The 144,179-nt window shown below is 43.4% G+C and overlaps 1 protein-coding gene across 2 annotated transcripts; it reads right to left on the reverse strand.

The window, feature by feature from the left end:
* Nucleotides 1–9,125: 9,125 nt before the first annotated feature.
* MXI1 (MAX interactor 1, dimerization protein) lies at nucleotides 9,126–77,254 on the reverse strand. Of its 2 annotated transcripts, none has more exons than XM_089656505.1 (6): nucleotides 76,992–77,254; nucleotides 54,490–54,610; nucleotides 34,491–34,520; nucleotides 19,783–19,897; nucleotides 18,651–18,822; nucleotides 9,126–16,309 (listed from the first exon to the last, which is right to left on the reverse strand). In XM_089656505.1, exons 1-6 carry the CDS (start codon nucleotides 77,188–77,190, stop codon nucleotides 16,146–16,148), a joined length of 801 nt encoding a protein of 266 aa, XP_089512631.1. In that variant the 5' UTR covers nucleotides 77,191–77,254; the 3' UTR covers nucleotides 9,126–16,145. The 2 variants fall into 2 exon arrangements, with proteins under 2 accessions (XP_089512631.1, XP_089512632.1); XM_089656506.1 differs by lacking the exon at nucleotides 76,992–77,254 and adding an exon at nucleotides 59,285–59,789.
* Nucleotides 77,255–144,179: the final 66,925 nt, after the last annotated feature.

The raw sequence follows: 144,179 nt of genomic DNA on the forward strand, positions 1-144,179 counted from the left end.
ATGTACAAAAAGTCACGTTATATATCACTGCAGAGTGATCATAGCAATAATTCTAGGTCCATTATTCATGATTAACTCTAAACTGTAATCTGTAAGAGCTTTTAAAATGTTGACTATAGAAAAGTTTGGTGACCAAAGTTCGTTGCTGTTTCATGTACATGCGCATTTCTAAGACTTGTCACGATGGGCATCTAGTTAATCGGCACAAGGTCATTTTTTTATATTTACGCAGGATAAAATGTTGTGCTAATATTGTATTGTGTGCAAATAATTGAAAATATGTCCGCTTTATTCTTCAGGGTCTCTGCTTTCAGAAAAAAGGTGAAACTCGAAAAATTAGAATATCGTGCAAAAGTTAATTTATTTCAGTGCAGCAACTTAAAAGGTGAAACGATTATATGAGATAAACTCATTACATGCAAAGCAAGATAGTTCAAGCTGTGATTTGTCATCATTGTGATGATTATGGCTTACAGCTCATGAAAACCCCAAATCCACAATCTCAGAAAATGAGAATATTGTGAAAAGGTGCAATATTCTCAACTCAAAGTGTCCCACTCTAATCAGCTAATTAAGCCATAACACCTGCAAAGGGTTCCTGAGCCTTTAAATGGTCTCTGTCTGGTTCAGTAGGAATCACAATCATGGAAAAGACTGCTGACCTGACAGTTGTGGAAAAAAACCATCATTGACACCCTCCATAAGGAGGGAAAGCCTCAAAAGGTTGTAGCAAAAGAAGTTGGATGTTCCCAAAGTGCTGTATCAAAGCACATTAATAGAAAGTTATGTGGAAAGGAAAAGTGTGGAAGAAAAAGGTGCACAAGCAGCAGGGATGACCGCAGCCTGGAGAGGATTGTCAGGAAAAGGCCATTCAAAAGTGTTGGGGACTTTGACAAGGAGTGGACTGAGGCTGGAGTCAGTGCATCAAGAGCCACCACACACTGATGGATCCTGGACATGGGCTTCAAATGTTGTATTCCTCTTGTCAAGCCGCTCTTGAACAACAAACAATGTCAGAAGCGTCTTACCTGGGCTAAAGAAAAACAGACCTGCTCTGTTGCTCAGTGGTCCAAAGTCCTCTTTTCTGATGAGAGCAACTTTTGCATCTCATTTGGAAACCAAGGACCCCGAGTATGGAGGAAGAATGGAGAGGCACTCACTGCAAGATGCTTGAAGTCCAGTGTGAAGTTTCCACAGTCTGTTGATTTGGGGAGCCATGTCATCTGCTGGTGTTGGTCCACTGTGCTTCATTAAGTCCAGGGTCAATGCAGCTGTCTACCAGGAGATTTTGGAGCACTTCATGCTTCCTTCCTCAGATGAGCTTTATGGGGATGATGACTTCATTTTCCAGCAGGACTTGGCACCTGCCCACACTGCCAAAAGCACCAAAACCTGGTTCAATGACTGTGGGATTACTGTGCTTGATTGGCCAGCAAACTCACCTGATCTGAACCCCATAGAGAATCTATGGGGCATTGCCAAGAGAAAGATGAGACATGAGACTGAACAATGCAGAAGAGCTGAAGGCCGCTATTGAAGCATCCTGGTCTTCCATAACACCTCAGCAGTGCCACAGGCTGATTGCTTCCATGCCACGCTGCATTGAGGCAGTAATTGATGCAAAAGGGGCCCAAACCAAGTACTGAGTACATATGCATGCTTCTACTTTTCAGAGGTCTGATATTGTTCTATGTACAATCCTTGTTTTATTGATTGCATGTAATATTCTCATTTTCTGGGATTGTGGATTTGGGGTTGTCATGAGCTGTAAGCCATAATCATCACAATTATGACATCACGGCTTGAACTATCTTGCTTTGCATGTAATGAGTCTGTCTCATATATTAGTTTCACCTTTTAAGTTGCATTACTGAAATAAATTAACTTTTGCACGATATTCTAATTTTTGGAGTTTCACCTAGATACTGCTTGGGGTTTTTAACTAATTAGGTCTAAAATGATTGAATTCAGAGAAATTATCTTGGGCACATAAGAGTGCATTTTTTTTTGCTACAAAGTTCCAATGTTGCAGTCTGTTCAATCCATGAGAGAGGAAATGCTTCCTCCTGGCTGCAGCAGACTGATGACATCATCTCAACCTAGGCCAGGTTACTAGCTTCAACTCAAGGTTGGCTTTTTATTAGTTAAAAAGTGAAGCTTTAATACTGTTGCTGTATATTGTGATGCCAAGAATTTGTTCACACAGACTTGTATTGGAAGGTCCACTTTAAAACGCGCTGATAAAATTACTGATATCAAACTGATCATGTTCAGAAGTGAATTAAAACATAAATATATTATTATTATTATTATACTTTCCCTTTCACAATCCCTCTCTGTAAGGACTGCACTATCCTTCTGGTACCACCCATAGTCTATAAGCAACAGTTTTCTATTCCTGGGACCAGGCAGGCCAGCAAGTGGTTAAAATGTTAAAACTGGGGATTTGTGATAATCTCCAGAGAATTTGTTCGATAGAAGGAAATATCAGCTTCAGCGAAGAAGGCGATTGCATAATGTTTCAAGTTGTGTCCTCAGCTAATCCCTCCAAGGAGAAAAACATTTGCAAATGTCTAAAATAAACAATCAAATCCATTTTTTCTAAACTTTGCAAAAAATAATTCTAAATTTGGCAATTGTCAAAAAAATATTTTTTTAACAGCTGATGTCACATGGGTGCGAATAAATCATCACCATCAAGACTGCTAGGAGGCCGTCTGCCTATACCTATGGAATTGCTCCCTTGTTAGAGTCAACATGATGTCGCTCCCATTCCTAGCAATGTAGGTTTGGTAGCATTTGGGGCCAACGGGATGGAAATTTCATAGAGGGAAGTGAAAGACACTCTGCTGCTGGTGACAAATTGCCCATGTGACATCAGCCATACCACAGATGCTTCTTCTACTCCCAGTTTGATCATGTTCTGTTTTCATTTCCAATAACTCTTGATTCAGAAAACAAAAAACATCCAATGGTCTGAGTAGCTGGTACCTTCATTTTAACAAGTTGTCAAGCAATGAAAACTGAAACTCCCATCTGTTCTATGCTTGAAAAATTGTATATACCTCTACTGCAGAACTCCAGTTGTGGACTTTGGAGTCCACAGGGAGCATGCATCTTTGGGTAACAACACTGCTCTTACGTAGAAAGCCACTCAGTGAGTATTGGCCACACCCTCAAATAGACAGTATGAAGTCCATAGGAACAATGTCCGGTAAATGACAAATAGATGAAATGGTGACTTTGTTACTCCCAGTGAGGCACTCATCAAAACCGTGTGGGAAATATAAGAAATGCGCACTCACCAGATGCGCATTAGGTAAGCGCAATATTAATAGCCAGAGGTCCCCTCTTATCCTGTGGAAGGTGCAGTTCACACTGGACAGGCTGTCCCTGAGGCCCAGAGGAGAGTGACTCATATAAGCTGACCCCCATCGCAGCTTCCACCAGTAGAGAAGATCTCTCGTGGTGCCAGTATTGTGGGACAGCCTGTCCAGTGTGAACTGCACCTTCCGCAGGATAAGAGGGGACCTCTGGCTATTAATATTGCGCTTACCTAATGCGCATCTGGTGAGTGTGCATTTCTTATATTTCCCACACGGTTTTGACGAGTGCCTCATTGGGAGTAACAAAGTCACCATTTCATCTATTTGTCATTTACCGGACATTGTTCCTATGGACTTCATACTGTCTATTTGAGGGTGTGGCCAGTCTATGATATAGCACATTTAATTTGTTTAGTAGCGCTGCACTTTTTCATATTGTATATATTCAAGAGATTATATGTTTTCCTTGTAGTGTATCAGCAGCTTATGTTCTCATCATCTTAGCGCTCGCTGAATCACCTTTACACGCAGTGAGTATTGTCACTCTAAGACCAGAAGCTGAGGAACTGAGAGGGTCCAATGGGTGCTACAAAACCCAATAACTGAAGAAGAGATGCATAATGCCATTTTCATATTGAGGTTTAGTCAAAATTTAACACATTGATCTCCAAACTGCACCCCTTTGCTTGCCTAGGTCCAGCTTTTGGGGCATTATTTCTCCCACTGACAGCAATAGTGGGGCATAATTCCTCCCACTGAAATAAAAGAAGGAACACTATTCCTTCCACTGACAACAACACTGGGGCATAATTCCTCCCACTGACACCACCAATGAACATTATTCCTCCCCCTTATACCAATGATGGGACACAATTCCTACTACTACTGAATAAAGTTGTGGTGCCATTTTTTTACTCCCACTGACCACCAAACCTTGAGGCACTGTTTACTCCCACTGATGCTGGGGCATTTTCTATTCCCATTGGCTACAGTCCGGCCTCCCATAAGTCTTTAACCCCTTGGCGCCGGCGCCTCCCAGCCCTTTAAGGGTTCCAGAAGCCGGGATGGGGTTTTAGAGTCATGTGACCGCCATGATTCGCTGTCACGGCGGTCACATGATCGGGAAAGATCCCGATCGAAAGAGATCGGGACCTTTCCGTGAGCACCGAACGTGTATGCTGGGAGCGCGCAGGGCAAGCGCTCTTAGCGCATGTTTTTTTTTAATAGAACGCAAATGTGCGGCCGCTCGGCGTCTAGGCCCAGACGCCAGTGAGGCTGCACATTTGCATTTGGCCGGCGCCAAGAGGTTAAGGACAGTAAACTGGCCCTTTGTTTGGAAAGCTTTGAGACCCCTGGCTTAACAGATCAGTATATTTGTGTATATTTCTCAGTACCATTCCTCTGTGTACTGCACCTATACACAACTGAGCAACAATGGTGTCACTCCCTACCAGCTCGATTCCTTGCCCTATCATACTGTCTCTACTTCAACACACCTCCTCCACCCCATGTCTTCCTGTCAGTCAATGGGATTTCCCGTAGCAATTAGTGGCCAGGAGGAAGTGGTGGAGAGCAGGTAGATCAAAGCATTACTAAGCAAGTTGTGGTTAATGGTTGCATAATAGGGTGCACTGTTTTTTGGGTGAGATTGTGTGTTGCTGAGGTTATCCAAGCATGTGAGTAGACAACTTAAAGAACTGATGCATGGACTAGGTTCCCTTCACCATGGCAAGGTGAACCCACATTTTATAGAGAGAAATACCCTGCAGGACCAGCTATGAGTACCGCTTCTCATAGGAATGAAAGGGACCACAGCATGCAAATGCAGATTAAAGAGGACCCAGCGAGGACACTTACTGAAGAAAGGGTGTGTGACTCTGCGCAGTAAGGGAGAATGTCACCAGCACACCAAGGATCACCAATATGGGTCTTAAGTTTTAATGAACGATCACAGTTACAGCAAGGCAACGTTTTGGAGTCTCGCAGGACCCCTTCATCAGGCATGTGACCAGAGACTGCAGACATTCTACAGGAAATGTTCAGAGACTCCAGGCATGCTACAGAGGGTACTCAGAGACTCCAGGCATGCTACAAGCGATGGACAGAGACTCAGGACATGCTGCAAGAGATGGTCAGAGACCCAAAGCATGCTATGTGAGATGGTCTTAGACTGCACATGTTACAGGAGATTGTCAGAAACTCCAGGCATGCTACAAGTGATGGTCAGAATGGTCATAGACTATAGATATGCCACAGAGGGTGCTCCGAAACTCCAGGCATGCTACAAGTGATGGTCAGAATGGTCATAGACTATAGATATGCCACAGAGGGTGCTCCGAAACTCCAGGCATGCTACAAGTGATGGTCAGAATGGTCATAGACTAGATATGCCACAGAGGGTGCTCCGAAACTCCAGGCATGCTACAAGTGATGGTCAGAATGGTCATAGACTACAGATATGCCACAGAGGGTGCTCCGAAACTCCAGGCATGCTACAAGAGATGGTCAGAGACTCAGGACATGCTACAGGAGATTGTCAGAGACTGCAGACGTGCTACAGGAGATGATCAGAGATAGCAAACATATTTCAATCCTACATGAGACTGCTAGAGATGGCTTCTAGCACAGAACTTTACAATACAAAGCCTTGGATGCTTTTGATTGGCCCAGCACAGTTACAGCTGCCTGTTGGCCTCAGATTAGGATCCAAGCATATCTGAGGTCATTCCTACTCACCAGTAACAAAACATTGGGAAGCACCAGAGCCGAGTATGGAAGACAGCTGCAGTGCTGCTTAGGATCCAGAGGAGGGAGATTCCTTTCCAGGCTGTATCATCCATTCCACCTAAAGGGGACCTCTGGCAGAAATACACCTTATATATATGGAAGACAACTGCGGGGCTGCTTAGTATCCAGAGGAAGGAGATTCCATATCCGGGTTGCATCATCCGTTCCACCCTTAAGGGGACCTCTGGCTGTATCACTTACATGCGTATTTAAAATACGCATCTGGTGAGTGCGTATTTTTACCACACCCTTGGCACATCACTGAAAAATCTATCAGCACATTGTATAATATTGATGATCACCTGAATATGGATTGTCACAATTTCATGGACACTAATTTATATCTTTATCTATGCTTATTTTTGGCACTGTAGCACTTTGCAATAATTTAATAATTCAATTTATGTGTTTTACTTGGTATCTTAGACAGATCTTACAGCGCTGCACTTTTACATACTTAATACAATTCATCCACCTTTGTTCTTTCTATAGTCCCTTTTAATAACAGGGAATAAAAGGAGAAAAGAGATAGACAGGCCAGAAAATAAAGATGCTGTGAAAGAAATAAACCAAGTTATTTATCTTCTGGAAATCATTCACATCGGTCACATGCCTGATGAAGGGGTCCTGTGAGACTCCGAAACATTGCCTTGTAACTATGTGATCATTCATTAAAACTTTTGGACCCATATTGGTGATCCTCGGTGTGCTGGTGACATTTTTTCCTTGCGGATTCTGTTCGGTTCCAGCCAATGGTCACTGCAGCACCCACTTGTACACACCGCCATTTTTAATGCAGGAACATGTGCGTTTGGGTTGCACACTTGACTCTGCTCAGTGCCACACAGTGAAGATCCCTGGGGGTAAATATTTCTCAAGGTGAGCTGCACAAAGGGGGATGAGGCCATGTCTTAAAGGTCAGCTTGTACCAAATGTAAAGTTGTTCTTTAAATCAAGATGATCTCTTACATGTTTACATTAAAGTGTATTTATGGTCAAAATATAAAATCCTATATCTAATTCTGGATTGTATTTCAATTATTTCTAGCCTACTCCTATCAATCTGAAGGATTTTGAAGTATGTAGATTTACTGTGTGAAGACCCTCACTCATTGACGTCCTTTAATTCTGTGACACGTAGTCACTATGCCCTGTGAGTAGCAGTGCTGTGTCACACATTTCACAGATGGGGCAAAGATGCACTGCTTGCAGGCAGCAAAGTACCTTGGGATATGTAGTCCTTAGAAAATGAAGAAGCAGAAGAGAGGCTGCAAAGCATGCAGGGAATAGTTGTGGAAAGAAATGGCCAGCAGACAAGCAGAACTCACAACACAAAAGGACATTTTTCAAGTGAGATTATATTTGATGGCCAAAAATACAGTGGGGGTAGAAAAGAATAACCCCCTCACCCTTTAAAATAATCACATTTTGTTGCTTTGCAGCCTGAAATGAAGACAGACACAGTTTTTGTTTTATCCAGCTGTATTCAAAAACAGAATCACTGAGTCGGAAAAAGGATCACCCCCTTGTGTCAGTATTTTGTTGAACCACCTTTTGCTTTAATTGCAGCCTTTAGTCTGTTGGGATATGTCTCTACTAACTATTAACAGGATATTCCCACCTCCCACCATGCTTTACTGTAGGAATGGTGTTATTTGGATGGTGAGCTGTATTGGATTTCCGTCGTTCAGTGTTGAGGCCAAGTAATTACATTTTAGTCTCATCTGACCATAACACCTTTTTCCAGGTGACCTCAGAATTTTCAAGGTGCGTTTTGGCAAAACTCAGTCGTGACTGCATGTGGCCTTTCTCGAAGAGTTGGTCTTTTCTTGCATCCCTCCCATACAAGTCACATTTGTGGAGAATTTGTGATATTGTTGTCACATGCACACAATGACCACTCTTTGTCATAAATTCCTGCAACTGCTTCAGAGTTGCTGTAGGCCTCTTGGTAGCCTCTTTGACCAGTTTCCTCCTGGCTCTTTCATCCCGTTTGGAGCAACATCCTGATCCAGGGAGGATCTGTATTGTACCAAACACTTTCCACTTCTGAATAATAAACTTCGCTGTGCTTGTAAGCATTGATAAAGCCATTGACTTTTTTTTTGATCCATTTCTTGACTTGTACCTGTCCAGAACTTTATCCCGGAGATCTTTTGACAGTGCCTTGCCACCTTTGTACAACCAGGGACTGAAATGCTCCATGAAAGCTCTTTTCATACTGAGCTAATCAGAATGACCACAGCTAATAACAGCTGAGCATCAAATGTCTTTGTGTGCCATTGACAAGGTGATTAGCTACACCTGATTTAGTTTACGTCATTCATTTTTAGGACTCAGTGACTGAATTTTGAATGTTTTTTTTTCTACCATGTTGGTGTTATATCTTTCACTTGGATGTTAAAATTTGCACTGAGGCCACATGCAGTCACGACTGAGTTTTGCCAAAACGCACCTTGAAAATTCTGAGGTCACATGGAAAAAGGTGTTATGGTCAGATGAGACTAAAATGTAATTACTTGGCCTCAACACTGAACGGCGGAAATCCAATACAGCTCACCATCCAAATAACACCATTCCTACAGTAAAGCATGGTGGGAGGTGGGAATATCCTGTTAATAGTTAGTAGAGACATATCCCAACAGACTAAAGGCTGCAATTAAAGCAAAAGGTAGTTCAACAAAATACTGACACAAGGGGGTGATCCTTTTTCCAACTCAGTGATTCTGTTTTTGAATACAGCTGGATAAAACAAAACATGTGTCCGTCTTCATTTCAGGCTGCAAAGCAACAAAATGTGATTATTTTAAAGGGTGAGGGGGTTATTCTTTTCTATACCCACTGCACCTATTGTTTGTATTTGTATCACAATACTGATGTTATAAAATGAAAGTACAGTATACGCTGTGACCGTAGATTTCCTTAAAAACAAAATTGAAAAGACGGTACCTCCTCTTTAAAACTTTTTTTAAAAAGCATTGAAATATATCATGAACAGAAAAAGACACAATATTGAAATAAAATTATTTTTTTTATTTTTTGTTGCATTGGTTTCGCACCATTTTGCGTAATACATTATAAGGAAAAAAACTACCAAAATGAAATAAAATAATTAGCATGTTGAGCAATAATTTATGCATCTCCATAAAGAATTTCTTTAGCAACAGGGCAAGTTAAGTTAATTAATTTTACACAAAAAAAATAATAAAAGGGTACATTAAAATTTTCAATTAGTGTGCAAAAGGTATTTTTCCTAGTGTGGAGAATGTGTTAAGTAATAACCTAGGCATTTCATGACAACCAATAAACATTGTACATGTTACTGTATAGCTCAACTTCTTAAAAATGCCTCCAGCACAAAATAGACTTTTTTGACTATAAGTAAAAACGGTGAACAAAATTGTTTAAAAGTGCATTTACTTACAACACAATGACCAAAAGTAAAAACAAACATTTGACTATACTTTTAGTACAGTTATTGGGTTTATTTGATATAGATGTTGTTTTGGAGTTTGGAAGAATCTGTGGTGTTAAAAATATATCTACAGCCAAAATGTTTTCTGTTCGTTTTGGATAATGATCTTTTGGTCATCAATTGCAACAGTTTTGTACAGTTATGAAGTAGCTTTGGGTAACTCCATGGCTCCATATTTCAACAGAGGTAAAATGAATCCTATAGTAATAAAACCTAATAGAATGTACATTTTTTAAATACATTTCTACCATTTTCAAGCTGAAAACTTGTGCCACTCTAAACCTGGTATGGCCTATTATTTTAATGGAAGAAAAATCAGGGAAGAGGACTTTTATTCAAGGCGGCCTTTTTATTGGCCACATTTTGCTATTTTTGGCCAATCATTTTACTCTTTATTTTTTGTACTTCAATTTTCTGTGAGAATAAAACAAAATATTAAAATGAAAAGCTGCTGTTATCCCAGAATATAGGAATGGGAAACTATATGGACAAAAGTATTTGGATAGTAGAGTGTCCTACATCTCTTTCAGAACCAAGTGGTCCTATTTCTCAACCATGATGGCCTTCACTTTTCTGGCAAGGCATCTGCTAGATGTTAGACATCTTTGGTACGATGTGCTGTAATTCTGTAACCTTGGGCCCTTGCATTGGGTGACCAGGCTTGGATGCCAATGTTCAGGCTCATCCCAAAGTTATGTGGGTCAATCAAGTTCTTATGTAGCCTGTGTCAGGAAACTGTTGGGGTAGCTCCAGCAGGATTGATAAGTTTGACCAACTAACATGTTGGAAAGATAAGATAGCACCCCATGATAGTGCCATGTTGGTCTTAAGACATTAAGGTCTTCAGAATGAACCATTCTACTGTTGTGATACTAGACTGCATGGCCAGGTGCTGCATTTTAAACCTGTTGGCAATATATGTGGCTTAAAGTTAAGCTAGCCATTTTTAACACAAGTTAGCCACTGGTTGGTTGACAAAATTGGTGCACTTCTCTCTGTTCCTGGTTTTTTCTTTGTTGCTAAGGTCCCCACTTGGAGGCTAAGCTCTGTGCACCCACTGTACCTCTGCACGGTTACATAGGAGACAGTGGTTGGGTTTTGGCCCACAAATTTAAGATTTCAAGCCCTTTGTAACAGTTAAACACAGATCAGAGAGCCACACAATAACATTCTTTTTTTATGGCTTACAAAGACCACAAGCACATGCTCTTCAGCCAGCCATAGATAGGATCTCGGCAGGATCAGCAGGGGCTGGCTGAGATTTGATTCACCTATGGGTAGGCTGGTTGTACTGAAGTTGATCCACTGTTCGACTTCAGTACAGCTAGCCTGTCAGATTTTGCATGCGATCAATGCCAGAGGCTATAGCCGCTAGCAATGATCACTTTGTTGTGCCAGCAGAAAAGGCTACCTACCGACTGAACGCAATAGCACCTGAGGGATTCCTCCATCAACACTGACTGTATTGATGGGAAAATCAAGCAAGAAAATTGTATAAGCTATGGCTCGCTTTAGACAAAACTATCATTTTTAAAGCTGAAAATACCAGATTCTGTCACTTTAAACTGCTACTTTAGATAGCCAATTCCACCACTCAGATGGACTGGATGCATACTTTTAATCATGCCAGAAATGAGAGTTTCCCCTTGTGGTTTAGAGAAAATGAAGTAAGTAAATGCAACATTTTAATAAGATCACATAAATAGCAAATTAAAAATAAAAAAAGTGCAAGACAAAAAAACAAATGAAAAAGAAGTGACAATGTTCGTGTTTAGCACCAGAGTTAGTTTACAAGGCCTAATTAAAATGCAGGAGGGGGCAAGCAAGGGCGGACAATGACCTCATTCAGAATTAATTAACATTTTTGCAGGTCCATGGTCTGTTGGTTGATTAATACAGGGAGCGTGACTGAATGTGGGGGAAGAGCTGACTAGGCAAACTACACAGGCTCAGTTCATTAACACTGTGGATTGGAAATCCTCTACAAAATTTTAAGAGAATTCAGGATTTGCCCACAGAATGCTTTCTCTGCATGGTCATTGTACAGCAGCTAAACCCAAGTGCTGACAAACTATAGACTTTATTTCCTTGTGGAGAGAAATTGGCAGGGTTACAAGCTCTATTGCCATCTGTGTCTCTGTTAAGACGATTTCCCCCAATTTCCTATCTGCACAGGAAGTGATGGGAAATCTCTCCAATGGAGGCACACAAAAAACATTTTTTTGCAGAGTCGAGAAGGGTTAAAACTTTATTTCCCCGTGCCAGCATGGCAGCATATACCCAGTAGCCTATTGTCATGGATTGATGCCAGGGAAGGAAAATTACGGTAAGTATTTGATACAATTTTCTTTTTTCCTGGCACGAACATGGCAGCAAACAACCACATGTATGCTGCCATGGATTGGTGCCAGGAAAAGAAAAGTACAGTAAGTATTTGATACAATTTTCGTTTTTTTTTGCTGTCTGTGCTTTCCTGTCTGGTGAGGCACCCACACTTTATTTCTTTTATGGGTGTCACAGAATCAGGAAGAGAAACAAAATACAATTATGACAAATATTAATTCTTTCCCACTCTATCCAAAGCTAAAGAATATATCTAGAGTTAAGCTTTATTTTAAAGCAAATTAAATAATTTAACGTACTTAAACAGTGTTCTCCAATTTTTTCTGCTTGATCTAAAGCTTACTGTATCCCACAGTGGCATTTATTAGTGATAATGATATATTAGTAACTGGTGACTATTTTTTTTTATGGTCCATTAAAATAATATTTTCAGAATATTAAATTAAATACTTTTTTTTTTTTAATATTGCTCATCCCTTACCCCATCTTTTTCTGGCAAAGTACTGAAATGAAAACATGCTAAAATGACTTCTAAGAGAGTAAAATACAACCTAAAACAAACACTGTTGCAGGCAATTGCCTGGATAGAGGTCATCTCTGAGAACACATCAACAATGACAGCCTCAAAGACCTCAGCTCACTACAGTGAGATGGTCAAAGAATGGATCGCAACATTGACGCAACTTACAAAGTTGAATGTAGTACGTGTCTAAGAGACAGTCCTGCATACCGACGGAACACATAGGCACCCACACACCGACTGATCATCTACCACTAGCTGGGATGCGAAGGCAAACTAACATTTAGTGCATATGCAATCGGACACGTAACAATAAATTCTAGAGGGGTCAAGTTTTCTTCAAATTGGTGAAAAACGCTAAGAAAATGTTCAAACCCCAGGAGTGTAGCTACAAGGTGGAAGACAACCAAGTCTTAGCTGCATATAGGAGTACACAATGGCATGACTACAGAATACATTTAGAGTGGAGCATCATTTTTAGCCCATAGTTTGGAAAGACGTGTTGTCTCCACTGCATGATCGACATCAAAAGGTGGGTATTTTTTTAGTTTGCAGTCCCATTTGAATGTATCTAATTCCAAGTTTCAGTTGAATAATTGAGTTTATATTCTTTTAAAAAGAAACTCAAAACTACAACATGAGGTTCTCTAATCTAGCATTACAGAACCTATGTCATAAATATTACATGGGGGAGACAAAAAATTAGCTGATGATCGAAACTAATAGCTTTAGTAACCTCTCCAGGGCTGTTATGGAAAAGGGCATCAAAATCTATATTAGATATATGAAATGTGAGACAATTAATTCTCTAGTTTCTTATATCTCTTCTGAGACAGTGAGATTTGCATGTAATATTTTGTATTTTTAATCCTGCTCCAGAAAACCAGAACCATGGTGTTACCTTCCCTCAACAGAACTCTGAAGATACACAATACAGCCAAACGTTTGTGGACACCTGATCATCACACCTACTATGTGTATGAAAATATGTTATTTCTACAGCATAGAATGTAATTTTAGACAAATGTTCGCTTCCATCCTTGTGGTAGCAGTTTCGAGAAGGCCCTTTTCTGTTCCACCATGACTGTGCTGCAGTGCTTAAAGCCAACACCATAAAGACATGGTTTGACCAGTTTGAATTGAAGGAACTCAAGTGGCCTGCACAGAGCCCTGACCTCAACCCTACTGAACACCTTTGGGATGAACTGGAACACTGCGAGTTGGCCTTCTTATCCATCATCAGTACCTGTCCTCACAAGTGCTCTTCTAACTGAATGGGTCCAATTAACATTATTGTGATGTCCAAATTAATGGGATGTTCAACAAGCTCATCTACATGTGATAGTCAAGTGTCCACCACTGTAGCCCATATAGTGTATTCACTAATTCTGCATTATGGAGAGTCCATATGGGTTGAGCAACACTACCATTAGTCTTTTTGAAAATGTCATCAGTTGAGCAGACCAGGAAACTATGATATATTGTCAAGCCATATAATATTCAACTTATCTTTAACAGGTGTCTGTTTTTGGGTAACATTACGTAATCCTTAAATTGGGAATAACTATCAAGCAGGTAAATCAGGTTAAGAATAAGGCTATTGATTACCTGTGTTTTGGAGAAAGGGACTTGTTTGTGTGCTTTGGCCGTAAGCTCAAAGCTGGAAGGTGCAAAGTTCAACCAATCCCTATCTTTATTACTAACAAACAATTTTTTTTTAAACTTTTGTTCTACTATTTTTCAAGTGGAATCTAACAAAAGTATAATTTTTAAAGTAGCTGTAACCCCATATTTTTTCATGAAATGCTGTTTTCAGTTGTCACCCCATAACAGGAAGTGCCTGACTGTGCAAGTTAATGGCAGGAGCACCAGTTACTATTTTAATATATGCTGCAGATTTAAAAGACTGACAAGTTATATTAACATGTTAAAATCATATGAGGTTTTAGTGATTGGGTATACATTTGTGTCGTTAACTGATATATTTCCAATTGTATTGGATTTATTTCACAAATGAATTTGTTAGATCCCATTTCAAAAACATTAACAATTTCATTTAAAACAAAATTACAAATATGAGATTTAAAAATAAAGGGGAGTTAGGGGAGGATTCAGTTGTTAGTGGAAATCAAATATACATTATTTGTGACTTGCAGTTCCACAGCGAATCCCTGTTTATTGTTTTAACTACATGGAAGTTGAAAGCTTTGCAGGAAAATGATACGTCAAATCTCAAAACTTAAAGCACAAGTCCCCTCTTCCCTACAGCTGATGAGCAGTCTAGTCTAGTGTTTGATTTAACTTATGGATGGGCTAGCAGGCAAATCAACCATATTACTTTGTGCTAGCCCATCCCGTAGACAAAATGAGTGCTAGATCCTTCATTAATTAAGGGGGAGACAAAGAAAAAGTTGGCTGCACTCCAGGAAAGTACAAAAGTTAAAACTTTATTGTTCAGGTCAAACATGCAGAATCCCGCCTGGAACCTCTTACTCTGATTTGTTTCACCTACAAAGCTGGGCTTAATCATAGAGGTGTCAAACACTCGGGTCTTGGGAAGAGTGACCCAGGGAGCAATGCACACTACATTTTTGTCTAGGGGAAGGACAAGTTTAGTGATTTTTTTCTAACTGCCCAGTGTTAGTCTTTAAATAAATCTTGTTTTAAAAACAATCAGAATATCATGTCAATAAGAGAGGTATTAGCCCACTCCTACAGCTCATGCAGGAGCATAGCATCTAAAACCACCATCGCATTATGGATCCTGAACGGTTTTCCCCTTGTTCAGACTTTCTCAGGTAAGGCTTGCTGAGGGGAAAGGGTGGCCATAAAATTACATTTTCTGCACATTACCTCAACATAGGGAAACTATTAAAAAAATATGCTTTTAAGGGATTGTAGTTTTCCTAAAATTATAATGGGTTGTCTGACTAGCTTACATAGAAACTATTTTAAATTTTTGATACAAATATTGCTTAATGGTGGTCTTCTTTACATTATAACATCCTTGTAATTGGTCACTGCTCATCTTATAAGTGTCCCCATTAGTGGATATTTAACCAGTAAAACTCTCTGTAAACAGAGGAAGTCCAAAAGAGATGAAATAAAATAAAAGAACAGACGCTCAAGTAGAGTGCCTTCTGAAGCGGCCGCCTTCCAGATCCATGGTTCTTGGGAACTCCCAAACCAATGGTGGTCAGAGAAGACTGCTGGTATTTGAAAGCCCTAGAACATTTGAAGACCATTATGTGTGGGTCCTAGATAAGGCTGGCTTCATAAACCTACAATACTTCTCCAAAATACTTTGGCGTTGAAACCAGCAGACAGGCCAGCAACAACAATCTGTAAGGTATCTCCTTTTAGAAAAGTCTTCTAGGTGCCAAATTAAGGCATAAAATATGTCATCAAGTTCTGAGCCTACAAAAAATACAACCACAGAGCTGGATCAGGTTGTGCTCAAGTTAGACCCTGGTAATCTCCAGTATTAAAAAAGTTGGTTGATCTTCAAGTAATTGTACGATTGTATGCTGGCTGGAAGATTTGGGTCCAGCATGTGGATAAAAGTCCCCAACGCTTGTGCAACTCATGGCTGGAGGAAAGATCAAAAACCAAGAGTGGACCACAGATAACTGCCAGCAGAAAGTATAATCCACACCCATGTTTCGTCGTGTGAGTTGGCCATCCGGAATGGGTTCTACGAGTGGAACGCCAGATTAATGGGAGCACTGGAGTAACCCTCGTCACTGGCTGCACTCTGCATACTATTGTGGTCATCCAGGTCACTGATGCTGGTGCTACTGGAACTGTCCACTTCCAGGGGAGAGAATTCCGTGCTCTCAATGTCCACTTCAATCTCTTCTGCAGAAAATCAAACACTTGCTTTATTAGTCACTCACTTGGCAGCACAGTTTACTTAGCACTACACATACAGAAATTGCTATTTTAACTATATTATGGTTAATATGTTGTCTTAATTAGTAGTGTGATCTGGAAGCACTGAGGCATGGATTCAGTTTCTATCAGAACTGTATATACAGGCTCCGTCCTCGGGCCCCTTCTCTTCTCCATCTACACCTCCTCCCTTGGCCAACTCATACACGCTCACGGCTTCAACTACCACCTCTATGCCGACGACACACAAATCTATCTCTCAACCCCCCACCTCACCCCCTCGGTCTCTGCCCGAATCACACACCTACTGAGCGACATATCAGATTGGATGTCGCTCCACTTCCTTAAACTGAACCTCTCCAAAACCGAGTTTCTTGTCTTCCCCCCAGCCCGGACCCCACCCCCCATTGACTTCTCCATCACATCCAACAACGCCAATATCAAACCCGCCCTGCAGGCCAGAGTACTTGGTGTCATTCTGGACTCCAACCTATCCTTCCAGCCCCAAGTCCAATCTTTAACAAACTCGTGCAGACTCCACCTCCGCAACATCGCCAAAATACGCACGTTCCTAACCCCAGAAACCACTAAACAGCTCATCCACTCCCTCATCATATCATGACTCGACTACTGCAACTCCCTCCTCACTGGCCTGCCTCGCCGCTGGCTATCCCCGCTTCAGTCGATCCTGAATACGGGTGCCAGACTCATTCACCTTTCCAACCGCTCCGTTTCCGCCACCCCACTCTGCCAATCCCTCCACTGGCTTCCGATTGCGCAACGGATCAAATTCAAAATCCTAACACTGACGTACAAAGCCGTCCACCACACTGCCCCGAACTACATCACTGACCTAATATCCAAGTACCGCCCAGCACGCACACTCTGCTCCTCACAAGACCTCCTTCTCTCTAGTTCCCTGGTCTCCTCCTCCCATGCCCGCCTCCAGGACTTCTCCAGGGTGTCACCCATCCTCTGGAACTCCCTGCCCCAACCCATCAGATTATCACCTACTCTCCTCTCCTTTAGGCGCACCCTGAAAACCCATCTCTTCAGGGAAGCCTACCCTACCCCCTGCTAACTTGACCGACCTCCTCCACTCTTCCCACCACTCCATCCCCCACAGCTATCTCCTCCTGTGCCACCATCCCCTCCCTCCTAGATTGCAAGCTTGAAAGAGCAGGGCCTTCAATCCCCTCATGTTTTGCATTGTATTGGTATTGTTCTGTCACATGTTCTGTCCCCCTTTGTAATGTACAGCGCTGAGCGAACTATCGGCGCTTTATAAATACTGTATAATAATAATAATATACAGGGGCTTTGTATATTCTGTGTTTCCTGGGGGTCCTTAATGTTACACCTACAATCCACAAATGCACTGAGTACTGTATTAGACTTTCAACAAATTTGGCCATAACATGTTTGAATGGCTGTGGTGAAGACACAAGGGGGAGAGTTACTAAAACTGGTGCACACAAAATCTAGCACAGTATCCAATCAGCGTCTAACTTCAGTTTGTTCAATTAAGCTGTGATAAAAAAAAAAAAAACCTGGAAGCTGTTTGGTTACTATGCACAGCTGCACCGGATTCTGTGTGCACCAGTTTTAGTAAATCTTCCCCAAAGAGTTCAGTTGTTTAAGGAAAGGGAATGTTGTGAATTGTTCAATTAGCTATGTAAAGTGGAGTAAAAGACATCAACACTATATAATTATTAGCACAAAGATTATCCATGGCTCCGAAGCCGGAGCGTAGACTCGTCCTTGCCCCAAACTTTCTGTGGGTCCAAGAAAAGAAAGCCTATGCCTCACTACGGGAATTCTTTTAGGTAAAACATGAATGTATTGGGCAAACAGCATGAAACCTCTACTGGAAACTCCTCCTCCTGAGAGGAGGTCCCAGACTAGGCTTTGCGTTGGCTATCCAATACATCAAAGGTTTACTTAAAAGGATTTCCACGATGAGCCATCGGCTTTCTTTTCTTGGATCCATGGAAAGTCTGGGGCAAGGACAAGCCTTGAAAGCCTTACGAGGATTCCCATGGTATGCTCCAACTAATGAATTAAAACCTGAATGATAATAATCTTGCCTATGGTGTTACAAACAATGTAAAAATACTTCTATTTTAGCAAGCTGGGGGTGGGTTAGATCCTTTGTCAGGTATTTATTGCTGGGGAGCATTCCTGTCATTTTCTATATTTAACCCGAGTTTTACTTTAAGGAATATCTTTTTGAAAAATGAATACCAATATGAAACCATCTGGATTTAATCCATTCATCCTACACTAGTAAAGTAAAATGCCGTCTTACCTCGCTCAGAGTCGGATCTTTCAGATGACATGGTGGAGCCAACGCTGTCTGTGCGTACCCGCTCTGGTTCCTGACCAGTCTGCAGTTGCTCCAACCGCCTCTTCAGGTAGCGCTGTTCCCGCTCCAACATATCCAGCTGGTGCTGACCCTTCCGTGCTGTTTCTTCAAGTTTCTGCAGGAAGCAAAGTTTGATAGCGTGTTTTTGTTTGCTTTATCATTTCAGGACAAAAAAAAATAAATTTTTTGTTGAACATTTTTTTTGGTGTCATGTTAACATGAGCTACATATGAATACGAGGGTAGGCTGAAAGGTTCACGGCCCAACATGAAAACCACATGGTGACCACACAGACACGCATGAAACTTTATCACTGCACCAAGCTACTCATTCACACGTTCAGCACTGAAAATGTGCACTATACGGTTTTCACTTTGCAAACAGTTGGCACCCCCCTGTAGTCAAGCTGAAAATGGAGGAAGAAGAAGGCCTTTGCCTGCTGAAGGAAGACTTGGAGCTTTCTTCTTCCACTTTCTCCATTTTCAACTTGACTACAGGGGGTGTCAACTGTTTGCAAAGAGCGCATGAAAAGTGTATGGCGCATATGTGCCATTTTCAGGGCTGAACATCTGGAAGAGTTGCTTGGATAAAGTTTCATGTCTGTTTGGTCACTCCTTCCATGTCGGGCCGTTAATGTTTCAGACTACCCTCATATTTTATAATTCATTTTAAGGGTTTGTAAAGATGGCTGTTTTCCTGCATTCGGTGCTGGGACAAGGTCATCCAGTGCCCAAGACGGTGGAGTGGGGAGTGTAATGTAGCAGTGCGCACAGCGTACCTCACTGAAACATGTGTAACATATCAGTTTAATAGAAGTACACATTCCATCCTGCAGTAAAATAGGGCTAATAGTGATGCAGAAAAAAAATTGTCTGGCGTTTTGCATTTGAACACGTTAATTTGTAACAGCGCTGCTTTTGGATGTTAAAGGCAGATTATGACGCTGTTTACACAAGTCCTAAAACAGAACAGCTCTTTTTCATATCTTTCCAGGCTTTCTTGGAAAAAAAAATGTACACAGACCTCACTAGCTAAAGCTGAGATTTGCACACACACACATTTCAGTTGTACATACCTTAATGTGTACTTTGGCTTTATTTAACAGCCCCAGCGTTGTGTGCCTGGAGCTCTCTGGTTCTAGAGGAATGAGTGTCTTTAGCCGTTCTAGACACAGGCGTAAATGAGCCCTCCTGTAGAACGAAGAACAATAATCATAAGTCAAAGGGACCATCATATCATCAGAAACCACAACACACACTTATTATAATGTATGTATATATATATATATATATATATATATATATATATATATACACACACACACACATATATATATATATACTGTATATATATATAAACCTCATCACAGACTTCAAAGTACAAAAGGATATGGGACTAGAAACAGTAAACTTCCTGCAGTCTCAAAAGACCTGAAACGTCTACAATACTCCAGGCAGCCTGAGGCCATGTAACTTAGCATGCCTGAGCTTTAGGTCACATGAGCGATAAGCTATTTTTAAGAAAAAATGAGGAAGAAAAAAATAGTAGCTGGAAAATGACTTATAGGGGTCTATTTATATAGCAGTGAACGTATCTTTCGGCAAACATTCTCTGGTGGAGAATGAAATACTGTCACTCGGACCTGGAAGATTCTCCTGCAGAGAATGTTCGCTAAAGGGCAGATTCACCGCTTTATAAAGACGGTATATATACATATATACATACATATATGTATATTTAAAAACAAACAACTATATATATATAAATATATATATATATATATATATATATATATAAATAAATATATTATATATATATATATATATATATACACATACACATATATATATATATATATATATATATATATATATATATATACGCACACACACACACACACATATCTATATATATATATATATATATATATAAATATATATATGTATATATATAGGGATGATATATATAATCATCCCTTTATAAAGTGAAAGTTTACTAAGATTTATGTACAGTGTATAATTATTATTATAATATGTTGATTCTATATATAGCTTGTTTTTCCCACAGTTATTTCCAAACTTCGTTTTTGTTTTTTTTTCTATTTCATTGGCTAAACTTCTGTGTAGCTATTTTATACGAGGGTTTTATCTGTTTCATGCATGCTACGCACACCACCCCTGGCACGTCCGCCTTCTATGGCCTGCTGCCAAGCCACTTGCTTTAATTTAACCCCTTCCTGGCCAGGCACACATCACTCAAAGACATTGTTAAGAAGTTCTCTATCTACATACAAATTTCCATAAGCGAAGAAATAAAAAAAAATTATTCTTTGTTGACAGGTCAAATGGCCGTACAGGAAAAAACAGACATCTGCGATTGCAACTTTTTACATCATTATTCAGCCGAACTAAATTTTTATTGTACATCAGATTAATAACCATCTAAAATCCTTTATTATTGAGATGATTTTTCAACCAGTAGTAATATGTGGAACATGTTAAGCACATCTGAGAAAATAAATGTATCTAAATATCTCATCTATAGCTGGCCATACATGTTACAATATATTGGTACAACCTTCCTGCACCAAAACTATGCAATTTCAAGGCCTACAATCCATTCACTGACAGCTCATCACATACCTATGAAGGTAAGTAAAGCGGGGGCCAAGAAGGTAGGGAGGCTATAGGGTGTTAGTTAACATTTTTTTGTTTTTTTCTAAAAAGGTGAACTAACACTTTAAAGCGGTATTAACCCCAAAACTAAACATGTAATATAGTAGATACGGTGGCTGTACTAGTTTTCCTTTTTTTCGTTTTTTTTTTTTTCGCTCTGTTTTCACTTGGTGATCTGGCCAGTAACAAACCTCCTGAATTAGAGCACCCCCACTCTGGATGAAGGAGCACAGGGGGCACCTTTGGACAGCAGCATTTCCAGTCTAGGGAAAGGAGGGTGTTAGATGGACTAGCAGATTTAAATACAATAACAAACCAATGCCAAATTCCATCTAACACTTTATAAGCAAGTACAGCAAATTGTTTTTTTTTCATTTTGGGATAAAAGGCTTTACCCTAGGTTCTCACTTAAGCATTTTCTGCAGCGTTTTGCAGAAATGCAGTACAGTCCATTTAACATGATTTCCTATGGGACATGTTCACATCTGTGCGTTTTCACCCAGTGCGTTTTTTTGGAAAGGGTCAGGGACTTTTTTGAACGAAAAAATTTGTATTTTTGGTTCTATAGACTTCAATGGAAATGCTGCAGAAAAGCATGTATTGCATTTTAGCTGTGTTCTGCATTTTAAATCTGCCTGGCAACAAGAAAAAAAACCGCAGCAAAACGTATCAAAAATGCAGCAAAAACACAGGTGCAAAACGCAATGCAGAAACAGCTCAAACGCAACCTGCATAGGTGTGCCTAACATAATGATATAAAAAAAACTGAACATGGTAAGCACCCCTGCCAGTGTTGAATGGTTTGTCTCGTCCCTGTAACTGCAAGAGAGCTTGTTCTGTTAAAAAAACATAACAGACTTACTGGCCAGATCACCAGATGAAAAGAGAAGAAAAACCCCTAAAAAAAAAATTTATGCAACCACCACATCTAAGAATTGGTAAGCTGTAATAATAAATATTTGCTTTGGGGTTTAATAACGCTATATGTTTAAGGTGGATTCTTATATAATTTTTTACATATACAGTCGGAACGTTACAAGGCGGGTTAACTTACATTGTAAAGCGCTGAGCAAACTGTTGGCGTTATATAAATCCTGTATAATAATAATAATTTTCATCCATTGGCTTATAAGGATAAAAAGGGCAATAAAAAGCAAATCAGGCAATAAAATAATTGAAAGAAAATATCAGGAAATGAAAAGCAGATGTAGCTCCCATTAGTGGCCGGGGCATGCTGGGTGTTGCAGTGCCGTGGGAGTGTTCACGGCGCACTCCTCCTGCTCCACCCCTTTACAGTATAAATTTAGATCTGTTCTATTTTTGAAAATGAATACAAAACCGCAGGAAAAAAAAAAAAAGTTTTGACCCTTTTCCAGAGAAAGACACGTGACTCCAGCCTGCAGTACAGAGGGGGAGGTCAGGGCTTTGTCTACATAGTGATTTTAATTACATCAGCATGTTCTGTGCAAGTTCCTTCTTCAGCCTCCTTGCCCTGACGGGACCCTTGACATATTTTTCAGGTCTCAAGGAACCCCTGCTAAAAATAATTATATCTACACTTCACGGTAAATTAGCATGATCACCAGCTTGTAGAGCATTTTAAATATTGGAATACTTGATATGGCATACTCAGCATATTTGAAAGCCGGGTAAAACTATGTTTCCAGGCTCATTTACAATTGCAGCCAGGCAGCGGTAAAAATAGGTGGTTGAGCTTTAGTTTTACAACCCTCCCCCAACACCCAGCCAGAGCAAAAATGATACCTCCAGCACATTTGGCAGGCAGTACCGACGCTGACTGTAACCCATTCAAGTATCGCAACCACTGTGGATCGCCTTTCAGGAGGGCCAATGGATAATAACAGCAAAGAAATGCAGAGGGTAAGGACTCGTTCACACGGGCATCCTTGAGCACACACCCATGTGAGGGCCATGTTTGCTTGTACAGTATGCATCCACGTGCAGGCAGTCTCATTCATGTCAATAGGGATGCGGCAACTGCACGGACACAGCCGCTGCTTCCAATTTGACATCCATGAGGATGCGGGTGCAGGCAGGTGCATGTCCCCAAACTCACACTATCTGCGCTTGGGGACACGCACCTGCATCCACAAGGATGTCAAATTGGGAGCAGTGACTGTGTCCATGCAATCGCTGCATCCCAATTGATAGAAATGGTACTGCCTGCACGTGGATGCACAGTACGTCCTGTACAAGCAAACGTGGCGCTCACATGGGTGTACGCTTAAGTACGCCCGTGTGAATGAGGTCTAAAGGCTTATTCACAAGGATAAAAATAATACCACAGAGCAAAAATTAAAACAAATAATAAAATACCATCAGTGATAAAAATATATATATGTACAGTATCTCACAGACGGTGAGGGTAAAGGTGATGGACTGGCCAAGCATGTCGCCAGACCTAAACCCTATTGAGCATCTGTGGGGCATCCTCAAACGGAAGGTGGAGGAGTGCAAGGTCTCTAACATCCATCGGCTCCGTAATGTCGTCATGGAGGACTGGAAGTGGACTCCAGTGGCAACCTGTGAAGCTCTGGTGAACTCCATGCCCAAGAGGTTTAAGGCAGTGCACAAAATATTGACACTTTGGGCCCAATTTGGACATTTTCACTTAGGGGTGTACTCACTTTTGTTGCCAGTGGTTTAGACATTAACCTCCCTGGCGGTATGATTATTTCAGATTTTTGGTGCTGAAAGCGGTACCATTTTTTTGCATGGAAATATGTCGTTTTTTTTATTGTAGGCCTGTAATTTAGGAATAACTCACTGAAATCTGTCCGAACAAGAGTCTAGTAAACATCCCGGGTATGATAAAACTTGAAACACGAAATCATAAATTATAATATAATAAATAATCATAAAAAATAACAATATAATAATAATAAATTTAATTCAAATATAATCAAACCAAAAACACTGAAATTTGAAATAGAGCGCCAAGTTCGCACATCGCTGAGCAAAGTCGCAAAATCGTTTTCAGTGTCTGATGATGAATTTCCCCACAAATCATTATCACTCAATTCTGCAAGTGGTTCTGATTTACTATCGCTGTTCTCTAGCCGGTCTAAAACCGATTTTGACCTAAAGGGACGCTTTTTGGACGCCATGGACATTTCTCAGTTTCCAGGCAGAAAGAACAGTCCAAATGCAGGCAGGGCGCCAGACAAAGCAGTAGGGACAAAATGTATGTGAAATGCTTTGAAACAGCAATGTTTTACTATGTAATAATCGTTTAAAAAAAGAGTAATTTTCAAATTTGCTACCGGTTCCGGCACCCGTACGTCCCGACGTCACAGGGACTGGAACACGGAAGCCGGATGCCGGCATCGGCCGGAGGAGATGGCCGGGGACGCTGCAGGGGACGCATTGCGGGAGTGAAGGACAAGGTAAGTGCTGCAATGAATCCCTATGCAGCGCCGCATGGTAAGCCCGAGTGTAGCTCGGGGTTACCGCTTTTGGTACTGAAACTCTACCCCGAGCTACACTCGGGAATACCGCCAGGGAGGTTAATGGCTGTGTGTTGAGTAATTTTGAGTTGAAAGCAATTTAACATGTTATACAAGCTGTCCACTCACTACGTCACATTGTAGCAAAGTGTAATTTCTTCAGTGTTGTCACATGAAAAGATAGAATAAAATATTTACAAAAATGTGAGGGGTGGACTCACTTCTGTGAGATACTGTATATATGTGTATCTGTAGTCTGGAGAGCAGACAGAAGGGATCTGCTAGAGCTGATGGGAGACACCAGAAAGTACAGCAATCTGTCTGGAGACTCCGGGGAGAGGTAGGAGAGACACAGTACTGACATGACACTGTGACAGACAGGTACTTCCTGTTCTGCTAGCTGGGTCAGAAACTCTGATTGGAGGACTGTGAGGTCTTACAAAGGGGAGTTTGCAGAATGTAGTAACAGAATTGAACCACATGACCTTCCATGCAGGATCTGCTGTATTTCATCCAGACCAGAAGCAGAGGCTATTAGATTGTCAAGCAAGAGTTTTTTTTCTTGATTGGGATTCACTCTGGAGATCACATCTACCCAAAAGCTTGTTTAACTCTTAAGCCATATAAGCTAGGAGTCCATTATATCTGGTGAGTGTAGACCGTACCGGAAGGAGATCTCGGATGGTGTGGGCACGTTGAATTTCCTTTGGCACTGTTTCTTTGATTGGAGCACTTTTTTCACCGTTTATTTGGGACAGTGGACTTTATTAATTCTATACACACATATATATATATATTTTTTTTTTATCACTGATGGTATTTTATTATTTGTTTTAATTTTTGCGCTGTGATATTATTGTTATGTTTTGATGGTTTTCATCTATGGACAGCAGCATTAATTAATTAATTGACTGATTTTGGGTGCGGGTTTATTTTACATGTTTTATTCACAAGGATGCATCAGGCTGTACATTGTAGAAATTTTTGCATCCAACCAATGCTGTACACTGGTAACTGCACAGCCAAGCATTTACATACAATGATGGACAAATGGAACTTGATCCAAGCTGTCTGCGTCCATCGGCGCACATCCGTCCCTGTATGTATGTAGATGTTTGGATGTACATCAGGTAGGCTGTATGAGGTCCCAGGATTTCGAATGCTAGCTCTGATTTCCTTCAAAAATTTGATGCAACTATGTATTCTAAAGTTTATACACTGAAGCCAGTGAGCCAACAGCAATGTCACAATGTGAATGGCTACGTGTTTTGCTGAATGAATGCAACCGTTTCAGAGGTGGTCAGAATGCGGCCACACAGCTAAAAAGATAATTGAGGACCAATGCCACATGGCGATGCCAACAGCACAACGCCAAACTTTGCAGGCATCATCAAGCTGGACGTCAATCAAAAACGGCTCAAGGTACATCTAACTACCTCTGGAGGAACCCCGAGGTTGAGAATGGCTGCTTTTTTTTTTTAGTCCTGTATGGCTCACCCAATAAACAAACAAGTAGCTTTGTAAGTTATTAGGAACATCAACCAGGCTTGAGGTGCTCTGTTTGGTTTCACACTTCAAAATGAACCTCCCTTTTCAAAAATTCATGTTCCCCTTGGTGGGTCTTTCATCTCCGTATATGAAGCAGAAGTGGCTGCTCTGGTGTGGGCAGCAGATGCACACATGAAAGCCCGACTCGTACCACCGTATCAGAATGACTTCTCAAACACGTAGCCAGGAAGTCATCTGCAATCTCACCACAGCCACCACCATTTCCTCCACCTGCCGTGTCATTCAGGAACCTGCTGCTTATTCAACAGACACCCCTTTCTCAGGATCAGAGATATTAACATAGTTAGTTGGGCTGAAAAAAAAGACAAAAGTCCATCCAATTCAACCAGATGGCTCACTCTGGCCGCTTTAACCTACAAATTGGCTGGGTGTTCTATGGGAAAGTGAAAGCAAAAATACTCCTTTCAAAGGTTGATGCAGCCATCTTGTCTCAGAAGCCAATTCATGTCTATGTACAGGACTGGGTATGGTGGAAACAGCCATCTTGACAACAGCAGACCAATATTTTCATGGTACATGATGGACTATCAAAGCTCCAAAGCAATCTGGTTATATTGCTGTAAATGTTCGCTTTAACCACTTCCAGTCCCAACACTTTTACCCCCTTCCTGTCCAGGCCAATTTTCAGCTTTCAGCGCTATCACACTTTGAATGACAATTGCGCGGTCATGCAACACTGTACCCATATGCATTTTTTGCATTTTTTTGAGACAGATAAAGCTTTATTTTGGTGGTATTTATTCACCACTGGGATTTTTATTTTTTTTTTGCTATGTAAATCAAATCTCCAAAAATTTAGAAAAAAAGTGTTTTTCTTATAAAATTTTGCAAATAAATAATATTTCATTATAAATCTTGGCCAAAATGTATTCCTGTTATCTTTTTAGTAAAAAAAAACAAAACAAATTAGTTTATAACCAAAAATTATAATTTTTAAACATTTTTTTTAATTTTTACTTTATTTTTCTATGTGTTTTTTTTTTTTTTTTTACATACTGTCAACCTAGCAGTACAGTGTCACCATGGTGACACTGTACTACTTGTGGGGGGTGATGAAGATTGTTTTTTCTTTTTTTTACACTGATTGCTTTTACACCCATAAAGGCTGTAAAAGCAATCATTTCTCCTTCTCTCTGGCTGCATTCTTGCAGCCATTGAGAAATGCTGTGTGAGCTGTGATTGGTCACAGCTTGTCACATGGTACAAGGCTGTTGTGAATAGCCCTGTACCATGTGACCTCTGTGATCATTCACAGATTTCACACGTAGTAAGCAATGATGTCAGAAGTGACATCTTGCTTACTACTCTGCATGTGATCACTGATTGGCCAATCAGTGATCACATGATCGAGACCTTGCGCAGAGGTCCCGTACGATGATCGGTGTTCCAATGTGTCCGAAGGACACAGCGGGCACCGGATTGCGGTGCTGCGTGCTTCCAGGGAGCGCGCACAAGCAGAAGGCAGGAAGGCTGTTTATAAACGGCCACCCACCCCTGCACTGCCACGATCTGGCTGTTTATATACAACGGCCGGACAAGAGGTGGTTAGGGAAGCTTTTATATGTAAAGAGGTGGCCATTTTGTCTTAAAAAGCTGAATGATTCCCCTGTAAATAATGGCTTGTTATTGAAAGCAGTCATCTGAGGGATTTATTTGCACATTGATCAGGGCTGGTGGTGACCGTATTGTCCTACAGCTGCGTCTATCAGGGATGGTGACAGCCATCTTGTCTGACAAGCTGAATGTTGTTTTACCTATTTCCATGTACATAGTTGCATAGTTAGTCTGGCTGAAAAAAGACAAAAGTCCATCCAGTTCAATCATTAAAAAAAATAAAATTAAAGTTATAATCCTATACCCACTGTTGATCTAGAGGAAGGCAAAAATAAACCCAGCAAAGCATGATCCAATTTTCTGCTGCAGGGAAAAAAATTCCTTCCTGATCCCCGGAGAGGCAATCGGATATTCCCTGGATCAACTTTACCTATAAATGTTTGTATCCAGTTATATTCTGTATATCATAGTGTCTCATAAAGGAAGCCATCTTGACAATACCAGCCCAGCATTTCCTGGATATATGACAAGACTATGAAGAGATAATCTTCTCCCAGTTCCAAAGCGATTCGGTTAGGCTGCTGTAAATGGACGCTTTAAATAATGCATTGGCCTAATTGCTATGGGCAACACAGGTAATCGTCACACACTTTTAAAATTGAGGCCTAGTAAGCCGGAAAGCCAAAACCAAACAAGGCCAACTTGTCTCAGAGTGTTGTCTCTTAATGCGAGAGCTCATCGTGAAAGACAGCAGCCATTTTGTCTCTTAAAGTAGAACTACAGGCAAAACTTACTTTTTTCATTTTCGATAGAGCAAGGGAGGGTTATAACCCATGTCAGTTTTTTTTCCCGCCATCTGTATCTCTTTGCGGAGATTTCCCTTCGTTTCCTGTCCTATAAACAAGCAGGAAGTAAGGAAATCCCTGCAAATTGAGGGAACTGTTTGGGGACCCCCAGGTCACCAGAACAAATGTCCCGATTGGAAGATTTCCCCTCTTTTCTGGGGACAACCCAAATTTTTGGATTTTCTTTTACTTTCACTTTCAATAATAATGATCAACAGGACAAATAGAAAAGGTGAATCTCCCTAACAGAGGCACCAACAGCAAAAAAAAACACGACAGGAGTTCTAATCCCTCTCCACGCTATGCAACAACAAAAAAGTGTTCACTTTAGTTATACTTTCAGCTAATGTCTTTTTTTTTTTCTTTTAAGGACGCTTTATTATGTAAAGAAGTGGCCATTTCATCTTAAAAACTGTGTAACTTCCCTGTAAATGGCAATCAATTATTGACGGCAGCCATCAAAAGGATTTCTTTGCACATGAATGACCATAAGCAGCAACCATATTGTTCCACAACTGCCATGTTATCCCTTTATTTTGGTCAGAAGAGGCCATCTTGCCTTACATGCTGAATGATGTTTCTGTACTTCACGGATCAGAGGTGGGTGATTTCTGCACCCCAGTGAAATGAAAACTACTTCATTATAAAGGTTGATGCAGCCATCTTGTCTCAGAAGCCAACTCATTTCTATGTACATCAGAGTGTATCATAAGGGCAGCCATCTTGACAACACCAGCCCAGCATTTTCTTGTTACACAACAGACTATCAAGCGATAATCTCCTCCCAGTCCCAAAGCAAATTGGTTATTTTGCTGTAAATGGTCCCTATAAAGGATGAACTGGACTAGTTGCTATGGGCAACACAGGTGGCCTTCACACACTCCAAAATTTGAGGCCTAGTAAGGTGAAAAATCAAACCAGCTTGTCTCAAGTGTTGTCTCTACACATGAGAGTTTGTCAAGGAAGGCAGCAGCCATTTTGTCTCTCTATGTAATGTCCTTTTTTTTGTTTTTATTAAACAGGTGGCCATTATGTCTCTAAAGCAGAAACAATGATGGCTTATTATGGAAAGCAGCCAGCCGAGGGATTTCTGTGCCTGTGACACATCAGGAATGGTGGCAGCCATCCTGTCTCGTAAGTTGCATGTTTTTTCTGTACCTTACAGATCAGATTTGGTGGATAGTCACGGTCCAGTGAAAGAATTAGGCCTTAACCACTTGCCCTCCTGAGGATTTACCCCCCTTCCTGACCAGGCCATTTTTTGCGATACGGCACTGCATTACTTTAACCGACAATTGCGCGGTCATGCAACGCTGCACCCAAATGAAATGTATGTCCTTTTTTCCCCACAAATAGAGCTTTCTTTCAGTGGTATTTGATCACCTATGTGTTTTTTTATTTTTTTTGCACTATAAACAAAAAAATACTGACAATATTGAGAAAAAAAACAATATTTTTGACTTTTTGCTATTGAACATGTCCAGTAAAAAAATTTACAAAAATCAAATTTCATTATAAATTTAGGCCAAAATGTATTCTGCGCCATGTCTTTGCTAAAAAAAATCCCAATATGTGTAAATTAATTGGTTTACGTGAAAGTTATAGCATTTAAAAATGGTGGTACAGATACTGGAATTTCTTTTTTTATATACTAGTAATGGCAGCGATCAGAGGCTTATAGCGGGACTGTGGCGGGCATTCTGACACTGGGGGGGGGGGGACTGACTAATTGTCACCGACATCCCCAGTGACACCAATACAGTGATCAGTGCTAATAAAATCACTGACACTGTACTAATGACACTGTGCAGGAAGGGGTTAACATGTGGGGCGATCAAAGGGTTACCTGTAGTGGTGGTGCGCTAATACCATGTGATAATTGACATAAAAAATAAAAAAAAGAACTTGATATTAAATGGGTGAATACACAAATTGTATGAATAAATATATAGGTGTACAGTGGTGCAGAACTGTACACCTATATATTTATTCATACAATTTCTGTATTCACCCATTTAATATTGAGTTCTTTATTTAATTTTTTATGTCAATTATCACATGGTATTAGCGCTACACCATCATATCTACTTATGTTTCATCTATTCTAGTCTAGTTAGGTGTCAGCAGCTTCTTTATTTTTATATTTTTGGCAGCACATGAGTCCACCCCCTTTACAAAGGGTTCCCTGTGTGTGTACTGTGTGTTGTACTATGTAAGCACATTGCTTTGTATGGCTGTGCTATGCAGAGTCATACAAAGCAGTGTGCAGTAGAAGACAGGGGAGAGATCTGTATTGTTTACATACAGGTCTCTCCCCCATCACTGATACGTGGCGATTGCCGGGTGCCGGTGGGGAATCACCAGCCGGGACCCGGTTTTCAACAGGTGAGGCCGCCAATGGCGTCGCAGGTAGGGCACGCTAGTGCACACCCCCTACCTGGAAATGCAAAAATCACGTGTATATATATATATATATATATATATATATATATATATATATACGTACTTTACAGTATTTCTGCTATAGGGCAGCAGAAAAGCGGTTAAACTAATGCATGCCATAGACGGTTTGTTTATTGGCTGAATTTTCGTCCGAAAGAATAATCGGCCGATATTCGTACCATTAGTGGAGCAATGTCATCGGCCGATTTTCGTGGATCCTCCTCATTTCTTTTATCGGTCATGCTGGAAAATTTACGAAAAAGGGCCGATTTTCATAATTATTGGTGGCAGCAGAACAACCAATTTTTCGGTCGGAAATTCGGCCGATAAACGAACCGTCTATGGCCTGCATTAAGTGTACATCCATGCAAAATGCCATGCTTGCCTGCATGGGATGCGGATTCACAGATGTTCCGTGCACCTGCATGCAGGCAGTCCCCACTCATGTCAATTGGGACTCAGTGGCTGTAGGGACACATCTGCTGCTCCAAATGTGACATGTGTGAGGGTGAAGGTGTGTGCCACGGAACTTACAGCGTCACATGCACCACCCACAGAATGGGAGCAGAGGTTGTGTCCGTGCAGCCGCTGCCTCCCAATTGACATGAATGCGACTTCCTGCACACGTATGCAGGGAATGCTTATCCCACCCGTGTGGGCAAACACAGCGCTTCACACGGATGTACGTTTAATTGTGAACAAAGCCTTACTCCTTTATAAGGAGGACACAGCCATCTTGTCTCACAAGTAAGTGACAGTGTATAGAGCAGGCCCAGGGTCTTCCTATTACAGATTATCATGGGAGCCTGTGGCCATATTTTATCATATCTCCATCTTCCCCTGAACCAAGATCAGTAAAAGCTTGTCCTTTATAGCAACAATCAAGCCAATAAATCAGCAGAGTCAATGGAATAAATCCTGTGACCCCCTGACTGGCAAATTCCTGAGCCTCCTACATCCCATTAGCCCTTCCTAATTCCAGGCAGGACCATCATCCTCCCCCGGTGGCCCCAGGCCCCTCGCCCACACATTCCCATGGCACCAAGGGGACTGCGGGAACAAGGGAAGTGCAAAGGTCAGTGACCATGTGCCCTGCGCTGTAACCCATAGCAACCAGTCACAGGTCAGTTTACTGAACCCATTCAGGCTTCATGCACACTAGTACTTCTTTCTGCTCCTAGAAGCTAAATAGTGTTCTCCTATGTGTCCATGCACACTACTTTATATATTTATTACAGGTACCATATTGTTCGCTCCATAAGACGCACCGAAGTTTTAGAGGAGGAAAACAAGAAAAAAAATATTCTGAACCAATGGACTGCAGACATAGTACAGGAGATGACCAGAGACTGCAGACATAGTACAGGAGATGACCAGAGACTGCGGACACAGTACAGGAGATGACTAAAGACTGCAGACATAGTACAGGAGATGACCAGAGACTGCGGACACAGTACAGGAGATGACCAGAGACTGCGGACACAGTACAGGAGATGACCAGAGACTGCGGACATAGTACAGGAGATGACCAGAGACTGCGGACACAGTACAGGAGATGACCAGAGACTGCAGACATAGTACAGGAGATGACCAGAGACTGCGGACACAGTCCAGGAGATGACCAAAGACTGCAGACATAGTACAGGAGATGACCAGAGACTGCAGACATAGTACAGGAGATGACCAGAGACTGCGGACATAGTACAGGAGATGACCAGAGACTGCAGACATAGTACAGGAGATGACCAGAGACTGCAGACATAGTACAGGAGATGACCAGAGACTGCGGACACAGTACAGGAGATGACCAGAGACTGCGGACATAGCATAGGAGATGACCAGAGACTGCAGACACAGTACAGGAGATGACCAGAGACTGCGGACACAGTACAGGAGATGACCAGAGACTGCGGACACAGTACAGGAGATGACCAGAGACTGCGGACACAGTACAGGAGATGACCAGAGACTGCGGACATAGCATAGGAGATGACCAGAGACTGCAGACACAGTACAGGAGATGACCAGAGACTGCGGACACAGTACAGGAGATGACCAGAGACTGCAGACATAGTACAGGAGATGACAAGAGACTGTAGACCTTTGGGGAGTGAGGGGGGGGGGGGGAATGGGTACCCAAATTTGACAGGTACCAGCTCCCACTTCCGCTGTGATCGCCTAGGCGATTGGAAGCAATGTTGTCCTTCCCCTCCCTGTAGTTTTCTGGGACATGTGACCGGTCCTAGAAGACTACGGGGCCATTCACAAAGCGCAGCGCTTCTCGTGTATTCGCAGTGGGCACCCAGCTGTGAAGCTGTCACAGCCGGGTGCCCACACTAAAGATGCCGGCGCCAGGGAGAGAAGATGGCCTGATAAATCAGCGGTGATGAGGAAACCGCTGGACCGAGGAGCAGGTTCTGTTGCACAGAGGAGCCGAGCGGCCGTCCTGGTATTCTAACACGGCAGTGGCAATGGGGAGAATGCCGGGCCAGCCACTGTATATTCACTCCATAAGACGCACAAACATTTTCCCCCATTTTTGGGGGGGAAAAAAGTGCAAAGAGTGACAAATACGGTACTTATATAGCGCCATCAATTTACACACACGCATATATATATATCTTGTACATTTACATCAGTCCCTAACCCTCAAGGGGAGTACAATCTAAGGTGCCTAACCCAACTAACCTACCAACATGTCTTTGGAGTGTGGGAGGAAGCCGGTGTACCTGGAGGAAACCCACGCAGGCACAGGGAGAACATGCAAACTCCAGGCAGGTGGTGCCATGGTTGGGATTTGAACCAATGACCCTAGTGCTGCTGGTGGAAATGCTAACCATTTAGCCACTGTGCTGTTAGGCTATGAGCGTTTTTTGACCTTCAGAGTCTAGGAGCAGAAAAAAAAATATTTTCGTATAATTTTTTGGAGCATTTTTCCAGCAGAAAAAAACACGCCTAACAGCTTTTTTTAAACTTTTTTTTTTCCTCTACATGTACTGTGAAAACCCTAATAAAACACTGATGCTCTTAAATGCTCCTAAGACGCTACTACCAGTGTTTTTTCCAGTCTTTTTTGAGCTTTAGTGTGCATTGAGCCTCATGAAGAATTAAATATTGTGATTTGATGCAGAAACTTTCAGCGCTGTATAAATCTCATATTATTAGAATAATTATAATAATAAAGATAATCCAGAAATTTAACATATATAGAGAGAGAAAAATTAAGCTTACCTGTTTTTCTCTAATTCATTGTGTGTTGACCTAAAAAGGCAAGAATAAAATATTAGTAAAGATAATAATAACAATAATATAGTACAAATTGTGACAATACAAGCGTATTTAACAACAATAAAATGAAAGCAGTCCTAGACATCAAGCTCAAGGGCTCGTTAACATTTGTGGGTGGAGGGCAGTAAAAGCATGCAGTTGAGCTGTGTTTTTACTGCCTACCAACCTCTCCCCCTTAAGCTGCAAAGGCATCCGGCAGAAGTGTACAAATGCCATGCACTTGATGCTTTGCTTCACGTCTGCGGCAGGAATTACACTCCCTGAAAAGGGCCGCTCTGCAACCGCGTGCAATGCAAGCTGTTGCAGGGGGTTAAAATAGGAAACATATTGCCTCCTCAGTGCCTGTCAAGATCCGCTGAAAAGCAATCTGCGTGTGGATCACTTTTCAGATGCACACCATTCCTTGACACGTGTAAAGAGTCCTAACTGAATGACATTTAGCTTGCTAAAGCACTGTCCATCGTCAGTAATTGCCATTTTTTTCATCAGATTTCTGTTTTCACCTAATTTCATCCCACATTTCATGTGGGAGGAAACCGGAGTACCCAGAGGAAGCCCAGGCAGTCACAGAGAGAACATGCAAACTCCAGGCAGGTGATGCCAGGGTTGGGATTCGAACCAACAACCCTAGTACTGCCAGGCAGAAGTGCTAACCATTTAGCCCCTGTGCTGCCCTTAGCTACCTTTCAGTGCCCCTGATCTCCTGCAGCCACTTACTGTCTCCATGCGATGGCTGTATGCTATTTCTTAGGGCGTGTTTCCTGATGGTGACAACAGTGGACCATGCCTGTGTGTTGAAAGACACTTGTAGTCTCCATCAGAAGCTTGTGTGACAGGGTAACAACGCAGGAGCAATTGCACATGGCGGGACAATGCGTTGTCACCCTATAACAAGAAGTGCCTGAACAAAGACCATCCCAGGGGGATCATTCATTTCATTACAGGTACTTATATAGCGTCATCAATTTACACAGCACTTTACATATATATTGTACATTCACATCAGTCCCTAACCCTCAAGGGGTGTACAATCTAAGGTCCCTAACTCACATTCATACATACACATACTAGGGCCAATTTAGACAGGATCCAATTCACCTACCAGCATGGATCACCAGAGGTAATTTTAATGAAAGATGCAGATTTATAGAGGGACTCCAGCCTTGCCTTAGGTCTTGCACAGTTGTAGCGGCTCCTCTCCTGGACTGAAACTGCAGGACTCTGATTTCACTGCACACTGTGAGCTTCCCACAATGTGCATGAGAAACTGTAGCAAGTCAGACAGAGCCCTCCTCATTTCGGGGCTGGAGGACATCCAGTATCATCTTGCTGTTTACTCCCCAGGCTGGCTTTCATTCATTGGATATCAGTTTTTCCAATCATGTGGGTGGTCTGCACACAAAGGAATCCTTCCTAGGAACACCCACACCTCCAGCCTGACATCCACCTATAAAGGCATTTAGATGTTTGCATAACTGCTCACATGACTTGTATCAGATCTAAGGGCCGGTTCACACTATAGAAATGCCGTCCAGATGCGTACCGGATGCGTTTTTGCATGCACATTTGTGGAGCGTTCTGGTGCGTTTTTGACGCATTATGCATTCCAGTTAATTTTTCCCCTTTTTTTCTTCAATTTAAATAGGGACATGTGCATTCCAGTGCGTTTTTGACGCATTATGCATTCCAGTTCATTTTTTCTTCAGTTTAAATAGGGACATGTGCATTCCAGTGCGTTTTTGACGCATTATGCATTCCAGTTAATTTTTTCTTCAATTTAAATAGGGACATGTGCATTCCAGTGCGTTTTTTGATGCGTTCCGGTGCGTTTTTGATGGGTTTTACCGCATTCCAGTACAGTTCTGTGCAGCAAGTTCTGCTTTTTTTCTGCAACTGAAACGCACTGGAACTGCAAGCACTGATGTGTATTATGACATTGACAACCATCTCACCTACTTTCTGTGCGTTATGGATGCAGAAAAAAAGCAGCTGAAATGCATGTAGTGTGAACTGGCCCAAAAGGTACTGAGGCAGGGTGCTGTGATGTTTTCAGGAAGCTACATACAACACCCTGCCATGCCCCTCCCACCAGCCATGATTTGCTTGCACTGCATAGAGAAGCATGAGATCATTGGGTCAAAAAAAAAAAAAAGTATGTAGTAAAAATTGAAAGGTTTTATTAAAAAAATTGTTGGCATGTTGATGAGGGAGGAACCAGAGAAGGACAAATATAAGCAGATTAAACGTCTGCTTTAAAGATATTGAAAATGATATTTGAAATGAAATGCACCTGTTAAAGCTGATATAAAGCTTTAGTGATCTGGTGTACATTGAATTTCAGTTTATTATTTTATTTATTTATTACAGGTACTTATATAGCGCCATCAATTTACGCAGTGCTTTACACACACACATACATACACATATAAATATATATATTGTACATTCACATCAGTCCCTAACCCACAAGGGGCGTACAATCTAAGGTCCCTAACCAGGGGCGGACTGACAACTCATGGGGCCCCCGGGCAATAGGGGATTATGGTGCCCCTGTGTCCTTGCCCAAACTCAAAAAAACCTATGAAAAAGGTACCAGGGGCATCTCATGGGCCCCCCTACTGACCCCGGGCCCTCGGGCAGTGCCCGAGTTTCCAAATGATCAGTCCGCCCCTGTCCCTAACTTACATCCATACACTAACTATGTGCTAGTGCACACCCCTTACCTCCAGCTACATCACTCATATTTATTTTACTTATTTATTTCAGGTACTTATATATCGCCGTCAATTTACACAGCACTTTATATATTGTACATTCACATCAGTCCCTAACCCTCAAGGGGTGTACAATCTAAAGCCCCCAACTCACAGCCAGAGTACCTGGAGGAAACCCACACAGGTACAGGGAGAACATGCACAATGGTGCTGTGGTTGGGATTTGAACCAAACAAACCTAGTACTGCCCGGTGGAAGTGCTAACCGTTTAGCCACTGTAAACTGAGTATTCTAGATTGTAAGCTCCAAAGACCAGGGCCCTCAATCCCCTCATGTTTTGCATTGTATTGGTATTGTTCTGTCACATATTCTGTCCCCCTTTGTAATGTACAGCGCTGAGCAAACTATTGGCGCTTTATAAATACTGTATAACAATAATAATAATATTAAGTAGTGCAGTGAGCAGGGGCGGACTGACCATTTGGAAACTTGGGGTCAGTAGGGGGCCCCATGAGATGCCCCTGGTCCCTTTCATAGGCTTTTTTGAGTTTGGGCAAGGACACAGGGGCCCCATGATCCCCTATTGCCCGGTGGGGCCTCATGAGTTGTCAGTCCACCCCTGGCAGTGAGTGCAATGGCCTCCCAGCAAAGCATTTCACAGCAAAGCATTTCACAGCACAGCAAACCCCCCCCCCCCCCCCAAAAAAAAAACTATTTCTGTCAATATTACAGAGTACGTTTTTTGCTTCGCGGTGTGGGAACCCTGAAATGACCGTCCTCCCTGTGAAGGGGTTAAGCGCGTCCTATGTGTGCTGAGCGATGTGTGTGACTCAGGAGTTCTTGTATGGTACAAAAAGTTCACTTAAGGTTACAACTGAGCGGAATAACAGGAAGGGAGGGGGGACGCCGTGCTCATGGTGGTCAGACTCTGGTACGCTTAAAGCTGAACACCAGGCAGAAAAAAAGAAAAAAAAACAAAAAAACAATGCAATTGAAATAGATGTAAATCCAGTCGCTAAATTCCAATCGAAGCTTAAAACCTTTCACAATGTAAAAATGTGTTTAGACAAGCGCTCCTCGGAGTATGAATGATATCACATCCATAAGCAGACCGTATCCCCTTACTATAATCTCGCTGTGTCAAAATAGAAACTTATGAAATAATATCTTATAACAAATTACAATTTACATAACCGATCTTATCTCTAAATATCACCCAAACCGTACACTCCGCTCCTCGCAAGACCTCTTACTCTCTAGCTCCCTTATCTCCTTCTCCCATGCTCGCCTCCAAGACTTCTCCAGGGCGTCACCCATTGTCTGGAACTCCCTACCCCAATCTATCAGACTCTCACCTACTCCACTTGCCTTTAGGCGATCACTGAAAACCTATCGCTTCAGGGAAGCCTATCCCGCCCTCTACTAATTCTGGAATCCTCTACTCTTCCAACCACTCCATCCCCCACAGTTACTACCTACTGTCCCATTCACCCTTCCCTCCTAGATTGTAAGCTCCAAGGAGCAGGGCCCTCAAATCCCTCTTTTGGAGCAGGGCCCTCAAATCCCTCTTTTGGAGCAGGGACCTCAAATCCCTCTTTTGGAGCAGGGCCCTCAAATCCCTCTTGTGGAGCAGGGCCCTCAAATCCCTCTTGTGGAGCAGGGCCCTTAAATCCCTCTTGTGGAGCAGGGCCCTCAAATCCCTCTTGTATTGAACTGTATTGTCTCCCACTATAATGTAAAGCGCTGAGCAAACCGTTGGCGCTATATAAATCCTGTATAATAATAATAACTAGAAAAGCTCCAAATTCTGGGGAAATTGTGTGAAGTGTTCTTGCCTCCACCAGTAGTCTACAACTGGAGTGGGCGGAGTAACTGGGTGGAGTGGCTTGTCACTCTGCTGCCTGCTCACACACCTGGGTTCCTATGGCAACTCACTCTACAGCAAGGGCAGAGAAGAGCGGTTAAAAACAAACTGCTCCAACTTGCTCACTTCACTGGCGGTTGCCATCTTCAAATGGTCGTAGTTTAAAAATTATAAATCCTACAGTAAAGAGCTTTATATTGTGAGAATCACAAGACCCAGACCTATATTTTGATGCATAGTATGTCTCTGAAATATTAAAAATGAAGGCACAGTCTCAGTTTAGAAATTGCCCTTTAAATTTGAGGTGGCTAGAGTGGAGTTTCAATGAATGTCAATGGGCGACGTGAGTTGCATACAAATGGTCATATTGTGAAAACTATCAGGACTACAGCTTAGCCATTGACATTTTTAGTGGCAGCAGGGATAGCTGAACATTTTGATATAAGATTTGTGTAGGTGGGCTTGAAAATGAGGGAGTGATGGCAGTTTAGAAATCATGTCCTGATTTTTCAGCTCACGCTCTATCTTTTGTCAGCTCCCACTCTAGTTTTGAACATTCCACCATTCATTCCTATGGGACCAATTTCACCACAAAAACTCCGATATTTCGTGAACCATTTGGCAAAACGTTCTACAAAGTAATAGCACACCAATCGGGAACAATCCGCACGTTTCGGTATATTACGGTCTATGTAGTGTAAGAACTGTGGGAGGAGTTAGGGTGGTAAATTTGGCTATAATAATAAGAATATATATGTGAGATAACAGGAAGTGGTCTGCCATGCAAGAACACTTAATAAAACAAAAATCTTCAATATGATCACATTCGTGTCATATATCCGTGATCGCCATTATATGGGAATAACAATGTGTCCATACAATATTATCAATCCTTTTTTAAAACGTCCATACATAAATGTGCAAAATATCTCCTTTTCGGTTTTGTTATCTTCATAAATGTTATCTTCATAATCTCCATACATAAATGTGCAAATTATTTATTTTTTGGTTTTGTTATCTTCATAAATATTTGTCCTTCTTATCAAAACACCACCAAACTGTGACAAATCCACCACCAGCCAAATTTGTACATGCATGTACACTATATTGACAAATGTATTGGTCGGCCTGCCCTTACACGCACATGAACTTTAATGGCATCCCAGTGTAAATCTGTAGGGTTCAATATTGAGTTGGCCCCGCCCTTTGCAGCTATAACAGCTTCAACTCTTCTGGGAAGGCCGTCCACAAGGTTTAGGAGGGTGTCTATGGGAAGGTTGGACCATTCTTCCAGAAGCACATTTGTGAGGTCAGGCACTGATGTCGGGGGAGGAGGCCTGGCTCACAGTCTCCACTCTAATTCATCCCAAAGGTGTTCTATGGGGTTGAGGTCAGGACTCTGTGCAGGCCAGTCAAGTTCCTCCACCCCAAACTGGCTCATCCATGTCTTTATGGTCCTTGCTTTGCGCACTGGTGCGCTGTCATGTTGGAACAGGAAGGGGCCATCCCCAAAGTTTGGAGCATGAAATTGTCTTGGTATGCTGACTTCTTAGGAGTTCCCTTCACTGGAACTAGGGAGCCAAGCCCAACCCCTGAAAAACAACCTCATATCATAATCCCCCCTCCACCAAACTTTACACATAGCACAATGCAGTCAGGCAAGTACCGTTTTCCTGGCAACCGCCAAAACCAGACACATCCATTGGATTGCCAGACAGAGAAGTGTGACTGGTCACTCCAGAGAACATGTCTCCACAGCTCTAGAGTCTAGTGGCGGTGTGCTTTACACCATGGCATCCGACGCATTGCATTGCACTTGGTGATGTAAGGCTGGGATGCAGCTGCTCGGCCATGGAAACCCATTCCAGGAAGCTCTCTACACACTGTTGTTGTGCTAATCTGAAGGCCAAACCAAGTTTGGAGATCTTTAGCTCTTGACTCTGTGGATAGTTGGCAACACTCTTTTTACGTGGCCTACCACTTCATGGCTGAGCTACTATTGTTCCCAGTTGCTTCCACTTTGTTATAATCCCACTAATAGTTGAGCGTGGAATATTTAGTAGCCAGGAAATGTCACGGATGGACTTATTGCACAGGTGACAACCTATCACGGGACCACGCTTGGAGTCACTGAGCTCCTGAGAGCGACCCATTCTTTCACAAATGTTTGTAGAAGCAGTCTGCATGCCTAGGTGATGATTTTATACACCTGTGGCCATGGAGGTGATTGGAACACCTGAATCCAATGATTTGGAGGGCTGGCCCAATACGTTTGGCAATATAGTGTATGTGGGGGTAGGAGGGGACTCATTTTTGGGGGGTGATTTTAAGTCCTTGGGTGGAAGTAATATTTTACAAATTGTTTTCCTATTTCTTTTTATTAAACTTTTTTTTTTCATCACACAAGGGACAGAAAGTTCCCTGTGTGATGCAGTTTTTTGGTGACAGATTCTCTTTAATGAGACATGAGGGGTCTAAGAGACCCCTCTGAGAGACCCCTCATGGCTCACCTGTTCTCTAATTAAACTGGCTGGAGAAAGTGAAGGGGGGGCATGGAAGTGATGTTTTACATGTTGCTTCTAGGTCAGTAACAGGAGGCCAATCAATGGATGAAAGAAAGAAAGAAAGAAAGAAAGAAAGAAAGAAAGAAAGAAAGAGAGAACGAGAGAGAGAGAGAGAGAAAGAGAGAGAAAGAGAGAGAGCAAGCAAAAAAGAAAGAGAGAAAAAAAGAAATAAATAACGAGATAGAGAGCGAGAGAAAAAGAGCGAGGAGAGAGAGAGTGAAAGAGCGAGAAAGAGAGAGAAAGAGAGAGAGCAAGCAAAAAAGAAAGAGAGAAAAAAAGAAATAAATAACGAGATAGAGAGCGAGAGAAAAAGAGCGAGGAGAGAGAGAGTGAAAGAGAGAGAAAGAGAGAGAAAGAGCAAAAGAAAGAAAGAAAAAATTGAATAATTCAGCCTAGTCAATATCTATTTGCCTGTGCTGACTGCAAGGGCTGGGTATATCTCAGGACTGGATGGAAAGACTAACAAATTCTTTTGCAAGACATAGTAACTCCCATATACAGTACAAACAGTATGTGTTCCATCTGTGTACTTCAGAAGAGAGAGAATAATTCAATCTGTTGAATCAGTTTTTCCCCCTGTGATTGGTTAGCTAAGGGACACATGCTGTGCAGTACCTTCTAGCAACCAATCAAAAGTAATGTTTCAAGTTTCAGATTAAAGAAAAGTAAAACCACCATTACTTCCCATGGCAGAAAAGTGTTTTCTACATTTACTAGAAAAGTTGATGAGACATGTTTGCTACACCTACAGAAGGGAGATTCTCAGAGCAGTCTGAACACTCCACAGCAGATTGGAACATGGACATCACTGCAGTGTGCTGGGCCAGGATTATCTTCCATCTGGAATTAGTTTGCTGGAGCTCCCATAAACCCCCGCTCTCACAAAAGGGCCCTGCAATCCTCTTCGCTTGCACTTTAACCCTTTACGGCAAACATGTTAAAAGTGTGATTTTTTACATTTTTTAATATATGTTGGTATTACGTCTAAAGTCTTTGAAAATCCAAGCAATTAACTTCTTTTATTCGGCCTTTGTTTGTCTGTTAAATATAGCATTTAATGTGTTTTGTTATATCTGTTCAATAAGTACAAATTCTCTCTGTCTGCACTGCTTTCATTTCAGTTACATCCTTCACAGCTATTTCTGAGAACTACAGAACCCATGCTCTCTATGTTAAAAGGACGAGGAGAGGGGGAGGTTATTGTAGACCTGTGCTAGAGTGGTAGTGCTGCTCCTTCATATATACCATATCTTGAGTGAATGTTGGAAGCCTAGGAGAAGACGTTTTCACAAGTAGGGTCTCCAGGGGATAATAAAGATGAAAGAAGCCTGAAAAAATAAAACTATCGCAGCCACCACATCTAAGGATAGTTTAACAATGGTGCGCACAACAAAGCATGCATCATATCTGGTGTGCTTCCATCTGCTGTGTGTAGGGCAGCCTATTCATTTCAATGGGCTGCCCTACACATGAGAAGTGTAAAGACGAAGTCCCTGACCCTTTTGCAAAATCGTGCCGCACCATGTGTTTAGGAGCACTTGAAAATGCATGCATTAGTACAGGGCTTGAAATTTCCACTCGCCTGCTCGCCAATGGCGAGTGGAAATTATGGTGGGGTCGAGTGTGTCCCCCAGGGCTGTTTTGCTGAGCAGGCTCGGAGCTCAGGCCGGATCTGTCATTGGCACTGGGAGCCATCAGACTGCTCAATAGCTGAGCGCAGTGAAAGCAAAGCAAGGAGTGTGTGCTGTGCTCTCTTCCTCCCCCTAGAGTGCAGTACCCGGATCTGTGAGTGAACAATGAAGTACTGCAACTTTTTATGGGGTGTGTGTGTACCTGTCTGTGTATGCATGTACAATTGTACATGTGTCTGTGTGTATGTACATGTGTGTATCTGTACATGTGTATGTACATGTATGTGTGTGTGTGTGTGTACATGTGTCTGTGTGTGTGTGCATGTACATGTGTGTATGTATGTACATGTGTCTGTGTACATATGTACATGTGTCTGTGTGTGTGTATCTGTGTGTATGCGTGTCTGTATGTGCCTGTGTGTGTATACATGTGTCTGTATGTGTGTGTGTGTACATGTGTCTCTGTGCGTGTGTGTACATGTTTCTGTGTGTGTGTGTGTACATGTCTGTGTTTGTGTACAGCTGTCTCTGTTTGTGTGTGTTTGTTGGTGTCGAGTAACTCTAAGGCCTGGCTAGTAGCTCAGGACTTCAAATTTTAAGCCCTGCCTTAGTAGTTGTGCAGGGGTGCCATTAAGAATTAAGAATTAATGGCACCACTGCCTATCTGTTAGGGCTCGTTCACACTAGGCTGTTTTGCCAACGCTTGCCAAACGCCCCTATAGCTTTTGGCAAGCGTTGGTCTGGCGTTTGCGGAGCGTTATTAACGCTCCGCAAACGCCGCATGCGCGGTTCAGCGGCGGTTGCTAGGCGTTTGCCGAGCGTTAATAACGCCCCACAAACGCCTATAATGCAGTTTGAGTGGTGTTACCGCTCCGCAAACGCCCCGCAACCGCGTCGCAACCGCACCGCAAATGCCGGCCGGGCGTTTGCGGAGCGGCACCGTAGACGAGAATAGGAGGCTTCAAAGCCTCCTGACTCGTCCAGAGGCATCCGTTTTGCCGCGATGCGACGCAAACGCTCCCGTTAGAACAGCACCATGTGCTGTAATGTGCAGAATTGGCAGAGGCGTTTGGGAAGCGGTAAAAACGCTTACCAAACGCCTCTCTGCCGCCTGCACACAAGGCTAGTGTGAACGTAGCTTTAAAGGGCAGCATGTTTCTGTGCATGTTGGGAAAATTTACAATTTTGCGCAGGTTCCTGACCAGCACTAATGTGAACCTAGCATTAGCTGCAATATATTATACGAGGGTTCTTCAAAATGTTTTAGCTCTTTCATATATATATATATATATATATATTTGTGGAAACTTTTTGAAGACCCCTCATATATCTTGGGTTTTGATATGCTTTATTAGCATTAATAGAACCCTCTGTGGCTCATCCTATTCAAATTGAAGCTCACTCTCATATTATGTTGGTGGCGCTGGCACTGTAGATGCCCGTTATCTGTCTGTACTTTATAGTTTTACAAAGCCCAATAGAAGAGATTTCAAAAGGGCAGGACCCAACTGAGACGAGTTGCATTTCGTGCACACAGAGGGCTGACTGGGCATGTGACTGTCGTTGGTAGGGTTCAGTACAAGCAGCGTTCAGGGGGCACTCCTGCCAATAGCCTAGCTAGCCTCTTAACCAGGCAACTATTGCTACCCTTATATGGTTCCCAGCTGTGTATTTTCAGAGACACTCAAGGTTGGGTACCATATACCAGTCACAACCAGAAAATTGATTGGCAAATCTGATAACCACTATCTGTTTGGACACTTACCTAATGACATGCATTAGGAGGGGATGAATAACACAAAAAACAGCGCAAAAATTAAATAAATAAAAATAATCACAAATAAATAAATGTCCGTGCAAAAATATATATATAATATTTCAAACATAAGTCCTTATTTTCCCAAAAGGATTTTCAAGACAATGTTCCAAAATGTGCTTCCACCTAATCACCACGTGAAAAATAATATTGACCGCACTCACCAGATTTGGAACGCACGCCGACTTTTGCGGTTCAAGCAGCCATTTTTGAGGTGGAAAGCTGGTCATCCTCTACAGTGATCCTTAAAGCGTGAGATCCCTATATTTACAATTTGGAAACTTGTTCCTTTGAAGCCTTTGAGGCTATTAAACAAGGCCTGTTATTTTATTGAAACATGTGAGTGTCCTTATTCTATGGATTTATATGGTATTGAGTGGCAGTATTACACTATGTAGCCTTTCTTTCCTTGCACACTATTGAGGATTCCATGGAGAAGTAGAGTGGAGTCGATTAGCTGTATCTAAGCAGGGTGAAGGCGATTTGAGTTCCTCCTGAGGGGCTATAGGATCCCTTATATCCTATGAGGCTTATTACTCAACTCCATCTGGTGAGTGCGGTCAATATTATTTTTCACGTGGTGATTAGGTGGAAGCACATTTTGGAACATTGTCTTGAAAATCCTTTTGGGAAAATAAGGACTTATGTTTGAAATATTATATATATATTTTTGCATGGATATTTATTTATTTGTGATTATTTTTATTTATTTAATTTTTGCGCTGTTTTTTGTGTTATTTATTATTGGTGGTTTTCACTGGTGCACAGCTGCATAATTGTATACTTTCTTTGATTGGCGCTGGGATTTTTTTAGTTTATTAGGAGGGGATGGTTTGGCACAGTCAGGGAGAGCCTGATTGTTAGGGTCCTATAACCCATCATCATCACCTTCCCACCCAGCACCCTTCATTAACTCAGCATGCATCTGCCTCTACCCTGTGCCCCTTTTTTTATAACCTACACATTAATGTCAACTTGGTTGTTCCCGAAAAACCTTGGCCTTGGTTGTTGTTGTTGTCGTCCAGTCATTCACGGGGTCTTTTGCACTGGTGTATGCCAGCCCTTATCACCAATCTATATCTCAACATTAAATAACCCCCTTATATTAGTAAATGGGGTTGATTTACTAAAACCTTGAGAGTGCAAAATCTGGTGCAGCTCTGCATGGGAGCCAATTAACTTTCAACTTCAGCTTGTTCAATTAAGCTTTGACAAAAAAAACTGGAGGCTGATTGGTTTCTATGCGGGGTTTCACCAGATTTTGCACTCTCCAGTTTTAGTACATCAATCCAAATGTCTGCTTGACTTGACTTGTCTCTTCATTTGTTCCTTCAAGAGAACCCCTCAAGGTGGCCTATCATAGGTTACCCTTCCATCCATCTCATGAAGCCATCAATGCTCAGTTCATGCTAGCAGCACTAGTTCCAGGGCTGGCATGCCATGTTACTCAGCATTTGTAGTGCTTCTGGTAATTTGACAATGACAGCTATGAGAGCTTTGGCCTTTAAGACGGAGTTTATAAGGTCAGAGGTGGCAATAACAATCTAACCAGTTATTTTTAGCTAGGCCGTGAGTGAAAAGATTACTAAGCCGGGACTTTTCTAAAGTCATGCATGGATTTGCTGCAGCAATTGCTCACCATAATGCGTTGAGCAGCTGGTCCAGTTACAGCAAGTGTGGGGTCAACTATCACATGTATAAACGTACGCCGACTCACAATAGTTCCGGAACGGCCAGTTTAAAAGAATTTCTAGGGTTGGATTCCTCCCGAGGCTTTTGTACCTGTGCTAGTTAATCTGAAAACATTTGAATGCTGGCCACACAAATGTCAATAGGATCAATTTCAGCAATCAGTCTAGTTTTGAAAATAAATGAATGAATGAACGAATGAATGACTTAAACTTGCAAATATAAAGACCCGTGGACCTTCCACGGGCAATTCTTCTTATTCAAGTTAACCCCCCCCCCAAGGTCTCCAGTACACTGCAACTCTTCTAAAACACTCTTTTCCTTGCAGGAGAAAGCAGCATTAAAAACAAGCCTAAAGCTGTTTTTCTTTCAGACACGTCAAGCATTTTTAGCTTTCATTCATTTCATTTAACAGAATGTTAATTTATTCTGGCCACTGAAGTGAATGAACGCTCGAGCTCTAAACGTGCCTAGCGCTTAAGTGCGTTTAGGTGCATCAGGATTTTTTTGCAGCAAAACAAATCCCTCCTGAATGCGATGGCCCTGGGTTTTTTCTGCCTCTAAAACCCCCTGCCTCTAATCACCTGTAAATGCCTAGGTGTGGGGGGGGGGGTATTTACTAAAAGTGATGCACACAGAATCTGGTGCAGCTGTGCATAGTAACCAATCAACTTCTAATTTTATTGTCAAAGCATAAGTGAAAATTATGTGTGCACCAGTTTTAGTAAATCTACCCATAGGCTGACACAGAGGGGCACTTAGTGACAAAAAATCCCCCCAAAAAACGCCAAATGCTCTTAAAAGGGGCATTTTTGATGCCTAGTGCGCACGAGGCCTACAACACTGCAGAAAAGAACTATTTATGGGGAATAAAATAGATTATATATTTACCAAAACCGAGCTCCTGGTCTTCCCCCCCCCCCGCGCCACCCCCCCCATCCTCTCCATTACTACTAACAACGCCACCATCTCTCCCACCCCACACGCCAAAGTCCTTGGTGTCACCCTGGACTCCGACCTCTCCTTCCTACCCCACATCCAACTGCTATCTAGATCTTGCAGGCTCCACCTCCGCAACATCTCCAAGATACGCACATTCCTCACCCCAGACACCACCAAACAACTCGTACACTCCCTCATCATCTCACGCCTGGACTACTGCAACTCCATTCTCACTGGCCTACCCAAACGAACGCTATCCCCACTCCAGTTGATCCTAAACTCAGAGGCTAGACTCATCCACCTCACCAACCGCTCCACATCTGCCTCCCCCCTCTGCCAATCCCTTCATTGGCTCCCGATTGCCCAACGCATCAAATTCAAACTGCTAACCCTGACCTACAAAGCCATTCACAACACCGCCCCAAACTACATAACTGACCTGATACCCAAATACTACCCTACCCATGCCCTCCGCTCCTCACAGGACCTCCTACTCTCTAGCTCCCTGGTCTCCTCCTCCCACGCCCGATTGCAGGACTTCTCTAGGACTTCCCCCATCCTCTGGAACTCCCTACCCCAATCCTTCAGACTGTCACCCACCCTCCTCACCTTCAGGCGCACCCTGAAAACCCTCCTCTTCAGGGAAGCCTACCCCAACCTCACCTAACACCTGACCTCACCTAACAACCTCCTCCACTCCTCCCACCACTCCATCCCCCACAGCCATCTCTTCCTGTACCACCTTCCCCTCCCTCCTAGATTGTAAGCTCGAAAGAGCAGGGCCCTCGAACCCCTCGTGTATTGTATTGTTACTGTATTGTCTCATGTTCTGTCCCCATTGTTACTGTACAGCGCTGAGCATACCCTTTGGCGCTATATAAATACTGTATAATAATAATAATACCTTTCCCCAACTTCCTCCTGCAGTGCTATAGGTGAGGGTGGTGTCATCCTCCTGACCAGATCTCTGAGAATGTTGAGAACCCAAAATCCCATAAGGAGACGCACTGTGGCACCTTTGTGTGAGATTTAGGCTACTCAGTATTCCTAAGGATCTTGTTGGCAGGAGGACGATGCTGCCCTCTGCACTATGGAAGTCAGGGAAAGGGGAATATGTTATTTACCGCCCCCCCACAGGTACTTTTAGTACCACATTACCGTACACTAGCATATTATGATATACTTACCTGCACATAGAGCCTTCCAGCGCAGAGCTGTCATGTCTCCCCCATCGCTTCCATCTTCACCCGTTCTTCCTCCTGGGTTCTCGGGCTCCAGTCATTTGAATGGCCTGCAATGATGTCACTCCTATCAATGCGTATGGGGGCCCTGGCCACGGCACGGCACTCTGTATTCCACAGCATACTTTGTGCCCTGAATGCAGAGTGTCACTGCGCATGTACACATCTTCTAAACGGTAATATTTAGGAGATATTCAATGTACCTACAGGTAAGCCTGGTACAAGGTTAAAAAAAAGAGTTAACTACTGCTTTATTGCTTTGTTTATTTAACAATGACCATAGGTGTGCACAGCCTGTTGCATTAGGGTGTGCGTCCCAAAGCTCAAACGCACATGTGTGCATGCATGTGTGTATATATATATATATATATATATATATATATAAAATAAATATACACACACACACACAGGGCCGTGGATAAGGGGGTACCACCAGGTTACATTTACCAGCCCTTCGTTTCCTGAATGAACACAATGAGCGATCAGTATCGATCACTCACTGTGTTCATTCATAAGTGAAGTATAGTAAACTGTGAGGTTTTTTTTGGGGGGGGGGGGCCCTGTCAGGTTGGCTGTATGTGGCCCCATGGTCTCTATCAGCAGCCCTACACACACACACACACTCTTATTGCAGAGCCGGTTAGTGGGAGATCTCTACCATCTCCCCATTGGCACAGTGTAAGAGAAGTGCATTTCTCTTATGGCAGAGCTGGTCAGAGGGAGAACTTTTCCATCCCCCTGCTGGCACATGGAGCTATAATGCTAATGCGCATGGAGTGATTAGGGTGTGCCCAGGCACATCCGTCACACCTCCTGTGCATGCCTATGACAATAACCTTTGCTATATCTCTTTGATAAGTGCAAAAACAAAAACCCTGTTCATCCTGCCAGAAATCCATTGCTGACCTGTACAATATTATCAGCTCTGCCCAGAATATCTTCCCTCTAAGAGCGAGTCCTAGCACACTTCCTGTTCTAGGGTGACAACACTGCTCCTCCATACAGTACTGCAAGTGAGTGTTGGCACTCAAGGACAAGAAGAACCTATCCTAATGGCAGGATCACCAAGTGAAAAAAAAATGAATGCAGCCACTACATCTATGGACTGGTAAGCTGCAATCCATTATGTTGTTCTTGGGTTTAGATACATGTTTAACCTCCCTGGCGGTATGATTATTTCCGATTTTTTTTGCTGAAAGCGGTACCATTTTTTTGCATGGAAATATGTAGTTTTTTATTGTAGGCTGTAATTTTTAGGAATAACTCACTGAAATCTGTCCGAACAAGAGTCTAGTAAACATTCCGGATATGATAAAACGTGAAACACGAAATCATAAATTATAATTGAATAAATAATCATAAAAAATAATAATAATATATTTAATTCAATAATATAATCAAACCAAAAACACTGAAATTTGAAATACAGAGGCAAATTCGCACATCGCTGAGCAAAGTCGCAGAATCGTTTTCAGTGTCTGATGAGGAATTTCCCCCACAAATCATTATCACTCAATTCTGCAAGTGGTTCTGATTTACTATCGCTGTTCTCTAGCCGGTCTAAAACCGCTTTTGACCTAAAGGGACGCTTTTTGGACGCCATGGACTTTTCTAAGTTTCCAGGCAGAAAGAACAGTCAAAATGCAGGCAGGGCGCAGGACAAAGCACTCGGGACAAAATATATGTGAAATGCATTGAAACAGCAATGTTTTACTATATAATAATCATTTTTAAAAAAATTACATTTTTTAAAAATTTCAAATTTGCCGCCAGAACGTTCCGGCGCCCGTATGTCCCGACGTCACAGGGACCGGAACACAGAAGCCGGATGCCGGCATCAGCCGGAGGAGATGGCCGGGGACGCTGCAGGGGACACATCGCGGGAGCGAAGGACAAGGTAAGTGCTGCAGGGACTCCCTGAGCAACAGTGCATGGTAAGCCCGAGTGTAGCTCGGGGGTTACCGCTCTTGGTACTGAAATTTTACCCCGAGCTACACTCGGGAATACCGCCAAGGAGGTTAATACAATTATATGTATTAAAATGGCAATCAATTAGAAGAAAAAAACCTATAACCTAAATGCTTACACAAGCATCAATTGTCAATAAAAAGCAGTTAATATAAAAAAAAAAAACACACGTCTAAAGCTTCCTAAGAAACAAAAAAGATGCCATATTGTTCAGGATATCCTCTTTTTATCTTGAGACAGACACAGCATCCATCCCCAGTTATAAATGTCAAAATCCCCCAAAGGGAAAATATTCTGCACAGACAATTCAAGGTTGTTTTGCGTTCTTCCATCTATACTGCCCACCGACATCACTTCCTGTCTAGTTACCCTATTCTCAGCCACGGGAGGCTTAAATTTAGTCTCTCGCTGAGAACTAAGAAAACAGGAAACAGAGAAACCAGTGAAGGTCCACAAAGGAGGTTGGCAGCCGTTGAATCTCGTCTTTTCTCATGGTTGTGGAAACATCTGATTTTTAAAAATAATATATGAGCAGCAAAAGCCTGAAGATAAATCTGGCCTCTCAATTTTACTTGAAGCAACTTGAATGAGGTTTTATTTTGTTACCAGAAGGGTGAAAATATATGAACTCCTTTTATATGGGTCACTTTTAATATTACCATGAAATGAATTCCTGGATATCCAGCCTAAAAGTGGTTTTTCAATCTCTAGAACAGTGGTTCTCAACCTTCCTAATGCCGCGACCCTTTAATACAGTTCCTCATGTTGTGGTGACCCCCAACCATAAAATTATTTACCCCGTAATTATAATTCATGAGTGTCGTTTTACCTCCAATACTGCTGCTTTCAACACAGTAGCTGCTTTCAACACAGTAGCTGCTTTTAACAGAGTAGCTGCTTTCAACACAGCAGCTGCTTTCTACACAGTAGCTGCTCTTTACACATCGGAAATATGTGTTTTCTGATGGTCTTAGGGGACCCCTGTGAAAGGGTCGTTAGACCCCCAAAGGAGTCGCGACCCACAGGTTGAGAACCACTGCTCTAGAAAAAAAAAATTAAAAGCGGCTGACTTTTAATAGAAGGACACTTACCTGTCTAGGGATCCGGAGCTGTCATCACCCGGGCTGGTTCCTAACCAGTCTTCAGGTTCATGTCTAGTATGGAAGGCCAGCTGTGACTCCTTGCAGCTTCACAGCTGGGTTCCACTGCGCATGAGCAAATCACAATGCACTTTGTGAATGGTCCCGCAACCTCTTGGGACTTGTGATGTGTTCCAAGAGGTTTCATGGGAGTGGTAGGGAGGTGGTGGAACAACCTCCAGTGGAAATGTGATTCCAGTGGAAGTGGGAGCAGGTACCTGCCAAAACTAGGTACCCGCACCCCCCAAAAAAATAAACATCCAATATTGCTGGGGGGGAAGGGGGGTTCTTAAAAGAGAAACCTCCCATTTGGGGTGAAGTTCCGCTTTAAGCTGGTCATACATGGATCCAAATTCAGCTGGTTCAGCAGGGAGTAGCCGTATTTCAATCCATGTGTGGCCACTGTGGTTGAAGAGAAGATGATCCACTAATCAACTTTTGTTCAACCGCACTGTCGGTATTTTTTCTGCTTGATCAGCACTGCAGGCAATAGGGTGCAGCGCTGATCAGTGTATTCTTTCGGTGGCGAGTCTCCTTGCTGTTAGATTACAAAGATGGAAAGAAGGACAAAAGGAGGAAGGATTCCCCTTCCACCTGGAACGTGTGGGTGTAGGAACTGGGTCCATTTTTTCATTCAACCCACTGAATAAAAAAAAGAAAAAAAGAACCCATGTATAGCCAGCTTTAGAGCTTGCTAGCACCTTTCTAGACAATACAACATTCTCAAACAATAAATGGGCTTGATACAAAGTACTACAAAATGCATTTATCTCTTTTCGCCTGGCCCAGCCTAACCAACCCTGATGTGATGACACATGTGCGACCTTGTGTGTCACATGTAGGGCAACCCATTCATTTCAATCAGCTGCCCTGTAAGCAAGAAAAATGTAGAAGAAATCCCTGACCTTTTTCCAAAATTGTGCCACACCGAACCACATGGTGCCCCAGCACAATGCAGTTTGACATGCTTGAAAATGCATGCCTTAGTAGGTGTGCTGTTAACAATGCCAATGATGCATGTCTGCTATCTCTCCGCTCCTCGCACGACCGAATACTCTCTCACTCCCTTGTCTCCTCCTCCCATGCTTGTGTCTAGGACTTCTCCAGAGCTTCCCCCATCCTCTGGAACTCTCTACCCCAATTTATCAGACTATCGCCTTCTCTGCTCACTTTTAGGCAATCTCTGAAAACCTATCTCTTCAGGGAAGCCTATCCTGCCTTCAGCTAATAATGGAATCTTCTACTCTGCCTACCAGTCCATCCCCCACAGTTACTACCTTTTGTACCACCAGCCCCTCCCCTCTTAGATTGTAAGCTCCAAGGATCAGGAGCTTATCTCCCCTCCTATCCCTCTTGTATTGAACTGTATTGTTGCTGTATTGTCTCCCGTTATATTGTAAAGCGCTGAGCAAACTGTTGGCGCTATAAAAATCCTGTATAATAATAATAATATATAAATCCTGTATAATAATAATAATAATATATGAATCCTGTATAATAATAATAATTATTATTTCTGTGCCAGTCAGGTAAGCGTGGGATTTTGCATGCGTTTCTGACATGCACAAGGTGTGAACCTAGACTTAAGCAGGTCAAACATGGAGCAAATTTCGGCTGGTTCCTGATGAATCGACAAAATCCAAGCTGTGGATGGCCGTTAGCACCCACCAGCCTGAAAACCTTTTATCTGAAAATTGAAGGAGCTGGTTCGTAAATATGATGCAGTCATTGTTAGGGTATTCTGACAGTCGCAGGTACCAGCTGTCAGAATGCAATAGCTGGCAATAGATTTTCATCTATCTATGCTGTTTAGCGTGCATGGGGAAACTGAGTGATTTATTCTGAAGTCTTAAAGTGTATAGCCAGCTTTAATGGGTGGACAGGGGAGAAGTAAAAACAGATGGCAGAGCTGCAGTTTTACCACCCCCCTTCCCACAGTTTTATCACCCCCTTCCTCCACCCCATCTTGTGGCTAAAAAGTACCACTGGGCACAGCTCTATATTGAAGATGAGTATTGCAGAGCAAGCTGCTTTTTTATTTTGTACACTGCCTAGGGGCCCATTTTAGTTGCCCAAAATTTGGCTTTAAACTGTTTTGCCTCAACATGGGATTTTAACTATTTAAATTTAACATGCGTGTCCTTTTAGTAAAATATAAGAATGACGTTCTGTTACTAATGAACTTTGGGCCCTTCCACACTGGTCATGTTGCTCTGCATTTGACGTGCAGCTTTTTTGGATGCGTTGACCTGCCAGCCTTATTCAAGTTAATTGAAAGGGAATTTTTATAACATTTTTAAACAAAATCCTCCACAAATGTCTTTGCAATGACATGGTCTTGTTCTGCAATTGATTATCAAAAAAGTCACAATACCTGTTTGTGCTGCTTCCTAAGCTGTTACTACATCTCTTTGATTTCAGCCTCCTGGACTTTAATCCAAGGAGATCCGAGTCGTCTGGTGAAGGATACGTGGAAGCATACCCGTGCTCACATTCTGCAAAGAGAGGGAAAAAAAAAAAAGATTAAGACACAGACAGGAGATTGCAATGGTCATGTCAGAGTCCTGACCCCAATCCTACAGAAATGCTGTGGTCTGATCTAAGCAAATGATCCAAAATATTTACCTGAAGGAGTACAGTTTTGTAAGATCAAAATACATCCTAACCTCTGACAAAGTCAGATCAGCAGCTATAGAAAGCAATCAGTTACGGTTACTGTTAACAATGTTTTTGCTATTTACTAAATGTAATTGTTCACATACTTTTTGCCACCAACTACATGGGTTCCTGCATTTGCTGAAGAAAGAATGGTAAGGTAAAATGCTGCATGGATCCTATTCTAAGCTTGAATGTTGAAACTTCATTTTATTCCTTTTTAGATAATAAAATAATAATAGTAATATTAATAATGAGAGTACTAATAATAATAATAATTATTATTATTATTATTATTATTATTATTAATATTAATATTATTCAGGATTTATATAGTGGCAACAGATTGTACAGAGCTCTACAAAATAAAGGAATAGTACAGTTGCATTGAAAGGTTAGGATACAAATATAATTTCCTCCAGAAAGAAAATCAGTTGTATTTGTATAGTTTGTATCTGCAGCAATTAAAACATTTTATTAAGTAAAAAAAAAAAGTGTATATATATATATATATATATATACATACATACATACACACACACGCATACACACACCTATAGTTATAATATTGTAGAAGTGTGATTTATGTCCTGAATATAAAAATAAAAAAAGATAGTAAAAAGGATATGTACAAAATTCAACACTTCCTTTATGTAAATAATAATAACACAATATGTGTGTTTATGTTTTAAAAACCTTGTTTCTATGTAAAGTTTGTCATTATATGTACATGGGGGCAGCCATTCATTACATGGGCAGACTCTGCTTCCTCCTTAGTATTCCCATACAATGTACCATTGTTGCATCTCTTATCTCATAATGCAAGTCTATCAGTCAGGTATAACTGAAAACAGTGCACTCTCTATGTGGCTGAGATTTGTGGGTTGATGTACTAAAGGCAAACAGGCTGTTCACTTTGCAAGGCAATTTTCACTTAGTTTGGATGCCAGCAGAGCTCATTCGCTAAGCCAAGGGAAAATTCCCTTACCAAGTGAACAGCCTATTTGTCTTTACTAAATCAACTCCTTTATCTCAGCAGTCGCTGGTTGGGCAGGTTCCATGATTGCAGTAAAATACAGACTGCAAGTAGAAGGAAAAGCTACAAATCTGTTTTCTTATTGCAGTTGTGGAAATATGGTACAGCATGCATTTTAAAAAACTGAAGCTGCATCAAGTCATTTTAAAGTGTGTGTAAAGCCCGTTTTGTTTCTTTTTAGTTACAGATAAAAGTAGGAACAGGCTAAAATCAGTCAGTTTTTTTGTTGTCGATCTCCTTTGGATATATTTCTCCTCACTTCCTGTCCCTCTGACACAACAGGAAGTGAAAAGAAGTCTCACTATACTGAGGATAATTCACCAAAACAGGTGTTCCCATTGAAAGATTTATCCTCACCTCTTGTTTTAGTAAAAATTTAGATTTTTTTTTCTTTCAATCATTTTTTGTGTTGGTAACACAGACAGCAATGAAAACCTTGGTAGTTAGATTGCTTGTATAATGTTAAAAAAGGTCATAGGGTTTGTATTGTAGTTAAATTCCAGTTCTATAAGTCCTAGCACTTCTGTGGATGGTCCTACAAAAAACATAAATATAGGTTAAGGAATAGAAGCGCCACTCCACTTATAGAAGTCCAGAACGGGATTTTATTTAAAATCACAAAGCAAAAACAACACATCTCAGAAGGTTTGAAAGTCAACCCAACATATAAAACCAAGATTATCAATATTATATCTAAAATTATATTAAAATACTATTACAAATTCACAAATAAGGAGTAATATATCATATATACAGTGGGGAAAATGATTATTTAATCCCCTGTAGATTTTGTAAGTTTGCCCACTTACAAAGAAATGAAGGGTCTATAATTTTTATCATAGGTGTGTTTTAAATTGCGAGACAGAATATCAACCAAAAATCCAGAAAAAAAAAACACATGATACAAATATTATAAATTGAGTTTCAGTTCAGTGAGTAAAAAAAGTATTTGATCCCCAAGCAAAGCATGACTTAGTACTTGGTGGAGAAACCCTTGTTGGCAAGCACAGAGGTAAGAGGTTTCTTGTAGTTGGTTACCAGGTTTGCACACAGGAGGGATTTTGGTCCACTCTTCTTTACAGATCTTCTCTAAATCCTTAAGGTTTCTTGGCTGTCGCTTGGCAACTTGAAGTTTCAGCTCCCTCTATAAATTTTCTATAGGATTAAGGTCTGGAGACTGGCTAGGCCAAATCCATGACCTTAATGTGCTTCTTCTTGGGCCACTCCTTTGTTGCCTTGGCGGTATCTTTTGGGTCATTGTCATGCTGGAAGACCCATCCACAACTCATCTTCAGTGTTCTCGCTGTGGGAAGAAGGTTCTTATCCAAGATTTTACAATACATGGCCCTGTCCATTGGCCCCTCAATGTGGCAAAGTCGGCCTGTACCTTTAGCAGAGAAGCAGCCCCAAAGCATAATGTTTCCACCTCCATGCTTGACTGTAGGGATGGTGTTCTTAGGGTCATGGTCAGCATTTTTCTTCCTCCAAACACGGGGAGTCAAGTTAATGCCAAACAGCTCAGTTTTGGTCTCATCTGGCCACAGCACTTTTTCCCAATCCTCTGTATCATTTAGATGTTCATTGGAAAACTTCAGATGGCCTGTACATGTGCCTTCTTGTGGAGGGGGACTTTGCGGATGCTGCAGGATTTCAATCTATGGCGGCGTATTGTGTTACCAATGGTTTGTTTGGTGACTGTGGTCCCAACTGCCTTGAGATCATTCACAAGCTCCTCCCATGTAGTTCTGGACTGATTCCTCACTTTTCTCATGATCATCCTTACCCCATGAGGGGAAATCTTGCATGGAGCTCCAGACTTAAGGTGATTGATGGTTATTTTGTACTTCTACCATTTGCGAATAATGACTCCAAAAGTGGGGTACTGCTCATCAAGCTTCTTACTGATGTTCTTGTAGCCCATTGCAGCCTTGTGCAGATCTACAATCTGGCCCCTGATGTCCTTTGACAGCTCTTTGGTGTTGCCCATGGTGGTGAGGTTTGAATGGAAGAAAGAAATTCTGTGGACAGGTGTCTTTTATACACATAACAAGTTGTCGTTAGGAGCACCTTCATAAATTGACAGGAGTAATCTGTGTACCACATAGCCAGTCTGTGGGAGCCAGAACTATTGTTGCTGGTAGGGGATCAAATACTTATTTTACTCACTGAACTGCAACTCATAACATTTGTACCATGTGTTTTTTTGGATTTTTGATTGACATTCTGTCTCTATTATTTAAAATACACCTATGATAAAAACTATAGACCCTTCATTTCTTTGTAAGTGGTCATCTGAGCAAAATCTACAGGGGATCAAATAATGATTTTCCCCACTGTAATAGATAGATGCACTATTCCAGGTATAAGTCAAGAATGATTTTTATATAAGGTATATAACATGAATATATCATTTCATATTTGTGATTTGCAAATATTTTAACATTGATTTAAATATGTCACTGATTATTTTCAAGGTTTTATATGTTTATAAGCCCTGAAGAATTGGGACTTTCATAACCTGAGGCATATTGGGGTTTATTTACTAAACCTGGTTGACTCAGAATCTTGTCCACTTCTGCATAAAAACCAATCAGCTTCCAGGTTTTATTGCTGAAGCTTAACTGAACATGCTGAGGTTAGAAGCTGATTGGCTACCATGCACAGGTGCCCAAGATTCTGAGTCAACCAGGTTTAGTAAATAAACCCCATTGGCTTTTCCCTGGCCTAAATAAAATATTATTTACTTATAAAATATTATTTCCTTCCTAAATAAAATATTATTCCAGACAGAACCCGACAGAGGTTCTAATCCTGCCCTACTCTATCTAGGTTTAAAAAAAAATTGCCTATACATACATTACAGTGATGGTTTAAAATATGTAGTACAGAAATACATTTTTAAAGAATAATTATTGTATAGATACAGACCAGTTCACATCTTAAGATTTGTTCAAGCAGAAATACTAAATAAACAAAAAATAAAGTCTTAGCGCTTAAAGTTTTTCAAGTCAGAATCTCCATGTGAGAAAAAAAAAAAAAGGATTTTTCACAATTTGATTTTTTTTTTTTTTTATATCCTCCTGTGCAAGTCATTCAAACAGTTAAATTTTTAGAATCCCATTTCCTTTTCCAGAAACCCTCTGCTGGAGGGGAAGAGACAATCCATCTAGTTCTAATTAAGACACCATGAAATTCTTTCAAATATCTCCTGAAGACTGACCATTTTTTGTTTTATAATTCACGAGGATAAATCTCAATTAAAAAAAAATTAACACAGACCAGGGACATAATGATGAAATGAATACCAAGGGTGTCTCTCTGCACAACAGACGAGGGCCATACCCTCACAATCCACTATGATATCACACAAAAGCCATCAATGCACAAATAATAAGAAATCGATTCTAAGCCAAGCCAAAAACTTAAACTTACATAGCAAACAAAAATAAATAAACAAAGTACATTAATAAACAATTACCTCTTTCTCTTCTTTCCAAATACTCGGCGGCATCTAAAAGCGTTTGAATATTTAACATCACGCAATCCATCTCGCAATATTTTTATATATATATATATATATATATATATATATATATATATATATATACACACACACAACCCTTGAAAAACTGCAATTTTTTTTTTTTGGTTCCTAAAACGTCCACGCAAAAGCGGCGAAAGAAACAAAATGTGGGTGAGGTAAATTCTGCTGTCTTGCAGAATTCGATGGATCTGGGAATAGGTTTTGACAAATTGTCCTCAGAAGTTTTGCAAAAGCAGACAGGGCCCTGGTCAGGCAGCTAATCAGATCTCAAATGCCAAAAAAAAGAAAGAAAAAAAAGGGAACATAAAGAGGTGACGGCTGCCGTGAAATGGTCTGCAGTGCAGGAAAGAAAGAAGAAGGAATTCAAATAGAAAAGATAAAGTTGGAAGGAGTTGCAGCAGAGGATCATGTGAAGCTCCAGCCTGCATTGACACACAGACCAGTTTGTTTACTTCTTGCAGCAAAGACAGAGAGGGCTGCTCCCACACAGGCTCCAGCTGCAAGGGCTGCTGGGTGTTGTGGTTTTTCATTCCCTTAACTGCGGAGTCCACAGATTTAACCCCTTCTGCACTGGACAGTTTTAATTCTACTTCTAAAATTTCCCAAAGAAAACTTAGATCAAGGAATCTCGGATTCTACCAATGTTGACTTTCCTTTCGGAGATTGCTACTTGCTTGGCTCTTCTGCTGATCCTGCGGCTCCAGTACTTTCACAGTCAGCAGCCGGTGATTTAAATGCCCTTTGATTGGCCTATTAGGCCCCATGCACACTGAGAGTTTGCTCAGGTCTTCTGAACACCTGGCTACTAAAATGCGGTAAAAGCGGTGTATTGCACATGCGTTTATGTGCGTTCACATGTGTAAGCATTATTGTATTCACTTGGTCAGAATATTTACATATTCTGGCCTTTATAATGCATTAAGACGCATGAGCAGCACAGTGGCTAAATGGTTAGCACTTCCGCCTGGCAGTACTAGGGTCGTTGGTTCGAATCCCAACCTCAGCACCACCTGCCTGGAGTTTGCATGTTCTCCCTGTGCCTGCGTGGGTTTCCTCCAGGTACTCCGGTTTCCTCCCACACTCCAAAGACATGCTGGTAGGTTAATTGGATCCTGTCTAAATTGTCCCTAGTATATGTATGTATGAATGTGAGTTAGGGACCTTAGATTGTACGCCCCTTGAGGGTTAGGGACTGATGTGAATGTACAATATATGTATATGTAAAGCGTTGCGTAAATTGACGGCGCTATATAAGTACCTGAAATAAATAATTTATGTGCATTGCATTTTTTGTTCTGTCTAATCACTCCTCTTTTGATTGTGCTAGTGATGCTTTTTTCTGCCTGTAAATGCTTCTCTTCTAATATGCCTGTAAACGCCTGTGTGTGTGCATGGACACATAGGGCTTGATTTACTAAAGGCAAACAGACCGTGCACTTTGCAGTGCAGTTGCATTCTGCAAGAGCAGTTGCTCCAGAGCTTAGTAAATGAGCAGAAGCTCTGCTGACTTCCATCATCCAATCATGTGCAAGGAAAAATGCTTTTTTTTTTAAATTTCCTTACCAGGGGCGGACTGATCATTTGGAAACTCGGACACTGCCCGAGGGCCCAGGGTCAGTAGGGGGCCCCATGAGATGCCCCTGGTACCTTTTTCATAGTCTTTTTTGAGTTTGGGTAAGGACACAGGGGCCCCATGATCCCCTATTGCCCGGGGGCCCCATGAGTTGTCAGTCCGCCACTGTTCCTTACTCATGATTGGGTATTCTTTGCAAGTGAAGCTTTACCTGATTTCTGCTCTAAGTTCTGGTGCAACTGCACTTTGCAAACAGCACAGTCTTTTTGCCTTTAGTAAATCGACCCCATAGGCTAATATACAGGTGTATTTACAGGAAGAAAAAAAAAACACCAAATGCCCGTGAAAGAGGTTTTTGTTTTTTTTGTAAGCCCAGTGTGCATGATTATTATTATTATTGATTATATTATTAGTAGTAATAATAATAATAATTATTATTAGTATTAATAATAATAATTACTATTATTGTTATTTTATTATTATAAAGGATTTATAAAGTGCCACCTGTTTATGCAGCGCTTTACAAAATGATGGGAGACAGTACAATTATAATACAATTCAATGCAAGGGGGACTCGAGGGCCCTGCTTATTACAGCTTACAATCTAAAGTCGGCCATGCACGATTAGAAAATGCATTTGATACACTCAATTGTTTGACTTTCGAAACATTAGTGGGCTAATTTTGATTCTCGAAAATGTTTCATTTTATGGCAAACCCCCCCCCGTTATGTTGGGTTTTTGTAGCCTAAACAATCGTTTAAGTAAACAGTAGTGGAATCGATTTAAAAAAAAAAACCCTATAGTGCATGAGCGTTTTAGAATGGAACCTCGGAAGTACAAGCGACCTAAAGAAAGATCTTTCTTGTTGCGGAATTATCGTTCATACAGGGAATTAGAAAATATTGGAAATATTAACCAGTGTAACTTCCAATATGCTTTAGAAAAAAATAAATAAATGAGGCAACACCTGAAAAATATGATTGTCACCATTTTGCGATATGTTGCGCATGGAAACGATGTATCCAGGGCTTTTCTTCTCAGAGAATAGGTGCAGGTATACTCCCCCCTTCCAAGACACCCCTTATCTCCACTCCCCACCCACCTTCGAGCACCGTCCCTTAGTTCCACCCCCCACCCACCTCTCAGTACTGCCCCCTTTAGAGAATACAGAGCCAAGTATCATTTTCCAGCGCTAAGTAATTTGTATGAATTTTAATGATAACAAGAAAAATAGTAGAATAGATCCCCTGCAGTCAGCAAAAAATACACTCTCCAGAAAAAAATACCCGCTCAGCAACAATAGATCCCCCCAGCAACAAGAGATCTGTAAGCAGCCAGCAACAATAGACCAATCTCAGCAGTAAATCCCTCCCAGTAACAATTGATCCCCCCCCCAACAACAACAGATTCCCCCACCAGGAACAACAGACCTCCCCAATAACAATAGACCCCAGACACAACAATAGATCCCCCTCAGTGACAATAGATCCCTCAGCAGCCAGCATTAATAAACCCCCCAGCACACCCCACCAGCTCTTGTCATTATATAAATTCAGTGCTGGAGGTGCCGGAACTGCGTTTCCCTGAGTTCCCGCTGAAAACAGCTCTGGATGTATTACATGTTGCAGTGGGAAGATTCACAAAGGTCAAAAAATCTTTACTTAATTTTGCTGATTGTGTAATTGATTGATGAAAAATGCATCATTTATGTTATCGATCCATAATATGTCGATAATTGGGGGAAATCTTCTAATACAATGATGTTGTTATCGCATGCATGTTCGACAGAGCTTTATAAATCTGACTTTTTCTAATGATTTTCTAACCATGTATGGCCAACATAACACTAGGTTCACGTTTGTGCATGTCCACATCTAGCCACATTCAGGCTAGGTTCACATCTGTACGTCTTTTAGTGCATTTACAGATGTGCAGAAAGGCACTATAGTGCATTGAACCTTTTTCCCTATAGATCCCTTTCACATCTATGAAGTTTCCTGCAGTGGAAGGTGCAGGTACTGTATATTTTATACACAGCACAGTGCATTTTTGGCTCCATAGACTTCAATGGGATCGCATCAAAAATACATATACATGCATTTTTTTTACCTATTTTGATGCATTTTCCTGCATGACACCAGATACCTCCTAGCAAAATCAGCAAATAGCTTGCCATTGGACAAAAAGAAAACCACAACACGCATTAAAACTGCATCAAAAACGTGATTTAAAAATGCAAAACGCAACGGAAAATGTGCTGCAAAAATGCATCAACCGCACATGCATAGATGTGAACCTAGCCCCACTGTTAGAATTTTATTTGAGAAATTTTCCATCCTGGTCCTCCCAATTTTCTCGTCACTTCGGTCAACAATGAACAACAATTTGATCCCACTAAATCGAAAAAAAGTCTTAAACGAAAACATTTTCTAAGGAAATCCTACTAGCATACTAGCATTCACTCTCCCAATCAACACTGAATTTAAATCCTTCTGCTACTGACATCAGTAAATAGATAAGAAAGTATATTATATTTACTTGTTTTAAACTTTTTTTTACAGTTCTTCAGTAACTTCCTGGTTTCTATGCCTAGGCAATTGATGTCATACATCCAGGGGTGGACTGACCATTTGGAAACTCGGGCACTGCCCGAGGGCCTGGGGTCAGTAGGGGGCCCCATGAGATGCCCCTGGTACCTTTTTCATAGGCTTTTTTGAGTTTGGGCAAGGACACAGGGGCCCCATGATCCCCTATTGCCCGGGGGCCCCATGAATTGTCAGTCTGCCCCTGCATACATCCCAGGAGTCTTCAGGAGTGGAGGAGGGGTTTTCTATGTTAAGCACACCCTCCTGCATGCCTAAACTAAGGGAAGATGGATTCCAGAAACTAAATGCTACTGCCCTTCTTCAAGATGGCCGCAGCCAGAAATGCTGGGGGGTAGTTTTCAAAGTGATTGCTCAGCAAAATAATGCATGGAGACATGAATGGATGGGGGAGATTGCTTTGAACATTAAAAATAAATCAAAAAGCGTTTTAGTTTGTGCTGCTCAGATGCAGTGTAGTTCTGCTTTAAGTGATCTTGTTTGCTAATACATGTACCTGTTTCTTTATTGCACAATCATGTTGGGTGCAGGCGATTCATTGATTGTTAACTGGTGGCCCTCCAGCTGTTGCCAAACTACAAGTCCCATGAGGCGTTGCAAGATTGACAGTTATAAGCATGACTCCGAAAGGCAGAGGCATGATGGGACTTGTAGTTTCGCAACAGCTGGAGGGCTGCCAGTTTGACACCCCTGCGCTGCAGTATTGTGAAGATGAGTTGAAGTTTGGATGAAATTGTTATGTCTGTGGGCATCCATGCTCTCTGCGAGTCTTTTGCACAAAATGACAGCAAATTCGGATGTCTTCATTTTAGTCTACATTAGCAGGGGGCCTTGTTGCGAAGCCCTGGATGAGCAGAGCACCTCATGGGAAATCCTGACCCAAAAGCCACCCATGTGTACGCCTGGCATTAGTGACAGTTAGAATAAGGAAGTTAGATTAGAAATGTGTTTGTCTTTCCTATTTAGACAGCAGCATCTCTAATCCAGAAATCTCTATTCACGTTGCCGAAAGGGAACTAGCAGTATTGTAAATCGCCCAACTGTCCCCAATTCTGTCCCAATTTCCTTAGAAACGTATTAGGTGTCCCTAACATCTCGATGACTCAGATTGTTCAGTTATCCATAAACTGGGCTCACCAGATTTGTGGCTGATTTCTCAGTTGTACAGTTTCCCAGAATTGCTCAATATATGCAAATTAATTTTTAAAGAAAATTGTATTTTGAGAAAATACAAGTGGATTTTAGCTGTACATAAATATAATAAGTTCAAATAATAATTAACTAATATAAGAATATAATAAAGATCTAATACTTATAAAAATAAAATATATACTATAATATACCAAAATTATACAACTTGCTTAATGAGACTTCATGGACAACAAGCAAATAAAAATCAGCTGCTAATGATACAAAGCAAACTTTGCAGCTCTGCTAAAAGCAGGTTAAAGTGTTACTAAACCCAAGACCCTGCATTCACTATATCGAGTCTCCCTGGACCCTGCATTCATTATATATGGTCTTCCTGAACCCTGCATTCATTATATCTACTCTCCCGGAGCCTGCATTCATTATATCTACTCTCCCCGGACCCTGCATTCACTATATCTGGTCTCCCCGGACCCTGCATTCATTATATCTGGTCTCCCCAGACCCTGAATTCACTATATCTGGTCTCCCCGGACCCTGCATTCACTATATCTGGTCTCCCCGGACCCTGCATTCACTATATCGGGTCTCCCTGGACCCTGCTTTCACTATATCGGGTCTCCCTGGACCCTGCTTTCACTATATCTGGTCTCCCCAGACCAGGGGAGTACTGACAACTCACAGGGCCCCCGGGCAATAGGGATCATGGGGCCCATGTGTCCTTGCCAAAACTCAAAAAAGCCTATTAAAAAGGTACCGTACTGACCGCGGCCCTCGGGCAGTGCCCGAGTTTCCAAATGGTCAGTCCGCCCCTGCCCCAGATCCTGCATTCACTATATCTGGTCTCCCCGGACTCTGCATTCACTATATCTAGTCTTCCAGGACCCTGCATTCACTATATCTGGTCTCCCAGGACCCTGCATTCACTATATCTGGTCTCCCCGGACTCTGTATTCACTATATCTGGTCTTCCAGGACCCTGCATTCACTATATCTGGTCTCCCACAGTACACACAACATGGAAATTCAATTATTGTAGTAAATATAAACTGCTAAATACCTTTTCTCATCAGCAGTTAGAGCAGTCTGGTGACTTCTATCTGGTTTCCCCGGACCCTGCATTCACTATATCTGGTTTCCCAGGACCCTGCATTCACTATATCTGGTTTCCCAGGACCCTGCATTCACTATATCTGGTCTCCCCGGACCCTGCATTCACTATATCTGTCTCCCTGGATCCTGATTCACTATATCTGGTCTCCCACAGTACACAGAATATGGAAATGCAATTATTTTAGTAACTATAAACTGCTAAATACCTTTTCTCATCAGCAGTTAGAGCAGTCTTGTGACTTCAGCTGAGCACTGGTTAAAACTTGTAGGAGTTTTCTTTCTGCTCTAGGAGGATGCAGAACCCCTGACTCTCTGTCTGGACAGTGCTGATTGGCCCTGTGCTGATCACATGCGCTCTTTCAAGAAAAAATGGGTTCAGTCTGTTTTATCAGGAGATAAGACGTGGACATTTGAACAAGAGGAGGGGCAGAGAAGACAGGATCAAATGGCCTTTTTACACAATGCAGAGGATTAACCCCTTAGGTTCCACAGTGAGTATAACAAGCATGCTTTACTACATCTACAGACTGATTGTACTGTTGTGGGTTTAGTAACACTTTAACTAAGATTTGGGCAGTGGAACAGGCTCACTTAAAGCTTCCAGTTTTGAATTCCAGCTAAAGAAAAATGAATAGCCGAGTAACAGTGAAGATAAAAAGCCAATTTTGCAATCTTGCTGCAATTCTAACCTATCACTTCTTCTCTGCCACTGGATGTCCAAGGTATTTCAGGCTGAATGACGGCCAGCGTCATTCAACTCACTTTCTCTTAGCCCAGACCAGGGGTGGACTGACAACTCATGGGGCCCCCGGGCAATAGGGGATCATGGGGCCCCTGTGTCCTTGCCCAAACTCAAAAAAACCTATGAAAAAGGTACCAGGGGCATCTCATGGAGCCCCCTACTGACCCCGGGCCCTTGGACAGTGCCCAAGTTTCCAAATGGTCAGTCCGCCCCTGGCCCAGACTGTCAAGGACACCCCTACTGTGCAGCAGTAAGTACCCCCTGTAAAGGAGGAGAAAGGGCCTGTGTTGTCATTGGCCCATTCAGAAGTCTTGTGGGAAAAGTATGTATATATATACAGTCATGGCCGAAATTGTTGGCACCCTTGATATTTCTCCAGGAAATCATGTATTTCTCACGAAACGTATTGCATTAACACATGTTTTGCTATACACATGTTTATTCCCTTTGTGTGTATTGGGACAAAACAAAAAAAGGGAGGAAAGAAAGCAAATTCGACATAATGTCACACAAACCTCCAAAAATGGGCTGGACAAAAGTATTGGCACCCTTTCACAACTGCGGATAAATAAGAATGTTACAAGCATGTGATGCTCCTGTAAACTCACCTGGGGCAAGTAACAGGTGTGGGCAATATAGAAATCACACCTGAAAGCAGATAAAAAGGAGAGACGTTCACTTAACCTTTGCATTGTGTGTCTGTCTGTGCCACACTAAGCATGGACAACAGAAAGAGGAGACGAGAACTGTCTGAGGACCTGAGAACCAAAATTGTGGCAAAATATCAACAATCTCAAGGTTACAAGTCCATCTCCAGAGAACTAGATTTGCCTTTGTCCACAGTGCGCAACATTATCAAGAAGTTTGCAACCCATGGCACTGTAGCTAATCTCCCTGGTCGTGGACGGATGAGGAAAATTGATGAAAGATTGCAACGCAGAATAGTCCGGATGGTGGATAAGCAGCCCCAAACATGTTCCAAAGACATTCAAGCTGTCCTGCAGGCTCAGGGAGCATCAGTGTCAGCGCGAACTATCCGTCGACATTTAAATGAAATGAAACGCTATGGCAGGAGACCCAGGAGGACCCCACTGCTGACACAGAGACATAAAAAAGCAAGACTACAGTTTGCCAAAATGTACTTGAGTAAGCCAAAAGCCTTCTGGGAAAACGTCTTGTGGACAGATGAGACCAAGATAGAGCTTTTCGGTAAAGCACATCATTCTACTGTTTACCGAAAACGGAATGAGGCCTACAAAGAACAAAACACAGTACCTACGGTAAAATATGGTGGAGGTTCAATGATGTTTTGGGGTTGTTTTGCTGCCTCTGGCACTGGGTGCCTTGACTGTGTGCAAGGCATCATGAAATCTGAGGATTACCAAAGGATTTTGGGTCGCACTGTAGGGCCCAGTGTCAGAAAGCTGGGTTTGCGTCCAAGATCCTGGGTCTTCCAGCAGGACAATGACCCCAAACATACGTCAAAAAGCACTCAGAAATGGATGGCAAAGAAGCGCTGGAGAGTTCTGAAGTGGCCAGCAATGAGCCCAGATCTAAATCCCATTGAACACCTGTGGAGAGATCTTAAAATTGCTGTTGGGAAAAGGTGTCCTTCCAATAAGAGAGACCTGGAGCTGTTTGCAAAGGAAGAGTGGTCCAAAATTCCGGGTGAGAGGTGTCAGAAGCTTATTGATGGTTATAGGAAGCGACTGATTTCAGTTATGTTTTCCAAAGGGTGTGCAACCAAATATTAAGTTAAGGGTGCCAATACTTTTGTCCAGCCCATTTTTGGGGTTTTGTGTGACATTATGTCATATTTGCTTTTCTGCCTCTGTTTTATATTTGTTCCAATACATACAAAGGGAATAAACATGTGTATAGCAAAACATGTGTTAATGCAATACCTTTTTTGTGTGAAATACTTGATTTTCAGGAAAAATATCAAGGGTGCCAACAATTTCGGCCATGACTGTATATATATATATATATATATGAATAGAGCGGTGAGAGGTTAGAATCCTGGTCAGGTTTTTATTGCTGTGTCCCCACTGGGGGGATTTATCCTATTTGTCCTGATGGCCACTGCCAGGGCTCATTCATACTACAGACACGAGTTAACATGCATTGTATTATGAATGGACTGCCAGCGCACCTCAATGGTGTAAAAAATGTGCATGACCCTTTTTTTCCCCAAAAGGCAGCACACCACAATGCACGGTGTATATGATGTGGTGCACTGCACTCTACAATGTGACGGGGCGCCATTCACAATGAAGGCAATATAGAGCAGATGCGGTGCCATGCATTGTGCCAAGGGGGGAGATTTAATAAAACTGGAGCAGTCAGATTCTGGTGCAGCTGTGCATGGTAGCCAATCAGCTTCTAACCTCAGCTGGTTCAATTAAACTTTGACAATAAGCCCCCGGTCACATCAGGTGCGATTTATTTAAGTACTTATATAGCGCTTTCAATTTACGCAGCACTTTACATATATATTGTACACTCACATCAGTCCCTAACCCTATAGGGGCGTACAATCTAAGGTCCCTAACTCACATTCATACATACACATACTAGGGTCAATTTAGACAGGAGCCAATTCACCTACCAGCATGTCTTTGGAGTGTGGGAGGAAACTGGGGTACCTGGAGGAAACCCACACAGACACAGGGAGAACATGCAAGCTTCAGGCAGGTGGAGCCAAGGTTAGGATTTGAACCAATGATCCTACTACTGCCAGGTGGAAGTGCTAACCACTTAGCCCACTGTGCTGCCCCCATTGGCATGCAATTTGCATGCCAGGCAACTTGCAAATCATATGCCAAGTCGCACCCTATTGTCCACAATTACAGTGGTCAAATTGGTGTGGTTCCAACTCGGTCGGAGCCACACCGATTTCTAAAGTAGTCCATGCACTACTTTTGGTGCAATTTGCATAGACATCTGTGTCAGATGTCTTGAAAATCGCACTTGAAATCGGCATGTCCCCCGACTTTTGAAATCGTGCGACTTAACTGTAAATTGCACGATTTCAAAGTTGTGCTTGATGTGGCAGGGGGCTTAAACCTGGAAGCTTATAGGTTACAGATTTTGCCCTCTCCAGTTTTAGTAAATAACCCCCAATCCCCCAATGCGTGTGTTTTTAGCGCACATTGCCACAATGCATAATTGTGAATAGGCCCTAAAAGTGATGTACAAAATTTTGAGTTGTCACCAGAACAAGAATATAGCGGAAATCTTTAAAGGGGACACCTGTTCTGATGAAAACTGAGCCTGGGTTCACACTGATGCGGTGCGGAATTTGCAGCAAATTCCACACAGCATCACAATCGCACCCCATTCAAGACAGCTAATCTCAAGAAATACCGCTCTCTTTGCTTCTGCTCTCTCTATTTCTCTCAAAATGTCTGAAATAGTTAATTTTTTACTGTTTTTCAGTGTATTCTGGGCATTTTGGAAGGACTCCTGAGGTTATCTTTTAAAAAATGCTTCTAAATGTAAACGCTCATAAACGCGGTATGCAAACACAGCCAGGGGCGGACTGACCATATGGAAACTCGGCACTGCCCGAGGGCCCAGGGTCAGTAAGGGGCCCCATGAGATGCCCCTGGTACCTTTTTCATAGGCTTTTTTGAGTTTGGGCAAGGACACAGGGGCCCCATGATCCCCTATTGCCCGGGGGCCCCATGAGTTGTCAGTCCGCCCCTGAACTTGGCTAAACACACTTTTTTAAGCTACATTTCCAGCAGTCAGTTTCCATCGTTCAGAAGTGTCCCGTGTACATGGAGCCTAATCAGGGGCATCCCTAGGGTTGGTGTCACCCGGTGTGATAACAATTGGTGACACCCCCTCCGACGATCCACACAGAATGGATCAGATCTGCGGATTGAGCATAATGGATCGCACTCCGATCTAATATACTCCCCAATCTGCAGATCCATTCCATCCTGCGGGGATCGTCAGCATGCAATCTATACGGGGTGACACCGGATCCACGAAAAGGTAAGTTGTTAAGAAAGTCAACAATCCTGCTGGGATCGTCGGCTTGCTTTACAACTTACCTTTTTGTGGAGCGGGTCCGGTGTCACCCCTTGCGGTAGGTGTCACCCGGTGTGGCGCGCACCCCCCGCACCTGCCTCGGGACGCCACTGAGCCTAATGGTGCAGTTGTTGTAGTCTACCTCTTAATAAAAACGTTTGTAAACAAAAATAATTAATGACACTGTAATGCTGTACGCATACTAGCATGTGTTGCGGTAACATACAGTAAAATGCGCATTTTCCGTTGCATTACTGTACCACATAAGCATGTGCCATTGCTGGCCTTCCCCTCTGAAAATGTATGTTGCCTGGCTGTTATGCTGATCTCCATAATTGCTTTGGTCATTGACACAAAATCTGACTTGTCTGTACTTATTGGCAGCACAGTGGCTAAATGGTTAGCACTTCTGCCTGGCAGTACTAGGGTCGTTGGTTTGAATCCCAGCCAGGGCACCACCTGCCTGGAGTTTGCATGTTCTCCCTGTGCCTGTGTGGGTTTCCTCCGGGTACTCTGGTTTCCTCCCACACTCCAAAGACATGCTGGTAGGTGAATTGGCTCCTATCTAAATTGTCCCTAGTATGTGTATGTATGAATGTGAGTTAGGGACCTTAGATTATACACCCCTTGAGGGTTAGGGACTGATGTGAATGTACAATATATATGTAAAGTGCTGCGTAAATTGACAGCGCTATATAAGTACCTGAAATAAATAAATACTAGGTGGAACCTGAAAACTTTTTTGGGGGGGGGGGGGATATACAAGGACTCAAGAGTCCTTTATATATTTAAAAACAATATTTTAAATATAAAGTACATTTATTCTGGGGATAATTGTGGATTTTCTGGCTCTTTTCTCCCAAGAAAAAGTCTGTTACAGTGCTGCTCATTCATTGTCCCTCTGCATTTTCCCAGCCACAAGTCTTTTGTTCTGTCTCTATTATAACTAGGTGCTGTTGCTTTAAATCAAAAGATGACGTCACCAGCTTAGAGATCCATCCAGGCACACCCTTCAAGCTGTGAGCCCAGCAACCAGTGACATCACCCAGCCAGCTTTCCCCTGACTGGCAGGCACTGGCAATGGGTCCCTCCCCTCCTCCTGCTGGTCAACCAATAAAAAAGCACAGCCTGTCTCCATGTGCAAAGCATGTGAGTGCCCAGGAAGTGCATCAGGAGATCATGGTGCACCTGATAGGGGACACAGCCCAATGGCATCTGCTGATCAGGTTCCCTGGGTGCAGCTACACAATCCTGGCTGTTATCATTACAGCCCACAGCAGCTGCAACTCAGTTTGCAAAACTTTCCTAAACAAACTTTTCACAAGTTGTTCTAATCGCAAAACAGTGAGACTACTTCAAACTAAACACAACTGATGGACAACATTTACACAACATGTACACAAAAAGTGAACAGAACAAAAAAGTAAAAAAAAAAAAAAAAAATAGGCAATGAGCCAAATTTACTATAAAAAAGTCAAATGTTACAAAGTATCAAGTATTAGACAACACAGGCAAAGAACATCACAAGAAGTACAAAGTATCAAAAAGCATAAAGTTGACAATGCAAATGAAAGGTTAAATCATAAACAAGTAGGGAATAAGACAACAAAAAGCAGAATATACTGTGACAAAGTAAAAGTAAAAACAGCTACAAAGTTTAAAATACTAGTGAAGACCTGAAGATGTTCCCTTCCTTTTTTTGTTTTCTGTACCCTATATTTTACTATATAATCTTAATTAAAATATAATATTAATAATAGTAAAATGACATTAAAAAAAGGACTGAGTACTGGTTAAGACATGCGGAGAACCTCCGAGCATCACAAAAGGTACAATGTTGCAAAAAAACATAAAGTTGATAAAACACAGCAGTTAAAAACTGAAACAAATATACAGGCAATAAAAACGCCAAGTATACTATGACAAAGTAATAAATAAAAAAAAGCTGCAAAGTATAAAGTACTAGATGTTCCCCTTTCTTCTTCCTGTTCTCTATGCTTTACTATATAAAAAGAGTACTTGTCAAGACATGCAGAAAACATTAAAAAACGTACAAAGTAGCAAAAAACCAAGTTGACAAAAACAAACAAAGAAAAAAAAAAGTAGGCAATAAGCCAAATATATAAAGTCAAATGTTACAAAAGTATCAAGTACTAGTGAAGATATGCAGAGAACATCACAAAAAGGTACAAAGTGGCAAAAAACAAAAAGTTGACAAAGCAAACAAAGAAGGCGAAAACAAAAAACAAGTGGGCAATAAGAGAAATATATTATAAAAAGTCACAAAGTATCAACTACCAGTGAAGCTATACAGAGAACATTGAAAACGGTACAAAGAAGCAAAAAGCATAAAGTTGACAAAGCAAAGAAGAAGAAAAGAAAAAACATAAACCAGTAGGCAATGAGTCAAAACAAAGCTAAATATACTATAAGTAAGTAAAAAAGTATGAAAGGCATGCACAGAACATCACAAAAGGTACAAAGTAGCAAAAAAAAAAAATACACAAAGCTGACAAAGCAAACAGACGAGGTTAAATAACATAAACAAGTAGGCAGTAAGTCAAAACAAAGCCAAATATACTATAACAAAGTAAAAAATAAAAAGTATCAAGTACTATTCAAGGCATGCACAGAACATCACTAAAGGTAGAAAGTAGCAAAAAAAAAAAACACATAAAGCTGACAAAACAGACAAGGTTAAATATCATAAACAAGTAGGCAATAAGCCAACAAAAAGCCAAATATATTATTTAAAAAAAACAGTTACAAGTATCAGGAACTAGTCGAGACATGCACAGAACATCACAGAAAGTACAGGGTAAAAAAAAAAAAAAAAAAAGCAGCCCTGGCAAGGCACAAACCCAAGTCTACTGATAAAAGTTCATAAGAGTAATAGAAAACACAAAGTATGGACTAGTATAAAAATCTGAGTTTTTAATCACAGTTGCGAACAGAACATGGTAACAAAAAAAAAAATACTAATACAAAGCAAAGTATATATATAAAAAAAAAGAAAATAGTAATACATTTGCAAAGGTTTGCAATAAACTGCCAACAGTTCTGGATTTCACCCCACCCTGGGACATATCAGTCCACAGGTTGCATGCTGCAGTTTTATCTTCACAGGGGGCCCTTCACAAAGCCAGCCACGTGGCACTGGGGGAAAATGCCAGTTTGGGGGAAGAACTGGAGTGAATGGTGTTCGGTTCACCAGGAGACAATGGAAAGCTGCTTCTATTGTGAGCTCTCCAGACAGACAAACCTTTTGTGCCATTGTCAGGCTTGTGCAGCTGCGCTGGGGTAAGGGGTGGCTTGTCTGTCCCCAGGCACAGGAGGGGTTAAAGTACACCTGCAGCAGGCCCAGTGTGCACACAGCCACCCAGTGCCCAGATCTGCATTTTGGAAAAACTTGGCCATCTTGATTTAAGGCTGGCCATACATTATACAATTTTCTTGAGAGTTTTGCTTTAGATTTACCAAAAACCATATAATAGGAGGTCAAACCTAAACAACATTTTCAGTTGTATCCAATTCGGCAGTCCCTTGCACTACATAGTTGAAGGTAAATGTAAAGGAAAGTGGACAGAAAATTGTATAGTGTATGGCCAGCCTAACTCTAGTTGTGGCATGATGTGACACTGTGACAGGTGCTCTTTAACCCCCTCCCTTCCTTCTCCATGTGCCTGTTGTATCACCACACCCTTGGTGATCTGCCCCAATGCAACTACCTGCATACCTGCAACACAGCACAGACAATGTGGACCTAACCTCCCCTGCAGGAAGGGGAACACCTCTGGGTTTTTAACCCCTTGTCTGCCAGAGTCCCCTTTGCAGCTGATACCCTCTGCTCCCCCACCAGCAATGGTCACTATGGTTGGATGAGTGCATCAGAAGTCTCCTGGTTTGACCCTTGCAGTCACCCTCCCTCCTGGCAGTGCTGGGTTAGTAGAAGTTGGCATGATTAGGTGGCATTGTCCTAGTCACGTGGGGGGGGGGGCACCCAGCTGACCCTCTACTGATTGCTCTTTGTGTTGTGGTTTGCACGTGTACCACTCACATTGCCTGGCATCACACAATGCAAGCCAGGCACAATGCATCCTGGTGCCCCCAAGTCTTTGTTCTCTACCCCCTATTCTGTGCACATGTGCAGGGTGGGCATGTTCACACATGTGGGGGGGGGGGGCATGCTCTGTGTCTATATACATGGTCCCAGTAAACATACATGACCAGCACTTATATGAGATCTGGTCACACTTCATATTCACACACATTGGATCGAGGTCTCAAGAAATGAGAGATTCTGACCCAACGATTGATGGAAACATAGTTTGCACAAAAGATTAATCCCGAAAATCACCAGAAACATCAATGTAGCTGGAATTTGCTGTTGGACCTTCATAAAATTAGCAATCTTTCTGCATAACTGTTTTTTTTTCTCATTTTAAGGCAATCGACTGTGTGCAATACGTATGCGCATTTCCTATTCCTGGCAGCGTCACGTGTTTATTTTACAAATTATTGTAAACTGGCGCATTTCTGTCTTTAGCCTTAAAGTGGCTGGATACATATAATCCAATCAGAATCGATTCCAATCTGATTGTTTGATCGTAATATGCTCAAAGGTATTTCCATTTACATACGACTAGAACATCAAACCAGATCCTATGGGACATCAGTGGGACGCGTCTGAAATTTTTGCTTTCTATGATTGATCACCAACATGTGTCATGTACGACTGTTTATCATTTATGACCATATGTGCTTGTGCTGAACAATTTTTCTTTGATAGCATGTGGAGTAATCAATCAATTGTGATTGAAGATTTTAAAAAAAGTAAGCTAATTGATTAAAAAGAAGTATTGCACAATGGCATCATCCAGAAAGAGTCAACAATCGCAATGGATTGGGAAAGCTATCACCATGTCCAATATGATCTATGTATTGATTGATTGACTGATTGCTCTATCAATCTATGAGATCTATCTTTCAACTGATAGCTTGATGGATAGATCTGATCGAGTGATAGCTAAATATCTATCTATTGATCAATCTGATATATCCATAGATTGATAAATTGATGTACCTAGCTATTAATGTATCTAATGATCTATGTCTGTCTGTCTATCTATCTATCTATCTATCTATCTATCTATCTATCTATCTATCTATCTATGTCTTTTGATCTATCTGTCCATCTATCTATCTATCTATCTATCTATCTATCTATCTATCTATCTATCTGTTTAATAATATATCAGTCTATCCATCTATATATCTATCCATATATCAATTCATCTATCTATCTATCTATCTATCTATCTATCTATCTATCTATCTATCTATCTTTCTTTCTTTCTTTCTTTCTTTCTTTCTTTGTCCATCTATTTATTGATATATCAGTCTATCCATCTATATATCTATCCATCCATCAATCCATTTATCTATCTATCTATCGATCTATCAGTCTATCCATCCATTTCTTTTTTTTTTTTCTTTCTTTTTCTCTTTCTTTCTTTCTTTCTTTCTTTCTTTCTTTCTTTCTTTCTCTGTCCATCTATTTATTGATATATCAGTCTATCCATCTATATATCTATCCTTCCATCAATCTATTTATCTATCTATCTATTGATCTATCAGTCCATCCATCCATTTCTTTCTCTTTCTTTCTTTCTTTTTCCATCTATTTATTGATATATCAGTCTATCCATCTATATATCTATCCATACATCAATCCGTTTATCTATCTATCTATCTATCTATCTATCTATCTATCTATCTATCTATCTATCTATCTATCTATTTATTTCTCTTTCTTTCTTCTTTCTTTCTTTCTTTCTTTCTTTCTTTCTTTCCTGTCTCATATCAGTGTATATACTGTTAGAATATCGTAGCTCTATAAAGTCCTGATGTCTTTTGTACAGATATATGTAAGTAAGGAATCCTGTACATAGCAGTGTACAGCTATTGACCTGTACTCCTATAGTACACATACATGTACAGAAAGAGAATGAAAACACACAAAAGAAAACTTAGAAGTGCAGCCCTGGAGTACATACAATGTGCAGTCACTACACATGGTCCTTGCCTACATTTTGCACACTTACATACAGACAGAGCCCCTGTGATTACCAGCAGACATGTACCGTGCCAGTTAGCAGCCCTGGCACCATCTGGAGGGTCAAGTGTCCCAGCTCTTTGTCTAGACAGACAGACAGACAGAGCCAGCAGCATTCACAGAGGGGCACAGGTTCCCGTGGACCCAGGGCACCATCAAACTGCCCCACCAGGGTTCCTGGTACCCAGACTAACCCCTCCATCCCCCCCCCCTGTCTGCCTGACATCAGCTCACAATAAGCCCCACTGTCCTCCCAGATCGCCCCTCCTGCCTTCGTCTGGCTCTCCTAGAAGAAGGGGGCACTTACTTTTCCTGTCCTGGTCCACCCTCTCCAGGTAACTGGCAGCCTCCAGCAGGATCTGGACATTGTCCAGAAAAGTGGTGATGTTCCCTATGGCACTGGGCTCTGCGTTCAGCAGGTCTGTCAGTGGGCACCTGGGCACCTGGAGGTGGGCATCAGAGCTGGAGTCCATTAGATAGTCCTTGCTGGCTCTCCCTCTGACCATGTCTGCTGGGGATGCTGTGATGAGGATGAATCAGACTGTCCTGGGGTCTCCCTGCCTCCCCCCTCCTCCTCCTCCTCCTCTGGGTACTTTATCTGCTGCTGGGCACTGGGCTCCGGGCTGGTCCTAGTGCCTTCCCTTCCATCATCAGGGGCAATAGGCAGACAGAGACTGTTACCGCCATTGAACTGGTTTAACCGCCTATTTCCCAGCCTAGCAACCTAAAGAGTCACTGGGAGCCCAGTATCCTTAGATGGTCTTCTCCCCTGCAGGCAGCACGAATCTGGAGAGAGTGGAGGATCTGCCAACAAAGTAACAATTGCAAATAACCAACTGAAAACGTTTTATGTAACAAAAGGAAACTGAAACTGTGGCGGTCATGGCAGGGAAGGGGTTAAGAAGCATGCACGAAATGCAACAATAAAGTTTTAAAAATGTATATAAAGTCTGAGGCATGAAAGAGTTAACAGGGAACAGCCTTGAGCATAAAAATGTGCAGTTTTGTATTAAAATGATTAACTCCTCTACAGCTGTGAGCAAAAGATATGAGAGGGAGAAAAAAGTTTAACATTTATTATTATTATACAGGATTTATGCAGCACTAACAGATTGCTCAGCACTTTTCAATATAAAGGAAAGACAATGCAGCAACAATACAATTCAATACAAGAGGGCCCAGCTCCTAGGAGCTTACAATCTAATCGAGTGTTGTGCAGTCAAAGCGTTAAACTAAACATTTGAACAAGGAAAAAATGTTTTTTAAAAAAGTGCAATGTTCGACTCTTTTTTTTCTTTTTTTTATTCTGCTTTTAATTTAACCGCTTTACTGCTGAAAAGGTCAAATCTTCTGCAGTAAAAAACATTACGTAAACCAGAACTTTGTGACCCTCCAATGTTGTCCTATGATGGGTTAAATGAGCCCTGTAAGACAAAAGTTGCATAGAAAGGTGTTCTGGGCAAATTTTGCATTAAAAGCGTTAACCCACCTACATTTGTGAGCATAAGACATAGGAAGAGAAAAAAAAAGTTTTGCTATAAAACTTACTAGGGGCATGAAAGAGTTAAAACATCAACAATCCTGAGAAAAGAAAGGTGTTCTAGGCAGTGTACAGTTTTGCCATTATTATTATACAGTATTTATATAGCACCAAAACGTTTGCTCAGCGCTGTACATTATAGTGGGGGACAGAACATGAGACAATACAGTAACAATACAATACATGAGGGCAGGGGCGGCCCGACAACTCATGGGGCCCCCGGGCAATAGGGGATCATGGGGCCCCTGTGTCCTTGCTCAAACTCAAAAAAGCCTATGAAAAAGGTACCAGGGGCATCTCATGGGGCCCCCTACTGACCCCGGGCCCTCAGGCAGTGCCCGAGTTTCCAAATGGTCAGTCCGCCCCTGCACGAGGGGTTCGAGGACCCTGCTCCTTGGAGCTTACAATCTAGGAGGGAACCCATAAAATTGTTAACTCCTCTACAACTGTGAGCAAAAGGTATGGGAGGGAGAAAAAAAAGTTTTAACGCGTAGTATTATTATTATACAGGATTTATGTAGCACCAACAGTTTGCACAGCGTTTTACAATATAAAGGGAGACAATGCAGCAACAATGCAATTCAATAAAAGAGGGCCCTGCTCCTAGGAGCTTACAATCTAATAGAATGTTGTGCAGTCAAAGCATTAAACAAAAAAAATTGAACACGTAAAAAACAAGTTTTAAAAAAGTGCAATGTTCAACTTTTTTTTTTAAACTTAACCCTTTTACCGCTGAAAAGGTAAAATCTTCTGCAGTAAAAAAAGGTTACATAAACCAGAACTTTGTGACCCTCCAATAATGTCCTATGACGGGTAAATCGGGCCCTGTAAGACAAAAGTTGTTCTGGACCTCGTGCAGTTTTGCCATAAAAATGTCCTCCAGGCATAAAATGGTTAAAAAAAGGAACAACCCTGAGCATAGAAAGGTGTCCTGGGCAATCAAAAGATTTTGAAATAAAAGGGTTAACCCATCTACATTTGTGAGCATAAGACATAGGAAGGGAAAAAAAAGTTTTGCTATAAAACTTCCTAGGGGCCAGGGGTGGACTGACCATTCGAGCACTCGGGCAGAAGAGTTAACATGTTCTGCAGTAAAAGGGTTAAGTAAATCAGAACTTTAAAGTGGTAGCAGGGGCGGACTGATAACTCATGGGGCCCCCGGGCAATTTGGTATCATGGGGCCCCTGTGTCCTTGCCCAAACTCAAAACAAATCCAAAAAAGCCTACAAAAGGTACCAGGGGCATTTTATGGGGCCCCCTACTGACCCCGGGCCCTCGGGCAGTGCCCGAGTGCTCGAATGGTCAGTCCGCCCCTGAGTGGTAGTAAATTCTTTTGTTGAGGTTGTACCTACAGGTGAGCCTAAAAAAAGGATACTGTATAACTTGCACTGAGATATTCACACAGCATGCAGCCAGTGACGTCAGAGACATGTGCACTCTGAAGAAAGAGCACAGCTGTGCTGGACCTTTACCCTAGGTTCACATCTGTGCAGGTGGTGCTGCTGCGGATCCGTACAAAAATCCGTGCAGCCGCACCACCCGCACAGAGAAATGCAGACCCGCAGGCGGGTGCCATTAGTTCTAATGGCACGCCGCCTGCACTGGAAAACACAACCGTACTGGGAACCAAGGTTTCCGTGTGGGCTGCGGTTTCCAAAGAAGTGCAGGGACTTGTTCTCTGCGTGTCACAGGCACAGGAGTCCATTCAAATGAATGGACTCTCGTACCCGTTCAAAACACAGCCCGCCCGGCAGCATAGATGTGACCCGGGGGTCAGGGACCGTGCCGCAGCCGAGGCTCCTGCGCATATAACGTCATTGCAACTCCGGCCATTCATACTGCTGGAGCCCGCAAACCCGGAAGGAAGAACGCCGGGAAGCCACAACAGCACTGAGCTGGAGGGCTCCGTGTAAAGGTAGGTCTGTCATAATGTACTAGTATCCGGTGCATACTAGTACATTATGACCTAAACCTGCAGGGGCTCTTTTTTTCTGGCAGTTTAGTCCTCACTCCTTTGGTCAAAAAAAATCCAGGTTTACCCTTTTTCAGCATTCTTTTTTCAGCATTAGAGCATTTTTACAGCTAAAAGACTCCTCTAGAAATCCACTAGTTCTGGGTTTTTTTCCAACCGAAAAATGCTGATTACAGTCTATGTGTGTATGGACACATAGGATAACGTGCTGGGGGGTTTACTGGCTGTAGAAAAAAACATCAAAAGCCAAAAACAGCCGCTGTAAAAACGTCAAGTGTGCATGAGGACTTAAAGTGGAGTTCCACTCAAAAAATAAAAGTCAGCAGCTACAAAAAATTTGCTTTTAAAAAACAGCCACTTACCTGTCCCTCGGTCCCGCGGTGTGTCCCCCGCAGCTCGTTTCACCAGCCGTCCTGTATTCCTGGAGGCCGGCATCTTCAGTGCGGGCACCCGGCTGTAATAGCTTGAGGCCTCACAGCTGAGTACCCACTGCGCATGTGCGAGTAGCGCTGAACTTCATGAATGGTCCTGTAGTCTTCTGGGACCTGTCACGTGACCCAAAAGACTACAGGGAGGGTGGGAGGAAGGACACCTTCCGCTTCTGATCGCCTAGGCAAACGGACCGGAAGTGGGAGCGGGTACCTGTCAAATTCAGGTACCCGCCCCCCAAAGGTGCCAATACTTAATGGGGAGCGGGCGAGCAGTCCTTAAAGCGGAACTCCCCTTTTGGGTGGAGCTCCGCTTTAAAGTTTTAAAGTTACTTCCTGGTTTCCATGCCTAGGCACATCCCTGGAGTCTTCGTGAGAGGAGGATGAGCTTTCCCAGCTAAGCAAACATTTCAGAGACGATCAAGCGATCACAGAGCTACTGCATCCGCCCTCTCTCCTTTCCATGATGCTTCTATCCATCTTGCAGGAGCTATTGATCCATGGGATCAGCTTCAACGGTGCGTGTACTCAGCGGTGCAGCCTAAAAGGGGTTAACTCTGGCAGTTCTGTGCTATGGATGGTGATCGGCGATCGGCTACTTCTGCCGAAAACAGTGACATGCGCAGATGCATCAGGGAGACACATCTTCATGGGACTAATTTTGCCTCTACACCTGCATGCCTGAGCTAAGGGCAGATGGATTCCAGGAAGTAAATGCTACGTGAATCATCTGCCCTTACTCAAGATGGCCAGGGCCAGAAATGCTAGTGAGATCTCATTCACAGTGATTTCTAAGCAAAATAAAGCATGGAGACATGGATGGATGGGCAATTCTACTTTGAATATTGGTTTTATTGGTTAGTTTTTGGTTTATAGTGCTCAGATGCTGTGAAGTTCTGCATAAATGAAACTATAGGCAAAAAACTGTTTGTTACCTTCCAATGTGGTCTGATGCAGGGGTTAAGTGAGACCTGATGAAAAAAAGGTGTTCTGGACATTGTGCATTTTTGCCATAAAAGGGTTAACATCCCACAATTATAAGCATAAGATGTGGGGAGAAAAGCTCTAAAACTAGACTGTTCTGCAGTGAAAGGGTTAAATAAATTAACAAAAAAAGCTCTAAATACAAGGCTTTATAAGGAACTTTTCTTCATATTGACTCTTTACCAGGGGCGGACTGACCATTTGGAAACTCGGGCACTGCCCGAGGGCCCGGGGTCAGTAGGGGGCCCCAAGAGATGCCCCTGGTACCTTTTTCATAGGCTTTTTTGAGTTTGGGCAAGGACACAGGGGCCCAATGATCCCCTATTGCCCCATGAGTTGTCAGTCCAACCCTGCTCTTTACTGTTTTGTAGTAAAAGGGTTAAGGAAACTTGTGACACACCAGTGATGAAAAGGTTAAATGAGACAGAACTGTGGCCTTTTAGAAACTTTGTGAAACAGTTTAGACTGTTTTTGTGATAAAAGGGTTAAATAAGTGACAACTATGCCAGACTTAGAAAAAAAATTATCTAAACTGACCTAAATGCACTCATGAGTTTTGGATTTACTATTAGGCACTGACTAGTCAAAATTCCCATACTCTCACACTTTCACATATAATATTTCTTTCAAAAAACATTAAAAATAAATATAAAATATATTGTATATTATTATAAAAATAATGTGTTACTAAACCCTGGATCTTGCATTCACTATATCTGGTCTCCCACATTACACACATGGAAATGCAATTATTTTAGAAAATATAAACTGCTAAATACCTTTTCTCATCAGCAGTTAGAGCAGTATTGTGACTTCTATCAGTGTCCAGCAGAGCACTGGTTAGTAGGAGGAGTTTTCATTCCCATCCCATGAGACTGCACGACCCCTGATCCTTTGTCTGGACAGCGCTGATTGGCCTTGTGTTGATCACATGCACCTTCCCAAAAAACCTCTCTAGCAATACACTCCAAACTGAGCACGTGCAGCTTGCCCCCAGGGCTCTGTTCTATCAGCAGATGGATTTGGGAAAGTAGGAAAAGGGGAGGATCAGAAAAGTCAGGATCAAACAGCCTTTTTACACAATGCAGAGGATTAACCCCTTAGGTTCCACAGTGAGTATAACAAGCCATGCTTTACTGCATATACAGACTGATTGTACTGTTGTTGGTTTAGTAACACTTTAGAATATATAAAAAAATAATATATGTATAATACAAGAGAAAGAGGAGGGAGAGAGAGGGGGAGAGAGGAGGGAGAGGGGGGAGAGAGAGAGAGAAGGGAGAGAGAGAGGGGGGGGGAGAGGGGGGGAGGGAGAGAAAGAGAGAGAGAGAGGGGCAGGGAGAGGGAGAGAGAGAGAAGAGAGAGGAGGGAGAGAGAGGGGGGTGGGAGAGAGGAGGGGGGAGAGAAATAAGGGAGAGAAGAGAGAGAGGTGGAGGGAGAAAGGGGAGGGTGAGAGAGGGAGGGGGAGAACGAGGAGAGAGAGGGGGGAGGGGGGAGAGAGGGGGAGAGGGGGGAAGAGAGAGAGGAGGGGGGAGAGAGAGAAGAGAGAGAGGAGGGGGAGAGAGAAAGGAGGGAGAGAGGGGGGGGGATAGAAAGGGGGAGGGGGAGAGAGGGAGGAGGGAGATAGAGGAGAGAGAGGGGGGGGTGAGAGAGGGGGGAGATGAGAGAGGAGGGAGAGAGAGGGAGACGGGGGAAGAGAGAGGGGAGGGGAGAGAGAGAGAGAAGAGAGAGGGGGAGAGAGAGGAGGGGGAGAGAGGGGGAGAGAGAGAGGGGGGGAGAGAGAGAGAAGAGAGAGGAGGGGGGGAGAAAAGAGGGGAGAGAGAGGAGGGGGAGAGAGAGAGGAGGGGGGCGGGAGAGAGGAGGGGGGAGAGAAAGGGGAGAGAGAGATTAAGAGAGGGGGGAGAGAGAGAGAGAAAGAGAGGAGGGAGAGAGAGAGAGAGGGAAGGGAGATCTGGATATATATATATAAAGACTTTTACCATAAATATTTTTTGTAGTTCAGTCTTCATGGAGTGAAAGGGTTAATCCAGTAAAATTTCAGTTTGAGACATTGAAAAAAAAAGTGACACTTGTCTATGTTGCACAAAACATAGGACTTTCAGCATATGGCTTTTTAACTGTGAAACATTTTGTTGTTCCCAGGAATTGAAAAGGTCCATTGATGTGTCAAAAGAAAACAGCAATCTCAGGGCTGACACAGCTGTGAATGGTGTGATTCAGCTCCCCTGCAAGCTGCTGCTAGGTGTGTCAGTGTGACATTGTGCAATATGTAGCTTGGTACCCACTGCAGTGTCACAAGGAATGAAGTGGACCGGTCAGGATGCAGGACAAAGGAGTTATCCACTGCATGCAGTTGGGAGGTTTGGTGGAAGGCATGCTGGGTCTTACAGTTCTCTAAGTTCTGATTACCTATCTGAATCGGGCAGACAAGGGACCTGCTACTGGCTGAGGGTTTTCTTTATAAAAGTGTGGGAAATGGGTTTGTATGCTTTTTACTAGAACTTTTTGGTTATGGTTAGAGTAGAGAGGGATTATAACCTCTGTGGAGTTTTTATAGTGTCCCTGTTGGGGAGAGAAAAGGCCCTTTTACACTCTTGCAATCCAACGCACACTGCAGCGCACATGTCTACCTTCCAATCTCAGAGCTGCAGTGCAGTGTGTTGTTTAAAAATACGACCTCAGTCACTAAATTCAAAACTACATTTAAAACAAGCATCAAGGTGCATCAAAACACGTCAATGCACATAGGAAATGCATGTTCACGCACAACATTCATCTGCCTAACCAGGGCTATTTTTCTCAGACAATAGGTGCAGGAACTCTCTTTGCAAGTCACCCCCTTGTCTCCGCCCTGTACCCACCTCCGAGAACTGTTCCTTGGTTCCACCCCCTCCTTAGTTCCACCCCCTCCCAGTACCACCCTTTTAGAGAATACAGAACCAAGTATCATTTTGTGGTGCTAAGTAATTTGTATGGAAATTGTTAATGATAACAAGAAAAGTAAAATATATCCCCTGCAGCCAGCAACAATAGATCCCCCAGCAACAATAGATCTCCACAAGCAACAATAGATCCCCCCCAGCAACAATAGATTCCCCAAGCAACAATAGATCCCCCCAGCAACAATATATTCCCCAGCAGTTAGCGATATTAGACCCCTCTCTCAACAGTAGATCCATCCTATCAACAATTGACTCCCCAGCAACATAGGACCCACCCCATGCAACAATAGACCCACCAGCAACAACAGATCCCCCAGCATCAATAGACCTCCCACCCCCCCAGAAACCCCCCCAGAAACAATAGATTTCCCAGCAATCAGCAATATAGACCCCTCTCTCAACAGTAGATCCATCCTATCAACAACTGACTCCCCAGCAACATAGGACCCATCCCATGCAACAATAGACCCGCCAGCAACGACAGATCCCACCAGCATCAATAGACCTCTCACCCCCCAGAAACAATAGATCCCCCAGCAGTCAGCAATATTAGACCCCTCTCTCAACAGTAGATCCATCCTATCAACAATTGATTCCCCAGCAACATAGGACCCACCCCATGTAACATTAGACCCACCAGCAACAACAGATCCCCCAGCATCAATAGACCTCCCACCCCCCCAGAAACACCCCCAGAAACAATAGATTTCCCAGCAATCAGCAATATTAGACCCCTCTCTCAACAGTAGATCCATCCTATCAACAACTGACTCCCCAGCAACATAGGACCCATCCCATGCAACAATAGACCCGCCAGCAACGACAGATCCCACCAGCATCAATAGACCTCTCACCCCCCAGAAACAATAGATCCCCAAGCAGTCAGCAATATTAGACCCCTCTCTCAACAGTAGATCCATCCTATCAACAACTGACTCCCCAGCAACATAGGACCCATCCCATGCAACAATAGACCCGCCAGCAACGACAGATCCCACCAGCATCAATAGATATCCCACCCCACAGAAACAATAGATCCCCCATCAGTCAGCAATATTAGACCCCTCTCTCAACAGTAGATCCATCCTATTAACAATTGACCCCCCAGTAATATAAGACCCACCCCAGCAACAATAGATCCCCCACCACAGTAGACCTCCCCAGCACAACAGACCCCCTCCAGCAAAATTACATCCCCCCAGCAACAATAGATTTCCAGCAACCAGCATCAACAGCACAGCCCAGCATCCCTTGCCATTACATACATTCAGTGCTGGAGGTGCCGGAACTATGTTCCCCCATGTTAGCGCAGAAAAAATGCCCTGTGCCTAATGCTTCAAAAAAATTCACCTCCACACACAGGCATATATGGAAATTGGCCCAGAAACTCATTTCCTGCCTTGGTGACCACATGGGAGGTGAGGAGACTAACAATGATTAATGAAAATCCCAATAAAGGTTGTCACTCTTCCCTGCTCTACCCTGAAAAGTAAGAATGTACTGTTAGATCAGGCAACTGATGTCAGCGAATGTGTGGTGAATCCTCAGTGATTTGAATTAGCTGCAACAGCAATCAGCTTAAAAGAGAACCTGTACTTTTCCAATACTAGGTGAAGAGGTGTATAGAAGGCCCCATAGGCTGCTGGAACCCCTAGGTTAGCTGAAGGCACCTGGCTGGCAGTAGGGGATCATGTGACATGCTGTCATTCCTACTTCCTATATTGCTATGCTCAGTCCTGTGCACAGGGCTGTGGATAAGGGGGTACCACCTGACCTTCTGTATGGGGCCCAGGCCAGCATGGGGCCCATTCAACTAGGTGAATAGGATGTGGGCAGGAAGGGTGATCAGCACAGCATGGGGGCGGTTACTGGAACTGATCCCCTCTATGGCTCTTTCTACAGCAGCTAAAAGCTGGCTGCTTCTCCTCTCCCTCCCACTGGCTTTCAGCTGCTGTACAGAGAGTCATACAGGGGACCGATTCCAGTAATTGCCCCCCTCTCGCACCCATCCCTGTACACCATATATTTCCCCCTGCTGCTCAAGCCCCCCCATGTGTCCCCACCCTGCAGTGCTGTCGGCTGCCCTCCTCTCCTTCCCACCGCCAGCTGCAAGCACACAATAGGATCCTTTAGGATGGAGAGTGGGAGAAGGGTCCGGAAAGTATGTCAAATTTACCAGCCTCTTCCTTTCCTAAATGAACATGAGTGCTCGGTACCAGTCACTCACTGTGTTCATTCATAAGTGAAGCATAGTAAACTGTGTTTTTTTTGGGGGGGAGGGGCCCTGTCAGGTTGGCTGTATGGGGCCCCGGGGTTTCTAACAAACAGCCCTGCCTGTGCAGCCAGTCACCAAGTCCAAGTACTGTCACATGGGTCTGGCGAGGTGCTTATTGAGAAATGTGCAGGTGTCAAAAATTTGAAACAAATACAGGGGTTTGGAGGCCACTGCCAGGACATTATGAGGTGTCAATATGCATTACGGGAAGTAAAGAGCATGCCACAAGTCTCTACTGCCGGAAGTATGCTGGGGGCCTTCAGCCTATAGTCCAGCCTAGAGTTTCCAGGAATCTATGGTCCAGCTTAGGGTTTCCAGCAGCCTCTGGTCCAGCCTGGGGTTCCAGCACCCTATGGTTAAGCTTAGGGGTTCCCTCAGCACATGGTCTAGGCTAGGGATTCCTGCAGCCTATGGTCCAGCCAAGGGGTCCCAGCAGCCTGTGGTCTAGGCTAGGGATTCCAGCAGCCTATGATCTAGCCTAGAGATTCCAGCAGCCTATGGTCTAGCCTAGAGATTCCAGCAGCCTATGGTCTAGCCTAGAGATTCCAGCAGCCTATGATCTAGCCTAGAGATTCCAGCAGCCTATGGTCCAGCAAAGGGGTCCCAGCAGCCTATGATCTAGCCTAGAGATTCCAGCAGCCTATGATCTAGCCTAGAGATTCCAGCAGCCTGTGGTCTAGCCTAGAGATTCCAGCAGCCTATGATCTAGCCTAGAGATTCCAGCAGCCTGTGGTCTAGCCTAGAGATTCCAGCAGCCTATGGTCCAGCAAAGGGTTCCCAGCAGCCTATGATCTAGCCTAGAGATTCCAGCAGCCTATGATCTAGCCTAGAGATTCCAGCAGCCTATGATCTAGCCTAGAGATTCCAGCAGCCTATGGTCTAGCCTAGAGATTCCAGCAGCCTATGGTCTAGCCTAGAGATTCCAGCAGCCTATGGTCCAGCAAAGGGGTCCCAGCAGCCTATGATCTAGCCTAGAGATTCCAGCAGCCTGTGGTCTAGCTTAGAGATTCCAGCAGCCTATGCTCTAGCAAATGGGTCCCAGCAGCCTATGATCTAGCCTAGAGATTCCAGCAGCCTATGGTCTAGCCTAGAGATTCCAGCAGCCTATGGTCCAGCAAAGGGTTCCCAGCAGCCTATGATCTAGCCTAGAGATTCCAGCAGCCTGTGGTCCAGCCTAAGGGTTTCAGCAGCCTATGGTCTAGCAAATGGGTCCCAGCAGCCTATGATCTAGCCTAGAGATTCCAGCAGCCTATGGTCTAGCCTAGAGATTCCAGCAGCCTGTGGTCCAGCCGAAGGGTTTCAGCAGCCTATGGTCCAGCCAAGGAGTTCCAGCAGCCTCTGGTCCAGCCAAGGGGCTCCAGCAGCCTATGGTCAAGCTTAGGGGTTCCATTCATTTGAATGGACTCCCGCGCCCCGTGACATGCAGAGAAGAAGGCCCTGCACTTCTTTGGAAAACGCAGCCCGCACGGGAAGCTTGGTCCCCAGTACAGTTGTGTTTTCCAGTGCGGGTGGCGTGCCATTAAAACTATTGGCACCCGCCTGCGGGTCCGCATTTCTCTGTGTGGGTGGTGCGGCTGCACGGATTTTCGTGCGGATCTGCAGCGCCACCACCCACACAGATGTGAACCTAAGTCAAGCTGCAACACATCACAAAGCACAACGACATTGGGGGTCTGCCAGCACCTACTGTAATTGTGCACCTGGGTGCCTTTCTAACTGAATGGAATCGCAACACAGCGGTGCGTTATCATGCGTTGTGGTAAAACGCATCTTTTACTACGTAATGCATAGGGGAGAAGCCAGCTCATAATATTTTTGATACTTTAAATATCTAAATAAATGATGGTTATATCTGAAAGCCTAAAGAATCTGAATGTGGGCCCAGGGAGTCAGCAAAAAAAAGCATTTTCTATCTGAAGCTGACACGGGTGTTTTGCTTTGTCAGCAATTTCCAGTTTTACAATATAGACTTAGCCAAAGACATGGGGGGAGATTTAGGGTCCTTTCACAAAGGCGTTCCGTTTTTTTTCTTCAGTCACTTTTTCAAAAAAAAAAAACAGATGAGTTTACATCCGTTTTTTCATCTGTTTACATCTGTTTATTCATCTGTTTTTTCATCAGTTTATCTTCTGTTTAGATCTATTTTTCATCAGTTTACATTGGTTTACATCCGTTTTTCATCTGTTTAGATCTATTTACATCTGTTTACATCCATTTTTTTGGTCCGTTTACATCTGTTGACATCCGTTTTTCATCAGTTCCGGGGTTTTTTGCAGAAGAAAAATAGGGTTTTTCTTCCATTCAAAAAAATTGATGTTAACAGATGTGGACATTAACGGATGTAAAAAGATGTTCATCTGTTTACATCCGAAAGTCCATAGAAATACATGGGGGTCCGTTTCTCATTCGTAAATGGACAGATGAAAAACGCACATATGGAACGCCTGTGCGAAAGGGGCGTTACTAAAACTGGAGCACTCAGAACAGGGGCGGACTGACAACTCATGGGGCCCCAGGCAATAGGGTATCATGGAGCCCCTGTGTCCTTGCCCAAACTAAAAAAAGCCTATAAAAAAGGTACCAGGGGCATCTCATGGGGCCCCCTACTGACCCCGGGCCCTCGGGCAGTGCCCGAGTTTCCAAATGGTCAGTCCGCCCCTGACTCAGAATCTGGTGCAGCTGTGCATGGTAGCCAATCAGCTACTAACCTCAGCTTGTTCAGTTAAGCTTTGGCAATATAACCTGGAAGCTGATTGGTTTCTCTGCAGAGCTGCACCAGATTTTGCACTCTCCAGTTTTAGTAAATAAACCCCATGGTGTCGCGGATTATATAGATTTGACAGTTTGCACCCTTCTGATGGGAATGCAGTAGTCACTCTTTCACAGGCAATATGAGGTTAAAAACTGTGGTTGGCACAGATTATGAGCTTTGGGAACCTCCCCTGCTAATCTTTCTGTGGTTGGGGACACAGACCAGCCACTTCCTGACCTGTACCCTTTAATACCGACCACTCCTGGGCCTGTCTGAGACTGCATGACAATGGACAGTGACCAGACTTCATCCCAATGTGTCTCACTCACAATGTGCAGCTGTGATCTCCATGGGAGAGAGAACTCCCCTGTAAAGACAATGGCCGGCATCAAGAGACAGCGCAGGAATTGTGGCCCTCCAGCCTGCTGGGCCATCCCTGGAAACTTGTCCCCAAAAAACTTTCTGTACCAGAAAATATGAGAGGCAAACTGGGACTTTTGAGTTTATATAATAAAAGAACAGATTTCAAGGAGGGGAAACTGCATTTGGCCTCGTTCACATTCTGTATGTCTGTTTTTTATCTGTCCGTTTACAGATGAAAGACGGACACCCATGTATTTCTATGAACTACTGGATGTAAACAGATGATCATCTGTTTACATCCATTAATGTCCGTTAACATCCGTTTTTTTTAACTGAAGAAAACCCTATTTTTCTTTTGTTAAAAAACCCTGGAACAGATGAAAAAGGGATGTAAACGGACAAAAATGGATGTAAACAGATGAAAAACGGATGAAAACTGATGAAAACGGATGAAAACTGATGTCAACTGATGTCAACTGATGAAAAACAGATGTAAACTGATGAAAAATGGATGTAAACTGATGTAAACTGATGAAAAACTGATTTAAACTGATCTGTTTTTTTCTTGGAAAAAACGTGACTGAACTGATGAAAAAAATGGAATGCCCGTGTGAAAGCGGCCTTTATTTTTCAACATACTCCCCTGCTACATTTTATACTTATCTAAGCGTTTAAATAATGCATGGAAAGCTTCAGCATAGAAAGATTTGTCAGTACGTCTGAACTATCCCAGGACAGCCGGCTTCACTTCATCCTCAGTGGTGAAATACTGACCTCAGAGGAACTGTAAAATTAAAAGTCCTGGCTTGACTTGAATGCTCCTCGTACCCTGGTGATGAATATCTGATTATTGGGAAGGCAGGGAACAATTTCTTTTTTACTGTTCTTGTAGGATGAGCTACAGAGATTTACCCCAAATTACTGAAAAAATTTGCTCAAAAGGCAAAAAATTTTTTTTTTTTTTTAAATTTAGGGGGAGTTCATTTTTTGGAGCGTATTTGGGGTAGTTTATTCCAGTGGTTTTTTTTTAATTGTTGTATATGTATTTTTCAATTCTTTATTTTTGGTGTATTTAATTATTGTTGTACTTTTTGGGATTTTGTAGCTGTGGTTTTTTTTTTTGGACATTTTGTGGCACAAGAACAGGTCCAGGATAGTTAAAAGGAGCTTCTGTAATGGTGAGAGGCCATCTAAAGCCCATTGCACTCTTACAAAATTCCCCTTTGGCTCCAAAAATGTTGACGCCAAGGTTAAATTTCTAAATTTTCACTGAATGTTTGGTGAAATGAAGGCTGTTGTTCCTCATCCCTCTACAACAGAGCAGCACAGTGGCTTGGTGATTAATACTTCTGCCTTGTAGCACTGGGTTGCTCCATTTGAATCCTGACCAGGACAGGACAGGACCTGCCTGGAGTTTGAATGTTCTCCCTTTGCTTGCATGGGTTACCTCGGGGTACTCCAGTTTCCTCCCACACTCCAAAAACATGCTACTAGATTAATTGGCTTCTGTTTAAATTGCCTGTATTATGTGAGATAGGGATATTAAATTGTAAGCGCCTAAGGCCTCATGTACACCTAGTATGTGTATGTATGAATGTAAGTTAGGGACTTTAGATTGTACACCCCTTGAGGGTTAGGGACAGGGGCGGACTGACCATTTGGAAACTCGGTCACTGTCTGAGGGCCCGGGGTAAGTAGGGGGCCCCATGATATGCCCCTGGTACCTTTTTCATAGGCTTTTTTGAGTTTGGGCAAGGACACAGGGGCCCCATGATCCCCTATTGCCCGGGGGGCCCCATGAGTTGTCAGTCAGACCCTGTTAGGGCTGATGTGAATGTAAAGTATATATGTAAATTGATGGTGTAAATTGATATCTAAATTAGTGTTAGTGGGAGGAATAGTGCCCCACCATTGGTATTAGTGGGAGGAATAGTACCCCATCATTGGTGTCAGTGGGAGGAATAGTGCCCCACCATTGGTATTAGTGGGAGGAATAGTGCCCCATCATTGGTGTCAGTGGGAGGAATAGTGCCCCACCATTGGTATTAGTGGGAGGAATAGTGCCCCATCATTGGTATTAGTGGGAGGAATAGTGCCCCATCATTGGTGTCAGTGGGAGGAATAGTGCCCCACCATTGGTATTAGTGGGAGGAATAGTGCCCCACCATTGGTATTAGGGGGAGGAATAGTGCCCCACCATTGGTATTAGGGGGAGGAATAGTGCCCCATCATTGGTATTAGTGGGAGGAATAGTGCCCCATCATTGGTATTAGTGGGAGGAATAGTGCCCCATCATTGATACTAGCGGGAGGAATAGTGCCCCATCATTGGTATCAGTGGGAGGAATAGTGCCCCATCATTGGTATCAGTGGGAGGAATAGTGCCCCATCATTGGTATCAGTGGGAGGAATAGTGCCCCATCATTGGTATCAGTGGGAGGAATAGTGCCCCATCATTGGTATCAGTGGGAGGAATAGTGCCCCATCATTGGTATCAGTGGGAGGAATAGTGCCCCATCATTGATACTAGCGGGAGGAATAGCGTCCCATCATTGGTATTAGTGGGAGGAATAGTGCCCCATCATTGGTATTAGTGGGAGGAATAGTGCCCCATCATTGGTATTAGTGGGAGGAATAGTGCCCCATCATTGATACTAGCAGGAGGAATAGTGCCCCATCATTACTGTCAGTGGCAGGAAATATTCCCAACAGTTGGTGTCAGTGGAAGGATTAGTGCCTCATATTATTGGGAGGAAAAATGCCCAAAGGGCTGGATAAAGGCTAGCAAAGGGCTGCATCTGGTCCTTGGGCCACAGTTTGGAGACCACTGTCCTGGGCAACCCCAAATGCGTGAAGACCTTCCAAAAGGCTGAATAAAGAGCCTCAAGTACATGGAAGGAAATAAGGGTACCATCATCCAAAATGACTATATAGGAGTTAAAAGGGAATACCCCAATAATGGGAGCATTCAAGTCCTGGCTTGACTTGAATGCTCCTCGTACCCTGGTGATGAATATCTAATTATTGGGAAGGCAGGAAACAATTTATTTTTTCTCTCGGTACCCATTAACAACAAAATAATATAAAAATTGTATATTTTTTATTGATACAAAAATGTTAAATTTGTCAAACATGTACATGAATTCATATTTAAAACCACATGGTTTAACAGCATGGTTTTGAGAGGTGATCCCCTCTTCATCAGAGCCAATGGCTGTAGACGCTAAGCTGGTGCTCCCTCTATTTCTTGTCTTCATGTTATACCGCCCCCTAGCTGCATGTGAACGCTTAGAGTATTAAGCTGAATAAAGTTGTGCATTTCAAAAAAAGGAGGAAAAAAACAAGCACTGTTATGTGTTTTAAGAACGCATGGTACACGCACGCACTCTCATTATGCACACCTTAAAGCACACCTGGTGGTGCGAATGAGCCCTAAATTGCATATAGTTGTGAACTGTTTAGGTGACAACTTTCTATGAGGAGACATTTCTTATCTTTGGAGAGATTTCCTCTTACTATTAGCTGTCTCTAGGACAGGAAATCCCCCAATGGGACACGTACAGGAAGAAAAGAACCCATCAGGGATCCTAACCATTACTGACTTTGTGCAAAACTCAATGATTTAAAAAAGCACGGAAGTCATTGGATCAACAAGATAGCATGATAGCAAAAAAATATTTTGAAAGTCTCAACCCCCTGCTTCTGTAATTGGCTCGCTGCTTTTTACAGGCAGCCTAATGGAATATGCCACCACCAGCAAGCCCTGGCCATTCTCTTGTCAATTTCATAGAGGGATCAAGCTGTTGATTAATTTTTTTTCTCAAAACTGTAAAGCCCTCAGAGGTGGAAAATGGTGGTTTCAATTGACCACAAGGGGATGAGATCAAAATTGGCCAAACCCATGTGCTTCGGGGAAATTTTGATGTCATATTCTTCTTTTTCTGTACTCTAAGCCTGAGGAAGGAGGAGGCTTTCCCGAAAATGCGTTGACTTTATTTGATGACATTATTCAATAAAAATCTCAATTTGACCTCCGAGTGTCATGGATTTTTTTTTTTTACTAAGTGCTTCTCAAATACTCAACCCAGAGTTTGTCATCTATGGAGCATTTTCCTTGAGACTATCAGAGAGACAGCAGCTGGCCGGGACCAAAACAAGGTCCATCTACACTACACCTTCATTGCACATCAGCCCCTTTGAAGGAAGACTGGCTTCTATGTTATATCCAACACTATCAAGACCTCTCTTCTATTAGTCCAACGCTATCACATCTGCACATCAGTTATTGACCTAATATGCCCATCTTAGGCCAATGATGCCATAAGCATCTCAACATCTTTGTGTGCCCTCAGCTGCAGGGCAGGGAATTCCCCAATCACAGCTCATTGGCCCAGGAAATACATCAGCTTTTATCACTGGGTTTAACTGGGCCAATTTCGATCCCATCCCCTTGTGGTCGATCAAATCCACCAGTCTCTTTCTCTGAGAGCTGGGCTTTATGGTTTGAGAAACATTTGAATCCACATCTTGATCACTCTATGAAATTGCCATGAGTATGGCCAGGGCTTGTTTCAGGAGCGTCTAGTGCTCCTAATCCATCACAGCTGCTGGTTTCATTCCAGCATGCTGGTTTTGGCTGTGATACAATCTTTCTGTCTGTCCACCAGCAAGGTAATTGATGTGGCCAGTCTCTGAGTGGAGACCAAACCTGATTTAAGCCAGCCAAGCCTGCAGTCTCATGCTTGTGATAGCGTGTGTAATACGTGTTCATGCTCCCTTTCTGTCTGTCCTGCTCTGCTGTTTGGATTCTGCTGTTTATGACCTCAGATCGGATATCGACTGTTATCCGAACTCAGCCTGCCTTTTGATCTGGACTGTCATTGAACTACTCTGCCTATCTGCCAACCACAAGTACCTGTTTCCATTGCTCAGTTCGCGCCTGCCTCAGTGTGGGCAACTGAGTACCGGAAGGTCTGCTTGCCTTATGGGAAAGGGGGCTGCTATAGGTACAGAACACAGAAGCCATCTATAGTGCCTGACTATCTGCATTAGGGATAAGCTTGACAGCTTGCTGGCGGTGGCATATTCAATGCAGTCGGCTACCTGTAAAAGCAGTGAGCCAATTACAGAAGCGGGGGGTGAGAATTCCATTCTTTTTTTGCTATTATGCCAAAGCCAATGTATTTCGGGAAAATGCCTCCTTCCTCAGGGCTAGAGTACAGAAAAATTAGAATATGACACAAATCACTGTTTCTGTACTCTAGCCCTGAGGAATGGGGAGGAATTTATCTTGAAACGCATTGGCTTTATCTGATACCTTTATTTGATAAAAATCTCAATTTGACCTCTGAGTGTGTCAGACTTTTGTACTGGCCACTCATCAATCCCCACCCGCATTCAATGACATCGATAACAATTATGTCATGAGCATCCTTGCCCCTTTGTGTCTGTCAGCTGCAGAACAGGGAATCCCCCTTCCCACAGCTCATTGGACCAGATATGCCATCTGACTTCTGGGTTCTGAACCCACACAAGCACCTCCCTAACAGCCAATCACAGTGGTCACAGAATCAGGAACTCTGCCTACCATCACCTAGAACCTCTTAAACTGCTGCAGTGGCAAGGAGATTTCCTTATGCTCTTTCTAGCCCTGAAGAAGCTCTTGGACCCCTGAAATGCATTTGTTACTTTTTTGGATTGTACCCCTGACTTTAAGACCCCTTTCAGATGGGGAAGACCCGTCAGCGGATCCACCTGCTCAGCAGGTGATCTCTCCGCTGATCCCTGCTGAGCAGGCGGATGACATGTCTGTGTCCGCTCCGTTGCTGCAGAGCAGACACAAACACTGACCACTGTCCTCTATCTGGTGATCGGATGAGAAAGAGGCCACCTGTTCGTTTCCACCCGACTGCCATCCAATCCAGCAAATGGATGGGGATCCAAATCCGTCTGTTTTTGGTGTACAGGATTGGATGCCGCCGGACCACTGCCACCCGCCAGTCCATAGAGGTCTATGGATGGTCCAATTGGGTCCGCCTGAAAAACTGACAGGTGGACCCAATCAGACCATCAGGCCGAAAGGGGCCTTAATGGAATAAAGTTGTATCTGGGCCTCTTAGGAGTGAGGAGCGCTTCGGTTTCAATTCTTGTTGCATTACACTACAAGCCAAGGAGATTGTGGAGGGGTAGAAGCCGCCTGCCCAGGAACCAGACCATTTGCACCAACATCAATACCCTAAGACAACAATACCAGCAGGGTAGCTCTGTGGGTCCAGCTTTATTTTTTCACTTTCCTCAACTGTGGCAAGGAGTTAAAGCGGAGTTCCACCCAAAAGTGGAAGCTCCACTTGTTTGTCTTCTCCCCTCTTCCACTGCCATATTTGGCACTTTTTTGGGGGAAGCGGGTACCTGGTTTTGACAGTGAGCCGGAAGTTCTGCCCCCGCTTCTTCCTCCCGCAGTATTTTGGGACACTTCACAGGTTCCAGAAGACTGCTGGACCAATCAGAATGCGCAGCGCTACTTGCACATGCGCAGTGGGCATCCGGCTGTGAAGCTGCAAGCTGTCACAACCTAATGCCCACAGTTGAGATGCTGGCACCAGGGAGAGAAGAGAGAGAGAAGGGATGGCGCAGGTGAGCACATTGCTGGATCATGGGACAGGTAAGTGTGTGTCTATTAAAAGTCGTCGACTATCAAGAGTCCAATGGCAGAGTGGCGGAGCAGAAGCAGCTTCAATTGAAGGCCATACACAGGCCTAGGTTTAAAAGTCCCTCACAGTTAATTCCAATAACGAACTCTACTCCTCCGTGCAATCTACTTACGAGACCCTGGGCAGGTCTGGGTCCAATTTGTGGTAGAGACTGGTTTTGTTCAGCCATGCTTGAGCGAGTAATAACAGGTCTGTGCTGCCCTTTGGTGTCTGGCTTAATGCGCACAACACTGAACGTCCCAGCGTTTGTCAACGATTTGCCGTTAAGTGATGCAAACCCGCTGAACCACGTTCATGAGGAGCCGGTACAGGAGGCCATGAATCAGTATGGACCTGGCAGCAGCGTGAGCAGACGACAGAGGCACATGGCGCAGGGTGGCGGTGTAGGCAGCATTATTCTGCAGCCATACACAGGCCTAGGTTAAAAAGCGGAAGCCGTCAGCAGCGCGAGCAGACGACAGAGACACATGGCGCAGGGTGGCGGTGGATGCAGCAGTATTCGGAAGCCAAACACAGGCCTCGGTTAAAAAGCGGAAGCCGTCAGCAGCGTGAGCAGACGACAGAGGCACATGGCGCAGGGTGGCGGTGGAGGCAGCAGCAATGGAAGGCCATACAGCACCCTATCACAAAATGGAACCCACCAACAGTGTAAGGAGACCTAAAAGTGGCACATGGCAGAGTCTGGCGATGAAGTCAGCAGCAATGGGAGGCCGTACAGGGACCCATGACACACTCTGGACCTGGCAGCAGCAAGAGGAGGCAGTACAGGGGCCCATGGCAGAGTGGCGAAGCGTAAGCAGCTTAAATTGAAGGCCATACAGAGGCCTATGTTAAAAATAATAACATGTTTGGGGCATGATTCATGGCGAATTTAGTCAGTTGTGTCAGGAACTGGTGGTTTGAAATCCAGACTAATCCACGCCTGATTCATTTTCACAAACGCGAGTCTCTCCACACTTTGGGTGGACAGTCGTGTCCTCCGTGGAGTTACAATACCTCCTGCCGCACTAAACATGCGCTCCGATGCCACGCTACTGGCCGGGTATGACAGCCTTTCAAGGGCAAATTCAGCTAGTTGGGGCCAAAGGTCAAGTTTCGTTGCCCAGTAGTCAAGGGGATTGTCTAGCTCGGTTGGCAGGGTGCTGTCCAAGTAGGCCCGAGCCTGTTGTTTGAGGTCCTGCTCCAGGTCCACCTGATGCTGCTGCTGCTGCGGCTGATTAGTAGTTTCCTCACTGCGCTGGTGAAGAAAGCTACTCATCATCGACTGCAGACTGAGGCAGCCGCTGCTGGTGGAGCTACCACTGCTCCTACCACCCCACCCCTCCCCTGCTGCCATGGCAGCGGAACGCGAGCGCACAGGGCCCACAGTGTCTGAGGATGGACGTTGGCGCAGAAAGGCAGAGACCAACTGACTACATAGGTGGTTTTTATAGTACTTTATTTTGGCCTCCCTCTCAGCAGGTGTGAAAAAGGCCACCATTTTTGAACGGTAGCGAGGGTCCAACAAGGTGGACAGCCAAAAGTCATCCCTCTGTCTGATGGTTATTATTCGGCTGTCGCTACGCAAGCAACCGAGCATGCTATGGGCCATTTGTGCCAAGGAATGCGAGGGACTCCCTGCCTCCATCTCCACAGCATACTGCCACGGTGCGTCTGGGTCCTCTGTCTCCTCCTCCTCCTCTACCAGATGCTCCTCCACTCCTGTCCGCTGAGTGGAAAAACCACCCATTTCACTCAATAATTCCTGAGCACCAATGTCCTCCTCTACCTCCTCCTCTTCTTCCTGTCCTGCCCCCACAGGGGTCATGTGGCGTTGAGATCTGTGCGCCACGTCTACCGCACCCTGACCAGCCATTGTTAACAGCATTTGTTCCAGGACGTGCAACAGAGGAATGACGTCGTTCATCCCATAGTCCTGCCGACTCACGAATAGCGTGGCCTCCTCAAAGGGCCTGAGCAAGCGGCAGGTGTCACGCATGAGCTGCCAATGGCTGACATCTAAGTTACACAGGGGAGTACCTTTATCCGCTTGTAACATCAGGAAATCGGTGATGGCCTTTCGCTGTTCGTAAAGGCGGTCTAACATATGTAGGGTTGAATTCCACCTTGTTGCAACGTCGCAGATCAGGCGATGCTGTGGAATTCCGTTCTGCCGCTGCAGCTCAAGGAGGGTGTGCTTTGCGGTGTAGGAATGGCTGAAATGCATGCAAAGTTTACGTGACATTTTAAGGATGTCTTGCAGTGGGATGGTGGATTTTAGGAACCGCTTGACAACCAGATTGAACACGTGAGCCATGCATGGCGCATGGCACAACCTTCCTTGACGCAGAGCAGACACCATGTTCTTTCCGTTGTCGGTCAACATGGTTCCGATTTTCAGTTTGCGCGGAGACAGCCATCTGTCGATTTCTCTGTTCATTACACTCAGAAGTTCCTCCCCTGTGTGACTACGTTCGCCAAGGCATACCAGGTGCAGCACAGCGTGACACCGTTGCGCCCTGCACATGTGATATGCCGGTCGGGTAATGGGACTTGGCACGGGGGTGGCGGCTGAGGACACGGCGGAAGAAGAGGTGGTAGAGGCGGACATCTTTGCTGGACCAAGGACGTGCAAATGTGGAGGCAAAAGCGGCGTGACCTGTCCAAGTTGCTGGTGCGGCTGTGCCGGCACCACGTTCACCCAGTGGGCCGTAAATGACATGTACTGTCCCTGACCATAGTTACAGCTCCACACGTCGGCGCTGCCGTGCACTTTGGCAGAGACCGACATGCTCAAAGACTGGCCCACCATCTCTTCTACATGTGAATGCAGGGCTGGCACTGCCTTTTTGGCGAAGAAATGCCGGCATGGCACTCTCCACCGCGGCTCGGCACAAGCCATCATTTCTCGGAAAGGTGCTGAGTCCACCACTTGGAAAGGGAGGGACTGCAGCACCAGCAACTTGGACAGGAGGACGTTCAGCTTCTGCACCGTCGGGTGCGTGCTCGCAAACTGTTGTCTCTTGGAAACGGATTCCAAGAAAGACTGCTGACGGAATCCGTGAAGAGGAGTAGCAGGAGAAGGAGCATCTGAACGAGCGGAAGATGCCAACGAGCGACAACTCCCCTCAGCAGAGGTGTTGGAGCCTTGACTGGCTGATAGAGGGCGATTGACGTCGGGTGACGGAGCAAGTAACGGAGCGGGTGATGGAGCGGGGGCTGGGGCAGGCAGAACCGCCGTATCTTTATCACGGTTTTCCCAGGCCACCGAATGGCGACGCTGCATATGCTGACGCAACGCTGTAGTCCCAACATGGGCCCCCTGGCCACGCTTGACTTTCTGGCCACATAGTCGACATACGGCTACGTTTACTTCCTCGGGCGGCTTGACGAAAAATTGCCACACCGCCGAGTAGGAAACTTTGCTCCCGCTACTCCTCACTGGCTGACTGCTACTTCCTCCGTGCACACCGGCACCACTACTGGCCGTGGTGGTAGGCTGCAGTGGAGCTGGTGCTCTACTCCGTGGCCGTTTGCCTCCACTGACACTGCTGCGACCCTGCTGCCTCCTGGGCAACCCACCGACTGTTTTGCTCGCTGGCAAGCTGGCACCCTCTTCTCCTGATGATGCGGAAGCAATAGCCTGATGACGACGAGGCTGCCAAGTGCGATCAGCCTCATCATCATCAATTAGGGTCTCCGCGTCACTACTAGCCCCCTCAGCTGCGTGTGGGTCAGGAGACAGGCCTGTCTCTAGACCGGCTACCGAGCCACTCTCCTCGCCAGTACTTCTTCGCCTGGCTGCTGAAGAGGCGGATGTCTCCCCCCCGTTCCTGACCGCCCTCTGTTAGCTCTTCCTCACTGTACAGTGGGGCTGAGCCCACAGCATGCGATACTTCGCTTGGTGAGGGAACACCAAAGGACAGGGGCAGGTAGAGGACACGTGATTTCAGTGGGCTTGCTCCCGGGCCATGCCAACTAACGGTTGTGTCTGACGTACCCACCGACCGTTGGCTGTAGGTGTCAGAGGTGACCTGGGAAGAGGAAGACGACCGAGTCAACCAATCGATGACGGCAGGGTTGTCGGTGGAGACACGACCGCTGGATGACACCGGGAGCACTGGCCTCTGGCTGCGAATAGTGCTGCCTCGACCCCTTCCTCTGCTGCCACGTCTGCTCGCTCCTGAAACATTGCCTCCTCTGCCACTCCTCTGCGTGTTGTCTGACATACTCTTTAATTCAATAAGCACCCCAAACATAAAACAGGATTTAACTCTTTGAACGTACAATAGTGGTTGTGAAGCAGAAAGTAACGATTCTGTGTCCCTGAGTAACGATTCTGTGTCCCTGAGTAACGATTCTGTGTCCCTGAGTAACGATTCTGTGTCCCTGAGTAACGATTCTGTGTCCCTGAGTATTGATTCTGTGTCCCTCAGTAACAATTCTGTGTCCCTCAGTAACAATTCTGTGTCCCTGAGTAACAATTCTGTGTCCCTGAGTAACGATTCTGTGTCCCTGAGTAACGATTCTGTGTCCCTGAGTAACGATTCTGTGTCTGTCCCTGAGTAACGATTCTGTGTCCCTGAGTAACGATTCTGTGTCCCTGAGTAACAATTCTGTGTCCCTGAGTAACGATTCTGTGTCCCTGAGTAACGATTCTGTGTCCCGCAGTAACGATTCTGTGTCCCTCAGTAACAATTCTGTGTCCCTGAGTAACGATTCTGTGTCCCTGAGTAACGATTCTGTGTCCCTGAGTAACGATTCTGTGGCCCTAAAGTCTCTGTGGCCCTAACTCTGTCCCTAATACAGACAGGTCTGTCTCTCTTGAATGACCGGAGGCTAATGGAGAATTCTAAGATGGCCGCGATTTATAGCTCCACCATTACACAGTGCTGGCTGGCTGGCTGCTGATTGGCTAATGCGATCACATGTCATGAATGAATGCATTATGGGTCAGCGCGCCTTGTCTGCGCGCCTTCCCAGAGATCCCCACTCCGTCGCCACACATGTCGCCGCCATTTTTGGGAAAATTTGATTCGTGCATCCGAAGTTTGCTAATTTTCGGATTCGGCGCAAATCGAATTTTTCCTAATCTTCGAAACGAATTCCACTTCATCATGTTCGATTCGCTCATCTCTAATCTAGATATTGGAACAATTGTTTAATTCTCAGAAATTTCTTCCCAGGACCTTGAGTTCCAGGAAGTCCCATGGCGCTCTGAGTACACTTTGTGGTCATTATGTCATGACCGTCTTTTGACAGTTTATAGTTTGAAGCATTAATGGTAAATAAGTATCAATGTGTTCCTACTGAGAACTGGAGGTACTGCTCCTCCGCCAGTAATCTGCATCAGACCTGCCCTAAGAGGTTCAATCTCACTGGGGGAGGGGAGGACAGGAATGCCAGTTCTTACTTAGAATTGAAAGATACAGTAGGATTTAACTGAGGATGGATTTTTAAAGAGGACCTGTCATGAAAGTGGGCCTCTCAGTAACTTTATAAGTCTGCATTATTAAAGTGCTGGAAATTGACAGCAACGGGATCATTTTTCAGAAAAGCTGTATATCTGTAAAAAGCCATCCTTGAGCTCCAGTCCGGTGACTTTTCCTAGGCTGAGATGATGTCATAAGTTTGCTGCAGGCAGGAGGAAGCATTTTCTCAGTCTCCTCTCCCCTTGTGATCAGACTAATGCAGGCCATAGATGGGTCAAATACCGGCTGATTAATGGGTTAATTGGTCAGCCGTTTTTCTGGATTTTGGCACATTTTTTTATCGGTAAAGTTGGAAAAAAATCGGCCGATCGCCCATCACCGTGGCAATGATGGGCAAATCGGCCGATCTTTTTATCGATAAAAAATCTGTGCATGAGCCATGACCTGCAAGAAAAAAAAAGAAGAAGAAAAAGAAGAAGAAGAAAAAGAAGAAGAGGAAAAAGAAGAAGAGGAAAAAGAAGAAGAAGAAGAAGAAGAAAAAGAAGAAGAAGCAGAAGAAGAAAAAGAATTTCAGTCCGCTATTATATTTGACATGAAAAAGTATTGCGGTTGCAACAATGTATCTATTTGTATCCGAATAAAACCATCTGTATCCGAAATGGATACAAATAGATACAATGTTGCAACCGCAATACTTTTTCATGTCAAATATAATAGCGGAGCTCTCTGCAGGGCCGTAGACGGGATGAAAATCGGCCGTTTTTTTCACCTTTGGTGGTAACGTTAGCCTATTGAACGACCGATTTTTTTTTTTTTTTTTGTTAAAAAACGGCCAGTTTTTGACCCATCTATGGACTGCATAAGGCTGGCAATACACTATACAATTTTCTTACAATTTGCTATCCAATTTCTGCCCAATTTACCTTCAACTGTGTAGTGCAAAAGCCTGCCCAATTGGTTACAATTGAAAGTGTTGTTTAGGTTTGACCTCATATTATATGAGTTTTGGTAAATCTAAAGCTGAAGGCTGGCCATACACTATACAAATTTCTTACAATTTTCTGTCCAATTTCTGCCCAATTTCTTTTAGATTTACCTTCAGCCAATTAGTGCAAGTGCTTGCCTAAGGCTGGCCATACATTATACAATTTTCTTTGAAAAATTGCTTTAGACATACCAAAAACCATATAATATGAGGTCAAACCTGAACAACACTTTCAATTGTATCCAGTTAGGCAGGCCCTTGTACTACATAGTTTAAGATAAATCTAAAGGAAATTGGGCAGGAATTGGACACAAAATTGTATAGTGTTAGGCTGGCCATACATTATACAATTTTCCTGAGATTTTTGCTTTAGATTTACCAAAAACCATATAATATGAGGTCAAACTAACAACACTTTCAATTGTATCCAATTAGGCAGGCCCTTGCACTACATAGCTAAAGGTAAATCTAAAGGAAATTGGGAAGAAATTGGACAGAAAATTGTATATTGTATGACCAGCCTAATTGGATACAATCGAAAGTGTTGTTTAGTGTTGATCTCGTATTATATGGTTTCTGGTAAATCTAAAGTAAAATTCTCAAGAAAATTGTATAATGTATGGCCAGCCCAGGGGCCTGGTCACTCTCGGTCTGGAGTTTCATGCAAGATTTCCCCTCATGGGGTAAGGATGATCTTGAGAAAAGTGAGGGATTAGCACAGAACTACACAGGAGGTGCTTGTGAATGATCTCAAGGCAGTTGGGACCACAGTCACCAAACAAACCATTGGTAACACAATACGCTGCCATGGATTGAAATCCCCCTCATCAAGAAGACACATGTACAGGCCAATCTGAAGTTTGTCATTGAAAATCTAAATGCTTCAGAGAAGGATTGGGAGAAAGTGCTGTGGTCAGATGAGACCAAAATTGAGCTCTGTGGCATTAACTCAACTCGCTGTGTTTGGAGGAAGAGAAATGCTGACTATGACCCTAAGAATACCAGTCAAGCACGGAGGTGGAGACATTATGCTTTGGGGCTGTTTCTCTGCTAAAGGTACAGGCCGACTTTGCCACATTGAGGACCAATAAACAGGGCCGTGTATTGTAAAATCTTGGATGAGAACCTTCTTCCCTCAGCCAGAACACTGAAGATGGGTCTTCCAGTATGACAATGACCCAACACATACGGCCAAGGCAACAAAGGAGTGGCTCAAGAAGAAGCACATTAAGGTCATGGAGTGGCTTAGCCAGTCTCCAGACCTTAATCCTATAGAAAATTTATGGAGAGAACTGAAACTTCAAGTTGCAAAGCGACAGCCAAGAAACCTTAAGGATTTAGAGAAGATCTGTAAAGAAGAGTGGACCAAAATCCCTCCTAAGATGTGTGCAAACCTGGTAACCAACTACAAGAAACCTCTTACCTCTGTGCTTGCCAACAAGGGTTTCTCCACCAAGTACTAAGTCATGGTTTGCTTGGGGATCAAATACTTATTTTACTCACTGAACTGCAACTCAATTTATAACATTTGTATTATGTGTTTTTTTCTAGATTTTTGGTTGATATTCTGTCTCTATCTATTAAAATACAGATGTGATAAAAATGATACACCCTTCATTTCTTTGTAAGTGGGCAAACTTACAAAATCTGCAGGGGATCAAATAATTATTTTCCACACTGTAGACAGATAGATAGATAGATAGATAGATAGATAGATAGATAGATAGATAGATAGATAGATAGATAGATCAATAAACAGACAGACAGACAGACAGACAGACAGACAGACAGATCAATAAATAGACAGACAGACAGACAGACAGACAGACAGACAGACAGACAGACAGACAGACAGACAGACAGACAGACAGACAGACAGACAGACAGACAGACAGACAGACAGATAGATAGATAGATAGGAGATAGATAGATAGATAGATAGATAGATAGGAGATAGATAGATAGATAGATAGATAGATAGATAGGAGATAGATAGATAGATAGGAGATAGATAGATAGATAGATAGATAGATAGATAGATAGATAGATAGATAGATAGATAGGAGATAGATAGATAGGAGATAGATAGATAGATAGATAGATAGATAGATAGATAGATAGATAGACAGATAGATAGATAGGAGATAGATAGATAGATAGATAGATAGATAGGAGATAGATAGATAGATAGATAGATAGATAGATAGATAGATATGAGATAGATAGATAGATAATAGATAGATAGATAGATAGATAGATAGATAGATAGATAGATAGATAGATAGATAGATTGATTCCCAAAGCTTCTATAGGGAAGGAGCTCTCAGCAGAGTGATTTTTCTGGTGTCATTGTATACTACAGATCTTTTGACTGGACAATCTTTCTGAGAGTTTCTTCAGACCATTGTGTTGTATATGGTAGTTGTACTGTAAATGGATATTTCCACAGGAGTCCCCTGTAAGGCGGCCCACATTCTACTCATAGGCCGGAAAAGCTCAGCATGTTGTCACCTGGCAGTCATGGAGCATCTGTGGTCAGTGTGGCCTTTGAAGTGGTGGGTAATTTATTTCACGAATTTTCACGATCAAAGTCATGCCGAATCAAGGAAAGCAGGTTCCTCCCCGTTCAGCCCCTCCCATCTAACTGTAAGCCTTTTCATGCACTCTGGTAACATTGTCCGAAAGGGTGGCACACTGAAAATACTGCAAATAAAACTTTGCGGCAGTATACCAGCACTGGTCACAATGATTGTGTTCTATATAAAGTGAACCTGTGCTTTATCCTTGTATGGGAAAGCAACAGGTTCATTCAACTGCTCTACCCAGTTGCCTATTCTCATCTCTCCTGCACTCTTCCACTGCTCATGGCTTTTCCTTCACTCCTCTGCTGCGCCCAGCCTTTCCTTCACTCTTCTGCTGTTCAGGACTTTTCCTTAAATCCTCTGTTGTTTTCAGCATTAACTTCACTCCTCTGCTGCTCCCGGCATTTCCTTTACTCTTTCACTGGTCAGGGATTTTCCTTCACTCCTCTGCTTTTCCCAGCATTTCTTTCACTCCTCTGTTGCTCCCTGCATTTTCTTCACTCCTCTGCTGTTCCCAGAATTTCCTTTTTCTCTTTCACTGTTCATGGCTTTTTGCTGCACTCCTCTGCTGTTCCCTGCATTTCTGTCACTCCTCTCCTGCTCCGAGCATTTTCTTCACTTCTCTGCTGCTCTCTGCATTTCCTTCACTCTTCCTCTGCTCCTGCCATTTCCTTCACTCCTCTACTGCTCCTGCCATTGCCTTTACTTTTAAGCTGCTCCTGACATTTCCATCACCTTTCCCCTGCTCCTAGCATTTCCATAAACACCTCTGCTGCTCCTGGCATTTCATTCACTCCTCTGCTGCTCCTAGCATTTCCATAAACACCTCTGCTGCTCCTGGCATTTCATTCACTCATCTGCTGCTCCTGGCATTTCCTTTACTCTTTCACTGGTAAGGGCTTTTCTTTCACTCCTCTGCCTTTCCCAGCATTTCTTTCACTCCTCTGCTGCTCCCTGCATTTTCTTCACTCCTTTGCTGTCAGTGAAAGAGAAAAAGGAAATTCCCAGAATTTCCTTTTTCTCTTTCACTGTTCATGGCTTTTTGCTGCACTCCTCTGCTCTTCCCTGCATTTTTGTCACTCCTCTCCTGCTCCCAGCATTTCTTTCACTCCTCTGCTACTCTCTGTAATTCCTTCACTCCTCCACTGCTCCCGGCATTGCCTTTACTTCTAAGCTGCTTGTGGCATTTCCTCCACTTCTCCTCCGCTCCTGGCATTTCCTCCACTTCTCCCCCGCTCCTGGCATTTACTCCACTTCTCCCCCGCTCCTGGCATTTCCTCCACTTCTCCCCTGCTCATGGCATTTCCATAAACACCTCTGCTGCTCCTGGCATTTCCTTCACTCCTCTGCTGCTCCTGGCAGCTGCCAGGTTGAATAAAATACCCTGTACTTTTAGATATGGGGGGCATGTGACTCACTTACCTCCCTCCTATGTGACAGTGCTGGTGTTCGTTCATTACCTACATGCTGTATAATCCCTAACAGGATATAATCTAGTTTGCTAAGGCAGCCATTAAATAAAAAAGTGTCTTTTATGAATAAAATACTGTTGGTTTTTGCCTTTCAATGCTGCTGATCTCCAGATGCCTCTACAGTCACCTCCTATCTCCATGCACTCCAGCGATAGCTGTACGGCATCTCTCATGACAGGTTTCCTAAAGGTGACAGCAGTGGACCATGCCTGGGTAAAGTGTATAGAAACAGCCTCTTGTAGTCTCCAACAGAAGTCCAGGTGACAGCGCAGGAGCACAATTAGAGATAGAAATTCAGTGTTGTCACCCTAGAACAGGAAATGCCTGAACAAGGACCGCCATGGTAGGATCACCATTATTTTAATGAAAGACAACAATTTATTATTATTATAACACAGGAATTTGATTGCGCCAAGAGTTTGAACAGCGCTTTACAAAAAAAAGGAAAACAGTACAGTTACAATACAAGCCAAGAGGGTTTGGAAGGGTCTGCCCCTGAGAGCTCACAATCTAAGGGGGGAGGGGCAAGTGATACAAAAGGTAATAACTGTGAGGACTGAGTTGATGGAGAAAGTAAAACTTCAGTTGTTAGGTGGAGGTAGAATAGTGTCCCTGGGTGAGTTTTCCGGGATCACCTAAAGGTGCACAGAGATAACCAGACAGATTGGGGTAGGGAGTTCCAGAGGGTGGGACTTTTAAAACAATATTAACATGGTAAACATTTTTGTGATTAGATTCACATCAGCATTAAGTTGCAATATGAATTGTTTAACAGTTATAAAGATTGTAATCAGGGGCGGACTGACCATTTGGAAACTCGGGCACTGCCCGAGGGCCCGGGGTCAGTAGGGGGCCCCATGAGATGCCCCTGGTACCTTTTTCATAGGCTTTTTTGAGTTTGAGCAAGGACACAGGGGCCCCATGATCCCCTATTGCCCAGGGGCCCCATGAGTTGTCAGTCCACCCCTGATTGTAATACATTTTTTCCCGAAAGCGGAGTGTTCCTTTAACAGAGAAGAAATTCTTTCATGACTCCTGATGACAGTCAAATTCCTGAATCAACATTCGATCATATATTTTTAGAACAAGTTCCCTCTTCCTAGGATTTCCTAAGGTATTGCGGTTGGTTGGTGTTAACACTTATCAGGTCTGAGCTGAGTTGCACCTGTCCCTCCCCCCACCCCCACTCGTCATTGTCCTAAGCCAATCATAATCCTTTCTGCCCCTCTCACCTGCTGTCACTCCTGTCTGCTCGCTATTTGAAGAGCTCATGACAATTGTGCTTACCATCTGTCTAGCCGGGCCCCTGGCTCATTCATACATTTAAAGGGACAATGGGCTAAAAATGTACCTATTATATGTGTTACAGGGCCATTGTCTCCGAGTAACGCAAGAGCGACCTTAACCTCCCCGCATTTCCGATGGCCGAAGACCAAGGACTCATCGAGATTCTCTTTTCACAAGCTCATAGACTTTCACAAATATCCTGATGAACTTTCACACAAAAGAATACGGCTTTAACCTCCCTGGCGTTATGATTCTTTCTGATTTTTTGTGCTGAAAGCGGTACCATTTTTTTGCATGGAAATTTGTAGTTTTTTATTGTAGGCTGTAATTCTTAGGAATAACTCACTGAAATCTGTCCGAACAAGAGTCTAGTAAACATCCCGGGTATGATAAAATTTGAAACACGAAATCATAAATTATAATTTAATAAATAATCATAAAAAATAATAATATAATAATAATAAATTTAATTCAATAATATAATCAAACCAAAAACACTGAAATTTGAAATACAGAGGCAAATTCGCACATCGCTGAGCAAAGTCGCAAAATCGTTTTCAGTGTCTGATGACGAATTTCCCCCACGAATCATTATCACTCAATTCTGCAAGTGGTTCTGATTTACTATCGCTGTTCTAAAACCGCTTTTGACGTAAAGGGACGCTTTTTGGACGCCATGGACTTTTCTAAGTTTCCAGGCAGAAAGAACAGTCAAAATGCAGGCAGGGCACAGGACAAAGCAGTAGGGACAAAATGTATGTGAAATGCATTGAAATAGCAATGACAGCAAAAATGACATTTTTAAAAAATTTCAAATTTCCCGCCGGTTCCGGCGCCCGTACGTCCCGACGTCACAGGGACCGGAACACGGAAGCCGGATGCCGGCATCGGCCGGAGGAGATGGCCGGGGACGCTGCAGGGGAGACATCGCGGGAGCGAAGGACAAGGTAAGTGCTGCAGGGACTCCCAGAGCAGCGCCGCATGGTAAGCCCGAGTGTAGCTTGGGGTTACCTCTCTTGGTATAGAAATTTTACCCCGAGCTACACTCGGGAAAACCGCTAAGGAGGTTAAAGGGGATTTCCATTCTCGGATCAGGTCAAACAAGCCCCTATGGTTTCTTACAGGCAGCTGAGCTGTGGTTTTACCCCCCCCCCCCCAGCCCCACTACACATCAAAAGTCTAAAATACAGGAAGCTGTTCATATGCCAAGGCTGCAGAAAATGTAACGCAGCATGTAGAGTTGCTGCAAAGCTGGCCCTTCAGTCCAATGAGGTCATACTGTAGCCTTGAGAACTAATTCCTGGCTAGTAGTTATGACACATTAGTCCCATTATAAGTTGCCTGACAACTCCCATCCTCCGAGGACTGAACACTCCGGGGACAAAGCACTGCAAATCTTTTACACCTTAACTCATCAGCTGCGTATCTGTTACATTATATGGCCAATAGTTGTGGACTCCTGGCCATCACACCTGTTTGAGCCAAACCACAGCCATCAATATGGAGCGGAGTCCCTCTTTGTGGTTATAATTATTTTCGAGTCAATGAGCCAGCACTGCTTCCTCCTCCACTATCTGACAATGTATACACTGTCACCTTATGTAAGGCTGTCTGATCCAGCACTGCTTCCTTCTCCACTGTTTGACAAGGCATACACTGTCCCTTTATAAACAGATTTCTGATCCACCTCTGCTCCCTCCTCCACTGACAAGACACACACTGTACCTTATATATAGCATACTAATCCAGCACTGCTTCCTCCTCCACTATCTGACAACATATACACTGTCACCTTATATACAACTTACTGATCCAGCACTACTTCCTCCTCCGCTATCTGTTAAGACACACTGTCACCTTATATACAACTTACTGATCCAGCACTACTTCCTCCTCCGCTATCTGACAAAACAAGACACACGCTGTCACCCTGTATACAGATGACTGATCTTTGCACAGGTCTCACTATCCAGCAGTATCTTTTAATTGCCGGGCAAACAATGTACTTTTCTCATATCTGTTTGTTTTCAATAGAGACATTGTATTTCTAAGGCTTCGCTTATACATTCAGCAAGATTGCAACACCTTTGAAAAGTGATCCATGTTTGGATCACTTTTCAAAGGCATTTGACAGGCAGTGAGGAGGCAATATGTCACCTCCTCACCACCTGTTTTAACCCTATAAATGCTGCACCACTATGCTGCAAATGTGTGCATTGCATGCAGTTGCAGCACAGCCCCATTCTCTTGAACAGGTCGCGTTGCCAACTGAACATGACTGTTGGGATAAGTTTAGCCACAGTCAGGGCATGTGAACACCTTCATCTTCTGCCTTTGCAGGTTTTTTTTTATTTATTAACAATTCTTATTGTTTTTCACATATATATACAAACAGTAAATGAAAGAGGAACACATGAGAAAGAAAGAGCACATCGATGGTAAAATCTGCATGATTACAAACATAATAATGTTACATAGCAACAGTGGGGAGGCCTGCCTTTGCAGTTTAAGAAGAGGCAGTAAAATCACAGCTCAACCACTCCTCAAACTCAAGTGTGGGCAGCACAGTGGCTTAATGGTTAGCACTTCCACCTGGCAGTGCTAAGGTCGTTGGTTCAAATCCCAGCCATGGCACCTCCTGCCTGGAGTTTGCATGTTCTTCCTGTGCCTGTGTGAGTTTCCTCCAGGTACTCCAGTTTCCTCCTACACTCCAAAGACATGCTGGTAGGTTAAATGGATCCTGTCTAAATTGGCCCTTGTATATAAATGTGAGTTAGGGACCTTAGATTATACACCCCTTGAGGGTTAGGGACTGATGTAAATGTACAATATATATGTAAAGCGCTGCGTAAATTGATGGCGCTATATAAGTACCTGAAATAAATAATAAACGAGCCCTTAGGCAGCTCATTTATTTATTTATTTTTTTGTTTTGTTCAACCAGCAGGTTGAACTAAAAAAAAAAAAAAAATGATCCGATTCCCCCATCCACACATTATATGGGGAATCCTCTCGCTGTGCTATTGTGTTCTCACGGCAGGGAGCTATAGCCGGCGGCACCAGGGGCGGACTGACCATTTGGAAACTCGGGCACTGCCCGAGGGCCCGGGGTCAGTAGGGGGCCCCATGAGATGCCCCTGGTACCTTTTTCATAGGCTTTTTTGAGTTTGGGCAAGGACACAGGGGCCCCATGATCCCCTATTGCCCGGGGGCCCCATGAGTTGTCAGTCCGCCCCTGGGCGGCACAGATCAGTCCGGAAAAATTCTGACAGGCTGATTGTACAGAAGTCAATCGGTAGATCAACTTCTGTACAACCAGGGTGCCCATATTTGGATCGAAATTTAACTGATCGCACCGAATTTTGATCCATTTGAACATGGATGTGTTATCAATAATATTATTATAGGCTGAACGTAGCAGTAAGAGGTTTTGGTATTCATGATATACAGTCAGGTCCATAAATATTGGGACATCGACACAATTCTGACATTTTTGGCTCTATACACCACCACAATAGATTTGAAATGAAACAAGCAAGATGTGCTTTAACTGCAGAATGTCAGCTTTAATTTGAGGGTATTTGCATCCAAATCAGGTGAACGGTGTAGGAATTACAACAGTTTGCATATGTGTTTTCCACTTGTTAAGGGACCAAAAGTAATGGGACAGAATAATAATCATAAATCAAACTTTCACTTTTTAATACTTGGTTGAAAATCCTTTGCAGTCAGTTACAGCCTGAAGTCTGGAACGCATAGACATCACCAGACGCTGGGTTTCATCCCTGGTGATGCTCTGCCAGGCCTCTACTGCAACTGTCTTCAGTTCCTGCTTGTTCTTGGGGCATTTTCCCTTCAGTTTTGTCTTCAGTAAGTGAAATGCATGCTCAATCGGATTCAGGTCAGGTGATTGACTTGGCCATTGCATAACATTCCACTTCTTTCCCTTAAAAAACTCTTTGGTTGCTTTTGCAGTCTGCTTTGGGTCATTGTCCATCTGCACTGTGAAGCGTCCAATGAGTTGAGAAGCATTTGGCTGAATATGAGCAGATAATATTCCCGAAACACTTCAGAATTCATCCTGCTGCTTTTGTCAGCAGTCACATCATCAATAAATACAAGAGAACCAGTTCCATTGGCAGCCATACATGCCCACGCCATGACACTACCACCACCATGCTTCACTGATGAGGTGGTATGCTTAGGATCATGAGCAGTTCCTTTCCTTCTCCATACTCTTCTCTTCCCATCACTCTGGTACAAGTTGATCTCAGTCTCATCTGTCCATAGGATGTTGTTCCAGAACTGTGAAGGCTTTTTTAGATGTCGTTTGGCAAACTCTAATCTGGCCTTCCTGTTTCTGAGGCTCACCAATGGTTTCCATCTTGTGGTGAACCCTCTGTATTCACTCTGGTGAAGTCTTCTCTTGATTGTTGACTTTGACACACATACACCTACCTCCTGGAGAGTGTTCTTGATCTGGCCAACTGTTGTGAAGGGTGTTTTCTTCACCAGGGAAAGAATTCTTCGGTCATCCACCACAGTTGTTTTCCGTGGTCTTCCGAGTCTTTTGGTGTTGCTGAGCTCACCGGTGCGTTTCTTCTTTTTAAGAATGTTCCAAACAGTTGTTTTGGCCACGCCTAATGTTTTTGCTATCTCTCTGATGGGTTTGTTTTGTTTTTTCAGGCTAATGATGGCTTGCTTCACTGATAGTGACAGCTCTTTGGATCTCATCTTGAGAGTTGACATCAACAGATTCCAAATGCCAATAGCACACTTGAAATGAACTCTGGACCTTTTATCTGCTCATTGTAATTGGGATAATGAGGGAATAACACACACCTGGCCATGGAACAGCTGAGAAGCCAATTGACCCATTACTTTTGGTCCCTTAACAAGTGAGAGGCACATATGCAAACTGTTGTAATTCCTACACCGTTCACCTGATTTGGATGTAAATACCCTCAAATTAAAGCTGACAGTCTGCAGTTAAAGCACATCTTGTTCGTTTCATTTCAAATCCATTGTGGTGGTGTATAGAGCCAAAAATGTTAGAATTGTGTCGGTGTCCCAATATTTATGGACCTGACTGTAGCTCCTCTTTCACCATCAGATAATTAAATCGGTGTTATCTCCATCTTAAGTCTGTTGTTTGTATGAAATCTGAAGAAAGGACAGAAAAGGGTCTTATCTCTGGTGGGTGGGTATAAGGAGGGCAATCCATCCATTGTGTCTGCTGATGAAAGGGACATTCAGGTAAAGGTGAAGATCTTCTCATTATCCAGCTGATACAAAGTTTCTTTGGCTTTTGTATTCCAGTGTACAATGTCAGACATGTGAGTGTCTCACTTTGCACACCTGCCACCCATGGCGGTCTAAATACACAATCCATCTTCCCATGATGCCGAGTGTAACGTGACCCGGGGCGAGTCCTGATCTCACAGTGGGGTGATGGGGAGGGCTCATGGCTGTCTGCACTCTACTGTCTGCCTAAATAACAATATATTGGGACCAGGATAGAAAGGTCAAAGTTTAGCTGATGAAAAAAATATATATCGTGTTTCCCCGAAAATAAGACACTGTCTTATATTTTTTTTTGGCTAAAAAAAAACACACTAGGTCTTATTTTCGGGGTAGGTATTATTTTTTTAATGTCACAAAGTTTGTTAAAATCCTTGCAATGTACAGTGAAGGAAATAAGTATTTGATCCCCTGCTGATTTTGAATGTTTGCTCACTCACAAAGAAATGATCAGTCTAAAATCGAATGGTAGGTGTATTGTAACACTGAGAGACAGAATAGCAACACAACATTCAAAAGAAATGCATGTCTAACAAATTATGCACTGATTTGCATGTTCATGAGGGAAATAAGTATTTGATCCCCTATCATTCAGCAGGATTTCTGGCTACCAGGTATCTTTCATACAGGTAACAAGCTGAGATTAGAAGCAGTCTCTTAAAGGGAGTGCTGCTAATCTCATTTTGTTAGCTGTATAAAAGACACCTGTCCACAGGAGCAATCAAACAATCAGATTCCAAACTCTCCACCATGGCAAAGACCAAAGAGCTGTCCAAGGATGTCAGGGACAAGATGGTAGACCTACACAAGGCTGGACTGGTCTACCAAACTATCGCCAAGGAGCTTGGTGAGAAGGTGACAACAGTTGGTGCAATCATTCACAAATGGAAAAAACACAAATCAACTGTCAGTCTCCCTAGGTCTGGTGCACCATGCAAGATCTCACCTCATGGAGTGTCAATGATCATGAGAACAGAGAGGAATCATCCCAGAACTACACGTGAGTATCTTGTCAATGATCTCCAGGAAGCTGGGACCACAGTCACCAAGAAACAATTGGTAACACACTACGCCAACAAGGATTGAAATCCTGCAGTGCCCGCAAGGTCCCTCTGCTCAAGAAAGCACATGTCCAGGCCCGTCTGAAGTTTGCCACTGAACATCTGAATGATGCAGAGGAGGACTGGTTGAAAGTGTTGTGATCAGATGAGACCAAAATTGAGCTCTTTGGCATCAACTCAACTCGCCGTGTTTGGAGGAGGAAGAAAACTGCCTATGAACCCAAGAACACCATCCCTACTGTCAAACATGGTGGTGGAAACATTCTGCTTTGGGGGTGTTTTTCTGCTAAGGGGACAGGACAACTGTACCACATTAAAGGGAGGATGGACGGGGCAATGTATCATCAAATCTTGGGTGAGAACCTTCTTCCCTCAGCCATGGCATTGAAAATGGATGGGTGTTCCAGCATGACAATGACCCAAAACACACATCCAAGGCTCAAGAAGAAGCACATTAAGGTCCTGGAGTGGCCTAACCAGTCTCCAGACCTGAATCCTTTAGAAAATTTATAGAGGGAGCTGAAACTTCAAGTTGCCAAGCGACAGCCAAGAAACCTTAAGGATTTCGAGAAGATCTGTAAAGAAGAGCAGACCAAAATCCCTCCTGAGATGTGTGCAAACCTGGTAACCAACTACAAGAAACACATTAAGGTCCTGGAGTGGCCTAGCCAGTCTTCAGACCTTAATCCGATTGAAAATCTGTGGAGGGATTCAAGTTGCCAAACGTCAGCCACCAAACCTTAATGACTTGGAGAGTATCTGCCAAGAGGAGTGGGCCAAAATCCCTCCTGAGATGTGTGCAAACCTGGGGGCCAACTACAGGAAACGTCTGACCTCTGAGATTGCCAACAAGGGATTTGCCACCAAGTACTAATTCATGTTTTGTGAAGGGGATCAAATGCTTATTTCCCTCATGAACATGCAAATCAGTACATAATTAGTTAGACATGCATTTCTTTTGAATTTTTTGTTGCTATTCTGTCTCTCAGTGTTACAATACACCTACCATTCAATTTTTAGACTGATCATTTCTTTGTGAGTGGGCAAACATTCACAATCAGCAGGGGATCAAATACTTATTTCCTTCAGTGTATCTATATCATCCAGAAGGGTCTGTTTTTTTCTCAAAAAAGTGCAGTTACAATTTAAAGGGCAGCAATATGATTGCAACAATTATTTTAACCCATCCAATCAATGTTGCACCTGAGATTTGCCAGCCAGTTGGCTTCCCACCACACAAAGGCTTGAACATATTGTGCACTGTCACTGGGACACTTTGTAGTTGGCATATAGTAGTTCCTGTAAGTAGATTGTTCGATCAGTCATCAGTCATCATGGGCATTGATAAATATGGGTTATTTGTTTGTACGAGATCTAAAGATTGAAGGCCTGTGTCCTCCCTTGACTTCCTCCAGCTTCCCCTCGCCCCCTCATCTTTCATTGTTTATAAATACCACTCACACTTTAAAAGGATGAAATCAGCTTTCTCAACTTCAAAAAAACACTCCTTCAAATCTCATCTTGTGCCTTTGAAGTGGGAGTCAGGAAGAGCGAGGGCTCTCCATTCCTCCACATCATAAAGACTTCTTGTTCTTGCTGAGGACACAGCTAACTGCAAAACAAGTCTCTTGCCCCCACCCTCTTCCAAACCACAGACCCTTCCATCACTTGTTTCACAAGACCCCTCCAGGCATCAGCGTGTCATTTTGAAACTGTTTATTCTGCAAAATTACTACCGACGGGGTCACAAAAGACAGAAAACAAGCAAATAAAACCCATAGAACAAAAAAAAAAAGGAAAAAAAAATTTAAAGGTTTTGCAATGGCTGAGTCAATGTGACGTGTCCACACAAGACTAGACATCTGCTTTATTGTATTCATCTCCATGGATGTGCGTTTGGTCCTTTGGGAAAGTTTAGGTGTTTTTGGCAGTAGACAGAACCGGTTGTTGATGAGAATGGCAGTCCAGTCATAAATGATGGAGTTCAATGACAATTCTCACCCATAGCTGGAAGCCTCTGGTTTCTAAATACCAGGACTCAGTAATGACCATACAAGTTAAAGCCCAACTCCAGCTTTTGTGTTACTTTAAATAGTTGGGCCAAGCTGGCCCTAACAAACTATTATCCATTACCAGGGGCGGACTGACAACTCATGGGGCCCCCGGGCAATAGGGGATCATGGGGCCCCTGTGTCCTTGCTCAAACTCAAAAAAGCCTATGAAAAAGGTACCGGGACATCTCATGGGGCCCCCTACTGACCCCGGGCCCTTGGGCACTGTCCGAGTTTCCAAATGGTCGGTCCGCCCCTATCCATTACTAAGAAATGCAGCTGCTGTCAGTGCTGTATAAACTGTATATTGCATCAGCTACATAGAGTATACAGCGTTTTGCTCCAGCAGAGGTACGAGGACATCCCATTCCCAGGATAAAAGTGGAGTTGGGCTGAGCACTTCTCAGCCATTACCAGGAGGCCTTATAGTACTCAGCCTGACTCAATTTTGTTCCAGGAATGGGATGGGAAGTCTCTGTACCTGCGGGCTAGTGTGAACCTGGGGTAATGCCCACATGGAAGAAAAATGTATTTGAAATATGTTTTAAAAATATTCTTCCCAAATATATTGACATATATTTGAAATACTACAATTTTGGCCATATTCAATGTATTTCAAAATATATTTCAATAAATAAATAAACTTCTAAATTAAAGGAGTACAAAGTCATGTTTTGTGAAGGGGATCAAATTCTTATTTCCCTCATGAACATTCAAATCAGTCATCATTTGTTAGACATGCATTTCTTTTGAATTTTTTGTTGTTATTCTGTCTCTCAGTGTTACAATACACCGAACATTCGATTTTTAGACTGATCATTTCTTTGTGAGTGGGCAAACATTCAAAATCAGCAGGGGATCAAATACTTATTTCCTTCAATATATATATATATATATATATATATATATATATATATATGTACACACACTGTATGTTGAAATGCGTTTTTATTACAAAAAATATGAAAAATATTTTTAAGAATACATTTTCAAATATACTGTGTGTCTTTAAAAATACATTTAATCTACATTTTTGGAATGCATTTAGAAATGTAAAATATATGTTAAAATGACTTTTTTTATATGTTAAAAAAATCTGAAGAATATATTTAAATAAAATATATTTTTAACATATAAAAAAGTCATTTTAACATATATTTTACATATATTTGTAAATGCATTCCAAAAATGTAGATTTATAGTTTTAAAGACATACAGTATATTTGAAATGTATTTTAAAAAATATTTTCCATATATCTTGTAATAATAACGCATTTCAACATGCAGTGTATATATATATATATACTGTACCTGTATTAAATTAAGCTCAGAACCTGTGTCATTAATATATGTTCGGGTTTAAGGCTGGGTTCACACTGATGCGGTGCAGAATTCGCAGTGTTTTCTGTGTGAATTCTGCACCCATCAGAATCGCACCCCATTCATGCAAACCGCTGCGGGTGTATATGTTAAATTAATAACACCCCGAAAATGGTCCACGAAACGTGGTGCGATGTGCAGAATTGGATTGCATAGGTGTGAATAACCATGTGCTTCATTTCTAGTGCGGACCCAAAAAAGGGTGGGGGTGCGGTGCGATTTCAGCCATGCAACATGTATGGCTCCATTCGCACCGCACACAAATCGCACGTGATTTGCACAGGAATGCGGTGCGGTTCTTGTGCGAATCACATGCGATGTACCGCACAGCATTAGTGTGAACCTAGCCTAAAGGGATGAGGTGGCAACCCTACTGGGTGTATAGTTTGCTAAAAATGCAAACGCTGAAAAATGCTAAAAACGCAAATGCAAAAATGCTAAAGGACGCGACAAAATTTGTGTTTGTAACGCGGAATTCTACAATTAATGCTACTGGCATTTTTATAAAGTCCAGTGTACATGAGGCCATGCAGTGAAATCCGTTTTACTAACATCACCTAGCTTGGCCCTAACTTTCAGATTGTGGAGTCCTCTGTCCTCTGGTGATTGGCTGAGACGTCAGTTGGATGAGTTGTAGCATTGATTAGAAGATGGAAAATCATTGGCTGAAAATACTCTCTTGAGCCGGCCATAGATCGAAGTTTAGCAGAAAGCAGCTGAATTTCCATCCATGTATGGGTAGGCTGGTTCAGGGGCAGACTGACCATTCGAGCACTCGGGCACTGCCCGAGGGCCCGGGGTCAGTAGGAGGCCCCATGAGATGCCCCAGATACCTTTTTTATAGGCTTTTTTGAGTGTGGGCAAGAACACAGGGGCCCCATGATCCCCTATTGCCCGGGGGCCCCATGAGTTGTCAGTCAGCCCCTGTTAGGGCTGATGTGAATGTAAAGTATATATGTAAATTGATGGCGTAAATTGATATCTAAATTAGTGTTAGTGGGATGAATAGTGTCCCTTCATTGGTATTAGTGGGAGGAATATTGACCCATCATTGGTATCAGTGGAAGGATAGGTCCCCTATTGCCCGGGGGCCCCATGAGTTGTCAGTCCGCCCCTGGGCTGGTTGTAATGAAGTCGATCAACCCATGGTTGAAGGAAAGGAAACTGCATTATGTTCAGCCAGCCTTGCTCATCTGCCATCTTCTGTTAGGACAGCTGTGCATGTTTGTTGAGTTTTTGGCATCTTGTTTGTTTGGCCGGGTTCACACTGATGCGGAATTTGCAGCATTTTCAGTACGAATTCCGCACCGCATCAGAATCGCACCCCGTTCATGCAAACCGCTGCGGGTGTGTATGTTAAGTTAACAACACCCTGAAACCGGTCCACAAAACACGGTGCGATGTGCAGAATCGGATCGAATAGGTGTGAATACCCATGCGATCCGATTAAAAAAAGGGATCCTGCACAATTTTGGTGCAGATTCTGTGCGATTGAGCTATACAAAAGTATGACTCAGGGGCGGACTGACCATTTGGAAACTCGTGCACTGCCTGAGGGCCCGGGATCAGTAGGGGGCCCCATGAGATGCCCCTGGTACCTTTTTCATAGGCTTTTATGAGTTTGGGCAAGGACACAGGGGCCCCATGATCCCCTATTGCCCGGGGGCCCCATGAGTTGTCAGTCCACCCCTGGTATGGCTCCAATTGCACCGCACACAAATCGCATGTTATTTGTACAGGAATGTAGTGCGATTCCTATGCGAATCACATGTCATGTACCGCACAGCATTAGTGTGAATCCGGGCTTAAACCAGCCCTCCATATGAATCCTTATACTTTGTCCGGACAAATTTTACACTTATTCCTTCAAGTTGAAACAAATAGTAAGTCTGTAGCTGCAACTCCTGACAGCGATCCCAATTTAATGAAGAAGTCATCAATCACTCGTGTGTTCCTAGTAAACAATGCGGCAGGTTTCTGTAACATGTTGTCAGCCCTGGGGGGGGGGGGGGCAACAAGACAAAGATTAGAAGATTTGTACAAGTTTCTGTCTGTCAGTCTTTGTGTCTTCGCGGCTGAAATTGAATCTCTTTTCACGCCGTCATAACATACAAATATTCTCTCTACAACACATTCTGTAGGGGTTCAGATCTTGTGATTGCTGAGTATTCTTCCAGGAAATGTTCACTATGAGATATTACAGTTACATTTACATGAAAATGATTTTTATTAAGACTTTCTAATATTTGATGTGCTTGTGCGTCTCTATTTTTATTACTTGAGGTGATTGTAGCCGTATTAATGCATTTGCGGTAGAAACAATTGAGTACTGTCCGTGATACTTTTTTTAATTGCACTAAGAAACAATTTTGAGGACAAGCTTTCGGGGAGTGTCCCCTTCTTCAGGTCCAAGCAGTACGGCCTTTTGGCTAAGATCAAGTGTAGTATCTGTTCTTATCAGTGTCCAGTGGGGGGGCTCCACCATCATTCCTGCTTGTGGGGATGATTGGTTGTATAGTACCCCTGCTGGTAAGATGGGGGTCCTGATGGTTAGTACCGGCTGGAACAGAAACCGAGGCGCCCACAGGCTGCTGGGGCCCGGGAGTAATTCCCCCTGGAAAACCAGAGGGGCCCAGTTCCTCCTGATTTGAACGGATCTACCTTGTCTGGCCAGGGGCCGGGGAGGCAGAGAGTCCGCGAACCAGTGCCCCCTGAGAGTGGTCGCCTCAGGGGTGCTCTTAGTAACACTTGGGTGTGGGACCCCAATGTGTGAAAAGGCACATGGTCACTGTTTCTAACACTTTTTCTGCACTGGGCCTTTTAGGGCTAGGCCTTTTGGCTAAGTCCTGGGCAATTTTTGCTACGGGCCTCAGGGCCTGGCCAGTGCACAATCTGCACGGCCACTTATTTATTTATTTATTTAATTTATTTTCTCCCACGTTTGTCACTTTTCACTTTTGTGTGTGTTTTCTTTTTCACAGGATGGAGGGTGTGGGTCCTCGGGCCTACCCTGAAGTCTAGGGGGAGGATGTGTGGCCTTTTGGTTCCTTCCTCTCATGTCCCTAGGGGGTTTTCACTTCGTGAGAGCCCCCTTACCAAGTACTTGGTGGATGGCTTTGGCTGGCCACAAGGAACGGGGTCCACCAGGCCTTTTGGCTAGGCGGACCACATGGGCACCTTGTCCCTGTCAGGAGCTTCGTGCCCCGGGGGATCAGGGTAGAGGTCCATCCCCTTCGGGGGAAGGACAAAGCACACCCCTAGGTGCACTTTTTTGTGTGATGTTTTGCACTTGCACGTTTTTCGCACGTTCGCGGAAGTAGATTTTTTCAGCATTTCAAATGCTTGTAAACGTGGCTAACCGTGTTTATAAGCGTTTGGAATTTTTTTTTAACTCTTCCATTTCCAGATGCTGTCCAGAGCCTTTATTCATAGTTACAAAGTTAGTCTGGCTGAAAAAAAAGACAAAAGTCCATCCAGTTCAACCATAGAATCCTATACCCACAGTTGATCCAGAGGAAGGCAAAAAGCCCAGCAAAGTACAATCCAATTTGCTCCTGTTGGGAAAAAATTCCTTCCTGATCCCCCGAGAGGCAATCGGATATTCCCTGGATCAACTTTACCTATAAATGTTATATCCAGTTATATTCTGTGTATCTAAGAATGAATCCAGGACTTTTTTAAAGTAATCCAGAACCAACTCTTGAGGGAGTCTATTCCACATTTTCACAGCTCTCACTGTGAAGAAACCTTTCCGTGTTCATCATGAAAAATGCATGCAAAGCGTTTCCCTGGTACTCAAATGGACCCGGTACACCATACTTTGAGGTTTCGCATGAAAGAAAATATGTTAGATGCTGCTGCAATAATTTTTGCACAGAAATGAGCTGGAACACATCCAAACACCACAAAAAAAAGACAGCTAATCTCAACAAATACCGCTCTCTCTGCTTCTGCTCTCTCTATTTCTCTCAAAATGTCTGAAATAGTTAATTTTTTACCATTTTTCAGTGCATTCTGGGCATTTAGGAAGGTTTCCCGAGCAGGGGCGGACTGACCATTTGGAAACTCGGTCACTGCCTGAGGGCCCGGGGTCAGTAGGGGGCCCCATGAGAGGCCCCTGGTACCTTTTTCATAGGCTTTTTTGAGTTTGGGCAAGGACACAGGGGCCCCATGATCCCCTATTGCCCAAGGGCCCCATGAGTTGTCAGTCCACCCCTGCTCCTGAGGTTATCTTTTAAGAACACGCAAATGCTCATAAACTCGGTATGCAAACGCGGCTAAACCTACGTTTTCCCGCAGTCAGTTTCCATCGTTCAGAAGTATCCCGTGTACATGGAGCCTAATACAGGAGCTGTGTTATTGGCCAGGTCACCAGGTGAAAACAGAGGGGGGAAAAACTAAAGAAAGGAAAAGGAATGCAGCCACCACCTCTAAGGATTGGTACGCTGCGGTATATTATAGTTTTGGGTTTAATACCATTTTAAACTCATCATACAATAATCTTCCATCGGTCAGGCGGCTTCTCTTTGCGCTGCAGCTGGTGAAGAAGTCATTTGCCTATTTGTTTGGCAGGCGGTGCGGTGAGGTGCGGTGGGCGAATCGGCGGTCACGTTTCCTCTGATGACTCTTCAAGGAATGACAATCGTGTTATTTTGTTTTTTTAACTTCAGACAGGCAGATATTGCAGCATCACAGAAAGACTGAAAAACTGCAAAGAAAGCAGAAACACAACTCGTGACTGCACAGAGAAACTCAGCTGTGAGTGCAGAACCTGAGTCAGCCATGGAAAGTATTCCTTTGAGTCACTGAGAAATATTTCCATTATTATATTATGATGATTTGTAGTGGCTGTTTCAGTGCAATCACTCAGCTCCCCCCACCCACCCCCATCGCTGAACTGCTGAGCTACAATCTCACATAGAAGAGGCAGTCACACATTCCTATTTTCTTTACATACATTATTTTAGATCCAGTGATCTCATCACTGGGTCTCTGTGCTTCTCTATGCAATGCTGGCAGATTATGGCTGATGGGAGGGGTGAGCAAGGTGCTGTACATAGCTTCTGAAAACATACTCCCCTCAAGAGCCCTCAGTTCTGATTCAAGCAGTGGACTGGTTTTAGGGAGGAGTTATGCAAATATCAAAATGCTTTGATGAGTGGATGGGAGTCTGAAGGAGTGGGTGCTCCTAGGCAGACTACGTTTGCATGTAGATGGACCTAGGTAACACCAACATGTGATTCCGAGCCTCCATGATGAAAAGAAATGAAATCCAATGAAAGGGGTAGGCCAGGGACAGTCAGGCTGGGGAGGAAAGAGCTCGATGATGCTGGACGTTCTCCTGCCAGGAAATGAGGCGAGCTCTGTCGGACTTGCTGCGGCTTCTACAGCACATTGTAAGAAGGAGTTAAAGGCCAATACCTAGCACTGTCATGTGGGAGGAAGGGGTGTGAGGGACATGTCTGCCCCAGGACATGATGAGCGGGAGAAGGAAAGGAGAGTGTTAAAGAGAACCTGCATGACGTGTATGGGAAATCGCAGGAGCACTTTGACTCGAGGAAATATGTAGACATCATGTTATATCGATGGTCCCCTGATGAAGTCACTAAAGGGTCCACTGGTATTTCAGTGATCCGTTGCAGCACGTTACGGCATTGGTTAACTTGCGTTGCGTTAAGGCCGCCCATTCATTTCACTTACATTGAATCTATCTGATCTGATCATTGCACCACAGTGCGTGAAAAAATGCACGTCCCTTTTTTTTAGCACCGCAGCTCGCCACAACTCGCAGTCCATGTATTGCGGTGCACTGCATTGTGTGTTGCCCTCTACTATACAGTGCAGTGGGATGCCATTCACAATGAATGGCACTGCAATCGAATACACATAGAGCATTGGCACAATGCTGTGTTTTAGTATGCATTACTGCAGTGCACAAGTGTGAATGGGGCCTAGATAAAAAGTGTCAAACTTTGAACATATGACACAGTGATGAAGCTGAAAGTAGAGGAGATATGCAGGAAGAGGATTAAATCAGGTGGAGATCGCAGGGAGAATACATGCGATCATCAACATTTGATGTGTAAAATGCTATCTCGGAGGAAGCCAATAAGGACGAAACTCGTTAAGTGGGAGCATCCGTAATGTCATCATGCTAGGTGGAACTGCAGTGCACTAAAGTGCACAAGTGTGAATGGGGCCTAGATAAAAAGTGTCAAACTTTGAACATATGACACAGTGATGATCCTGAAAATAGAGGAGATATGCAGGAAGAGAATTAAATCAGTTGGAGATCGCAGGGTGAACGCATGCAACCATCAACATTTGATGTGTAAAATGCTATCTCAGAGGAAGCCAATAAGGATGCAACTCATCAGATGGGAGCATCCGTGACGTCATCACGCTAGGTGGAGCCACAGTGCAATGCACAACTGTGAATGGGGCCTATATAAAATGTGTAAAAATTTGAACATATGACACAGTGATGAACCTGAAAGTAGAGGAGATATGCAGAAAGAGAATTAAATCTGGTGGCGAGCGCAGGGTGAACGCATGCGACCATCAACATTTGATGTGTAAAGTGCAATCTTGGAGGAAGCCAACAAGGACGCAACTCATCAGATGGGAGCATCCGTGACGTCAGCACGCTAGGTGGAGCCACGGTGCACTGCAGTGCACAAATGTAAATGGGGCCTAGATAAAACGCGTTAAACTTTGAACATATTACACAGTGATTATCCTCAAAGTAGAGGAGATATGCAGGACAAGAATTAAATCAGGTGGAGATCGCAGGGTGAACACATGCAATCATCAACATTTGATGTGTAAAGTGATATCTCGGAGGAAGCCAATAAGGACGCAACTCATCAGATGGGAGCATCCGTGACGTCATCACGCTAGGTGGAGCCACAGTGCAGTGCACAACTGTGGATGGGGCCTAGATAAAACGCGTCAAACTTTGAACATACGATAAAGTGATGAACCTGAAAGTAGAGGAGATATGCAGAAAGAGAATTAAATCAGGTGGAGATCTCAGGGTTAATACATGCGATCATCAACATTTGCATCCGTGACGTCATCACGCTAGGTCGAGCTGGATATGGAGCTGACACAGGATTTTTACATTGTGTTTTATGCTTTGTGATATATGAGTGGTTTAAAATTTATTTTATTTATTTCAGGCACTTATACAGCGCTGTCAATTTATGCAGTGCTTTGCATATATATAGTACATTCAGTCCCTAACCCTCAAAGGGTGTACAATCTAAGGTCCCTAACTTACATTCAGGGGCGGACTGACAACTCATGGGGCCCCCGTGCAATAGTGGATCACAGGGCCCCTGTGTCCTTGCCCACACTCAAACCACACCCAAAAAAGCCTATGAAAGGTACCAGGGACATCTCATGGGGCCCCCTACTGACCCTGGGCCCTCGGGCAGTGCCCGAGTTCCCCAATGCTCAGTCCGCCCCTGCTTACATTCATACATACACATATTAGGGCAAATTTAGACAGGAGCCAATTAACCTACCAGCATGTCTTTGTAGTGTGAGAGAAAACCAAAGGAAACCCACACAGGCACAGGGAGAACATGCAAACTCCAGACAGGTGGTGCTGTAGTTGGGATTCGAACCAGCGACCCTAGTACTGCCAGGCGGGAGTGCTAACCATTTACCACTGTGCTGCCCACATGGTGCAAGAACTTAATATACAGAGAGCACTATGGTCTACCTATTCCTTTTATATGAGGAGAATTGAGACTTTTGTAACTGGTTTAAAACGTGGTTCAAGTAAGAAGTGAAGTAACTGCTAAGAGGCTGTGTATGCAATGCTGACCTCCTATGACCATCTCATGCGGTGGGAGCAATACCAAGAGCATGTGGTGGAGTTGGGGAGGGCACTGTGAAGAGTGTTTCTTGTGCATGACGCGGGAAGATATGGACATCATCAATTATGTACATTAAATATTGGTTTTTGGGACTTATACCATATTTTCTCTTATTTACACCTATATATATTTGGGACATTTTCATGCTTTTTTGTTATATTTGATAATAATAAAGGGTATTCGCATGTTTCTGGTGGAATGTTTTTGGCACATTTAGGCGTGTAATATTTATTGGAAGTCACGTGGTATTTATTGTTGGGCCTTTTTTATATCTCAAGAGTAAAATAGTGTAAAGGTGACTGGAAGGTTCTGTATGTAAGCGCTACAGATTTTTTGTTTTCCTATGGGATCACATTTAGGCTCGGTTCACACCTATGCAGTTTGCGTTTGATCCATTTCTGCAGTGCTTTTTGCGGTGCGTTTTGCATTTTTGCACTTGCGTTTTTTACGCGTTTTTTGGTTTCTGGGCAGATTAAAATGCATCAAAAATGCACTACATGCTTTTCTGCAGCATCTTCATTGAAGACTATACAACCAAAAACGCAAAGTTTTACATTGAAAAAAGTCCCTGACCCTTTCCAAAAAACGCACCGGGTGAAAACGCGGAGATGTGAACCTGGCCCAGGAAATCATGTTAAATGGACTGCTGTGTGTTTCTGCAAAAAGCAACAGAAAACGCTTAGGTGTGAACCCAGACTTGTATATGTAAAGGCAGATGGGAGAGCGCTGCACTTATTAACCTCTTCACGCCGGTCGAACGCAAATGTGCGGCCTCCCGGCGTCTGGGCCTAGATGCCGAGCGGCCGCACATTTGCGTTCTGTTAAAAAAGTACATATGTGCTGAGAGCGCGTGCCCTGCTCACTCCCAGCACACATGTCCGGTACTCACGGAAAGGTCCCGATCTCCTCTTTCGAGCAGGACCTTTCCCGATCATGTGACCGCCGTGATGGTGTGTCACGGCGTTCACATGACCATAAACCCTGGCCGGGCTCCCGCCTTCTGGAACCCTTAACCTCCTTACCGGTTTTCCCGAGTGTAGCTCGATACCAAGAGCGGTAACCCCGAGCTACACTCGGGCTTACTATGCGGCGTTGCTCAGGGATTCCCTGCAGCGCTTACCTTGTCCTTCGCTCCCGCGATGTGTCCTCTGCAGCGTCCCCGGCCATCTCCTCCGGCCGATGCTGGCATCCGGCTTCTGTGTTCTGGTCCCTGTGACGTTGGGACGTACGGGCGCCGGAACCGGCGGCAAATTTGAAATTTTAAAAAACTCATTTTTGCTGTCATTGCTGTTTCAATGCATTTCACATACATTTTGTCCCGAGTGCTTTGTCCTGTGCCCTGCCTGCATTTTGACTGTTCTTTCTGCCTGGAAACTGAGAAAAGTCCATGGCGTCCAAAAAGTGTCCCTTTACATCAAAAGCGGTTTTAGACCGGCTAGAGAACAGCGATAGTAAATCAGAACCACTTGCAGAATTGAGTGATAATGATTCGTGGGGGAAATTCCTCATCAGACACTGAAAACGATTCTGCGACTTTGCTCAGCGATGTGCGAATTTGTCTCTGTATTTCAAATTTCAGTGTTTTTGGTTTTTGATTATATTATTTAATTCAATTTTTTATTATTATTATTATTATTATATTATTATTTTTTATGATTATTTATTAAATTATAATTTATGATTTTGTGTTTCAAGTTTTATCATTTCCTGAATGTTTACTAGACTCTTGTTTGGACAGATTTCAGTGAGTTATTCCTAAAAATGACAGGCCTACAATAAAAATGCAAAAAAATGGTACCGCTTTCAGCACAAAAAATCGGAAAGAATCATAACGCCGAGGAGGTTAAAGGGCCGGGAGGCGCCGGCGCCAAGGGGTTAAAGTGGTCTTAAAAGGTGAAGGTTTTTTACATTGCATTCCATGCATGAAGGTGAAAAAACATCCTGCGTGGTGCTCCCCACACAACCCCCCTAAAACTTACACAAGCCCCCTCTCGATTCAGCGAAGTGCACGAGAACCTCGTCTCTCCTGGGTCTCTCTCTTCTCATTGGCAGAGACACAGCAGAGGGAGCTATTGGCTGTCAATCACAGCCAGTGAGGAGGGAGCAGTGGGCGGGGCTCTGTGTGTCTAAGGGCTCGATCACACTTGGCTGTTTTACCAACGCTTGCCAAACTCCCCTATAGCATTTGCCAAGCGTTGGTCCGGCGTTTGCGGAGCGTTTTTTAACGCTCGGCAAACGCTCTGCAAACGCTCTGCAAACGCTCCGCAAACGCCGCATGCGCGGTTTAGCGGCGTTTGCTAGGCGTTTGCCAAGCGTTAATAACGCCCCACAAACGCCTATAATGCAGTTTGAGTGGTGTTACCGCTCTGCAAACGCCCCGCAACCGCATCGCAACCGCACCACAAACGCCGGCCGGGCGTTTGCGGAGCGGCACCATAGACGAGAATAGGAGGCTTCAAAGCCTCCTGACTCGACCAAAGGCGTCCGTTTTGCCGAGACGCAACGCGACACAACGCAAATGCTCCCGTTAGAAAAGCACCATGTGCTGCAATGTGCAGAATTGGCAGAGGCATTTGGGAAGCGGTAAAAACGCTTCCCAAACGCCTCTCTGTCGCCTGCACACAACGCTAGTGTGAACGTAGCCTAATAGACGCAGAGAGCGGGGCTCGGGTGCAGCACGCTTGAGTGCCTCCATAGCAAGTGGCTTGTTATTGGGGGCGCTGGTCAGGGGGGAGGAGCCAGGAGTGCTGGAGAAGAGAAGGATTGGGGCTGCTCTGAGCAAAACCATTGGATAGACCAGATAAGTATAACATGTTTGTTTTTTTTCAAAGAAAGAGCCTTTAAGCCCGGGTTCATACTTCTGCGGTGCGGCATATCGCATGTGATCCGCACAGGAACCGCACCACGTTCCTCTGCAAATCACATGCGATTTGTGTGCACTGAGATTTGAGCCGTACATTATGTATGGCTCTAATCGCACCGCATCCGCATCAAAAAGGTGCAGGACCCTTTTTTTTGGTCCGCACTAGAATCGGATCGCATGGACATTCACACCTATGTGATCCGATTCTGCACATCGCACCGCGTTTTGCGGACCAATTTCAGGGTGTTGTTAACATACACACCCGCAGGCGCTTCGCATGAACGGGGTGCGATTCTGACGCAGTGTGGAATTCGCACAGAAAACGCTGCAAATTCCGCACTGCATCAGTGTGAACCAGGGCTAAATCACATTTGTAATTCATTGAATCAGGGGCGGACTGACAACTCATGGGGCCCCCGGGCAATAGGGGATCATGGGGCCCCTGTGTCCTTGCCCAAACTCAAAAAAGCCTATGAAAAAGGTACTAAGGGCATCTCATGGGGCCCCCTACTGACCCCGGGCCCTCAGGCAGTGCCCGAGCTTCCAAATGGTCAGTCCGCTCCTGCATTCAACCAATGTGCTGCCACGCCTAGAACCAGCTCTGTGGGACTGTTAGACTGGAAAGTCACATATCAAAGTTCTCACGACTTAAGGCTTTAATTACCTTGAAGTTCGACCTTCCTTTCTATGCGGAGTTTCTGTTTGTTTGTCCACCCCTATAGTCTGTATTATCCTGGAAAACAAAAAGATCATTCGATCTGCACCTTAATATTAGTCCCAGTTGTATTCCTGGGATGCTGAGTGAGGATGAGATGTGGGACGGATACAGGAAATAATAACTGGAGAACACCATGTACTTGGCATAGCTGCACCCCCGTCTGAAATGTCATTCAGGGGAGAGTATAGTGTTTTTTCAGCCAGCATACATTATGAACAAGCATTGCATTATTTGTTAGAAAGTGGACCTGTCATTAAATATATATTTTTTACATGAAGTACAAGTTTTTTTTTTTACCTCTTATAGAGATTACAGTACTCCCCCTGACAATGCTGTCATCTGATTTTCTATCCAGAAGGATGGCACCGTTTTTACTCAGGCATCATCCAAGGTCATCATATACTTCCTAAACTGAAAGGCTCAGAGATCACATGTGAGACATGTGCTATTCTTGGCTGTGTTCACAAATGTCTGACAAAAATCAGCCCCTGCTGCAGGCTTTCACCTTATGGTGTTGCAGTCTTTTCTCTGAGTGAGAGGAGACTGAGGAAATGCTTGCTCTACCGTCAGCAGACTGATCATCTTACCCTAGGCAAAGTCACTGGAATGGAACTTAACGCGGAGCTCCACCCAAAAGGGGAATTTCCGCTTTAAACCTTTGTCCCTCGCTCCTCATTAAGGATCGGCACCTTTGGGGAGCGGGTACCCGAAATTGACAGGTACCCGTTTCCACTTCCGCTACGATTGCCTAGGTGATCGGAAGTGGAAGTTGTCCTCTCTCCCCGTAGTCTTCTGGGACATGTGACAGGTCCCAGAAGACTACAGAGCCATTCACAAAGTGCAGCGCTTCTCGCTCATGCGCAGTGGGCACCCAGCGTGAAGCCGCAAGCTGTCACAGTCGGGTGCCCACACTGAAGATACCGGCACCAGGGAGAGAAAACGACCGGTGAAACCAGCCATGGTGAGGACACCGCTGGACCGAGAGACAGGTAAGTGTCTGCATTTTAAAAGTCAGCAGCTACAGTTTTTGTAGCTGCCAACTTTTATTTTATTTTTTTTTAGCTGGAACTCTTTTAAAGTGATACTAAAAGCTTGAATATTTTTTTTTTTAAATTAAAAGTTTATAATTACCGGCTTAGACAAGCTTTATAAATTCAGCACTGTGAACAGCTGTAGAGAATAGAAGACTGCAGATAAACAGGTACAACTTATGTAGGATTTACAGTTAAGTTATGTAGGATTTAAGTTAAAAAAAAACAACTTTTAGCTTTAGAACCACTTTAATATTTAACTTTTGTCTTAAAGATAAATGGAATTTCTCCGACAAATAATACTGCTGCATATTGAGACATGTCAGAAAATGAATTTGGAATTACTCGCCCACTTTAAGCGGGAACCCCACCCCATTTATGTACATTTTGGTATTCCCTGTTTAATGCTGGTTTGCGTACAATTCAGATGCGGCATCCCGTTGCCTGACAGCAGGGAATTGCAGGACACTGGTACAACGGGACCGGGGGGATTGGGAGGGGATCCAGTGTAAGGTGAACTTACACTTTCAACATGGCATCCCAGCCTGCCCACATAGCTCTTCTTTCTTGCTTGCTTGCTCCTAGAATCAAAGCAAATTTGTCAAACCCTATCTTAAAGGACCATTCCTGAGAGAAACATAGAGGCTGTCATTGCAGAGTCACTGATTTAGAGCAAGTCTATAGGTAAGGAATTCTGACTTCTTGTTTATTATATGCTTTTTTCAAGTCTGTGACTTACCACAAACCAGGGAACCAGCTTTTATATAAAATGTCTAGCAATGGAACCCACCAGGGGCGGACTGACATCTAATGGGGCCCCCGGGCAATAGGGGATCATGGGGCCCCTGTGTCCTTGCCCAAACTCAAAAAAGCCTATGAAAATGTACCAGGGGGCATCTCATGGGGCCCCCTACTGACCCTGGGCCCTCGGGCAGTGCCCGAGTTTCCAAATGGTCAGTCCGCCCCTGGAACCCACTCATAAATGTAGTGCCCCTCTAGATAACCAGGGGGAGCTAGTTACATTTATTTCTAGATAGAAAGGCTGATCTAGAGACATGGAGAAGTCTCTAAAACTCAGTGGGTGGGGGTGAGGAGGGGATGATCTGCATGCCTAAGGGATCCTGACCAATCCCCAGGCAGGAGGCTTGGCATGGGGTCAGGACAGCCCTTAAGTATGACTAAGCCTGGTCAACAGCAGGAGAGTTCAAGTGGAAAATGAAGTGAGAGGCTGAGGTGCAAGAGCCTGGGAGGGGGCCCGTTGGGAAGGGGTCTACCTCCAGGCAGAGTTGCTGGAAAGGATCACTCCTGAGAGGGGACCACCTGTGCAGGAGGAAAGGAGCTAGCCCAGCAGAAGGCTTGAAGGCAGCCACCAACCCAAGGAGAGGAGGACTGAGTACTCTTACATCTCCTGGGCCAGGTAAGGGTAAAGGGCATTCAGGTGGGAAACCTGACTAGACCCCATCTGGGACTGTACATCTAAAGAGACAGATTCTGGGTCCTCTTGCCCATGAATTCACCAAGTACAGCTGGATGAGGAGAGGATTCATCTGGGGTCTGGGGTGGTACATCATGCGAGACTGGAGAGCTCTCCAGGAAGAAACCCTTTTTTGCCGTGTAAAGACTTGTACATAGTTGCTAAGGAGTTGTTCTCCGTTGCAATTCCCTTGGGCATCCCATACACCCCTCAATCCCATCCAAGTTCAGTACCCCTAATAAACCAAGCTAAAGGACTGTTTACTGTCTCCAGAATGCAAGTCTGTGAAAAATGCGTGTTGCCTGGCCGTGCAGGTCTATAGGGGGGCCCAGAACTTCTAAGACTCCTAAGGGGGTAGTGCTACACAAAGTTCTCCTGAAAGGTGTATTTTAACAACATGCACCATGTTGGAGAAAAGTTGTCTCTGTGGAGTCTTGTGGGAAATGACTGTATAAGTTTCCATCTTCTCTGATTACATTAAAGAACTTCAGTCTAAACAATTATTGTCTTTGAATCGTCGGCTATTTAGATGTCTAAATATAACCAATAACAGTGTCTCGGTTTCTGAACCTGCAAAGTCTGCTAAACCAGACACCATGAAACATTTGGTTTTAAAGTTTAAAGTGTGTGTGTATATGTTTATATATACATATACAGGTGAAACTCGAAAAATTAGAATATCCTGCAAAAGTTCATTTATTTCAGTAATGCAACTTAAAAGGTGAAACTAATATATGAGATAGACTCATTACATGCAAAGCAAGATAGTTCAAGCTGTGATTTGTCATCATTGATTATGGCTTACAGCTCATGAAAACCCCAAATCCACAATCTCAGAAAATGAGAATATTACATGCAATCAATAAAACAAGGATTGTACAGAGAACAATATCGGACCTCTGAAAAGTAGAAGCATGCATATGTACTCAGTACTTGGTTTGGGTCCCTTTTGCAGCAATTACTGCCTCAATGCAGCGTGGCATGGAAGCTATCAGCCTGTGGCACTGCTGAGGTGTTATGGAAGACCAGGATGCTTCAATAGCGGCCTTCAGCTCTTCTGCATTGTTCAGTCTCATGTCTCTCATCTTTCTCTTGGCAATGCCCCATAGATTCTCTATGGGGTTCAGGTCAGGCGAGTTTGCTGGCCAATCAAGCACAGTAATCCCACGATCATTGAACCAGGTTTTGGCAGTGTGGGCAGGTGCCGAATCCTGCTGGAAAATGAAGTCAGCATCCCGATAAAGCTCATCTGCGGAAGAAGCATGAAGTGCTCCAAAATCTCCTGGTAGACGGCTGCATTGACCCTGGACTTAATGAAGCACAGTGGACCAACACCAGCAGATGACATGGCACCCCAAATCAACACAGACTGTGGAAACTTCACACTGGACTTCAAGTATCTTGCAGTGTGTGCCTCTCCATTCTTCCTCCATACTCGGGGTCCTTGTGCCTCTCCATTCTTCCTCCATACTCGGGGTCCTTGTGCCTCTCCATTCTTCCTCCATACTCGGGGTCCTTGGGCCTCTCCATTCTTCCTCTATACTCGGGGTCCTTGGGCCTCTCCATTCTTCCTCCATACTCTGGGTCCTTGGGCCTCTCCATTCTTCCTCCATACTCGGGGTCCTTGGGCCTCTCCATTCTTCCTCCATACTCGGGGTCCTTGGTTTCCAAATGAGATGCAAAAGTTGCTCTCATCAGAAAAGAGGACTTTGGACCACTGAGCAACAGACCAGGTCTGTTTTTCTTTAGCCCTGATGTTGTTTGTTGTTCAGGAGTGGCTTGACAAGAGGAATACGACATTTGATGCCCATGTCCAGGATCCGTCTGTGTGTGGTGGCTCTTGATGCACTGACTCCAGCCTCAGTCCACTCCTTGTGAAAGTCCCCAACACTTTTGAATGGCCTTTTCCTGACAATCCTCTCCAGGCTGCGGTCATCCCTGCTGCTTGTGCACCTTTTTCTTCCACACTTTTCCCTTCCACATAACTTTCTATTAATGTGCTTTGATACAGCACTTTGGGAACATCCAACCTCTTTTGCCACAACCTTTTGAGGCTTTCCCTCCTTATGGAGGGTGTCAATGATGGTCTTTCCCATGATTGTGATTTCCACTGAACCAGACTGAGAGATAATTTAAAGGCTCAGGAACCCTTTGCAGGTGTTATGGATTAATTAGCTGATTAGAGTGGGACACTTTGAGCCAAGAATATTGCACCTTTTCACAATATTCTCATTTTCTGAGATTGTGGATTTGGGGTTTTCATGAGCTGTAAGCCATAATCATCACAATGATGACAAATCACAGCTTGAACTATATTGCTTTGCATGTAATGAGTCTATCTCATATATTAGTTTCACCTTTTAAGTTGCAATACTGAAATAAATGAACTTTTGCACGATATTCAAATTTTTCAAGTTTCACCTGTACATCAACATTGGAAGTGCTAATAGTGGCATACAGAGATTATATTTTGCGTCAAACTAAAAATATTCTATTATGTAATCAGAATCATTCCCTTGTCTCCTTAGAAAATGGAACAGGGAAAGAGAATTTATTGTGATTGATCAGTGCTTCGATTAAATGATAATTCCAGGAACAAGGACATAGGACGTAAAAGTCTTGGTGGGGTGGACACTTTGGTAGATAACATCAAGCAGCGTATTTCCAACATATGTCTCTGTCGGTTGTTATTTAGATCCTTCAATAGTTGTATGGTCTCCTAACATCCAACCACTGTCATAATTCCCTGCGTGCCTTAACTCCCAGGATGGAAAGGGAAGGCCACAGCCTCAGGAACACCAATTGACAGGCTGCTCAGGAAAGTGAGACAGGATTAAGTGACAGGTTAACAAAGACCCCGGGAGAGAAGCCTGTCCTTCGAGGAGGGGGAAGTGCCAATTTTAAGCCCCCAATCAATAGTCTAATGATAGCTTTCACTCCAGCGGCATCTGCCACCCCACAGTGGGCCTTTGAGGGCCTCTATGGCACGTCTGCTGAGAAGACATCCTGAGGTTATAATCTCCCCCTCGTGTCTCCTGACGAACGCTGGGAAAGGAGTTCAAGAGATGAGCACATGACCTATCTGGTGTACTACAGATACATTAAAGTAGGCCTGTCATTCATGAAGCCATGGCGGCCATGTAGTTTGGTTAAACGAGCCAACCAACCAACCAACCAACCAACCAACCAACCAATTAACCAAGTTATCATTTCAAATGGGACTAGTGGTCTCCCTTGAACAGAATGTTCTTTCTTGAAGAAACTGGGCAATAAAAACATCTACTTTTATTTCCCATTGGGTGCTTTGTGGTGTGTTAATGCATGCTACATCAACTGATAATGTGCACTGCAATAAGGGAGCTCATTGAATGTAATGGGCTGCCATGCATGGTAGTGCGCTACTAAACAGGTGCATTACTTTAGTGTGTTGCCGCTGTTTAAAAAAATTATATTTTTTAAAATAAATTTTTTTAAAATATATTCTTCAGATTTTTTTTTTAATATATACTTCAGATTTTATTTAACATATAAAAAAGTCATTTTAACATATATTTTTACATATATTTGTAAATGCATTCCAAAAATGTAGATTTGTATTTTTAAAGACATACAGTATATTTGAAATGTAATTTAAAAAATATTTTTCATATATTTTGTAATAAAAACTGATTTCAACATACTATATATACAGTATATATATATATATATAATTATATTTTGAAATATATTGAATATGACCAAAATGGTAGCATTTCAAATAATATATTTGGGAAGAATATTTTTAAAATATATTTCAAATATATTTTTCTTCCATATGGGTAATATTGAGTAGGTCTCCCTTTTGCTGCTAAAACAGCTGTGACCCATCAAGGTATGGACTCCACTAGAACTCTGAGGATATGCTGTGGTATCTGGCACCAAACCATCAGTAGCAGATCCTTTAAGTCCTGTATGTTGTGAGGTGGGACCTCCATGGATTGCACTTGTTTTTCCAGCACATCCCACAGATGCTTGATGGATTAAAATCTGGAGAATTTGGAGGCCAATCAACACCTCAAGCTCGTTGTTGTGTTCCACAAACCATTCTTGAATCATTTTGCAGTGTGATAGGGTGCATTATTCAGCTGAAAGAGGCCACTGCCATCAGGGAATGCCATTTCCCCGAAGGGGTGTACTTGGTCACCAACAATGTTTAGGTAGGTGGTATGTGTCAAGCAGGGGTGGACTGACCATTTGAAAACTCGGGCACTGCCCGAGGGCCCGGGGTCAGTAGGGGGCCCCATGAGATGCCCCTGGTATATTTCTCATAGGCTTTTTTTAGTTTGGGCAAGGACACAGGGGCGCCATGATCCCCTTCTGCCCGGGGGCCCCATGAGTTGTCAGTCCACCCCTGGTGTTAAGTGACATCCACATGAATGGCATGACCCAAGGTTTCCCAGCAGAACATTGCCCAAAGCATCACACTGCCTCCTTCGGCTTACCTTCTTTCCATACTGCATCCCAGTGCCACCTCTTCCCCAGGTAAGTGATACACACTCTCCTGGCCATGCACATGAAGTAAAAGAAAACATGATTCATCAGACCAGGCCATCTTCTTCCTTTGCTCCATGGTACCATTCTGATGCTCTTGTGCCCATTGTAGGCACTTTTGGCTGTGGACACAGGTCAGCATGGGCACAACGACTGCTCTGCGGCTATAGCCCCATATACAGCAAACTGCGATTCACATTTTTTCTGCTTTCAACACATCAACTTCAGGGACATCATGTTCACTTGCTGCCTAATATATCCCACCAACTTTCGAATGCTTATGTAATGAGATGATCAATGTTAATCACTTAACCTGTCAGTGGTCATAAAGTTATGGCTGATTGGTGCATATAGATATACTGTATACTGTGTAGATATACTGTATATAATTATCTATACACACACACATATACTATACAGTATCTCACAGAAGTGAGTCCACCCCTCACATTTTTGTAAATATTTGATTCTATCTTTTCATGTGACAACACTTAAGAAATGACACTTAGCTACAATGTGACGTAGTCAGTGTACAGCTTGTATAACATGAAATTTGCTGTCCCCTCAAAATAACTCAACACACAGCCATTAATGTCTAAACTGCTGGCAACAAAAGTGAGTCCACCCCTAAGTGACAAGGTCCAAATTGGGCCCAATTAGCCATTTTCCCTCCCCGGTGTCATGTGACTCCTTAGTGTTACAAGGTCTCAGGTGTGAATGGGGAGCAGGTGTGTTACATTTGGTGTTATCGCTCTCACTCTCTCTTACTGGTCACTGGAAGTTCAACATGGAACCTCATGGCAAAGAACTCTCTGAGGATCTGAAAAAAAAGAATTGTTGCTCTACATAAAGATGACCTAGGCTATAAGAAGATTGCCAAGACCCTGAATCTGAGCTGCAGCACGGTGGCCAAGATCATACAGCGATTTAACAGGACAGGTTCTACTCAGAACAGGACTCGCCATGGTCAACCAAAGAAGTTGAGTGCACGTGCTGAGCGTCATATCCAGCGGTTGTCTTTGGGAAATAGACATATGAGTGCTGCCAGTATTGCTGCAGAGGTTGAAGGGGTGGGGGGGTCAGCCTGTCAGTGCTCAGACCATGCGCCGCACACTGCATCACATTGGTCTGCATGGCTGTCTTCCCAGAAGGAAGCCTCTTCTATAGATGATGCACAAGAAAGCCTGCAAACAGTTTGCTGAAGACGAGTAGACTAAGGACATGGATTAATGGAACCATGTCCTGTGGTCTGATGACACCAAGATAAACTGATTTGGTTCAGATGGTGTCAAGCGTGTGTGGCAGCAACCAGGTGAGGAGTACAAAGACAAGTGTGTCTTGCCTACAGTCAAACATGGTGGTGGGAATGTCATGGTCTGTGGCTGCATGAGTGCTGCCGGCACTGGGGGGCTACAGTTCATTGAGGGAACCATGAATGCCAACATGTACTGTGACATACTGAAGCAGAGTATGATCCCCTCCCTTCAGAGACTGGGCCGCAAGGCAGTATTCCAACATAATGACCCCAAACACACCTCCAAGACTACCACTGCCTTGCTAAAGAATCTGAGGGTGAAGGTGATGGACTGGCCAAGCATGTCTCCAGACCTAAACCCTATTGAGCATCTGTGGGGCATCCTCAAACGGAAGACGTAATTTGTATATTATACCATTTGGGTCTGTATAAAATATATTTTTTTTTTTCATGTTTTTGAAGGCGTGCTATTTATAGTTTATTGGGTGGGATGGTGTTAATTATTGATGTCACTTAATTTCAGATTCAAAGTAGTTTATTAATCCCAAATGAAAATGATTAATTAATCCCAAAGGGAATTTTCATATTCTTGCACTTTGTAATATACACAATTATATATATATTTTATTTTGTATGTGTTTATATGGTGAATTATGCTTACGGTGATAGTAGTCATATCTCCTAGATTGTAAGCTCGAAAAAGCAGGGCCCTCGAACCCCTCGTGTATTGTATTGTACTGTCTCATGTTCTGTCCCCCTCGCTAATGTACAGCGCTGAGCACACCCTTCGGCGCTATATAAATACTGTATAATAATAATATTAGTACTGTTCATGACACTTTTTTAAAAATCTTTTTATTTTATATTGTACTATTTTTATTTCTGTTCACGCAAATAAAAAAGTATCAGGGACAGCACTCAGCTGGATGACAAATTCAATACACATTTTATGTAGAATGGTTTACTGATTCGTGTTGGTGTCATGCAAAGCTCTGTTTAAGGTCCCTGATGGATTATATAGGATATATATGGATTCATGTATTACAGACATTATCTAGGGACTGGTGTATTGATATTATTTTTTTTTCAGTGGGGGAAGGGGGGATGGGGTAGTTGTTAGTTTTTTACAATGTGGGTCACGTTTGTACATTTTTAGATAATTTATAATAAATGTATTATAATTTATTTTTAATTTTTTCATATGGTTTGTGTGTTGTGGACAGACTTTTTCATTTGGGCTTTATAAACATCCATGACCGGCTGAAACATGCATTCATGTTGATGTCCCAATATTTCTAATTGCCTCAGTCTCCTGTCCGTGGGCTGGTTCAGTTGGCTAGACATGAGGCCTTCCACATCCAGAAAGTCCAGGGTTTCTGCCACGACAGCAAAAAAAGACAAGAAGCAGATGCTGCTCCCCATCGCCGTTAACCATCTCCTGCATTGTGCAGCTATTGTCAGGGAGCGGAGATGCAGCTGCAGGTTCCACAATGGGTACATTTACCAAGTCCAAAGCCTTTTGTTTTTTAGACCTAAAAAGTCTCTAATAAGATATGGAGCAACAGTGTGGAGTGGAGACATGGCTCTATGGAGAGGTAAGGAACCAGAGAATGGGGGGGGGGGGGGCTCTTGCTAGAAAACCTATTTATACTTTTTTATTTGCTTCCTAGAGCACAGCAGATTTTAGTTCATCCTAAAGCTAGTCATACACTAGTAGATTTTGGATGGAATGTTCATATGAAAATTCTTGGTACACTGGCTGACTTGACAAATGTTGTACTTTACATAGTTAGTCTGACTGAAAATAGGCAAAAGTCCATCCAGTTCAACCATAGAAAAAAAAAGTTATAATCCTACACCCACAGTTGATTCAGAGGAAGGCAAAAAAACCAGCAAAGCACGATCCAATTAGCTCCTGCAGGGAAAAAAATTCCTTCCTGGTCCCCTGAGAGGCATATCCCCCTTTAGGTATTATACATGGAGATCATATCCCCCTTATGTATTATACATGGAGATCATATCCCCCCTTATGTATTATACATGGAGATCATATCCCCCCTTATGTATTATACATGGAGATCATATCCCCCCTTATGTATTATACATGAAGATCATATCCCCCCTTATGTATTATACATGGAGATCATATCCCCCCTTATGTATTATACATGGAGATCATATCCCTCCTTATGTATTATACATGGTGATCATATCCTCCCTTATGTATTATACATGGAGATCATATCCCCCCTTATGTATTATACATGGTGATCATATCCCCCTTATGTATTATACATGGAGATCATATCCCCCTTATGTATTATACATGGTGATCATATCCCCCCTTATGTATTATACATGGAGATCATATCCCCCCTTATGTATTATACATGGAGATCATATCCCCCCTTATGTATTATACATGGTGATCATATCCTCCCTTATGTATTATACATGGAGATCATATCCCCCCTTATGTATTATACGTGGTGATCATATCCCCCCCTTATGTATTATACGTGGAGATCATATCCCCCTTATGTATTATACGTGGAGATCATATCCCCCTTATGTATTATACGTGGAGATCATATCCCCTTTTATGTATTATACATGGAGATCATATCCCTCCTTATGTACTATACATGGAGCTCATATCCCCCCTTATGTATTATACATGGTGATCATATCCCCCCTTATGTATTATACATGTTGATCATATCCCCCCTTATGTATTATACATGGAGCTCATATCCCCCCTTATGTATTATACATGGTGATCATATCCCCCCTTATGTATTATACATGTTGATCATATCCCCCCTTATGTATTATACATGGAGATCATATCCCCCTTATGTATTATACATAAAGATCATATCCCCCCCTTATGTATTATACATGGAGATCATATCCCCCTTATGTATTATACATGGAGATCACATCCCCCCTTATGTATTATACATGGAGATCATATCCCCCCTTATGTATTATACATGGAGATCATATCCCCCTTATGTATTATACATGGAGATCATATCCCCCCTTATGTATTATACATGGAGATCATATCCCCCTTATGTATTATACATGGAGATCATATCCCCCCTTATGTATTATACATGGAGATCATTTCCCCCCCTTATGTATTATACATGGAGATCATATCCCCCCTTATGTATTATACATGGAGATCATATCCCCCCTTATGTATTATACATGGAGATCATATACCCCCTTATGTATTATACATGGAGATCATATCCCCCCTTATGTATTATATATGGTGATCATATCCCCCTTAATCTCCTCTTCTCAAGAGAGAATAAATTCAGTTCCTGTAATCACCTACATCACAGCCCCCCCCCATATCACATATCCCCCCTCTGACATCACAACCCTCTCCCCCCCATATTCTCCTACCTACCTTAACTCAGCATTTTTGAGGGCGGGAGGAATGGAAGGAAGCACTCCCCTTCTGAATGTACCGACTTGCTGCCGCCACCGTTGAACTCAGAGCAGATAGGAGGGCAGGAGGCACAGAAGGTCTCCAACCCTTCTTGATAAAAGGGGAGTGACCTGCTTGTTAATATGAAAGATTGGCTCCCCTCCCCCACTCCCACTGTAGACCTGCAGTGCCTCCCGCTCTCCTCCATGCTCTGAGTTCAGTGGTGGTGGTGGCAAGTCGGTACATTTAGAAGAGGAGTCCTTCCTTCCATTCCTCCCGACATGTTCCCTGCTGTGACTTCAACAGCAGTGGCGACTACAGCGGTGGTAGGCAAGTACATACAGAATAGGAGTCCACCCCGCCATTCCTCCCGATTTCAAACAGCTGCAGCGGCGGGAGAGGAGAGGAGTCCACTCAGGCTGCTAAGTGGCTGCGGTCCGGACAGGACTGTCTGTATTCAGTCCGCCATTTAGTGATGCCTGCTATAGAGGGATATGCTTTGTTCATATTTCATGTCTGAGGTTTGCAACTACTTTAAATTTTGTTTGCTTTAACACTTGATTGGTTCAAAACCAATCAGATTTTATACCTATTGGGGAGATTTCCCTTCACTTCATGTCCCATGAATACAAAAGGAAGCCAGAAGAAATCTGTTCAAAGTTAAAGTGTTACTAAACCTAGGACCCTGCATTCCTTATATCTGGTCTCCCCGGACCCTGCATTCACTATATCTGGTCTCCCCGTACCCTGCATTCACTATATCTGGTCTCCCCGGACCCTGCATTCACTATATCTGGTCTCCCCGGACCCTGCATTCACTATATCTGGTCTCCCCGGACCCCGCATTCACTATATCTGGTCTCCCCGGACCCTGCATTCACTATATCTGGTCTCCCCAGACCCTGCATTCACTGTATCTGGTCTCTCCAGACCCTGCAGTCCCTATATCTGCTCTCCATGAACCCTGCATTCACTATATCTGCTCTCCCCGGACCCTGCATTCACTATATCTGGTCTCCCCAGACCCTGCATTCACTATATCTGCTCTCCCCTGACCCTGCATTCACTATATCTGGTCTCCCCAGACCCTGCATTCACTATATCCGCTCTCCCCGGACCCTGTATTCACTATATCTGGTCTCCCCGGACCATGCATTCACTATATCTGGTCTCCCCGGATCCCGCATTCACTATATCTGGTCTCCCCGGACCCTGCATTCACTATATCTGGTCTCCCAGGACCCTGCATTCACTATATCTGGTCTCCCCAGACCCCACATTCACTATATCTGGTCTCCCTGGACCCTGCATTCACTATATCTGGTCTCGCCGGACCCTGCATTCACTATATCTGGTCTCCCCGAACCTTGCATTCACTATATCTGGTCTCCCCGGACCCTGCATTCACTATATCTGGTCTCCCACAGTACACACAACACGGAAATGCAATTATTTTAGTAAATATAAACTGCTAAATACCTTTTCATCATCAGCAGTTAGAGCAGTCTTGTGACTTCTATCAGTGTCTTGCAGAGCACTAGTTAAAGCTTGTAGGAGGAGTTTTTTTCTGCTCTAGGAGGATGCAGAACCCCTGACCTCTGTCTGGACATTGCTGATTGGCCCTGTGCTGATCACATGCACTCTCCCAAGAAAAATAAAATCTCTCTAGCAATACACACCAAACTGAGCATGTACAGAGTGTCTCTACACGATATGTCTTATCAGGAGATAAGAGGGGGACACTAGAAGAAGAGGAGGATCAGAGAAGACAGGATCAAACAGCATTTTTTACACAATGCAGGGGATTAACCCCTTAGGTTCCACAGTGAGTATAACAAGCATGCTTTACTGCATATACAGACTGATTGTACTGTTGTGGGTTTAGTAACACTTTAAAGTGACACTAAACAATATCCTTACACAGCCACAACCTAATGGCCCTATAATCTATTTTTCATCAAATTGTTTCTATGTTTTTTTTTTTTTGTAATGTTTCCCGTGAGCTTCTGAACCTCTCCTTTTTCTGCTCATTTCCATTTGTTTGGAACGAGTAGTAAATGTTAGTTGCGTTCATGTATTATGCACCCTGCACACTCCATAGTCCCATAGTCCATTTTAGGAGTCAGTAAGAGAGGGTGACTATGTTCCTATATACATGGGGAACATGGAGAATGGACGTAGACACCCTCTAACAGGAAGTTGGATCACAGAAGTAAAAAAAAAAAAAAGGATTTGGAGAATTAGAGGAGACTGAGAATAATAGAAGGGACTTTATGAATTAAGAATACAGACCAGAATAGAATTTCTTCATTTTCCACCCAGAGTTTAGTGGCAGTTTAGGCCCCGTTCACATCCAGATGTAGCAGAAACGTGGGCAGAAACATCCATGCTACACGCTTGCGGTGTTATTACTTCTAAAGGCCGGGTTCACATATATGCTGTGCGATACATCGCATGGGATGCGCAGAGGAACCTCACCGCATTCCTCTGCAAATCACATGTGATTTGTGTGCGGTGCGATTGGAGCCTCACATTTTGTATGGTTCTAATCGCACCGAATCCGCACCAAAAAGGACCCTTTATTTTGTCCACACTAGAATCGGATTGCATGGGTATTCACACCTATGCGATCCGATTCTGCACATCGCACCGCATTTTGCGGACCAATTTCAGGGTGCTGGTAACTTAACATACACACCGGTTCGCATGAATGGGGTGCAATTCTGAGGCGGTGTGGAATTCGCACAGAAAACGCTGCAAGTTCCAGACCGCATCAGTGTGAACCCGGGCTAAAG

Source organism: Staurois parvus, unplaced genomic scaffold, assembly GCF_062004578.1.
Source record: "Staurois parvus isolate SC_StPar_1 unplaced genomic scaffold, SC_StPar_1.0 ptg000911l, whole genome shotgun sequence".
Classification (NCBI taxonomy): domain Eukaryota; kingdom Metazoa; phylum Chordata; class Amphibia; order Anura; family Ranidae; genus Staurois; species Staurois parvus.

Bases quoted from the DNA above. Each gene is read 5' to 3' on its own strand.
- MXI1 (XM_089656505.1), bottom strand. From the start codon at position 77,190: ATGGTCAGAGGGAGAGCCAGCAAGGACTATCTAATGGACTCCAGCTCT. The intron at 34,521-54,489 runs GTATTGTGACTT...TTGCCTTTTTAG, and splicing joins TTAGGAAGCAGCACAAACAG to GTCAACACACAATGAATTAG. The intron at 19,898-34,490 runs GTAAGCTTAATT...TTCGTTCTACAG, and splicing joins AATGAATTAGAGAAAAACAG to GAGGGCTCATTTACGCCTGT.